This window comes from Salmo trutta, chromosome 36 (assembly GCF_901001165.1).
Source record: "Salmo trutta chromosome 36, fSalTru1.1, whole genome shotgun sequence".
In the NCBI taxonomy this organism is placed as follows: domain Eukaryota; kingdom Metazoa; phylum Chordata; class Actinopteri; order Salmoniformes; family Salmonidae; genus Salmo; species Salmo trutta.
In genome coordinates this window covers 11751958-11896136 of record NC_042992.1, presented here as the reverse complement: position 1 = coordinate 11896136, position 144179 = coordinate 11751958, and the positions used below count along the sequence as shown (strand labels likewise).

At 43.3% G+C, this 144179-nt stretch overlaps 1 protein-coding gene across 1 annotated transcript; it reads left to right on the top strand.

Annotated features, from left to right (window-relative positions):
* The first annotated feature begins 28739 nt into the window (after window positions 1-28739).
* LOC115175410 (vegetative cell wall protein gp1-like) lies at window positions 28740-93886 on the top strand. Its single transcript, XM_029734640.1, has 2 exons — window positions 28740-28853; window positions 93113-93886. The coding sequence occupies exons 1-2, from the start codon at window positions 28740-28742 to the stop codon at window positions 93884-93886; spliced, it is 888 nt and encodes a 295-aa protein (XP_029590500.1).
* Window positions 93887-144179: the final 50293 nt, after the last annotated feature.

The window sequence follows — 144179 nt, the reverse complement described above, 5'->3', positions numbered from 1 at the left end:
CAAACAGGAAGAGCTCTCTCTGACTATTTCTTGGCCTTCTTGATCATCTCTAACCAAAACAGGGGATCTCTGGCATAACGTGACATTTTCTAACGTTCCCATAGGCTCTCAGAAGGCGCCAGAACGATGAATGGTGACTTTGCAGGCCATGGCTGAAAAACAGTAGCGCATTTGGATAGTGGTCGATCTGAGGACAATGAGACTGAGGCGCATGCACGAGGCGACACCATGTTTTTATTTTTTCGTCTTTGAACTAAAACAGGGTTTTCCGGTCGGAATATTATCGCTTTTTTACGAGAAAAATCGCATAAAAATTGATTTTAAACAGCGTTTGACATGCTTCGAAGTACGGTAATGGAATATTTTGAATTTTTTGTCACGAAACGCGTCGGGCGCGTCACCCTTCTTTACCCTTCGGATAGAGTCTTGAACGCACGAACAAAACGCCGCTATTTGGATATAACTATGGATTATTTTTAACCAAACCAACATTTGTTATTGAAGTAGAAGTCCTGGGAGTGCATTCTGACGAAGAACAGCAAAGGTAATCCAATTTTTCTTATAGTAAATCTTAGTTTGGTGAGTGACACACTTGGTGGGTGTCAAAATAGCTAGCCTGTGATGCCGGGCTATCTACTCAGAATATTGCAAAATGTGCTTTCACCGAAAAGCTCTTTTAAAATCGGACATAGCGATTGCATAAAAGAGTTCTGTATCTATAATTCTTAAAATAATTGTTACGTTTTTTGTGATCGTTTATCGTGAGTAATTTAGTAAATTCACGGGAAGTGTTCGGTGGGAATGCTAGTCACATGCTAGTCAAATGCTAATGTAAAAAGCTGTTTTTTGATATAAATATGAACTTGATTGAACAAAACATGCATGTATTGTGTAACATAATGTCCTAGGTGTGTCATCTGATGAAGATCATCAAAGGTTAGTGCTGCATTTAGCTGTGGTTTTGGTTTTTGTGACATTATTTGCTAGCTTGAAAAATGGGTGTCTGATTATTTCTGGCTGGGTACTCTGCTGACATAATCTAATGTTTTGCTTTCGTTGTAAAGCCTTTTTGAAATCGGACAGTGTGGTTAGATTAACGAGAGTCTTGTCTTTAAAATGGTGTAAAATAGTAATATGTTTGAGAAATTGAAGTAATAGCATTTCTAAGTTATTTGAAAATCGCGCCACGGGATTCCACTGGCTGTTGAGTAGGTGGGACGCAAGCGTCCCACCTCGCCCATAGAGGTTAAGTTTATTTATTTCAATTTTTAACTTTAAGTATTTGCACATTGTTACAACACTCTCCATTGACATAATATGACACTAGAAATGTCTTTTATATTTTTGAACTTTTTGAGTGTAATGTTTACTAATATTTTTTTGTTGTTGCATATTTCATATTTGTTTATCTATTTTACTTGCTTTGGCCATACAAACATATATTCCCCATGTCAATAAAGCTCCTTGAATTGAATTGAGAGAGACATAGAGAGAGACAGAGAGAGAGAGAGAGAGAGACTTTTAACTTTTTGTCTTTCTTTAATGATGCATCCTCATTTAATTAAAACCTCACCCCCCAAACACACACCCCGCCCCCTTTAAAAAACAAATATCCCCTGTGCTGCATACTCACCTTGCCCTTTACCCCACAATGCAAAACAACATCAAACAATCACAATAACCAAAACTTCACCACTTCTACAACCATATATCCAACCCATCTTCCCCAGCTATACAGACAGCCTCTCCAACACACCATATCTCCTTAAATATATCTCCATATCTACACACTTTTTAGAATGTAATATAACTCAAATTCCACCCCAAGGCACGCAGAGACCATCACATGAAATAATAGTAAAGGGTCTGTTTTCCCCCCATCTTTGACCTGTTCCTCCTTGTTAGCCAAACAGCCAACTTTGCCTCAACAAACAGAATGTTAAACAACACACATTTGGCCTTTTCCTTATTTGAATACCTGTACCCCATTATAAACATCCCGACAGTAAACTCCACCCATAACCTCTCACACAGACATTCCAACAGAGACATTAACACACAGAAAACACACAATGCACAGTTTCATTCATGACACAGAAAGAACACCCCTGTCCGCCTCCCGGGTCGACCCATGCCAACCAGCTACTAGTGGCCAGGGCTCCATACACAACCCTCCACTGCAGGTCCCTTGACCTCTTTGGTACTGGGAGTTTGTAGAGCCACCTCCATCTAAAACCCACCATACTCTCCGCCCCACATACCCCCTGCAACTGATGTGCCTTTAATACTGTTAGGCTCCTAATGTTCCTTACCTTAATGCAGAGGCTGTATAAGGCTTAACCTCCCACCCCCTCAAATTCCCCCAGGAGTGTCAAAGTTCAACAAGTCCTCCATATCCCCTTGCCAGTAACCAAGTCTCTGGAATCACCTGCACTGGCAGAAACATTGGTGGCCCCGCCCCTTTTGGCCGCTCAAACACCATCCTTACTTGCGCAGACAGTGCTTCCTGGACCTCCCCAGGAATATCTCTAGCAGCCTAAGCATTGTTAGTCCTGTTTGTTGTGCCAGGACTTCCGGGGTTTTCCACCCCTCCTCCCCCAGCAGCCACAGGTCACCCAGCCTTAGTAAACCCGCTGCAATCAGTCGCTTCTGAACCGATCTCAAAAGGATGGCTGGATTGTAGAAGATAGGCTCCTCCCACAGCCCAGGGTCCACACACCCTTCTTGTGTGGGCCTTAGCAGCTGCCAGGCCCTTAGAACCACAGAATAAAAATCAGAGAGACGAAAAATCTGAGAGATGAACAGCTGCCGGTCCAAACCTAATCCACCAGCTCTCCTCAGCAGTGTGCATGCTGGTTCCCTCCAGCCGACATCAATATGGTACAGCAGTCTCTACACCGCCTTTAGTCGCAATGCAGCCACCCTGCTCTCCAGTTCCACCAGGCCCTGTCCTCTTTAGTGGACGGACATGTACAACACTGCCGCCCTCAGCCAGTGATGGCCCCACCAGAAAAAAATCCACCAACTTGTGAGCAGAATGGCAGGGGGGTTGAGCAGACCAGCGGTAGGGTTGAGGACAGCCAATTTATGCCACAGGGAGGATGCTGCCAAGTTGTTGATTATCAGCACCCTCCTTCTATTTGACACTCGACCCCCTGTGCATGGCCGGGGAACATCTGGGTTACAGCCTCTGCCAGTTCATGGGACAACAGGGGAATTTCCATTTCCTCCCTGTGCCAGAGTTCTTTAAACAAAACCTGAGCACACATAGGATCACACAGTTCTGCCCTATACAACTCAGTATAAAACTCCTCAGTCCACTCCCGCATCTCCCCCACCACAGAGGTCACCCGCCCATCCGACAGCCGCAGACAATGCATACCCTTGGCTTCACTGCTCTGTCTTTCCAAACCAAAGAAGGAGGAGCTGGAGCATCCATGTCCTTGAGAATGGATCACCTAGCTCTTACTAGTGCTCTCTTTGCTTTAACCTGGAAAAAACTGCCCAGGTCCCTACGTAATTCAGCTAAATTAGCCTGGAGGCCTACATTGCAATGCCCCACCAGCTCTACCTTCACTTCACTTGAGTTCCCCTAATACTCTTCTAGCCTCTGAGGATGAGAGAGCTGTATACTGTTGACAGAAAAGCATAATTTGGACTTTTCCCACATCCCACCATTGAGTCAGAGACTCATACTCCTCTCTTTGCTGCCCCCACCTTTCCCAAAAAGTCTGGAAACCTGAGTAAAAACTGGCATATTGTAAGACCTTTACATTAAACTTCCAATAGGATCCCTGCCGATGCCCTGGTGAAATAGACAGCTGAGCCATGGTTATGTGGTGATCTGAAAAACCCACCGGGAGAATGGTGCGTCCAACAGCCTATTGCTTTGATTTTTGGACATGTAAAACCGATCTAGTTGGGCTGCACTCACCCTAGCCCCAAATACTTTCATCCATGTATACTGTCTTATGTCAGGATGTCTAGTTCTCCAAACATCCACTAGGTCAAACTGCAAAATGATGTCCCTTAAAACCTGTTAAGGATAGGAGGCAGTATTTTCACGTTCAGATGAAAAACGCGCCCAGAGTAAACTGCCTGCTACTCGGGCCGGGCCCAGAATGAAATATTAGCATATTATTAGTAGATTTGGATAGAAAACACTCTGAAGGTTCTAGAACTGTTTGAATGATGTCAGTGGGTATTACAGAACTCATATGGCAGGCAAAAACCTGAGAAAAATCCAACCAGGAAGTGGGAAATCTGAGACTTGTAGTTTTTCTTTTGAATCCCAATCAAAACTACAGTGTCTGTGGGGTCACATTGCACTTCCTAAGGCTTCCATTTGCTGTCAACAGCCTTTAGAAACTTGTTTCATCCTTCTCCTGTTACTGGGCAGAGAATAGGAGCTCAGTCAATCAGTGGACTGCCTGAGGATAAAGGACTTGGTTATGCCGTAAAGCTATATTGAAATCTAACACAGCGGTTGCATTAAGGAGAAGTGTATCTATAATTCTTTCAATAACTGTTGTAAAGTTTATCAACGTTTATGATGAGTATTTTTGTAAATTGATGTGCTCATTCACCGGAAGTTTTGGGTGGCAATACATTTTCTGAACATCACGCGCCAATGTAAAATGGGTTTTTTGGATATAAATATGAAAAATACCTGAAAATATGAAAGAATGAGAGAGTTGGTTCGGAAACTACATTGCAACTAAAATGGCCTCTTCATGCCCTTCATCTGTGATTCTAAGAGTCGCTACCCTTTCTTACTGCCGTAGCCGAGATATTCCTAATAGTAGTACTGCTGGCAGTAATACAGATATGGGACATTACACTCATAGTCTGGGTTTTATTTACAAGGGTAGTCAATTGTGCTTGTAGTTAATGTAACTCCCAGGTATGGGAAACCAAGGTATCAGAACAACATGGCTATCACTATAAGAATTTCAACAAACATGAATTTCATATATAAAATGCTATTGTTGTTCTGGTCTATCACAATACTTCTCCAGCTTTCCCAAGAGTAAATGTCTAATGCTAGTAAGTGGACAACCCTCCTTGTTCTTGTCCTTTATCTCTACCTGGGTGAGTCTCTCCAGAGTCCTGTTGTGTCTGGAGGGAGAGTGGTGATCAGTCTATCTCTACCTGGGTGAGTCTCTCCAGAGTCCTGCTGTGTCTGGAGGGAGAGTGGTGCTCAGTCTATCTCTACCTGGGTGAGTCTCTCCAGAGTCCTGCTGTGTCTGAAGGGAGAGTGGTGCTCAGTCTATCTCTACCTGGGTGAGTCTCTCCAGAGTCCTGCTGTGTCTGAAGGGAGAGTGGTGCTCAGTCTATCTCTACCTGGGTGAGTCTCTCCAGAGTCCTGCTGTGTCTGAAGGGAGAGTGGTGCTCAGTCTATCTCTACCTGGGTGAGTCTCTCCAGAGTCCTGCTGTGTCTGAAGGGAGAGTGGCTCTGGCACCGTCCCCCTGTCAGCTCAGATAAGGCCACCTCTTCAAAGGACACAGCCCGTGGAGAGAGGGAGGGAGGAAGGGAGGGAGGGAGAACTCTCACCTTTACCTAAATTCCCTCTTTTGAGGAAAACTCGATCGAGGAATCAGGCAGAACTCATTTATCAGCAATAAGAGTTTTATTCAAGAAATTGCAAGGAAGATCACTCTCTCAGGACATGCCGGAAAGGAATTCTGAGTATATACACAGGAAAGGAACTCTCCGGATATACCGGAGAGGATCTTGCTCATTTACAAATTATCCAGTCTTAATATACTTCATCTAAACAAAGCGCTATTCCCCCTTCTAGGGGGAGGTAAACTAGTAAAAAATAGATGGGGTAATTGACTCCACAGGTTCTAACCAGTCCTCACACCCTATACGTCTAAGATAGAGGAGTGATAATATCATCAAAGCAAAGGAAACAAGATTTCCGCCTGGCTATTAGTGCCCTATAGATAATGAGCCAGTAATGAATTAGTCCTTTGTGTGGTATGTAAAGAGGTTACTGGACAGATGTGGAAAATGACCAGTGAATAGCACACACTCAACTCAAGCATTTACACAGCATTAGACTGTAACAAACCAATTTTGCGCCAACACCTCATTTCACCCACACACAGACTTGGCATAAAGGACGTGGGCACTGAGTACTGATGGGTACAATGAGCATGCAGAGAGAGATGGAGAGCTGTCCTGAACCTCACACTGACCTCAAATACCACACACACACGCACGCACACACGCACACACACACACACACACACACACACACACACACACACACACACACACACACACACACACACACACACACACACACACACACACACACACACACACACACACACACACACACCTCCCCCTCTGTCTCTATGTCTGTGTGTGCTAGCCTGGAGGGGACTGGGCTTTAATTGGGACATGAAAGCAGGCAGTAGTACCACAACAGTACAGTGGCAGTCTAAAAATAACAGTGATGTCCAGGCAGCGATACCGTGTTACTGTATTAGCTCTGGTGGTGGCCATGCCCACATTACAAAGAAAGCCCTATGGCTGTGGAAGCACAATAACTCTGGCTGACCTTGACCAAAAGCACAAAGCTTCCTAACCAAAAGCATAAAGCTTCCTTACCAAAAGCGCAAAGCTTCCTAACCAAAACCACAAAGCTTTCTTACCAAAAGCACAAAGTTTCCTTACCAAAAGCACAAAGCTTCCTTACCAAAAGCATAAAGCTTCCTTACCAAAAGCACAACGCTTCCTTACCAAAAGCACAAAGTGAGCGTCACGTACCGTGTAAGCAAGACTTCTCTATGGCTAAGCCCTCTGGTTGAAAGGTAGAGAAGTTAAAACCAGGACAAGCAACATACCAAAGAGTACACAGAGACTAACCCAACACAAATGTCACGCTATGTCCAAACAAAAGCATAAATAGAAAAAATATATTTTTGTATTATTATACAGTAAGTGCACTTGGTAGAGGTATAACACACAGGAAATTGGCAGCAGCAGTACTATTTCAGAATGTGAAGTCAAATAATTGTTTGACAGACCAACATACTGTATGAAGGAATACATCTCTCTTCTCTTATTACAGGAAGGTTGCCATACCTCCATAGGCCCAAGGCTTTGCTGTAAGGGCACAGTAACAATGTTATGCTGCTCTCTTCAAAGCTCCTCAAGTACTCTTGAAAATAGTCTGTGAAAATTGGGAAAATTGTTTTGGTCCAAATTAAACTGACAGCAACACATGTATCACCAACACTGTCTTTCAAATGGATCCATCTAACCTTAAAAGCAGGTGTCAAAATATGGCAAGAAGTTCTTTTTGCAATGGCATAACAGCAATTTTTTGGTGTGACTCATAATTTATCTGCTAACTCAAATGGCCAGTGGTGTTTGAGGTCAGTGCTGCTTTCATCAGTCTTTTTCCCAAATGGCACCTTATTCCCTACATAGTGCACTACTGCACTACTTTTGACCAGATCCCAATGGGCCCGGTCAAAAGTAATGCACTATATAGTGAATAGAGTGCCATCTGGTATGCAACCTCAGTCAGAGAGAGTGAGGGAGGGAGTGCTGGCCAGTGAGTGACTGTGTGTATGAAAGCTTCGCCCTGGGCCACTGGAGTGACAGACACTCTGTCCTCACAGCTGGTGTGTTGGACAAGAGTGGGGCACAGGCCGTCTAAAATACACACACACACACCACACAAGAACACAGAGGCTCTCTACAATGAGGATAGAGGGAATATGAGAGGAGAGGAAGTGCATGAGGGAGGGGTTGAGTCACTCCTAAAAGAGGATATGTGACACTGTAGAACACAGGAAGAACTGCAGGAAAAAGGTGTAAAACACGACAGAAACAAAGAGGAATAAAAATTCAGCACATTTCCTCCCCCCGTCCCTCTCCCTCCCTCCCCTCCTCTGTTTGCCCCCCAGCTCCCCTCAGGAGGAGAGACGTGGCTCTGCCGTGAGATAAAAGACTGCAGACCTCCTTTAATCTTTCACTACTTTTCGCAGTTTTCTATTTTAGTACCCTTTCCCTGACTACCTTTTTCCAAATTTATATTTCACCTATGTTTTCCCTCTCTCTCCCTCCATCTCTGGCTTTCAGTACAGTCATTCCCACCCAATCACTCTCTCTCTCTCTCTCTCTCTCTCTCTCTCTATATATCTCTCTCTCATCCTCTCCCTCACTATCCAGGCAGTCCTCTTACACATCTCTTTCCTTCTCTTAGGTTTTTTCACCTGTCCCTACCTTTGCACCCCTTGTTTTATATCAAATTTGGGAAGTTGATGGGAAAGAGACCCTGGGCCATCCCTCAGACCCTGGTCCATCACTTATATCCTGGGCAATCACTCATAACCAGGGCCATCACTCAGAACATGGGCCATCGCTCAGACCCTGGGCCATCACTCATACCCTGGGCCATCGCTCAGACCCTGGGCCATCGCTCAGACCCTGGGCCATCGCTCAGACCCTGGGCCATCGCTAAGAACCTGGGCCGTTACATAGATGCTGAACAATCGCTCAGACCCTTGGCCGTCTCTCAGACCCTGGGCCATCGCTAAGATCCTGGGCCGTTACGTAGATGCTGAACAATCGCTCAGACCCTTGGCCATCTCTCAGACCCTGGCCCACCACTCAAACATCTCCCGACTTTAATTTCCCCCGTCTCATACATCAATCTGGACATCATGCTTTGTCTTTCCCAGACAGATACCGAAGGGTCACCATCAGCCAAAGCATATTTATTTATGGTAATACATTTGCTACCCTGAGCGGGGTCAGGTGACCGCAATAACATCAAATGTGAAATGTTATTCCTTCTCCAACTCCCTCCTCCTCCTCCTCCTCCCTCCTCCTTCCCCACCTCCCCCCTCCTCCTCCTCCTTCTCCACCTTCCTCCTCCTCCTCATCCTCCCTCCTCCTCCTCCTCCCTTGCTCCCTCCTCCTCCTCCCTTGCTACCTCCTCTATCTCTAACCTGCTTGGTCTGCTCAGCCCCAGCATGGTACAGTATCTTTATTTCAATAGGGTGGGTTGTATTGAATTTATGGTCTCTCTGTCTCTGTTTTGACACTGTTCTCTTGTCTGTAGCGATGGGACTCAGTAGTAGGGCTGAAATAAATTCACAGTGTGGTCGGTTAGGATTTGATGTCATTCTAGACCTTAGGGATGGAGGAACAGTCGTCCTGGTTGGAATCTCTGCCTGCGTCCCAAACAACACCTATATAATTGTGTACTATATAGGGAATAGTGTGCCCTTTTAGTCACAACCTCTGTTTCTATGCTTACTGAGGCTAGACTGTAGGAGCTTGAGGTGTAATCGTTTAACCACATAGGATCACACATACAATATACCCTTCATCCTGTCCTTAACCGTAGGATGGAATCATCTTCAACCCTGAGTTCATGTATCACATTTTTAACAAAAATGTATTACTAGAACAGGGTCATGCAAAACGACAGGTCAAGTGCAGGCAGAGGTCAGTAATCCAGATCAGAGTCAAAAGGTACAGAATGGCAGGCAGTCTCAGGGTCAAGGCAAGCAGAGTTCAATAATCCAGGGTGGTTTGACAAGGTACAGAATGGCAGGCAGTCTCAGGATCAGGGCAAGCAGAGGTCAATAATCCAGGGTGGTTTGACAAGGTACAGAATGGCAGGCAGTCTCAGGGTCAGGGCAAGCAGAGGTCAATAATCCAGGGTGGTTTGACAAGGTACAGAATGGCAGGCAGGCTCAGAAAACTAGAAAAAAGGAACTATAGAAAAAAGGAACAGGAGCAAGGTGGGAAACGTTGGTAGGCTTGATGGACAAAACAAACTGGCAACAAATCAAATCAAAGTTTATTTGTCACGTGCGCCGAATACAACAGTGAAATGCTTACTTACAGGCTCTAACCAATAGCAAAAAAAGGTATTAGGTGAACAATAGGTATGTAAAGAAATAAAACAACAGTAAAAAGACAGGCTATATACAGTAGCGAGGCTATAAAAGTAGCGAGGCTACATATAGACACCGGTTAGTCAGGCTGATTGAGGTAGTATGTACAGACAAACAGAAAACACAGGTATAAATACACTGGGGATAATGGGAAAGATGGGTGACACCTGGAGGGGGGTAGAGACAAGCACAAAGACAGGTTAAACAGATCAGGGTGTACCATACATGCTCAGTCTTTTCCATTAGTGGGGATGCAACCAGTGAATACAAATATACCTATGCAATTAGGGCCCTGATTTGTTTTTAACCATGTGACCTTATAAAATAAAATCAACTCTGAGTGTAGCAGCATGTCGATAATCAGCCACGGAGAGGAGGCGGATAAAAACAGTTGTGTGTGTGCCTGTGTGAAAGAAAACCTGCAGCCCTAACAACCATAGCCAACCTGCCTAATCAGGCCTCCGAGTTCTCTTTAGCAGCAACAGAAGGTCACCAGTGATTGACTTGAATGAAAATAAACACAATGTTATGTTATTACTACAGCTTTGGGAGTAGTTTGTGTACAAGTGTGTGTGTATGTGTTAGCATGTGCAGTCATTTCTACATGTGTGTTTGACTGTAAATGAAAGTATGTTTATCTGTGTGTATGAATATGTTTGGTTTGTGTGTTTATGTGTGTGTGTGTGTGTGTGTGTGTGTGTGTGTGTGTGTGTGTGTGTGTGTGTGTGTGTGTGTGTGTGTGTGTGTGTGTGTGTGTGTGTGTGCAGGGCCGGCTCCAACCCAAACTCAGTTGGGGAACTCAGTCGGGGTCTCAACTTACTTTTTAGAGTAAGTTGTGTCAGTCCCTCAATTAGCTGACAATTAGCCATGTCAATTATGCTATCTGTAGTTCGTCTAGCCAACTATCTAAACTTGTAGTCATCATGGCCAAAAACCGACCAGGCACGCAGGGCACGTGCTCAGGGGCTCTGATCCCTAAGGAGCCCTCATTGATTTTGTTAGTCATTCTCACTCAGATATCATTCGGAAAGAATTCAGACCCCTTGACTTTTTCTGCATTTTGTTATGTTACAGCCTTATTCCAAAATGGATAAATAAATAAAAGAAATCCACATAAATCTACACACAACACCCTATAATGACATCACAATACCCTATAATGACACCACAATACCCTATAATAACAAAGCAAAAACAGGTTTATAGAAATGTTTGAAAATGTATAAAATAAAAAAATAAAAACAGAAATACCTTATTCAGACCCTTTGCTGTGAGACTCCTGTTTCCATTGATCATCCTTGAGATGTTTCTACAACTTGATTGGAGTCCACCTGTGGTAAATTCAGTTGATTGGACATGATTTGGAAAAGCACACACCTGTCAATATAAGGTCCCACAGTTGATAATGCATTTCAGTGCAAAAACCAAGTCATGAGGTTGAAGGAATTGTCAGTAGAGCTCCTAGACAGGATTGTGTCAAAGCCCAGATCTGGGGAAGGGTACCAAAATATTTCTGCAGCATTGAAGGTCCCCAAAAACACAGTGGCCTACAACATTCTAAAATAGAAGAAGTTTGGAACTATCAAGACTCTTTCAGAGCCGGCCGTCCGGCCAAACTGACCAATCAGGGGAGAAGGACCTTGTTTAGGGAGGTGATCAAGAACCTGATAGTCACTCTGACATAGCTCCAGAGTTCCTCTGTGTAAATGTGAGAACCTTCTAGAAGGACAACCATTTCTGCAGCACTCCGTCCAATCAGGCCTTTATGGAAGAGTGGCAAGACGGAAGCCACTCCTTAGTAAAAGTCACATGACAGCCCGCTTAGAGTTTGCCAAAAGGCATCTAAAGGACTCTCAGACCATGAGAAACAAGATTCTCTGGTTTGATGAAACCAAGATTGAACCCTTTGGCCTGAATGCCAAGCTTCACATCTGGCAGAAAACTGGTACCACCCCTACGGTGAGCATGGTGGCAGAATCATGCTGTGGAGATGTTTTTTTTTTGTGGCAGAGACTGGGAGACTAGTCAGGATCGGGGAAAAGATGAATGGATCAAAGTACTTGATGAAAACCTGCTCCAGAGCGCTCAGGACCTCAGACTGGGGTGAAGGTTCACCTTCCAAGAGGACAATGACCATAAGCATACAGCCAAGATAACACGAGTGGCTTCAGGACAAGTCTCTAAATGTCCTTGAGTGGCCCAGCCAGAACCTCAACTTGAACCCGATCAAACATCTCTGGAGAGACCTGAAAATGTCTGTGCAGCGACACTTCGCATCCAACCTGACAGAGCTTGAGAGGATCTGCAGAGAATAATGTTTGAAACTCCCCAAATACAGGTGTGCCAAGCTTGAAGCGTCATACCCAGAAATACTCAAGTCTGTAATTGCTGACAAACGTGCTCCAATAAAGTAATGAGTAAAGTGTCTGAATACTTATGTACATGTAATATTTCATTTATTTTATTTTTAAAAGTGTATAAACATGGCACAAGTCATGTTTTGTAGAATTCTACATTTGTAGAATTGCAGGAAATGTTCTTTTCCACGAGGTGGGGGGCCCCCAACCAAATCTCGCTTAGGGGCCCAAAAGGCTAGAGTCGGCCCTGTGTGTGTGTGTGTGTGTGTGTGTGTGTGTGTGTGTGTGTGTGTGTGTGTGTGTGTGTGTGTGTGTGTGTGTGTGTGTGTGTGTGTGTGTGTGTGTGTGTGTGTGTGTTGTGTGTGTGTGTGTGACATACGGTTCATGGGGATCACAGGCTTCGTAAAAGCAATCAAAGTCATTTTTGCTAACCAGGTAGATAGTCTTTGTTGGAGATTATGTGAAATCCTATAAGGCTTCTCACAGTAGAGAAAAACACAGGTTATGTAACAACAGGTTATGGAAAAAACTATATACCAAAAAATACAAAAATAACAACAACAGCTGAAGAAAATGTCAAACGTCCTATCTTACAAGAACAGTTGTTTCAGACTACCAAACGCAGAATAAAGATTAATTAATACGCACAATACATGAGGCTGAAGACATTTCAGAATATTTCCATATATGTATCTAATTGTCTACTTTTCAAACAATGCACCAACCTGTCTGTAGTAAACACCCATGTAGGAATTATCAGCAAAGTAATTATCCTGGAGTAAATCTATATTTTTAATTAAGTTATACACTGATCCCTCCCTCCCTCCTACCCACCATATCGTTCCTCACCTCTGCCTGAAATTCCATACTTGCCTGTTTAACAAACTACTCATTCCTTCGATTGATATTCCCAAACCATTTTTTCTTCTCTCTATTGTAGCTCTGCGTGAATGTCTCCTGTCATCTCTCTATGAAAAGTAAATCATATGAATGCATATTCATTTCTCCCTGTATTCTATTGCCTGGCCAATAGAGCTTCTAACTTCAATTTACCCTCACTTCATAATTTCCTGTTCTTCGCTAAGTGTTTGATATCTCGCAAGCTTTATGGTTTTCTCTCTTCTCTCGCCACTCTCTTTTTTAATCCAAGCCTCCCTCCTTAGTTTTGTTGCCTTAACCTACCTCCCGCCCACGCGCTCCATTCCCGCCTCCTAATTTCTTCTCTCTCCGTACCGCGGCATAATTCATGAGTTAAATTCAATATCGTACTTTTTCCTCATGAAAATCTTATGCAGAAAAGCACCTCGGCATCATTACTAGCAATGCATCATGAAAACTTGTTTCCTCCATGGACACTTGCATTAGTCATTACCCATAGAGCTGTGTACTGAACGTCACCATGTAGAGGTGCAAAAGGGCACTTGATCAATTGTCAGATCTCTATCATACTCCTCCCACACCGTTTGTGTTGTTATTTCTAACTTGTTACACACGCACGCATACATGCATGCAAGTACGCACACATCTCAGGACCTTAACAAAGACATCAGCAGTCTAATTTCCAACTATGGAGCTGTCCAAAACCTAATGAACACACGCACACACACACGCACGCACGCTCGCGCACGCACACACACACACACACACACACACACACACACACACACACACACACACACACACACACACACACACACACACACACACACACACACACACACACACACAGCTGTCAAAAGCCTAATGAACATGGGCAGGCAGTGTATTAGGCAGGTGTGAGATGACTAGCCTTCCTTGTAATAATCTCTCTATTACTGATCTGACTTACCAGAGATGCTGGGATGGAGAATTTAATAGAAACTGCAGCCATATCCGCTTCACACAAAAGCCAAAGTATAAGTGAAAATAAAATACATTACAGTGGATCAAATGAACGCCCTTTTGATTATTCTGTGGCTGCCATTTCAGGTAATTCACAAAAAAGAACTTTCAACATGTATTGTGTTATTGTGAGATTGGGTTGACTTAACCAGATATGATTAGACTTGTTTTGCCTTCTTAACCAGATATGATTAGACTTGTATTGCCCTTCTTAACCAGATATGATTAGACTTGTTTTGCCTTCTTAACCAGATATTATTAGACTTGTTTTGCCTTCTTAACCAGATATGATTAGACTTGTTTTGCCTTCTTAACCAGATATGATTAGACTTGTATTGCCCTTCTTAATCAGATATGATTAGACTTGTTTTGCCCTTCTTAACAAGATATGATTAGACTTGTGTTGCCTTCTTAACCAGATATGATTAGACTTGTTTTGCCTTCTTAACCAGATATGATTAGACTTGTTTTGCCTTCTTAACCTGATATAATTAGACTTGTTTTGCCCTTCTTCAGCACTAGTGTGTGTGTCAGTAACTAACCCTCAGGACCCTAACTGTCTTGTCTCCTTTCTCCCTATCTCTTTCTTCACCCTCCATGGCACTAAGAGAGAGAGAGGGAGATACAGAGAGAGAGAGAGAGAGAGTGGAGAGATACAGAGAAATATACAGAGAGAAATACAGAGAGAGAGAGAGAGAGAGAGAGAGAGGAAGAAAAAGACTGAGAAAGAGAGATACAGAGAGAGAGAAAGCAAAAGAGCTAGGTACTGATAAAGAAAGAGAGGGAAAAAAATAAAGATAGAGAGAGAGAGAGAGAGAGAACACTCATTATAGCTAATGCTCCAGAGTGACATATCACTAAGCAACAGCCCATGTGAGAACAAGTGTTATAAACAGCAGCAAAGTGCCAGAGCGTTAATGAACGTGCCCCAGCAGACCCCTAAAACCCGTTTCTTTGCCTTGACATGGGAAACACCTGGAAAAGCAATTACAGACAAGACACAACAATACATGGGATGATAAAGGTAAACAACACTAATTTAACCAGAGGATAGGGGTGGTGTGGAAAACAATGTCCCTATTATCAGACCTTGTTAGGGGACAAACTAACAATGAAAGAAACTCAACAATAAACATAACAACATTCCCCTAGATGGCCAGTCAAAATACTGTGGTGGCACTTCATGTTACGGTACAAAGTAACCAGGGGTTACACTCTAAACAACATGGTAGCCATGGTACAGAACTGTTCAATAAAAGGCTATAGATATACACTGAAGTATACCAAACAGTAGGAATACCTTCCTAATATTGAGTTGCACCCTCCCTTTTGCCCTCAGAACAGCCTCAATTGGGTCATGGACTCTACAAGGTGTTGAAAGTGTTCCACAGGGATGATGGCCCATGTTGACTGCAATGATTCCCACAGTTGTGTCAAGTTGGCTGGATGTCCTTTGGGTGGTGGACCATTCTTGATACACACGGGAAACTGTTGAGTGTGAAAACCCCAGCAGCGTTGCAGTTCTTGACACAAACCGGTGCACCTGGCACCTACTACCATACCCCGTTCAAAGGCACTTAAATATTTTGTCTTGCCCATTCACTCTCTGAATGGCACACATACACAATCCATGTCTCATTTGTCTCAAGGCTTAAAAATCATACCTTAATGTCTCTCCTCCCCTTCATCTACACTGATTGAAGTGGATTTAACAAGTGACATCAATAAGGGATCATAGCTTTCACCTGGATTCACCTGGTCAATCTATGTTGTGGAAAGAGCAGGTGTTCTTAATGTTTTGTAAACTTTGTGTAGAAATACAAGAATGGTCAAAAGGAGAGTTAGAGGACAGCTAGCAAAGATTTGTTATGTTTGGATAATTCATATCATATGGTGTGTCTGTGTGTGCCTGTGTAGGTACAGTGTCTGTATGCTTGTCATCGAGTCTGTGTGTCATTCTGCCCATGAGCAAGGCTGAGCAAGGCAAGGCACTGCTCACCGGGCACAGAGAGATGTGGATGCCGATTTAAGGCAGCCCCCCGCACCTCTCTGATTTAGAGGGGTTGGGTTAAATTGGGAAGATACGTTTCAGCTGAAGGCACTCAGTTGTACAACTGACTAGGTATCTTTTCCCTTTCCCTGTATGTACATGTAGTTCCGCTGTGTGTGCTTGTAGGTGTGTATGTATGTGTGTGTGTGCGTGTGTGTAATTTTTTTGGTGTGAGTGTTCAGTGACATGGAGCCTAGCCGACCCCCTCGGCCGGTACAGACGGCAGCACACCTGATCAGCAGCGGGTCATTACTGGCCTTAATTGGCTTAACGAGCCTGACAACAGGAGACCCTCTGTCCGTCAACCAGAGGTGAGGAGTTCAGGAAAGCATGAACAGGCTTTTAAAGACAGGAAACTAAGCACTTAGCAGGAGAGAGAGGGATGGATGGAGAGAGTGGAATAGTGGGTGAGATAGAGAGAGTGAGAAAGGTGGAGAATTTTTTTTTTTATGAGCTATCTATTCCTAACAAGACAGTAATTTAGAGCTCTTTAGCTGAGGACAGTGAAGGTGAAGTTCTTCTTTACAAACACACACACACACACACACACACACACACACACACACACACACACACACACACACACGGATGCGCACTCACACATGAGAATGCAAAAACACATACACACCACAAGTTCCTTGGGGTCCAAATCGCTAAGAACTTAAAATGGTCCAAACACGTGTGGCGTGACAGTGCCTCTTCCCCTCAGAAGGTTGAAAAGGTTTGTCATGGGCCCTCAAATTCTCAAGAAGTTCTACAGCTACACCATTGAGAGCATCTTGACTGGCTGCATCACTGCTTGGTATGGCAACAGCACCGCCCTCGATCACATGGCACTACAGAGGGTGGTGCGGACAGCCCAGTACATCACTGGGGCCGAGCTCCCTGCCATCCAGGTCCTCTATATCAGGCGGTATGAAAGGAAGGCATGTAAAATCGTCAAAGACTCCAGCCACCCAAGCCATACATAGACTGCATGGCAAGCGGTACCGGTGCATCAAGTCTGACACCAACAGGCTCCTGAACAGCTCCAATCCCCAAGCCATAAGACTGCTAAATAGCTAACAAAATGGCTACACGGACTATCTGAGTTGATCCTTGTATCCATTTTTTATTTAGCAACTTCTCAATGCACACTGCTGACACTCCAACACAAAACACATAACATGCACACACATTTATACTGATTCTAGTCACTCCTCACATACAATCATCATTTACTCTTCTGCTACTCTGTTTATCATACATCATTTTGCCAAGTCACCTTCCCCCATACATATCTACCTCTATCACTCCACATTAGAAATATGGTATAGGAACTGACCTTGTATATAGCTTCTTCTTTTCTTGCATTCTTATTTCTTATTTTCATGTATCTTGTGTTTATTGATTGATTACAGCATTGTTGGGTTTAGGACTTGCAAGAATGGCATTTCACTGTAGTTGTGCACTTGACATTACAACTTAGTACAGTTTGTTCCTCTTCATTGGAAAGAGGACTGTAACGCCCTGGCCATAGAGAGGGGTTTTTGTTCTTTATTTTGGTTAGGCCAGGGTGTTACATTGGGTGGGCGTTCTATGTTCCTTTTTCTATGTTTTTGTATTTCTTTGTTTTGGGCCGTGAGTGTGGCTCCCAATCAGGCACAGCTGAAGCTCGTTGCTGCTGATTGGGAGTCACACATAAGGAGCATGTTTTTTCCTTTGGGTTTGTGGGTAATTGTTTCTGTCAGTGTTTTGTTCCAGACAGGACTGTTTGCTGTCGGTTTGCTCATTTTCTTGTTTTGTATAGTGTTCACGTTGTTTACATTAAATTCTAATAATGAACACTAACTCCGCTGCACCTTGGTCCACTTCTTCAGACGACAGCCGTTACAGAATTACCCACCACCAAGGGACCAAGCAGCGGAAGAGGGAGGTCCGGTCAATGGAGGAGACGCCGGCCAGCAGACGGGGTCGCTGGCGTCGGTCGAGGAAGCCCGGAAGACACCCCCAAGAAAATTTTGGGGGGGGGCTAATGGGGTGGTCCGGAAGGGCAGAGGAGGAGCCCAGACCACTGCTCTCGTGGGGGATAACGGCAGAGGAAGAGAGGAAGATGATGAGGCAGTTGATTGAGGACCTGCAGATGGATGATCTGGAGGAGCCTTGGTATGCGGAGTTGCGCGCTGTGTCGCCAGTGCGTCCGCACAGCCCGGTGCGTCCGGTGGACATGCCCAGCACATGCCGTGCTAGGAAGGGCATCCAGCCAGGACGAGTGGCAAAACCGGCTCCACGCTTCAGTTCACCAGTGCGTGTTCACAGTCCTGTCTGGCCCGTCCCTGCTCCCCGCACCAAGTCCACAGTGCATGTTCCCAGTCCTGTCCGGTCCGTCCCTGCTCCCCGCACCAGGCCCAAGGTGCGTGTCCACAGTCCTGTCCGGCCCGTCCCTGCTCCCCGCACCAAGCCCAAGGTGCGTGTCCCCAGCCCTGCCAGTCAACAGTCGTCAGAGCTGCCCGCCAGTCAACAGTCGTCAGAGCTGCCCGCCAGTCAACAGTCGTCAGAGCTGCCCGCCAGTCAACAGTCGTCAGAGCTGCCCGCCAGTCAACAGTCGTCAGAGCTGCCCGCCAGTCAACAGTCGTCAGAGCTGCCCGCCAGTCAACAGTCGTCAGAGCTGCCCGCCAGTCAACAGTCGCCAGAGAGGTCAGACTGCGCTGAACTGCCGGAGTGGCCAGACTGCGCTGAACTGCCGGAGTGGCCAGACTGCGCTGAACTGCCGGAGTGGCCAGACTGCGCTGAACTGCCGGAGTGGCCAGACTGCGCTGAACTGCCGGAGTGGCCAGACTGCGCTGAACTGCCGGAGTGGCCAGACTGCGCTGAACTGCCGGAGTGGCCAGACTGCCCTGACCTGCCGGAGTGGCCAGACTGCGCTGAACTGCCGGAGTGGCCAGACTGCGCTGAACTGCCGGAGTGGCCAGACTGCCCTGACCTGCCCGAGTGGCCAGACTGCCCTGACCTGCCCGAGTGGCCAGACTGCGCTGACCTGCCCGAGTGGCCAGACTGCCCTGACCTGCCCGAGTGGCCAGACTGCCCTGACCTGCCCGAGTGGCCAGACTGCCCTGACCTGCCCGAGTGGCCAGACTGCCCTGACCTGCCCGAGTGGCCAGACTGCCCTGACCTGCCCGAGTGGCCAGACTGCCCTGACCTGCCCGAGTGGCCAGACTGCCCTGACCTGCCCGAGTGGCCAGACTGCCCTGACCTGCCCGAGTGGCCAGACTGCCCTGAACTGCCCGAGTGGCCAGACTGCCCTGAACTGCCCGAGTGGCCAGGGACGCCCGCCAGCCCGGTGAGTCCGGTGCCTACGCCTAGGGACAGGCCTCTGTCATGTTTCCCCAGCCTGGTGAATCCTGGGTCAGTGCCGTCAGAGCAGCCAGGGTCGCCCGCCAGCCAGGCGCAACCATCGCCGCCCGCCAGCCGGGCGCAACCATCGCCGCCCGCCAGCCGGGCGCAACCATCGCCGGCCGCCAGCCGGGCGCAGTCAGTGTCGCCCACCAGACCTTCGGCGCGGCCAGGTGCGCCACCGAAGAGGGCGACGTCAAGGGTGGAGCAGAGGCCACGTCCCGCACCTGAGCCGCCGCCGTAAGAGGGCCCACCCGGACCCTCCCCTTCAGAGTCAGGTTTTGCGGCCGGAGTCCGCACCTTTGGGGGGGGGTACTGTAACGCCCTGGCCATAGAGAGGGGTTTTTGTTCTTTATTTTGGTTAGGCCAGGGTGTTACATTGGGTGGGCGTTCTATGTTCCTTTTTCTATGTTTTTGTATTTCTTTGTTTTGGGCCGTGAGTGTGGCTCCCAATCAGGCACAGCTGAAGCTCGTTGCTGCTGATTGGGAGTCACACATAAGGAGCATGTTTTTTCCTTTGGGTTTGTGGGTAATTGTTTCTGTCAGTGTTTTGTTCCAGACAGGACTGTTTGCTGTCGGTTTGCTCATTTTCTTGTTTTGTATAGTGTTCACGTTGTTTACATTAAATTCTAATAATGAACACTAACTCCGCTGCACCTTGGTCCACTTCTTCAGACGACAGCCGTTACAAGGACTCAATCCATGAGCTCATCTTAGATCATATCCACCCTAATCTCATGTTTGTTGACCTATTAGTAAATCCCCAAACGCATCCTAATTTCCATTTCCAGCCTGAGCTCTTAAACCAGGCCTTTTAGAGAAGAGGATTGGCTTTGGTGGTAAAACTGAACTGTTCTAACTGAACGTCAGTCGGCCATTGAGCCTGACACACATGCAGGCAGATCAAGACCAGCTAGATATCAGTCAGATATACCCAGGCTATATTTATAGAGACCAGTTAGATATCAGTCAGATATACCCAGGCTATATTTATAGAGACCAGTTAGATATCAGTCAGATATACCCGGGCTATATTTATAGAGACTAGTTAGATATCAGTCAGATATACCCAGGCTATATTTATAGAGACCAGTTAGATATCAGTCATATATTTCCAGGCTATATTTATAGAGACCAGTTAAATATCAGTCAGGTATACCCAGGCTATATTTATAGAGACCAGTTAGATATCAGTCATATATTTCCAGGCTATATTTATAGAGACCAGTTAAATATCAGTCAGGTATACCCAGGCTATATTTATAGAGACCAGTTAGATATCAGTCAGATATACCCAGGCTATATTTATAGAGACCAGTTAGATATCAGTCAGATATACCTAGGCTATATTTATAGAGACCAGTTAGATATCAGTCAGATATACCCAGGCTATATTTATAGAGACCAGTTAGATATCAGTCAGATATACCCAGGCTATATTTATAGAGACCAGTTAGATATCAGTCAGATATACCCAGGCTATATTTATAGAGACCAGTTAGATATCAGTCAGATATACCCAGGCTATATTTATAGAGACCAGTTAGATATCAGTCATATATATCCAGGCTATATATATAGAGACCAACAGGGACAGCCATAGGACCTGAGAGGACACATATGCTCCAATTATATTGCAGGATGAAAATAATTTAAGTAGCTATTGTGTTGTAATTCATACTCTAACTGATAACTAACCTCATTTTACAAATGTGACTCTGGCTTTGTGAACAATGGAGGATTGTCATGAGATGTATTATAGCAGTACTTTACTGTCTAAATCTCCTTTTTCGGTATGCATGTATTCTCAATCCACATAATCATTAGTCATATTGGCTAAACGCCTTCGACGCAAAGGTTACATTGTGTGCGCATTTGTGTGTGCATTTGTGTGTGTGTGTGTGTGGACGTGTTTAACTATTCTTGTGGGGACCAGAAGTCTCCACAAGAATAGCAAACAAACATACATTTGACCAACTGGTGACATTTTGTTAGTCCCCACGATGTCAAATGCTATTTCTAGGGGATTTAGGGTCAAAGTTATAATGAGTGTTAGGGTTAAAATTACGTTAAGGGTTAGGGTTAGGAGCTAGGGTGTAGTTTGAGGGTTAGGGTTAGGAGCTAGGGTTAGTTTTAGGGTTAGTAGCTAGGGTTAGGTTTAGGGTTAAAGTTAGAATGAGTGTTAGGGGTAGAATTACGTTAAGGTTTAGGGTTAGGAGCTAGGGTTAGGTTTAGGGTTAGGAGCTAGGGTCAGGTTTAGGGTTAAGGTTAGGTTTTTGGGTTAAGGTTAGGGTAAGGTTTAGGGTTAGTGTTTAGGGAAAATAGGGTTTTGAATGGGACTGAATTGTGTCCCCACAATGTTAGCTATACAACATTGTGTGTGTGTGTGTGTGTGTGTGTGTGTGTGTGTGTGTGGGAGGGAGGGAGGGATAATATGGTATTCAAAGAAGATCACAAATGTCTCTTGAGTAGATATGTTTCCTTTTCTATCTCTGATCCATCTAGCTCACCACAGCAGTATTGTCTAACGAGCTGAGAGGCTTAGACAGTCAGACATGAAACAGTCTAGGCCCATTTTGTCACAGCTGTCAAAGCCCAAACCCATCCCTTATCCCCCATTTTTATCGCTTTATCTGATGATTCAATTGCTCAGTATTACTTGCCGTGGTGGCACACACACATATAAACACACACACAAACGCTTACATTTTAGTCATTTAGCAGACTTATTCAGCGACTTACAGGAGCAATTACACACACACATACATACATACACATACACTTCGCTGTCCCAGGACAGCTTAACAGGATCTGGACAGCTTTTGAAATATTGGCCAAGAGGCAAGGACTGGCAAGGACAGAAAACCTGGCTCAAGATCTAACCCTGACGAGAGAGAGAGAGAGAGAGAGAGAGAGAGGAGAGGAAAGGCTGTGCAACCACTGCACAACAGCAGAACCTGAGACGGAGCTGCATTTCCTGACAAAATGTCCAAAATATAAAACAATTAGAAAGTGTCATTTCCCCAAATTTGAAACCCTTATTCAAGGTTTCAAAGACCTCTCTGATGAGGATAGGCTACCCATCCTGTTGGGGGAGGACGCAGAGAGCTGTGGGTTGGCAGCGCACTACATTGCTGCCTGCCATAAGTTGAGGGACAGTGTCTGACAGACCAATAAACCTGCACATGTCCTCAACTGTATGATTATTGTTATTGTTGAATGTATGGTTATATTGACCGTTGGTTATTGTTGTTACTGTTGTCCCGTTGACTATTTTTGATTCTCATTTTTATTTATATTGTAAATATCCAAAGTAAGCTTTGGCAATATGTACATTGTTACGTCATGCCAATAAAGCGAATTGAATTGAATTGAAATTGAGAGAGAGAGAGAGAGAGAGAGAGAGAGAGAGAGAGAGAGAGAGAGAGAGAGAGAGAGAGAGAGAGAGAGAGAGAGAGAGAGAGAGACAGAGACAGAGAGAGATGAACAGACCCTTGCATGGTTCTGAGTAGAGGCTCTAAGAGAGAGAAACCCTGGCTCAAGATCCATCCCTGATTAGAGAGAGAGAGAGAAACCCTGGCTCAAGATCCATCCCTGATTAGAGAGAGAGAGAGAGAGAGAGAGAGAGAGAGAGAGTGGGGAGGGAGAGAGAGAGAGGGAGATAAAGAGAGAGAGAGAGCTGACCAGTAAATGTGAGATCAATTGACAAAGTTAACATTTATTTAACTAGGCAAGTCAGGTAAGAACACATTCTTATTTACAGTGACGACCTACATTGGCCAAACCCGAACGACGCCGGGCCATTTGTGCGCCTCCCTATGGGACTCCCAATCACGGCCGGTTGTGATACAGCTTGGAAGATGCAGTAGCATTAGCAGTGCTGTGGGTATAATCATTGGGTAAGCCAATTCAGAAATAAAAGCCATATTACAACCTATGTGTTGTGATAATTGTGTTGTTGGCTCTACAACCTGCTCAACCGGCGCTACAACCTGTTAGTTCATATGCCTTGACACCGTGATATATAGGCCTAAAGGCCGAGACAATAAGAAGACACAGTGGCAGAATAAGTTAAACAAAACATTTGTTTCATTAAAACCAGAGATCAACGTGTGTGTGTGTGTGTGTGTGTGTGTGTGTGTGTGTGTGTGTGTGTGTGTGTGTGTGTGTGTGTGTGTGTGTGTGTGTGTGTGTGTGTGTGTGTGTGTGTGTCCGTGCATGCAAGTAGAAAAATCATGTTGAATAACCCTACTTGTAGAGAACCACCAATGCCGTCCTTGTCTTCCATGTTGCCTAAATGGTCTATGACTCTGTTATACAGTACACACTTTTAGTATTTGTTGTTCTAGGCTACCTGGTTAAAATACTTTCTTGCTAACCTGACTTCCTTTCATGGACAACAATACGCCAGGCCAGCTAGTTAACATGTGCATACTACATCTTGCTACATGTTGAACTTTCATCCTCTCAGGCCAAGGGCACAATGTTTGGATCAGATGACATTACAATGGCGCCGGATGAGATGGCTGCCGTTTTACAGGCTCCTAACCAATTGTGTTATTGTGTGTGTTTTCTTGCATTATTTGTAACTTATTTTGTACATAATGTTTCTGTCACCGTCTCTTATGACCAAAAAGAGCTTCTGGATATTATGACAGCGATTACTCACCTCGTACTGGACAAAGATTTTTTATTTTTAACCTTCCTGCTGTGTTCCGGTCGAATTGGACCGATTATCAAGTTCTCTATGAAAACTATATTTCATTTTATCTGATTGTCATAAGTTTCCATGATTTTGTCCACACAGGGCATCTGTACACACAAAATACAATATGATGATTTTCATTACATTTTGTGTGTATTATTTAACTTTTCTACAGACGGAGATTGACACTGGTGTAGAGAGGAGTAGGCAGTTGCAGATTTAGAACTACTGAGTTGATTAAAGCACCATAGAGCAAAGCGGGACAAACCCAAATGCTGTTGTGCTCAAAATATATCTTCATAAACAAAAAGGCACAGAGTGAACCAAAACTGCAAAATATAAAGTATTCAGGAAATAGGAGAGATTCCTCAGGTGTAACGATGATGCCATGAGTCGAGAAGCAGGTGCAGGTGAAACGTTTAATGAAAACAAACACGAAACAAGACAATGTAACAGAAGCGAGATAACATGAACACAGGTGCAATACCAACTGAGGAATGACAAAAGGAAGGGACCTATAAAGGGGAGGTAATGAGGTCCAGGTGTGAATCATAATGATAAGTGCCAGGTGCGCGTAATGATGAGTGCCAGGTGTGCGTAATAATGATTCCCAAGACCGGTGGTTAGTACACCGGCAACGTCGCACGCCGGAAGGGAGGAGCAGGAGTAGACATGACAGTACCCCACCTTTGACACATGGCTCCTGCTGCAGGACGACCCTGACCAGGATGACAACCCTGACCAGGAGGACGAACCCCAGGGATGAGGAGCGGGTCGATCGGAGTGGCAAAGGTGGAAATCACGGATGATTTTGGGATCCAGAATGTCCTCCACCAGAACCCAACACCGATCCTCAGGACCATACACATCCCAGTCTACCAGATACTAGAGTTGAACCCCACGACACCAGGAGTCCGGCAGAGATCTGACAGCATACGCCCTCGATGTCCAGGGGGTTGGTGGAATGTCGTGGCGGACAGCATCAGCTAGGGGACCAGGAACCACCGGCCTGAGAAGGAAGACATGAAACGAGGGTGAGATACAGTAATGACTGGGCATTTGTAACCTATACGCCACCTCGTTGACCCTCCGGAAAACCTTGAATGGCCCCACATACCGGGGACTCAGTTTCTTGCAGGGCAGGTGGAAAAACCCAGAACACACTGGAAGGGAGTCAACCCAGTGGAGGAGTGACACAGCGAATTCTGGGCATACTCTGTCCATGGAAGGAATCATGCCCACTCACCCTGCCGGTCCAGACAGTGACTCCTCAGGATCCTCCCCAGCTCCTGGTTCATCCTCTCCACCTGCCCGTTGGACTGAGGTTGATACCCAGAAGTGAGGCTGACCGTGACGCCGAGCTTCTCCATGAAGGCCCTCCATACTTGTGATGTGAATTGGTGGCCACAGCCGGAGACGATGTCCTCCAGATTGCCATAATGCCTGAAGACCTGCTGGAAGAGTGCCTTAGCAACCTGGAGAGCAGTGGGGAGACAAGGAAGAGGAATATGATGACATGACAGTAAACGACAATGACAAAATCTATCCACTACCACCAGAATGTTTGTAAAACCGTCAGAGGAGGGGAGATCGGTTACAAAGTCAATGGATAGATGAGACCAGGGTCGCCGAGGCACGGGAAGCGATAGGAGCTTTCCTGCTGGAGCATTCCGTGGAGCTTTGGTTTGGGCACATATGGAAAAGGTGTTGACATACCTATTGACATCCTGCGCCAAGGTGGACCACCAGTACATCTCAGCGATGGTGAATGGTGTGAGAAAAACCTGGATGTCCAGTGACGATAGCTGTGTGTGCCCAGGTCAGCAGCCGATCCCTTATCCCTGTGGGAATGTAGGTGACCTTGGGAGGACAGTTCAGGGGTGCGTGCTCACTCTCCAGAGCCTGTCGGATCTCCAAATCTACATCCCAGACCACAGGAGCTACAACTCAGGAAGATGGGATAATAGGCTTACTCAGGACAGGGCCCTCTCCCGAATCGTAGAGACGGGACAAGGCATCGGCCTTGGTGTTCTTTGAGCCTGGGCAATAGGTTAGCATGAAGTTAAACCTTGTGAAGAAAAGGGCACACGGATTCAGCCTCCTCACTGTCCAAATGTACTCCAGGTTCCTGTGGTTGGTGAGGATGACGAATGGTTCCTTGGCAGCCTCCAGCCAGCGTCTCCACTCGTCTAATGTCAGCTTCACTGACAGGAGCTCCCGATCACCGATGTCACAGTTCCTCTCAGTGGGGGACTGTTTCTGTGTGTTCCCCTGTCGTTGAGACAAAACTGCCCCCTACGCCTACCTCGGAAGCGTCCACCTCCACCATAAAGGATATCATGGGATCTGGATGTTTCAGCACTTGGGTGGAGGTGAAACGTCCCCTTGAGAAGACGGAAGGCCTCATCAGCTGCTGGACCCCAAACCAACCTACGGGGGCATCCCTTAAGGAGAGAGGTGAGAGGAGCGGCAACAGAGCTGAAATTCCTGATGAAACGACAGTAGAAGTTGGCAAACCCCAAAAACCGTTGTAACCCTTTAATGGTGGCTGGGACTGGCCATGACCTGATTGCATCTACCTTCTTGTCGTCCATCTTCACTCCCTGCGGGCTGATTTGGTAACCCAAGAAGGAGTAGCTCAATTCCCTCTGATGGAATTGACACTTCTCAGCCTTGACAAACAGGTGATGAGCCAAGCGGTATTCCAGGACTGCTCAAACATGTGTGATGTGATCCTCCAGATTAACCGAGTAGATCAAGATGTCATCAATGTATTCGGTCACCTGGTGTCCGAGCATGTCCCTGACCACCTCGTTGATGAATGCCTGGAACACTGACGGAGCATTGGCTAAGCCAAAGGGCATCACCAAGTATTCGTAGTGACCAGACATTGTGCTGAATGCCATCTTGCACTCATCCTCCTCCCGAATGCAGATGAAATTATAGGCACTCCGCAGGTCAAGTTTGGTCAAGAACCGGGCCCCAAAGGAGCTGCTCGATGGCAGACGGCACCAACGGGAGGGGGTACCGATACTTCTTGGTAACTTCATTGAGTCCTCTGTAATCAATGCAAGGGTGTAATCCTCCATCCTTCTTGACCACGAAGAAGAAACCAGATGACACAGGAGAAGTGGACGTGCGGATGAACCCCTGTTGGAGCACCTCCTGAATGTAATCCTCCATGACCTGGGTTGAAGCCACAGTCAGAGGGTAGATGCATCTGCGCCGAGGTGTTGCATCAGGAAGCAGGTTGATGGCACAGTCTCAGAGGCAATGAGGAGGGAGACAGGTGGCCTGAAGAATACCTCCCTCAGGTCCTGTTATACCTCTGGGATGTTGGGCAACTAAAGGACTCTCAACCGACGTGGAACCACAGTGAACAGGGAAGCAGGTCTTCTGGCATTCAGGTGACCAGTCTGTGATTCTCATCCTCGACCATGAAATGGTGGGATTATGGCGTTGAAGCCAAGGGAGGCTGAGGATGATCTTGTGAACTGGTGATGAAGAAGGGGACATTCTCCTGATGATTGGATGTTTGTAATGATTCCGGATCCTAATGGCCGACAATCAAGGCCTTGCACCGGAAAAGGAGAGGAGAGCGGGTATGAAGTAATATTGAGAGAGAAGGCAAGGGTCTGATCCATATAATTCCCCACGGCATTGGAATCCACTAAAGCTGTTGACACAGGACATGAGGGACAATCAACCAATGAGATGAACACCAAAAAAGAGCCTAGCAGGAAGTGATGAAGTTGTAATACTTAATCCTGGCCCAGGGGATGGCAGATCATGTGTCCATCCCTCTGTTCTAGTAGATCCTGGATTCGGAAGTGCCGGACACCGCTGGAGTCTGTGCCCTCCTTGACCACAGTACATACAGAGCCCCAGTTGTATCTGTCTGCAGTGCTCTGCCGCGGGGAGGAGTGTGACCCCTACCTCCATGGGTACAGGCTCTGATTCCGAGTGTTCACCGAAGGAGGGAGAGAAGCAATGTGAATGCCGACACTCCCGAAGAAGGTCATCCAGACGTATGGCCATCGCAATAAGTGAGTCCAGGGTAAGGTTGTCATCTCGGCAAGCCAATTCTGTCTGGACCACCTCGCGCAGACCTCTTCTAAATAGTGTGCAAAGCGCAGGTTCATTCCATCCACTGGATGCTGCTACTGTGCGGAAGGTGAGTGCGTACTCTGCCGCCATCTGATACCCCTGCCGCAATTGAAGTAGACCCTCATCTCCCTCTTTGCCTTCCGGGGATGATTGAAGATACATTTAAACAGAGCCATGAACCTCTCATAGGAATTTAGCTCCTCCTCTCCTCTCTCCCATCTGGTGTGTAAAATAAAGGGAGCACTGAAGTAGGAAGCCACAGCATTTGGATGGGGTACCGCCATATTTCTCTGGGAGGGATAAACGGGCATCGCTGGCCAGAGCGGGTTGCTGAATGAATGTGCTGTTGCAGCGCCTCCCGGGAATGTTTGAGACGCTGGAAACTGCGAAGGACCTCTTCCATGGCCATCCCCACTTGTGCCAGCTGGTCATGGTGCTGATGCAGAAGGTATCCCTGTTCGTCGACCGTCTGACGATTGTTTGAGTTGGTATTCTGTAACGATGACGCCTTGAGTTGAGAAGCAGGTGAAATATTTAACCTTTCTGGCGCAGGCGTTCCGCTAGCGACCCACCTCGACAACGTCCGGTGAAATTGCAGAGCGTGAAATTCAAATGACAGAAATAGAAATATTTAACATTCATGAAAAGTGAAAGTGTCATACAAGTGTCATACATCAAAATAAAGCTTAACTTCTTGTTAATCCAGCCGCTGTGTCAGATTTCAAAAAGGCTTTACGGCGAAAGCACACCATGTGATTATCTGAAGACAGCACCCGCATACAAAAGCATGAAAAACATTTTTCAACCAGGCAGGTGCGCCTCGAAAGTCAGAAATAGCGATAAAATAAATGCCTTACCTTTACAAAGGGAAGTGCAGTCTCCAGCTGCCCAGTGACACGAGCATTCCAGACTTGCTAAATGACTTCTATGTGCGCTTTGAGGCAAGCAACACTAAAGCATGCATGAGAGCACCAGCTATTCCAGACGACTATGTGATCACACTCTCCACAGCCGATGTGAGAAATACTTTTAAAAAGGTCAACATTCAAACGGATTACCAGGATGTGTACTCCGAGCATGAGCTGACCAACTGGCAAGTGTCTTCACTGACATTTTCAACCTGTCCCTGACCGAGTCTGTAATATCAACATGTTTCAAGCAGACCAACATAGTCCCTGTGCCCAAGAACACCAAGGTAACCTGCCTAAATAACTACCGACCTGTAGCTCTCAAGTCTGTAGCCATGAAGTGCTTTGAAAGACTGGTCATGGCTCAAATCAACACCATTATCCCAGAAACCCTAGACCCACTCCAATTTGCATACCGACCCAACAGATCCACAGAGGATGAAATTTCTATTGCACTCCAAACTGCCCTTTCCCACCTGGACAAAAATAACACCTATGTGAGAATGCTATTCATTGATTACAGCTCAGTGTTCAACACCATAGTGCCCTCGAAGCTCATCACTAAGCTAAGGACCCTGGGACTAAACACTGTCTTCGGTTGCAACACTCACCACTGAGTTTAAAACTGCCTCTGGAATCAACATCAGCACAAGAACTGTTCATCGGGAGCTTCATGAAATGGATTACCATGGCCAAACAGCCGCAGACAAGGCTAAAATCACCATGCGCAAAGCCAAGCGCCAGTTGGAGTAGTGTAAAGCTCGCCTCCATTGGACTCTGGAGCAGTGTAAATGCATTCTCTGGAATGATGAATCAACCTTCAAGGACAAATCTGGGTTTGGCGGATGCCAGGGGAACCCTGCCCAAATGAATAATTTTAACTGTAAAGTTTGGTGGAGGAGGAACAATGGTCTGGGGCTGTTTTTCATTGTTCAGGCTTGGCCCCCTAGTTCCAGTGAAGGGAAATCTTAACCTCTACGGGATCAGTGTCCCTAAACCAGGACAGGTGCAAATAAATATGCGATAATGTGACTAGAATGACGTTGTAAACAACAGCCAAATTTCCAGGACGTAGACATGTCTTATATGGGCAGAAAGCTTAAATTTCTGTTAATCTAACTGCAGTGTCCAATTCATAGTAGCTATTACAGCAACAAAAAAATACCATGGTATTGTTAGTGCAGTACAACTAAACACTTTTATCACGGCAACTGGTTTAATACATTCACCTCTGAAGGTAAATAATGTACTTACTTCAGGTAATATTGCTCTGATTTGACATCCTGAGGGTCCCAGAGATAAAATTTAGCATATTTTTGTTTGATAAAATCTATTTTTATATTAAAATGTAGGAACTGGGTTCTACAGTTTGACTCAACTGCTGTTTCTGGCTCCACACCCCCCTAGCTTCCTTACCTTCTGTACGCAAGCTAATGATCCATCATGTATGACATTCCTGGGAGTGTCTAAACAAAAAAAATGGTATTACCATACAATTTGTGTATGTTCTCTATAGTTATGCACTTCAAAATGTGTAAATTGACCAATTCAGCACATTTGGGCAAACTCCTAGCAGACTTGATACAAAATATTGTGTACTGATGTAATTCTTTACTGGATGAGTCTGAAACTTTGCACACACACTGCTGTCATCTTGTGGACAACATCTAAATTACACCTAGAATCCATCTCAGTATATGGCCTTTCTCGTGCATTTCAAAGAAGAGAAAAATATTTTTTTCAAAACACATGTTTAAAAATAAATATTATCTATTACCAGATCTAATGTGATATATTCTTCTACATTAATTTCACATTTCCAGAAAGTGTTTCCTTTGTAATGGTATCAAGAATATGCATATCCTTGCTTCAGGTCGTGAGGTACAGGCTGTTAGATTTGGGTATATCATTTTAGGCAAAAATTAAAAAAAAGGGTCCAATCCCAACTTTTTCAGGCTTTTTTTCTCCGCTTCCTGTCTGACTGACGTGCCCAAAGTAAACTGCTTGTTACTCAGGCCCAGATTAAAGGATATACATATAATTGGTACCATTGGATAGACTGTGGCTCAGTTGGTAGGGCTCAGTTGGTAGAGCATGGTGTTTGCAACACCAGCATGGTGTGTGCAATGCCAGGGTTGTGGGTTCGATTCCCATGGGGGGCCAGTACAATTTCTTTTTTTTAAATGCATAAAATGAAATATATGAAATGTATGCATTCACAACTGTAAGTCGCTCTGGATAAGAGCATCTGCTAAATGACTCAAATGTAAAAAAAATGTAAATGTAAGACACTTTGAAGTTTGTAGAAATGTTAAAATAATGTATGAGACTATAACACAATAGATATGATAGGAGAAAATCCAAAGGAAACCAACCAGATTCTTTTTTTTTAGAGCCCATGCTCTTATAATGGAAAGTATAGGGGCATATCCAAATCCAGCGCCAAGATTGCAATTCCTATGTTTTCCACTTGATGTCAACAGTCTATGTTCATGGTTTCAGGCTTGTTTTTTCCCAAACAAGGAAGAATTGTGAATTTTAGTACTGGGACTCAGAGTTGGAAATCAGTATGTATGCGCGCAACGAATAGAATGCACACCTGCTAATATCGTTTTCCTATTGAACATACTTCATTCCATGTGAAATTGTATAGTTTAATTACATTTTAGGGTACCTGAGGATTAAATAGAAATGTATTTGACTTGTTTTAACAAAGTTTAGCATTAGCTTTTTGGATTCCTTTCTCTGCATGTTGAAAGAGTGAATTACTCAAATCAATGGCGCCAACTGAATAGACTTTTTGGGATATAAAGAAGGATTTTATCTAACAAAATGACACTACATGTTGTAGCTGGGACCCTTTGGATTTCAAATCAGATGAAGATTTTCAAAAAGTAAGTGAATATTTAATCGCTATTTGTGATTTTATGAAGCCTGTGCCGGTGGAAAAATATGTTGATGTGGGGCGCCGTCCTCAAACAATCACATGGCATGCTTTCGCTGTAAAGCCTATTGTAAATCGGACAGAGCAGTTAGATAAAAAATAATTTAAGCTTTTAACTGATTTACGACACTTGTATGTACCTAAATGTTTAATATCCATAATTTGTATGATGATTTATTTGAATTGTGCGCCCTCCAATTTCACCGGAAGTTGTCGACAGGTGTCCCGCTAGTGGGATGCCTAGCCCTAAGAAGTTTTTAAGTGCTATTGCATTTAATGACATTCTACATTTAACATTTACATTTAAGTCATTTAGCAGACGCTCTTATCCAGAGCGACTTACAATTCTAGACGATTCTGTGCTTCCAACTTTGTGGCAACAGTTTGGGGAAGGCCCTTTCCTGTTTCATCATGACAATGTCCCGTGGCCAAAGCGAGGTCGGTACAGAAATGGTTTGTCGAGATCAGTGTGGAAGATCTTGACTGGCCTGCGCAGAGCCCTGACCTCAACCCCAACGATCGAGCACCTTTGGGAAGAATTGTGGCTGAATGGAAGCAGGTCCCTGCAGCAATGTTACAACATCTAGTGGAAAGCCTTCCCAGAAGAGTGGAGGCTGTTATAGCAGTAAAGGGGAGTTGGTCAACTCCATATTAATGCCCATGATTTTGAAATGAGATGTTCTACGAGCAGGTGTCCACATACTGGGGAGGGGAGCATGGGGGGAGCATGTCTGTTAAACAGTTCAGAATTAGATGTCTCTATAAATGAACAACTAACCTGCCTTACCATGATAGAATAGACTGTCTCCTCCATCTTCTCACACTACTTTCCCTTCTTAATAAACAATTTATGCGTCTACTTCTCTCCTTAAATGAGGGATGCCTTTATGCATTCTAAAAAAAAACTTTACATACTGATTATGAGTCTATGCTGAGTCCATGAGATTGCAGGATATAAATTAATATCTGACAAATGTGGCAGCTGACCTTGGAAGCCAATCTAAACAATTAGGACAAGTATTGGTTGTGGAATTAAGGAACAAACGAGCTGGACGTACCCCGGTATCAAAGCGGCTATTTCAACCACCCGGTTTTGAGCTTTACTGCCCTGCCACCTGGGATGGCTTGGTGCATAGCTAATGACTAGGAAGACAAATAAACAAAGTAAAATGCTTAACAAGCAATTTCTGGTATATTTTGCAGAAACCATGCCTTACAATGGGGTAGCAGGTAGCCTAGTGGTTAGAGCGTTGGACTAGTAACTGAATGGTTGCAAGATCGAATCCCTGAGCTGACAAAGTAAAAAGCTGTTGTTCTGCCCCAGAACAAGGCAGTTAACCCACTGTTCCTAGGCCATCATTGAAAATAAGAATTTGTTCCTAACTCACTTGCCTAGTTAAATAAAACAATAATCAAGTACCTTTTTCTGTTTTTTGTCTGTTGAATAATAATAATATCTTATAAAATGTATGTAAAAAAAAAAGTTTTAACAAAACTTGCTCTTGCATGGATGATGCATGGCATACAATTTACATCACCCATGGACAACATGGGTAACCATTCACTGATAAACATGTAGCCACTGATACTGTCAGACATGAGCACACACAAGCACGCACCGCACACACACACACACACACACAAACACACACACAGTGTGCATGTCTGTCTGGCAGGTCAGATAAGGGCTGTAAACCCAGATTGTGTCAAATCATTTAGGCCTCTATAGCTTGTTCACACTGCAAGCCTTCAAGCTCAAATCAGTTTTGGAAAACTGACTGTACAAACGGAAAGTTACAAGTGACCAAATCAGATTTGTGTGTGTTCAGACACTCATTTGCTGACATGGCTACACTATTTGCCATAGTAATGACGGGTGTGTGCGCAGTGGTGAAGGCTGATTGGTGGTGCTTGTGCTTCCTATCACTCAGAAATTATGTTGCAAGCTAAGGCGACAACAAAGCCTGCCTGGACATTTGCATTCCAAGTGAATACCTCATGTGGAGAGAATGCCAAGAGCATGCAAAGCTGCCATCAAGGCAAAGGGTGGCCAATTTGAAGAATCTAAAATCTAAAATATATTTTGATTTGTTTAACAATTTTATTGGTTACTACATGATTCCATATGTGATATTTCATAGTTTTGATGTCTTCACTATTATTCTACAATATAGAAAATAGTAAAAAAAAAAGAGAAAAACTCTGCAATGAATAGGCCTGTGAAAACTTTTGACTGGTACTGTATGTATCCGTATTTCTTAAAACATGAATATCCTTACATGATAGAGTGCATTCGAAAAGTTTTCAGACCTCTTCACTTTTACACATTTTGTTATGTCACAGCCTTATTCTAAAATGTATTAAATTATTTTTTCCCCTCATTAATCGATACACTATACCCCGTAATGACAAGCGAAAACAGGTTTTTACAAATGTTTGCAAATGTATTAAAAATAAAAAACTGAAATATCTTAGTTACATAAGAATTCAGACCCTTTGCAATGAGACTCGAAATTGGGTTCCGGTGCATCTTGTTTCCATTGATCATCCTTGAGTTGTCTACAACTTGATTGGAGTCCACCTGTGATAAGTTCAATTGATTGGACATGACTTGGAAAGGCACAGACCTGTCTATAGAAGGTCCCACAGTCGACAGTGAATGTCAGAGCAAAAACCAAGCCATGATGTAGAAGGAATTGCCCATAGAGCTCCGAGACAGGATTGTGTCGAGGCACAGATATGTGGAAGGGTACTTAAAACTTTTTGCAGCATTGAAGGTCCCCAAGAACAGTGCCCTGCATCATTCTTTCATAGAAGAAGTTTGGAACAACCAAGACTCTTGCTAGAGCTGTCCACCCAGCCAAACTAAGCAATCGGGGGAGAGTTCCTCTGTGGAGATCGGAAAACCTTCCAGAAGGACAACCATCTCTGCAGCACTCCACCAATCAGGCCTTTATGGAAGAGTGGCCAGACGGAAGTCACTACTCACTAAAAGGCACATGACAGCCCTCTTGGAGTTTGCCAAAAGGCACCTAAAGGACTCTTAGACCATGAGAAACAAGATTCTCTGGTCTGATGAAACCAAGATTGAACTCTTTGGCCTGAATGCCAAGCCTCACGTCTGGAGGAAACCAGGCACCGTTCATCACCAGGCCAACTTTTTTTTGCTCTGTCATTAAAAAAAAAACTTTTCAATATATAAATTCAAACAATGCTTTAGAACTATTTAAATAAAATGATTTCAAATGTTGTGCAGGACTATGTTAGACGAAGGAATCAATCTATCTTTTCAGAATGTTAGAGTATTTACCTGGTCAATATGTCAGCGTCTTATGTCTGTTGTTTATAACAGTGTGTTATATTTGAAAATGTGATTGTATTATCAATTGCATTTTAATGGTTAAGGACTCTTGGAAGATTAGTCCAAATGAGGACTAAAAGAGATCCAAATTAAATAAAATCACTTATTTCTGAGCATACATTTGCACCATATTCAGTAGTAGGCTATACAAGGCACAGAAAGGCAAACATGGTCATATTTAATCAAAGTTATTATTTCCAAAGCACAACTCTGCTAATTCTATAAGCATAGCAAATCCAATTGCTCTAATCACAACACATGTTTTCTGTAAAGATGCAAATGTAGGCCAATCTTTGCTAAACATTTGTTTTTATTATTTAACAGATACTAAAAGTTGCACACCCTCAATGCCCCTGGCTGCCCTGTTTGTTATGGATGGTGGATGCGATGGGTGCAGATTGGGTCATCAGCGTTGGTCCTTCGCAGTCCAGACCCCATGTGGTGGTAGTGTTGGCCTGTGATCCACTCCACAATGTCAATACATAAGTCATGAATCAAAATTGTGTCAATATTGCAAGAAAATCATTTTACATACTGTACCACAAGGTAGGTACTCATACCTGCTTTTTTCATGACAAAACACGAACTGGAACAAGCTAGCTAGCTAGCCAAGCTGCTAGTTAGTGTGCTAGCGGAGTTAGTTTGCTAGCTAGCTTATATTAACCAGTAATACAAAATATGGCCTAAACCTTTTAAAATGTTATCTGTCACCTTGAGGCTTGATAGGGGGTAGATGTTTTTCCCTGAGGGGAAGGCATTTTCGTTATTTGTTAGCTAGCTAGTCAGCCCTACTGGCTCCTATCTAGTTACTAAAATAAACACAACATCTCAAATTAGCTACTCACTTTAGCGACAACTTCTTTGAGGTATTTTCTGAAAATCTTCTCAGTTCTTTGTTTCTCTAGTTGTCAGTTCGACCACACACTGTTTACACACTCTGAAGTGCTGTTAGCTTGTGGTTTGTGTGTGCCTTTATGCAGTGGCAATACAAAAATTATAGCTAGTGTTTGAAATAATCATGCCAAATTATTTACCACGTCCTCAACTCAAATAAACATCAGCAATGTTCCTTATTTAGCGTATCAAAAAGAATATGCATTGTATGTGGTGAGAAAATATAGTATGTAGGCCTACTGTCTGTATTTGTCACCATAGGCCTATGTGGGCATCTTATTGTCTCTATCTCAGGATATCTAATGAGTCAATGATTTGTGCATGAAAGAAAAATATAGATTTCATATTTGTCAAATTATTGAGCATGTGCTGAACAATCAGAAATGCATCAGAAATCGTCCTTATTTTCAGCATATTAAAAAGCATATTAACATCTGGATATGGACCTCAGCCAAGAGAAGCATATCTAGAATCAATAGGGCCTCTTATCTCAAATGTGCTGAGAAAACACGGATGTGCCATGTATACAGTCAGTATTTGTCAACAAGAAGCGAGAAAATAGGATGTCAATATCTCAGGATATTGAATGAGTCCTTATTTGAACGTAGGAAATGTCATTGTGTGATATTCAGAGTAATCCCAACATCACATATGTCTAAAAGACACATCTGGATACAGAATGTCAGGATATTGTGCATATATCCACAAAACTCCAAATATACGTTGGAAATGGTCTCTATTCTGTAGAATTTTAAGAAATCCCCTGATATGGACCCTTTTCCCCATTGTGTGTGCATCCACGCATCTGTGTGCATGCATGTGTTGGTCTGTGTCTATATGTGTATGTATATGTGTGTGTGTGTGTGTGTGTGTGTGTGTGTGTGTGTGTGTTAACCCCATTTACACCAAGCTTACCTCCTCTATCATTTATCCATGCAACACCAGTAAAGGGGAATTGGAGCCATTTTAAGTGTCTAATTAAACTGTTACAGTGTGGTTAAATCTAATGTGCCCCGTCTGTATCGTTCATTACCCAACCATGGCAAATATCACTGGGCTTTCACTGGTCAAAATGATCCATTAATATAATCATATTTAGCAGGTCACTCTAACATGTATGTAAAGATCATTAGACAAGTAGGATAGTATTCCACAACAATAATGGTGAGTGTTGCGTTCAGGGACGTTAGTTCATGATTGGCATTTGTCCCAAGTTGTAGGCTATAGTATGGCATTAGGTAATATGAACAAAATGTATTCTAGCCTGGTTAAATGCTTCTTGTGATTGGCCATATCTGACACTGAGACATGATGATACAATCTGGATGACCTGGATTGCCGATCTCTAAAACAGTTGAAGTCTCCAGATAACATACACTTAGGTTGGAGTCATTAAAACTCGTTTTCAACCACTCCACAAAATTCTTGTTAACAAACTATAGTTTTGGCAAGTTGGTTAGGACATCTACTTTGTGCATGACACAAGTAATTTTTCCAACAATTGTTTACAGACAGATTATTTCACTTATAATTCACTGCATCACAATTCCAGTGGGTCAGAAGTTTACATACACTAAGTTGACTGTGCCTTTAAACAGCTTGGAAAATTCCAGAAATTGATGTCATGGCTTTAGAAGCTTCTGATAGGCTAATTGACATAATTTGAGTCAATTGGAGGTGTACCTGTGAATGTAGTTCAAGGCCTACCTTCAAACTCAGTGCCTCTTTGCTTGACATCATGGGAAAATCAAAAGAAATCAGCCAAGACCTCAGGAAAGAAATTCTATACCTCCACAAGTCTGGTTCACCCTTGGGAGCAATTTCCAAACCACGTTCATCTGTACAAACAGTAGTATGCAAGTATAAACACCATGGGACAACTCAGCCGTCATACCACTCAGGAAGGAGACGCGTTCTGTCTCCTAGAGAAGAACGTACTTTGGTGTGAAAAGTACAAATTAATCCCAGAACAACAGCAAAGGACCTTGTGAAGATAGTGAAGGAAACAGGTACAAAAGTATCTATTTCTACATTAAAACGAGTCCTATATCGAACTAACCTGAAAGGCCGCTCAGCAAGGAAGAAGCCACTGCTCCAAAACCGCCATGAAAAAGCCAGACTATGGTTTGCAACTGCACATGGGGACAAAGATCGTACTTTTTGGAGAAATTTTTTCTGGTCTGATGAAACAAAAATAGAACTGTTTGGCCATAATGACTATCGTTATGTTTGGAGGAAAAAGGGGTAGACTTGCAAGCCGAAGAACACCATCCCAACCGTGAAGCATGGGGGTGGCAGCATCATGTTGTGGGGGTGCTTTGCTGCTAGAGGGACTGGTGCACTTCACAAAATAGATAGCATCATGAGGAAGAAAAATGATGTGGTTATATTGAAGCAACATCTCAAGACATCAGTCAGGAAGTTAAAGCTCGGTCGCAAATGGGTCTTCCAAATGGACAATGACCCCAAGCATACTTCCAAAGTTGTGGCAAAATGGCCTAAGGACAACAAAGTCAAGGCAGTAGATTGGCCATCACAAAGTCCTGACCTCAATCCTATAGAAAATTTGTGGGCAGAACTGAAAAAGTGTGTGCGAGCAAGGAGGCCGACAACCTGACTCAGTTACAGCAGCTCTGTCAGGATGAATGGGACAAAATTCACCCAACTTATTGTGGGAAGCTTGTGGAAGGTTACCCGAAACGTTTGACCCAAGTTAACCATTTAAAGGCAATTCTACCAAATACTAATTGAGTGTATGTAAACTTCTGACCGACTGGGAATGTGATGAAAGAAATAAAAGGTGAAAGAAATCGTTCTCTCTACTATTATTTTGACATTTCGCATTCTTATAATAAAGTGGTGATCTTAACTGACCTAAAATAGGGAATATTTACTCGGATTAAATGTCAGGAATTGTGAAAACCTGAGTTTAAATGTATTTGGCTAAGGTGCATGTAAACTTCCGTCTTCAACTGTATATGTCAAGATAAGATGCAAATCGCAGTTTACGATGAAATTAAGATGAAATACATTGAGCTAAAATGGAGCACTGGCCTGGACATTGATGTCTCAGTTTCTTTGTTTCTTCCACTGTCTTGAACTCTCTTTTCTTTTTCCTCCCCAGCTGCTCTCTCTCTCTCGCTCTCAGTATGTGAGGTAGAGCTGGTCAGGGTTAATGGAGGGTCTTTATAGTGTTGTTAGTTCAGCTCCGGTGGTCTGGCTGTGGCTGGCTCAGGAATGGCTCCGGCGCACAGCTGCCCTCTCTCTCTCTACCAGGACTGGACACACGGAATCAGGCCGATATGCCACCTTTTCTCCCTAAATATCTCTCCCCTCTCTCCTCCGCCCAAACCCTATCCTCCAGTGTCCCCCATCCCACAAAGTATCTCTATCCCATCTTCTGTCTCTCCCATCCACAATGTCCACCCTCCCAAATCTCTCTCCCCTCTCATCTCTCTCCCATTCGCAGTGTCCCCCTCCCATATCTCTCCTTTCGCCCCAAATCCCAACCCCCAAATCCCATCCCCCCTCTCAAAATAGTTCTAACTATCCCATTCTCTCCTCTCCTTCTCCCCTCTCTCCCCTATCATTGAAGGTTATTCTAACAAGTAGAGAATGACCTACACATAATAAGAGTAAACATACCTTCCCTCACCCCTCTCTTCTTTTACCTCTTCCCATAACCCTCTCCAGCTCGTGCTCCTGTCCTCCTCTTCCCCCATTCCATCCCTTTATCTTGAAAGCCATCCACGCCAATCTCTTCCCTTCTCTGTGCCAGTCCATCCTGGCTCACAGTGGGCCGTGGGCATCCATGACCCCAGCTACCACACAGCCAGCACTAGGCCAGCTGCTGCTCACCGTCTCTACTAATCACCGTCTCTACTAATCATCAACAGGCTGGTTGGTTACATTCACATGCAGAGTCAGAGAGACAGAGAGTACTAATCTGCTTTATCATGAGCAGGCTGGCTGGTTACATTCACATGCAGAGTCAGAGAGTACTAATCTGCTTTATCATCAACAGGCTGGCTGGTTACATTCACATGCAGAGTCAGAGAGTACTAATCTGCTTTATCATGAGCAGGCTGGCTGGTTACATTGACATGCAGAGACAGAGAGTACTAATCTGCCTTATCATCAACAGGCTGGCTGGTTAGAGACTCTAGTGAAGAAACAACCCTGAACTGTAGCGTTTAGGTTATCACTGTAATTTAAAGCTACAGTATGTAACTTTTTGTGTAACCTGACTAAATTCACATAGAAATGTGAGTTATAGTTCTGTCATTCTCATTGAAAGCATGTCTAGGAAGCGGTAGATCTCTTCTATGTGTGTTATTTCTATACTGTCAAGTTCGTTGGAATGATCGGACCAAAGCGCAGCGTGAGTAGCGTTCCATATAATTTATTTATAGTGAAACTTAAGCAAAGACAAAACAAATAAAGAATAAACAAACCGTGACGACAATGCAGTGCTAACAGGTAACTAAACATAAATAATATCCCATAACCCACAGGTGGAAAACAAGCTAAATTAGAGACAACGATACCAGCTGCCTCTAATTGGGAATCATACACAATCACCAACATAGAAAAACAAACCTAGAACCCCACATAGAAATAATAAACTAGACTAGCCCCCCAGTCACACCCTGACCTACTCTACCATAGAAAATAAAAGCTTTCTATGGTCAGGACGTGACATATACTTCCCATTCTTAAATGTAGTTTTACTTTCGGTTTGGTACACCATCTTCAAAGAGCTGAATATACAATACTTTTGTTTATGGAAAATATATTTCACAGTGGTTGGGATAGTACAATGATTCTCTACACAGTACTTGCTTGTTTAGTAACATTAACCAACATTAGGGGAACTATTAGAATTTTAGCAACCAGAAAAGTGCAACTTTAAATAATAAATAATGCTAATAATAGCTATGAAAAAAATATTTGAAGAGTTTCTTTCCAGAAATGTTGGTAAATCAGCTTTTATTGTTTAAAGAACTTATGAAAGAGATTGGCCATGGCATGGGCTTGTTCAATGACAGACACTTATTTGTTTCAAATCTATTACTTGATGGTTTCATTTCAGAGAGACAAATAATCTTGTTTTTTTTGCAAAACCCTATATATCCGCCTCACTCTCAGAGAAATACAGTAAGTAGTACTGCTAAGTTTTACACAGTCAAATGTAACAAATAACTACATTTTAAATAAAGAACTGTACAGATCATACATTTGTGACGTTAATATATAACAAAATATATTTTTTCATGAATCAATACAGTAATATGAGATCTGTATGTAAAACATTTACATTTTCGTCATTTAGCAGATGCTCTTATCCACAGCTGCTTACAGTTAATGCATTCATCTCAATATAGTTAGGTGAGGCAACCGCATATCACAGTCAATTAAACAGTATATGAACATTCCTTTCCAGCTAAACAATGGATATGTATTGTAGCGTTTTGCAAAAAAACACATTTTAATACACCTAAAATCTATGAATAAAACATCTGAGAACAGAAACATTTGACACACACGTAAAGGTACCCATAAGCAATGTGGTGAAAAAAAACACAAAAATTAAAAACTGGTGGATATAGCATTTTGGAGTATCCTCTGTTTTTTTGTGTCTTTATGTTTTTGTGCCCTTAGAACTTACCTAATGCATTATGAAGCACACAAAAATATGATTAATAATGTTTTCGCACGCTAAAACTATTTGTCACGGATCCTCCTGGAACTTTCATTGTGCACACCTGGCCCCTATTCCCACTGATTGTATTTGTATATAAGTGCCCTTTGTTCACCATGGTGCAGTCCATTATTGTTATAATGTCCGTTGGTGCGTGTGAGTACCTTTTTTTATTTTATTTATTTCACCTTTATTTAACCAGGTAGGCAAGTTGAGAACAAGTTCTCATTTACAATTGCGACCTGGCCAAGATAAAGCAAAGCAGTTCGACAACATACAACAACAGAGAGTTACACATGGAGTAAAACAAATATACACTCAATAATACAGTAGAAAAATAAGTCTATGTACAATGTGAGCAAATGAGGTGAGATAAGGGAGGTAAAGGCAAAAAAAGTCCATGGTGGCAAAGTAAATACAATATAGCAAGTAAAACACTGGAATGGTAGATTTGTAGTAAAAGAAAGTGCAAAGTAGAAATAGAGATAATGGGGTGCAAAGGAGCAAAATAAAATAAATAAAATAAATAAATACAGTAGGGGAAGAGGTAGTTGTTTGGGCTAAATTATAGATGGTCTATCAACAGGTGCAGTGATCTGTGAGCTGCTCTGACAGCTGGTGCTTAAAGCTAGTGAGGGAGATAAGTGTTTCCAGTTTCAGAGATTTTTGTTCGTTCCAGTCATTGGCAGCAGAGAACTGGAAAGAGAGACGACCAAAGGAGGAATTGGCTTTGGGGGTGACCAGAGAGATATACCTGCTGGAGCGTGTGCTACAGGTGGGTGCTGCTATGGTGACCAGTGAGCGGAGATAAAGGGGGACTTTACCTAGCAGGCTCTTGTAGATGACCTGGAGCCAGTGGGTTTGGCGACGATTATGAAGCGAAGGCCAGCCAACGAGAGCGTACAGGTCACAGTGGTGGGTAGTATATGGGGCTTTGGTGACAAAACGGATGGCACTGTGATAGACTGCATCCAGTTTGTTACCTGTGCTGTGTGTTTTGGGCTTTCGTGCCCTTGTGGATTGCGCAGAAGATTATGGGTCTCTTCCCGTGTGTTAATCATTGTGCATGTGTGTTATTTATTCGAGGTAATCCTCGCTCTTCTGTTTGGGTTTCAACCCTGTGTTTTTGTTACGTGTTTGTTTGGTCTTCGTCCCCGTGCCTTTATACGGCACACCGTAGTTTGGGGCTGAATAAAAAACCCTATAACGCATTCCTGCGTCTGTCTCCCGAATCTCTTCATACCTATGTGATATAATAATCGACCAATGAGGGAGACGGCGGGAATGGCCTGTCCGATGCCCCGACTGGTCCGTCCAGCGCTGTCGTAACTTTGGCAGCTGCAACTGGGTCGTCCGACGTCGCCACAACGGGTCCGTCTGACGCTACTGGTCCGTCCGACACCGCCGCAACTTTGGCAGCTACGTCGGGTCCTAATTGACCCACACTACATTCCTGTGATCGTCCTTGAGACTGGTGTCCTTGCGCTGCTGTTGGGGGTACTGTCACGGATCCCTCCGGGACTTTCACGCACACCTGTCCCCTATTCCCACTTGTCGTACTTGTATAAGTGTGCCCTTTGGTTTCCGTTGTCTGTCGATTATTGTTACAATGTGCGTGTGAGTACCTGTGCTGTGTGTTTTGGACTTTTGTGCCCTTGTGGATTGTGCAGATGATTACGGATCTCGTCCCGTGTGTTAATCATTGTGCGCGGGTGTTATGTATTTAAGGTACTCCTCGCTCTTTTGTTTGGGTTTCAACCCTGTGTTTTGTGTACGTGTTTGTTTGGTCTTTGTCCCCGTGCCTTTACATGCCACACCGTAATTTGGGCTGAATAAAAACCTCTATTAGGCATTCCTGCACCTCTCTCCCGAATCATTCATAACTACGTGACACTCTTCCTCTGTCAGAGTGCCTCTATCTTTTTAACCGGTGTGATGTGCTACATTAAAAAATATATAATGACAGGGATTCTTGAAAGTTCTCTCATAAGTCCTCACTTTCTCTCTACACTAGATATGAAGTGAGTCACTTAAATCATGAAAATGAAGTTATTCGTGTCACACTGAACTGGCATTGCCATTCCAAGATGGAGGCTTGAGTTGGTAAGGCTTCTGTATTGTGGAAGACTTATTTTAGGGGACAGCATCTCAGGGTCTCACACACACAGACTGAGACACACATACTCTCTCACTGCCTTGCATATACAGACACACACAAGGAGAAACCGATTCACACACACTCCTCAGCGGAGTGTATCCTCCATTCAAATTCAGAGGCAACCAGCCGCTTGGAGGACAAGATTGGCTCTCTTTATCACTTTAAATACATGTACCTCTTCAGTCAGAAGAAGAGCTTTATCTTAATGACATCTACCCCAGCTTGTGATCGTCATCGCTTTAAACAGCCAAGGCAGCAGCTACTCTTCCTGGGGTCCAACAAAATTAAGGCAGTTTATACAATTTTAAAACATTACAATACGTTCACAGACTGTGTGACCTCAAGCCCCTACCCCACCACTACTACATATATACAGTACTAAATCCATGTGTACGTGTGTGTATAGTGTGCATGTTATCGCGTGTGTGTATGCATGTATCTGTGCCTATGTTGGTGTTGCTTCACAGTCCCCTCTGTTCCACAAGGTGTATTTTTATCAGTTTTTTAAAATCTAATTTTACTGCTTGCATGAGTTACTTGATGTGGAATAGAGTTTCATGTAGTCATGGATCTATTTAGTACTGTGCGCCTTCCATAGTCTGTTCTGGACTTGGGGACTATGAAGAGACCTCTTGTGGTATGTCTTGTGGGGTATGCATGGGTGTCTGAGCTGTGTGCCAGTAGTTCAAACAGACAGCTCGGTGCATTCAACATGTCAATACCTCTCATAAATACAAGCAGTGATGAAGTCAATCTCTCCTCCACTTTGAACCAGGAGAGATTGACATGCATATTAATGTACTGCCCTGTTCTGAACCAATTGCAATTTTCCTTTTTTGTGGCACCTAACCACACAACTGAACAGTAGTGCAGGTGCGACAAAACTAGAGCCTGTAGGACCTGCCTTGGTGACAGTGATGTGAAGAAGGTAGAGCAGTGCCTTATCATGGACATACTTCTCCCCATATTTGCTAAAGTTGTATCAATATGTTTAACCATGACAGTAAGCAGTTTAGTCACCTCAACTTGCTCAATTAACACATTATTTATTCCAAGATTTAGTTGAGGTTTAGGGTTTAGTGAATGATTTGTCCCAAATACAATGCTTTTAGTTTTAGAAATATTTAGGACTAACTTATTCCTTGCCACCCACTCTGAAACTAACTGCAACTATTTGTTAAGTGTTGCAGTCATTTCAGTTGCTTTAGTAGCTGACATGTATAGTGTTGAGTAATCTGCATACATAGACACTCTGGCTTTACTCAAAGCCAGTGGCATGTCATTAGTACAGATTTTAAAACGTAATTGGCCTAGACAGCTGCCCTGGGGAATTCCTGATTCTGCCTGGATTATGTTGGAGAGGCTTCCATTAAAAAACACCCTCTATGTTCTGTTATCCACAATATAGCAGGGGGTGTAAAGCCATAACACATATGTTTTTCCAGCAGCAGACTATGATCAATAATGTCAAAGGCCGCAGTGAAGGCTAACAAAACAGCCCCCACAATCTTTTAATCATCAATTTCTCTCAGCCAACCATCAGTCATTTGTGGAGGTGCTGTGCTTCTTGAATGTCCTTTTCCATGAGCATGCTGAAAGTTTTGTCAATTTGTTTACTGTAAAATAGCATTGTATCTGGTCAAACACAATTTTTACAAAAGTTTACTAAGGGTTGGTAACAGGCTGATTGGTTGGCTATTTGAGCCAGTAAAGGGGGCTTTACTATTCTTAGGTAGATGAATGACTTTTGCTTCCCTCCAAGCCTGAGGGCAAACACTTTCCAGTAGGCTTAAATTGAAGATGTGGCAAATAGGAGTGGCATATCATCCACTATTATCCTCACTTATTTTCCATCGAAGTTGTCAGACCCCGGTGGCTTGTCATTGTTGATAGACAGCAATACTTTTTTCACCTCTTCCACACTAACTTTACTGAATTTAAAATTACAATGCTTGTCTTTCATAATTTGGTCAGATATACTTGGATATGTAGAGTCAGCATTTGTTGCTGGCATGTTATACCTAAATTTGCTAATCTTGCCAATGAAAAAATCATTGAAGTAGTTGGCAATATCAGTTAGTTTTGTGATGAATGACACATCTGTTTCAATGAATGATGTGTTTGTGCATGTCTGGGTATGCATCCATGTTTGTTTGTATAAGTGTATGCTTGTGTCAGTGTGTCTGTATGTGTGTGTGTGTGTGTGTCACTGTCTGTGCATTTGTGTGTGATAGACAGAGAGCAAGAGAGTGTGTGCAGTATTCAACATCTCTCCATGTCTGAGGACATCGGGATATGACATGGACACTGGCCACTAGGGGCAACAGTGAGCGCTGTTGCCTTCAAGTAGGTTTTGGTCAAATTTGATTTGTCACATGCGCCAAATATAACCTTACAGTGAAATGCAAGCCCTTAACCAATACAAGCCCTTAACCAACGCAAGCCCTTAACCAATACAAGCCCTTAACCAATACAAGCCCTTAACCAATACAAGCCCTTAACCAATACAAGCCCTTAACCAATACAAGCCCTTAACCAATACAAGCCCTTAACCAATACAAGCCCTTAACCAACACAAGCCCTTAACCAATACAAGCCCTTAACCAATACAAGCCCTTAACCAATACAAGCCCTTAACCAATACAAGCCCTTAACCAATACAAGCCCTTAACCAAAACAAGCCCTTAACCAACAATGCTTTAAGAAGTTTTAAGAAACAAATTTAGTAAAAAGTAGAAAATAGGAAATTTAATATCTTGGGGCTAGCGCCCTTTTTTCTCCACTTCCTGTCTGAATGACGTGTCCAAAGTAAACTGCCTGTAGCTCAGGCCCTGAAGCCAGGATATGCATATAATTGGTACCATTGGAAAGAAAACACTTTGCAGTTTGTAGAAATGTTAAAATATTGTAATAGAATTTAACACAATAGATATGGTAGGAGAAAAGTTTACATACACCTTAGCCAAATACATTTAAACTCTTTTTTACAATTCCTGACATTTAATCCTAGTAAGAATTCCCTGTCTTAGGTCAGTTAGTATCACCACTTTATTTTAAGAATGTGAAATGTCAGAATAATAGTACAGATAATAATTTATTTCAGCTTTAATTTCTTTCATCACATTCCCAGTGGGACAGAAGTTTACATACACTCAATTTGTATTTGGTAGCATTGCCTTTAAAATGTTTAACTTCGGTCAAACGTTTCAGGTAACCTTCCACAAGCTTCCCACAATAAGTTGAGTGAATTTTGGCCATTTCATCCTGACAGAGCTGCTGTAACTGAGTCAGGTTTGTAGGCCTCCTTGCTCGCACACAATTTTTCAGCTCTGCCCACAAATGTTCTATAGGATTGAGGCCAAGCCTTTGTGATGGCCACTCCAATACCTTGACTTTGTTGTCCTTAAGCCATTTTGCCACAACTTTGGAAGTATGCTTGGGGTCATTGTCCATTTGGAAGACCCATTTGCAACCAAGCTTTAACTTCCTGACTGATGTCTTGAGATGTTGCTTCAATATATCCACATAATCTTTCTTCCTCATGATGCCATCTATTTTGTGAAGTGCACCAGTCCGTCTTGCAGCAAAGTACCCCCACAACATGATGCTGCCACCCCTGTGCTTCACGGTTGGGATGGTGTTCTTTGGCTTGCAAGCATCCCCCTTTTTCCTCCAAACATAACGATGGTCATTATGGCCAAACAGTTATATTTTTATTTCATCCGACCAGAGGACATTTCTCCAAATGTCCAATCTTTGTCCCCATGTGCAGTTGCAAACCGTAGTCTGGCTTTTTTATGGCGGATTTGGAGCAGTGGCTTCTTCCTTGCTGAGCGGCCTTTCAGCTTATGTCGATATAAGACTTGTTTTACTGTGGATATAGATACTTTTTTGTTTCCTCCAGCATCTTCACAAGGTCCTTTGCTGTTGTTCTGGGATTGATTTGCACTTTTCGCACCAAAGTACATTCATCTCTAGGAGACAGAACGGGTCTCCTTCCTGAGCGGTATGACGGCTGCGTGGTCCTATGGTGTTTATACTTGCGTACTATTGTTTGTACAGATGAACGTGGTACCTTCAGGCGTTTGGAAATTGCTCCCAAGGATGAACCAGACTTGTGGAATTCTACAATTTTTTTCTGAGGTCTTGGCTGATTGATTTTGATTTTCCCACGATGTCAAGCAAAGAGGCGCTGAGTTTGAAGGTAGGCCTTGAAATACATCCACAGGTACACCTCCAATTGACTCAAATTATGTCAATTAGCCTAACAGAAGCTTCTAAAGCCATGACATAATTTCCTGGATTTTTCCAAGCTGTTTAAATGCACAGTCAACTTAGTGTATGTAAACTTCTGACCCACTGGAATTGTGATACAGTGATTTATAAGTGAAATAATCTGTCTGTAAACAATTGTTGGAATAATTACTTGTGACATGCACAAAGTAGATTTCCTAACCGACTTGCCAAAACTACAGTTAGTTAACAAGAAATGTGTGGAGTGGTTGAAAAACGAGTTCTAGCGTCTCCAACTTAAGTGTATGTAGACTTCCGACTTCAACCGTATACACTGTATATTTTTGTTAGTTACCCTGGGAGATGCTCTTCTTCTTAGCACACGGCTCGCCCTCTCAGAACTGTCCGCCAGTCTTAATGAATGTAATTGGCTCAACTAAAAACAAGTGATGATGAGCAGATGGCATCACCCACATAACAAGAGGCTGATATTTCAGCTTGGGCAAAAGGACTGTAAACTTTTTTGATAATAATTCTCTAAACTCATCACATTATAATGAGTAAACTAATTCCCAAGCAATTATCTGATCACCTGCCAATGAACACTATTTCTCAGTTCCCTCGCTAGTCAACGAGTTCCCTCGTAGCTAGTTACTTTACCAGGGCTTTCATCTATCCATCTGTGTGCGTGTGTGTGTGTGTGTGTGTGTGTGTGTGTGTGTGTGTGTGTGTGTGTGTGTGTGTGTGTGTGTGTGTGTGTGTGTGTGTGTGTGTGTGTGTGTGTGTGTGTGTGTGTGTGTGCACGTGCCCATGTGTACCATTGTCAAAAGGGAATTCTTTGAGTTAGTGACTAGTTTGTACATACAGCATGCACATAGTTCAGCGTATATATATATATATATATATATATATATATATATATATATATATATTTTAACATATCTTTATGAGCAGGGTTGGGAACTGATTACAACTTATCCTACAAACACTTCACCTCCTCTAGAACCAGCTCAAACTCTCCTGCACACAGTCCATCTCCCCTAGAACCAGCTCAAACCCTCCGGCACACAGTCCACCTCCCCTAGAACCAGCTCAAACACTCCTGCACAAACTCCACCTCCCCTAGAACCAGCAAAAACCCTCCTGCACACAGGCCACCTCCCCTAAAACCAGCTTAATCCCTCCTGCACACAGGCCACCTCCCCTAAAACCAGCTCAAACCCTCCTGCACACACTCCACCTCCCGTAGAACCAGCTCAAACCCTCCTGCACACAGTTCACCTCCCCTAGAACCAGCTCAAACCCTCCTGCACACACTCCACCTCCCGTAGAACCAGCTCAAACCCTCCTGCACACAGGCCACCTCCCCTAAAAGCAGGTCAAACCCTCCTGCACACAGTCCACCTCCCCTAAAACCAGCTCAAACCCTCCTGCACACACTCCACCTCCCCTAGAACCAGCTCAAACCCTCCTGCACACCCTCCACCTCCCCTAGAACCAGCTCAAACCCTCCTGCACACACTCCATCTCCCCTAGAACCAGCTCAAACCCTCCTGCACACAGTTTACCTCCCCTAGAATCAACTCAAACCCTCCTACACACAGTCCACCTACCCAAGAATCAGCTCAAGTGGGCTGTTTAGACAGGTGGATTATATAATTAAACTGTGGTGAATATGTTTATGGTAGCTGGCAGGTAAGTCATCTCTTTCTCCTGGTGCTCTTAATTACCAGGGCACTATGTAGGGAATAGGGCTCTGGTGAAAAGTAGTGCACTATAAGGGAATAGGGTATCAATTGGAATGCAGCCTTTCTGGACCAGTTCCATGTTGGTCCCTAGACCCAGCCATCCTATCCTGGGGGATTATACCCACCTTTTTGGGTTCTGAATGGAAACAAGTGTGTTGTTGCCTGGGAAACATTTGGCTGGGTCCCTTTTAGGTCCAGAACTCCTTCCATTTCACTGTGTGATGTCTCTCTCTCTCTCTGTCTCTCTCTCTCTCTCTCTCTCTCTCTCTCTCCTCTGCACTCTGCACTCTCTCTCTCTTCTTTGCTCTCCCTCTCTCTCTCTCTCTCTCTCTCTCTCTCTCTCTCTCTCTCTCTCTCTTTCCTTCTAGTGTCTGCAGTCTACTATAGAGCAACCCATACCAATATCAGCACCATAGACATACCAACCAGACAGTAGCCTCTCCATACAGACCAGACAGTAGTTTCTCCATACCAACCAGACAGTAGCCTCTCCATACAGACCAGACAGTAGCCTCTCCATACAAACCAGACAGTAGCCTCTCCATACAGACCAGACAGTAGTTTCTCCATACCAACCAGACAGTAGTCTCTCAATACTAACCAGACACTAGTTTCTCAATACGAACCAGACAGTCTCTCCAGACAGTAGTCTCTCCATACAGACCAGACAGTAGTTTCTCAATACCAACCAGACAGTAGTCTCTCCATACAGACCAGACAGTAGCTTCTCAATACCAACCAGACAGTAGTCTCTCCATACAGACCAGACAGTAGCTTCTCAATACCAACCAGACAGTAGTCTCTCCATACAGACCAGACAGTAGTTTCTCAATACGAACCAGACAGTCTCTCCAGACAGTAGCCTCTCCATACAGACCAGACAGTAGTTTCTCAATACCAACCAGACAGTAGTCTCTCCATACAGACCAGACAGTAGTTTCTCAATACGAACCAGACAGTCTCTCCAGACAGTAGCCTCTCCATACAGACCAGACAGTAGTTTCTCAATACCAACCAGACAGTAGTCTCTCCATACAGACCAGACAGTAGTTTCTCCATACCAACCAGACAGTAGCCTCTCCACACAGACCAGACAGTAGTTTCTCAATACCAACCAGACAGTAGTCTCTCAATACTAACCAGACAGTAGTTTCTCAATACGAACCAGACAGTCTCTCCAGACAGTAGCCTCTCCATACAGACCAGACAGTAGTTTCTCAATACCAACCAGACAGTAGTCTCTCCATACCAACCAGACAGTAGTCTCTCAATTCAGACCAGACAGTAGTCTCTCCATACCAACCAGACAGTAGTCTCTCCATACCAACCAGACAGTAGTCTCTCCAGACAGTATTCACTCCATATTGACCAGAAAGTAGGCTCTCAAGGCATAAAAATACATCTTTAACCTGTCTCCTCCCCTTCATCTACACTGATTGAAGTGGATTAAACAAGTTACATCAATAAGGGGTTGTAGCTTTTACCTGGATTCACCTGGTCAGTCTGTCGTGGAAAGAGCAGGTGACGATAATGTTGTTATCACTCAGCATAGGAAGTTCAACTGATTCATCAGTTGGGTTAAATTAATCAATTATACGTTTTGCAATGAACTTGTATTTGTCTTTGTGTAAATACTGTAGCACATGGCAAGTTAGTGAGACATATTCATCAATAAATTGAATTTCCTATGGAGAGTATTTGCATTACTGAGGTATAAATTAATCGATTTCATTGTTTTTGAGTAACACATTTGTAATACACTACTGTTCAAAAGTTTGGGGTCACTTAGAAATATCCTTGCTTTTGAAAGAAAAGCACATTTTTTGTCCAGTAAAATAACATCAAATTGATCAGAAATACAGTGTAGACATTGTTAATGTTGTAAATAACTATTGTAGCTAGAAACGGCAGATTTTTTATGGAATATCTACGTAGGCGTACAGAGGCCCATTATCAGCAACCATCACTCCTCTGTTCCAATGGCACGTTGTCTTAGCTAATCCATGTTTATCATTTTAAAAGGCTAATTGATCATTTGAAAACCCTTTTGCAATTATGTTAGCACAGCTGAAAACTGTTGTAATGATTAAAGAAGCAATAAAACTGTCCTTCTATAGAGTAGTTAAGTATCTGGAGCATCAGCATTTGAGGGTTCGATTACAGGCTCAAAATGGTCAGAAACCAAGAACTTTCTTCTGAAACTCGTCAGTCTATTCTTGTTCTGAGAAATTAAGGCTTTTCCATGTGAGAAATTTCCAAGAAACTGAAGATCTCGTACAATGCTATGTACTACTCCCTTCACAGAACAACGCAAACTGGCTCTAACCAGAATAGAAAGAGGAGTTGGAGGCCCTGGTGCACAACTGAGCAAGAGGACAAGTACATTAGAGTGTCTGGTTTGAGAAACAGACTCCTCACAAGTCCTCAACTGGCAGCTTCATTAAATATATTTCATAAAGAATCTGCCATTTCCAGCTACAATTGTAATTTACAACATTAACAACATCTACACTGTATTTCTGATCAATTTGATGTTATTTTAATGGACAAAGTATGTGCTTTTCTATCAAAAACAAGGACATTTCTAAGTGACCCCAAACTTTTGAACGGTAGTGTACATCTGCAGCACATCTGTAACATATTTTGTAACAGCTATGCAACTTAATTTGATTCTAACCAATAACTTCTAAGACAACATATCTTTATTCTTTCTTCATTTCATGTTCTACTTTTTATTTGTGTCTCTGTGCCTATATGTGAGTGTGTGCGTATGTGTGTGTGAGCATAAGTCCGTGTGTGTGTGTGTGTGTGTGTGTGAGTGAAGTGGCCTTTCTGTTCATTATCCTCTGGAGGACTCCAATTAACGTTAGCTGGTTCCTCCTCTGGTGTACCGCCCACTGCCAGGCCTGCTAATTAACGACAGCCAAATGTAATATTCATTTCAGAATCCGACTCGCTGGGGTCTGTCGCTGCAGCAATGTCCTGTGTGTGTGTGTGTGTGTGTGTGTGTGTGTGTGTGTGTGTGTGTGTGTGTGTGTGTGTGTGTGTGTGTGTGTGTGTGTGTGTGTGTGTGTGTGTGTGTGAGAGTTAAAATGAGCATGTGTGAGTCTGTTAAGCACACCTTGAAATAGCATCTTTATGTTTTTCTCTTACGAATTCTTCTTCCTGGTCTCTCTGCTCTCTGCTCTCTCTCTCTCTCTCTCTCTGCTCTCTCTCTGCCTCTCTCTCTCTGCCTCTCTCTCTCTGCCTCTCTCTCTCTCTCTCTCTCTCTCTCTCTCTCTCTCTCTCTCTCTCTCTCTCTCTCTCTCTCTCTCTCTCTCTCTCTCTCACTTTTTTTCCTTAGGCTGTGCAATTAGGGACCGCAATCCCTGTTTCCCAAGGAGTGCTGAGAGGATGAGCATCCCTGGTGCACAGAGCTGCGGGAAAACAAGCTGTGGGACATTGCACGGATTCTATTACACTTCCATTTAAAGTTGAGTCTGCCCAGAGGGGGTAATATAAGGGAGAGGGTGACCAGGGGTTAGGAGGGTTAAGGAGAGAGGAGAGAAAAATGAGGAGAGGGATAGAGGGATACTGCAGCTTTGAGATCTCTAATTTACCCTGCTGAAAAAAGGAGAGGATTGCCCTGTTGGAGTTGCCTTGACTACCACAGGTGAAAAGAGTGAGTGCACATGCACACGCACACGCATACACACACACCTGTGCTTCTGGTGGGAGTTTCCCCGGGCGTTCTAGACAAGGTCTCATTTCCCAGAAATCAGAGCAGCAGATGTTAGTTTTAACAAGGGAGGCTTTACATCTCTTTACCTCCAGCACACAGCTTTCAGTTAGTCCAAACTATAAATACACAACACAGAGCGTACAACACTGAGCTAGAAGGATTTTACAACACAATCACAAATACAGATACTACAGTAACATCTGGCACATGAGGCTTGCTGTGATTCTTAAATCTACTATTTGGTGTTTGCTGCTACTTTAGTCTGACACTTCATGGATGTCTCACGCAAACACACACAAACACGCACGAGCACACACATGCACATTCACATATAGACTCTCTCACACACACACACACACACACACACACACACACACACACACACACACACACACACACACACACACACACACACACACACACACACACACACACACACACTCAGATTTTCTCTCTTTTTCTCTCTATGACTCTCACTCTCTGTCTCTTTCTCTCATTCTCTCTGTCTCTATATATTTTTCTCTCATTCTCTGTCTGTCTCTGTCTCTGTCTCTCTCTCTCTCTGTCTTCGTCTCTCTCTCTCTCTCTCTCTCTCTCTCTCTCTCTCTGTCTCTCTCTCTCTGTGTCTCTCTCTCTCTCTGTGTGTCTCTCTAACTCTCTCTCTCTCTCTCTGTCTCTCTGTCTCTCTCTCTCTCTGTGTCTCTCTGTGTCTCTCCATAGGAACCCATTGTTTCTCACTCTCTCCCTCCTTATCTTCAGTATCTTTGCAGTCCAACACATTCAGCTTTCTTTGCTATTTCCAGACTGAGAGTAACAGTAAAGTTCAACCAACCCTGTGGAGGATAAAGCTTTATATAGATGTGAGACTATGTAATGTCAATGAACATGAATAATACATTCTCCTGCTGACAACGGGCCTTGAAATCTTTACAAGGCTTTACAGTGTCTCATTAAAAAACACATCTAGCAGGCCACATGTGTTTGTGTGTGAGTTTGTGAGTGTTTGTCTGTTTGTGTGTGCGTGAGTGTATGCGTGTGTGTGTGTGTGTGTGTGTGTGTGTGTGTGTGTGTGTGTGTGTGTGTGTGTGTGTGTGTGTGTGTGTGTGTGTGTGTGTGTGTGTGTGTGTGTGTGTGTGTGTGTGTGTGTGTGTGTGTACAAGTGGCATCTCTGATAGACTAAGAGTGTCAGTATCCCATTGAGAGAAGTGTCAGGAGGAAGAGATAACATTAGGGCAGTGTGTGACAAGAGCAGCCCTAAGGGAAGGCCATTGTGGCTCCATTGTGCCTGTCCTCCATTCCGTGCCGCAGTACAAAGAGCAGAAAATCATGGCCTGCTGAGCGACTGGTCACTCTAAAAGGGAAACAGGAAACACGACAGGTCTTTGATTTTCTCAGCTGACCTCTGGAGAGTCCTGAAAATTGGTAAGAGCACAAAAAGAAGAAAATGAGTTAGGGGATAGAAAGAAAGAGAAAATGGTTGAAACTTGTGAGAGTTTGGAAGTCTGGTACAAGGTAAGACTGTCATAAATAAAGTTAGTCTAATCTAATTTAACAGAGATGCTAATGTTGGTGGCATCTTAATCTAGGATTCTAATTTAATGTGACTTACCACAAAAATATGGAGTGTTATTAATATCAGAAACTAATGAGAAATCTTGTTGAAGGGATTGTCTTTACAATGTCCTTAGATGATGTTTCAACGACTAAAATAAATCCATCAAAGTATGGAAACAGCTTGATTACTGACGAACAGTATGTAAAAATCTACTTTGAATATGGTTGATTTGTTTTATAAAATCTAATTTAATATGACAGAATTATGATCCTCCTCTTCATCTCACCTCTTGTCTGATCCTGAACTATTCCAAAATATTCTAATTGAATGTATGAATATAAACAGAACTTTCAGTTCTTAGAGAATAAAATACAATTTAAGGGCTTTATTGGCATGGGAAACACATGTTTACATTGCCAAAGTAAGTGAAATAGATAAAAAAAAGTGAAATAAACAGTACAAAAATAACAGCAAACATTACACTTACAAAAGTTCCAAAAGAATAAAGACATTTCAAATATAATATTAAGTCTATATGCAGTGTTGTAGGAATGCATATAAATACACATAAATATGGGTTGAATTTACAATGGTGTTTGTTCTCCACTGGTTGCCCTTTTCTTGTGGTAACAGGTCACAAATCTTGCTGCTGTGATGGCACACTGTCCTTTTTCACCCAATAGATATGGGAGTTTATCAAAATTGGATTTGTTTTTGATTTCTTTGTGGGTCTGTGTAATCTGAGGGAAATATTTGTCTCTAATATGGTCATACATTTGGCAGGAGGTTAGGAAGTGCAGCTAAGTTTCCACCTCATTTTGTGTGCAGTGTCCACATAGATGTCAGGTATGCGTAAGTGGCTGCAAGGGAGTCAGGCGCAGGAGAGAAGGTATTTGGTAGCACACGGAGCCTTTTATTCAGGGGAAGCAAAAGCACACGGCACAATGAACACGAAATACAAAAATGGGTATACATAACCCAGCGCAACCAGACTAACGTGCACATACATCAAAACAGATAAAAAATACCACACAAAGACATGGAGGAAACAGAGGGTTAAATACACAACACATAATGAGGGACAATGAGAACCAGGTGTGTGGGAAAACGAGACAAAACAAATCGAAAATGAAAAATGGATTGGCGATGGCTAGAAAGCCGGTGACGTTGACCCCCAAACACCGCCCGGACAAGGAGAGGCATCGACTTCAGTAGAAGTCGTGACAATAGCCTATCTTCTCTTGACAGCCAGGTCTGCCTTCGACTGCCTTTTTCAATAGCAAGGCTAAAATCAAATCAAATCAGCAAATCAAATTTTATTGGTCACATACACATGGTTAGCAGATGTTAATATGAGTGTAGCGAAATGCTTGTGCATTACGACCATGCAGTAATATCTAACAAGTAATCTAACAATTTCACAACTACCTTTTACACACAAGTGTAAAGGAATGAATAAGAATATGTACACATAAATATATGGATGAGCGATGGCCGAACGGGGGTGTCCCATCAGAAAGTCCAGGACCCAGTTGCACAGGGCGGGTCGAGACCCAGGGTCTCGAGCTTAATGACGAGTTTGGAGGGTACTATGGTGTTAAATGCTGAGCTGTAGTCGATGAACAGCATTCTTACATAGGTATTCCTCTTGTCCAGATAGGTTAGGGCAGTGTGAAGTGTGATTGTGATTGCGTCGTCTGTGGACCTATTGGGGCGGTAAGCAAATTGGAGTGGGTCTAGGGTGTCAGGTAGGGTGGAGGTGATATGATCCTTGACTAGTCTCTCAAAGCACTTCGTGATGACAGAAGTGAGTGCTACGGGGTGATAGTCATTTAGCTCAGTTACCTTAGCTTTCTTGGGAACAGAAACAATGGTGGCCCTCTTGAAGCATGTGGGAACAGCAGATTGGGATAGGGATTGATTGAATATGTCCGTAAACACACCAGCCAGCTGGTCTGCGCATGCTCTGAGGACGCGGCTAGGGATGCCGTCTGGGCTGGCAGCCTTGAGAGGGTTAACATGTTTTAATGTTTTACTCACGTTGGCTGCGGTGAAGGAGAGCCCACAGGTTTTGGTGTCGGTGGCACTGTATTGTCCTGAAAGCGAGCAAAGAAGTTGCTTAGTTTGTCAGGGAGCAAGACATTGTGGTCCGCGACGGGGCTGGTTTTATTTCTGTAATCCGTGATTGACTGTAGACCCTGCCTCATTCCTCTCGTGTCTGAGCCGTTGAATTGCAACTCTACTTTGTCTCTATACTGACTCTTAGCTTGTTTGATTGTCTTGCGGAGGGAATAGCTACACTGTTTCTATTCGGTCATGTTTCCGGTCCCCTTGCCCTGATTAAAAGCAGTGGTTCACACTTTCAGTTTTGGGCGAATGCTGCTATCAATCCCCGGATTCTGGTTGGGGAAGGTTTTAACGGTCGCTGTGGGTACAAAATCACCGATGCACTTACTAATAAACTTGCTCACCGAATCAGCGTATTCTTCAATGTTGCTGTTCGACGCTATCCGGAACATGTCCCAGTCTACGTGATCGAAGCAATCTTGAAGCGTGGAATCAGATTGGTCGGTCCAGCTTTTAACAGATCTGAGCATGGGCGTTTCCTGTTTTAATTTCTGTCTATAGGCTGGGAGCAACAAAATGGAGTCGTGGTCAGATTTGCCGAAAGGAGGGTGAGGGAGGGCTTTGTATGCGTCGCGAAAGTTAGAGTAACAATGATCCAGGATTTTGCCAGCGCAGGTCGCACATTCAATATGCTGATACAATTTAGGGAGCCTTGTTTTCAGATTAGCCTTGTTAAAATCCCCAGCTACAATAAATGCAGCCTCAAAATATGTGGTTTCCAGTTTACATAGAGTCCAAAGAAGTTCTTTCAGGGCCGTCGAGGTGTCTGCTTGGGGGGGATATACACGACTGTGATTATAATCAAAGAGAATTCTCTTGGTAGATAATGTGGTCGGCATTTGATTGTAAGGAATTCTAGGTCAGGTGAACAAAAGGACTTGAGTTCCTGTATGTTGTTGTGATTACACCATGAGTTGTTAATCATGAAGCATACACCCCCGCCCTTCCTCTTCCCAGAGAGGTGTTTATCTCTGTCAGAAACTTCAATGGACTCTATGTAAACTGAAAACCATATATCCTGAGGCTGCATTTATTGTAGCTGGGGATTTTAACAATGCAAATTTGAGAACAAGGCTACCTAAATTTTATCAGCATATTGATTGCACTACGCACTGGGATAAAACACTCGATCACTGCTACTTTAACTTCCGCAATGCATACAAAGCCCTCCCCCGCCCTCCCTTTGGCAAATCTGACCATGACACCATCTTGCTCCAACCATCTTATAGGCGGAAACTCAAACAGGACGCACCAGCGACTAGGACCATTCAACGCTGGTCTGACCAATCGGATTCCACGCTTCAAGATTGTTTTGATCAAGTGGACTGGGATATGTTCCGGTTAGCCTCAGAGAACAACATCGATCTATACGTTGACTCTGTGAGTGAGTTTATAAGGAAGTGCATTGGAGATGTTGTACCCACTGTGACTATTAAAAACGACCCTAACCAGAAACCATGGATGGATGGCGGCATTCGCGCAAAACTGAATGCGAGAACCACTGCATTTAACCTCTAGGGGACCCCTTCCCGTTCTTATCCCGTTAACCTGGCCGGATAAAAAACGTACCCTAATTAATCTGATTACTACTTTTGCCCAGAAACAAGAATATGCATATAATTAGTAGATTTGGATAGAAAACACTGTTTGAAACTGTTTGAATGGTGTCTGTGAGTATAACAGAACTCATATGGCAGACCAAAACCTGAAAAGATTCCATGCAGGAAGTGCCCTGTCTGACATTTTGTTGTCCTTCTGTTGCATCTCTATCGATATTACAGCATCTGTGCTGTTACGTGACACTTTCTAAGGCTTCCATTGGCTCTCTAAAGCGTTCAGAAAGCAGAATGACGTGTCTCCTGTCTCTGGGCAAAGTACAGCAGCAGAGTTTGTAAGTGGCCTGCCTGGGGACAGTGAGACTGAGATGCGCATTCACGAGACTTCTCCATTTTTTTCTTTCAGCCTTTGAATGAATACAACGTTGTCCGGTTGGAATATTATCGCTATTTTACGAGAAAAATAGCATAAAAATAGATTTTAAACAGCGTATGACATGCTTCTAAGTACGCTAATGGAATATTTTGCATTTTTTTGCCACGAAATGCGCTCGCGCATTACCCTTCGGATAGTGACCTGAACACACAAACAAAACGGAGGTATTTGGATATAACTATGGATGATTTGGAACCAAAACAACATTTGTTGTTGAAGTAGAAGTCCTGGGAGTGCATTCTGACGAAGAACAGCAAAGGTAATCCAATTTTTCTAGTAGTAATTCTGAGTTTAGGTTAACTAGCCTGTCAAATTATAGCAAAATATAGCAAAATGTGCTTTCGCCGAAAAGCTATTTTAAAATCTGACATAGCGTTTGCATAAAGGAGTTCTGTATCTATAATTCTTAAAATAATTGTTATGTATTTTGTCAACGTTTATCATGAGTAATTTAGTAAATTCACCGGAAGTTTTCGGTGGGTATGCTAGTTCTGAACATCACATGCTAATGTAAAAAGCTGGTTTTTGATATAAATATGAACTTGATTGAACAAACCATGCATGTATTGTATAACATAATGTCCTAGGAGTGTCATCTGATGAAGATCTGTCACGTCCTGACCAGCAGAGGGAGTAATTGTATTAGTTTTGGTCAGGACGTAGCAGAGGGTTTGTGTTTTGTATGTTTTCTACGTTCTGTCTAGTTTAGTTTTTCTATGTTTAGGTTTGGGTGTTGGACTCTCAATTGGAGGCAGGTGTTGCTAGTTGCCTCTGATTGAGAGTCCTATATATAGGTGTGTGTTTGGTTTGGGTTTTTGTGCGTAGTTGTATTTGCACTGCTGTTTGTCAAGTCTGCAAATCTGTTAGCTGTCGTTTTGTTTCTTGTTTTTCCCCGTTACTCACTTTAAATAATAAATTAAAGTATGAGTATTCTGGTACCCGCTGCGCCTTGGTCTCATCTCTTTGACGATTGTGACAAGATCATCAAAGGTTAGTGCTGCATTTAGCTGTGGTTTTGGTTTTTGTGACATATATGCTTGCTTTGAAAATGGCTGTGTGATTATTTTTGGCAGCGTACTCTCCTGACATAATCTAATGTTTTGCTTTTGCTGTAAAGCCTTTTTGAAATCGGACAATGTGGTTAGATTAACCCGTGGTCGGGGTCATCCAGCGAAAAATCCTATCCCATTAGCATAACAAAATTTTAATTTTTTTTTTTTCAAATATAGGACTATGTTATATCGTTTTATAGATACACCTCTCTTGAATCGAACCACGTTGTCCGATTTCAAAAAGGCTTTACAGCAAAAGCAAAACATTAGATTATGTTAGAGGAGTATATCGTAAAAGTAGCCACATAGCCATTTTCCGACCAACCACATGCATCACAAATAACCAAAAAACAGCTAAATGCAGCACTAATCTACTCTTGTATACTATTGTCAATAATCCCTTACCTTTGATTATCTTCATCAGAAAGCACTTCCAGGAATCCCAGGTCCACAACAAATGTATTTTCGTTCGAAAAATTTAATACTTTACGTCCCAATAGCTTGTTCTTGTTAGCGCGTTCTGAAGGCTGCTCCAAAACTTCCGTCGGCCGCGGGACTCCTCTTTCAATAAAATGTTTTTTTTTAAATTTAGGTTCGTTCAAACATGTCAAACGTTGTATAACATAAATCTTTAGGGCCTTTTTCAACCAGAGCTCCAATAAGATTCAAGGGGGACGATTGCATTGTCTTTCTAAACGTTTCGAAAGGGGAGGGTAGCCAGGGGCGCCGGCGTCATAATGGTGATGGCCCTCCTCATGTGACCACTTTCCACAGCGTCTCATTCAGTCAGTTTTCACAGTAGGAGACTCAAACCACTTTGTAAAGACTGGGGACATCTAGTGGAAGCAATAGGAAGTGCTCAATGAACCATTGCTCACGGTGTGATTTATAGGCAAAGTGATGAAGTTGAGTCCGCAATTCAGAATTCCACATCCTGTTACGATCGGTCTCGGTGTTTTGACTGCCATATGAGTTCTGTTATACTCACAGACACCATTCGAACAGTTTTAGAAACTTTAGGGTGTTTTCTATCCACAAGTATTCATTATATTCATATCCTAGCTTCTGAGTTTGAGTAGGAGGCCGTTTAAAATGGGCACGAATTTTTTTCAAAAATTGCTCTAGCGCCCCCTATCCTAGGCGACCGTCAAGAGGTTAACGAGAGTCTTGTCTTTAAAATGGTGTAAAATAGTCATATGTTTGAGAAATGGAAATTATAGCATTTTTGAGGTATTTGTATTTAGCACCACGCGATTCCACTAGCTGTTGAATAGAGTGGGACGCTAACGTCCCACTGGCCCAGAGAGGTTAACGGGATTGATTTTGACAACAGCCAGTGGAAAATCAGAGCGCCAAATTCAAAACAGCTAAAAATCGAATAATTCAATTTTCTCAAACAGTCAAAAAAATTTTATAAACCTCTCCTTATTCCAACCACATTGTCTGATTTCAAAAAGGCTTTACGGCGAAAGCATAAAAATAGATTATGTTAGGACAGTTCCAACAGAAGAAAAAACACACAGCCATTTTCCTAGCAAGGACAGGCGTCACAAATACCAGAAATTCAGCTAAAAGGATTCACTAACCTTTGACGATCTTCATCAGATGACACTCCTAGGACATTATGTTACACAATAAATGTTTTTCTCGATAAAGTTCATATTTATATCCAAAAACAGCATTTTACATTGGTGAGTAATGTTGAGAAACGTTTTCCCTCCAAACCTTACAGTGAATGAGCACAATGAGCACACATATTACAGAAATACTCATGATAAACTTTGATCAATATAGAAGTGTTATGCACAGAATTATAGATACACTTCTCCTAAATGTAACCGCTTTGTCAGATTACAAAAAAGGTTCACGGCGAAAGCACAATTTGTAATAATCTGAGTACAGCCCAGAAGACACCAATAACAAACAAACAGAAACCCGCCATCTTGGAGTCAATAAAACTAAGAAATTATATTATAAATATTCACTTACCTTTGATTATCTTAACCAGAAGGCACTCCCAGGAACCCCAGCTCCACAATAAATGTTCGATAAAGTTCATATTTATGTCCAAATAATCCCTTTTGTTCGTGCGTTAGCTTCACTATCCAAATCCACAACGCGCATACTTACTTAATACAGACGAAAGTCAAAAAAGTTATACTACAGTTTGTAGAAACATATCAAACGATGTATAGAATCAATCTTTAGGTTGTTTTTATCATATACTGCTCAAAAAAATAAAGGGAACACTTAAACAACACAACCTAGATCTGAATGAAAGAAATAATCTTATTAAATACTTTTTTCTTTACATAGTTGAATGTGCTGACAACAAAATCACACAAAAATAATCAATGGAAATCCAATTTATCAACCCATGGAGGTCTGGATTTGGAGTCACACTCAAAATTAAAGTGGAAAACCACACTACAGGCTGATCCAACTTTGATGTAATGTCCTTAAAACAAGTCAAAATGAGGCTCAGTAGTGTGTATGGCCTCCACGTGCCTGTATGACCTCCCTACAACGCCTGGGCATGCTCCTGATGAGGTGGCGGATGGTCTCCTGAGGGATCTCCTCCCAGACCTGGACTAAAGCATCCGCCAACTCCTGGACAGTCTGTGGTGCAACGTGGCGTTGGTTGATGGAGCGAGACATGATGTCCCAGATGTGCTCAATTGGATTCAGGTCTGGGGAACGGGCGGGCCAGTCCATAGCATCAATACCTTCCTCTTGCAGGAACTGCTGAGACACTCCAGCCACATGAGGTCTAGCATTGTCTTGCATTAGGAGGAACCCAGGGCCAACCGCACCAGCATATGGTCTCACAAGGGGTCTGAAGATCTCATCTCGGTACCTAATGGCAGTCAGGCTACCTCTGGCGAGCACATGGAGGGCTGTGCGGCCCCTCAAAGAAATGCCACCCCACACCATGACTGACCCACCGCCAAACCGGTCATGCTGGAGGATGTTGCAGGCAGCAGAACGTTCTCCACTGCGTCTCCAGACTCTGTCACGTCTGTCACGTGCTCAGTGTGAACCTGCTTTCATCTGTGAAGAGCACAGGGCGCCAGTGGCGAATTTGCCAATCTTGGTGTTCTCTGGCAAATGCCAAACGTCCTGCACGGTGTTGGGCTGTAAGCACAACCCCCACCTGTGGACGTCGAGCCCTCATACCACCCTCATGGAGTCTGTTTCTGACCGTTTGAGCAGACACATGCACATTTGTGGCCTGCTGGAGGTCATTTTGCAGGGCTCTGGCAGTGCTCCTCCTGCTCCTCCTTGCACAAAAGGGGAGGTAGCGGTCCTGCTGCTGGGTTGTTGCCCTCCTACGGCCTCCTCCACGTCTCCTGATGTACTGGCCTGTCTCCTGGTAGCGCCTCCATGCTCTGGACACTACGCTGACAGACACAGCAAACCTTCTTGCCACAGCTCGCATTGATGTGCCATCCTGGATGAGCTGCACTACCTGAGCCACTTGTGTGGGTTGTAGACTCCGTCTCATGCTACCACTAGAGTGAAAGCACCGCCAGCATTCAAAAGTGACCAAAACATCAGCCACGAAGCATATGAACTGAGAAGTGGTCTGGGGTCCCCACCTGCAGAACCACTCCTTTATTGGGGGTGTCTTGCTAATTGCCTATAATTTCCACCTGTTGTCTATTCCATTTGCACAACAGCATGTGAAATGTATTGTCAATCAGTGTTGCTTCCTAAGTGGACAGTTTGATTTCACAGAAGTGTGATTGACTTGGAGTTACATTGTGTTGTTTAAGTGTTCCCTTTATTTTTTTGAGCAGTGTATATCTTGAATAAAATTCCAACCGGACCTATCCGTTCTCTTTAGGAGTGAATATGAACTCAGGTCGCTCCCAAATCTTTGCGCGTGACTGAGCCCATGACTTATAATGGGACACCTACTTCCTTGTACTGTTATTCACATCAAATTCACCATAGAATCTTCAAACACCATTCTAAAGACTGATTACATCTAGTGGAAGCTTTAGGAAGTGCAAAATGAACCCTAAGTCACTGTATACTGTCAAGGCAATCACTTAAAAAAACTACAACCTCAGATTTTTAACTTCCTGCTTGACTTTTTCTCAGGTTTTTGCCTGCCATATGAGTTCTGTTATACTCACAGACACCATTTAAACAGTTTTAGAAACTTCAGAGTGTTTTCTATCCACATCTACTAATAATATGCATATTCTAGTTACTGGGCCAGAGTAGTAACCTGTTCAAATTGGGTACGTTTTTCATCCGGCCGTGAAAATACTGCCCCCTAGCCCCAACAGGTTTTAACCATGGAAAGAAGTCTGTATTAATGGCTGAATATAAACAGTTCAGTTTTTCCCTCCGTAAGTCAATCAAACAAGCGATGTGCTGGTACAGAGACAAAGTGGAGTCGCAATTCAATGGATCAGACACGAGACATATGTGGCAGGGTCTACAGGAAATCACGGATTACAAAAAGAAAACCAGCCACGTCACGGACACCATCACGCTTCCAGACAAACTAAACACCTTCTTTTCCCGCTTTGAGGATAACACAGTGCCACCGTCGCGGCCCGCTAACAAGGACTGTGCCCCCCCTCTCTGTCTCCATGGTCGACGTGAGTAAAACATTTAAACGTGTTAACCCTCGCAAAGCTGCAGGCCCAGACAGCATCCCTACCTGCGTCCTCAGAGCATGCGCAGACCAGCTGGCTTATGTGTTTACGGACATATTCAATCGCTCCCTATCCCAAGCTGCTGTCCCCACATGCTTCAAGATGGCCACCATTGTTCCTGTGCCCAAGAAGGCACAGATAACTGAACTAAATGACTACCGCCCCGTAGCACTCACTTCTGTCATCATGAAGTGCTTTTAGAGACTGGTCAAGGATCTTATCACCTCCACTTTACCGGTCCCCCTAGACCCACTTCAATTTGCATACCGCCCCAATAGGTCCACAGACGACGCAATCGCAATCACACATCACACTGCCCTAACCTAACTGGTCAAGAGGAATACCTACGTAAGAATGCTGTTCATCGACTACAGCTTAGCATTTAACACCATAGTACCCTCCAAACTCGTCATTAAGCTCGAGACCCTGGGCCTCGACCCGCCCTGTGCAACTGGTGCTGGACTTTCTGATGGGCCGCCCCAAGGTGGAGAAGCTAGGAAGCAACATCTCCACTTCGCTGACCCTCAACACTGGGGCCCCACAAGGGTGCATGCTCAGCCCCCTCCTGTACTCCCTTTTCAGCCACGACTGCATGGCCATGCATGCCACCAACTCAATCATCACATTTGCAGACGACACAACAGTAGTGGGCTTGATTACCAACAATGTCGAGACAGCCTACAGGGAGGAGGTAAGGGCACTCATAGTGTGGTGTCAGGAAAACAACCTCTCACTCAATGTCAACAAATCAAAGGAGATGATCGTGGACTTCAGGAAACAGCAGAGGGAACACCCCCCATCCACATCGAAGGGACAGCAGTAGAGAAGGTGGAACGTTTTAAGTTCCTCTGCATACACATCACAGACAAGCTGAAATGGTCCACCCACACAGACAGTGTGGTAAAGAAGGCACACCAGCGTCTCTTCAACCTCAGGAGGCTGAAGAAATGTGGCTTGTCACCCAAAAACCCTGACAAACTTTTACAGATGCACAATCGAGAGCATCCTGTCGAGCTGTATCACAGCCTGGTATGACAACTGCACAGCCCTCAACGGCAAGGCTCTCCAGAGGGTGGTGCAGTCTGACCAACACATCACCGGGGGCAAACTACTTGCCCTCCTTAACCTCTCTGGGGTATCTGGGACGCTAGCGTCCCACCACACTCGCCAAAAGCCAGTGAAATAGCAACATACAACTATTATATCCCATTTTAAAGATACACTTCTCGTTAATCCAACCACAGTGTCCGATTTCAAAAAGGCTTTACGGCGAAAGCATAACATTAGATTATGTTAGGACAGCGCCTAGACAAGAAAAATCACACAGCCATTTTCCAAGCAGGGAGAAGCGTCACAAAAACCAGACATACAGCTAAAATGAATCACTAACCTTTGATGATCTTCATCAGATGGCACTCATAGGACGTCATGTTACACAATACATGTATGTTTTGCTTGATAAAGTTCATATTTATATAAAAAAACATTTTACATTGGCGTGTAATGTTCAGAAATGTTTTGCCTCCCAAAACGTCCGGTGAATGAGCACATCAATTTACAGAAGTACTCATCATAAACGTTGATAAAATATACAACTGTTATTCAAATAATTATAGATACACTTCTCCTTAATGCAACCGCTGTGTCAGATTTCAAGAAAGTTTTTCGGCGAAAGCACACTTTGCAATAATCTGAGTACAGCGCTCAGACATCAAAACAAGCCATGCAGATACCTGCCATTTTGGAGTCAACATAAGTCACAAATAACATTATAAATATTCACTTACCTTTGATGATCTTCATCGGAATGCACTCCCAGGGATCCCAGTTCCACAATAAATGTTTGTTTTGTTCGATAAAGTCCATCCTTTATGTCCAAATACCTCCTTTTTGTTCGCACGTTCAGTCGAGTAATCCAAATGATCTGTACTCGCGCAGTAAGTTCAAACAAAAAGTCAAAAAGTTATATTACAGTTCGTAGAAACATGTCAAACGATGTATAGCATCAATCTTTAGGATGTTTTTATCATAAATCTTCGATAATATTCCAACCGGACAATTCCATTGTCTTCAGAAATGAAAAGGAACACACCTAACTCTCACGGGTGCGCGCCTGTCTGAGCTCATGTCATTTTATCAGTCATCTGATTCCAGTGGCTCTTATTCTCTCCCCATTCACAGTAGAAGCATGAAACAACGTTCTAAAGACTGTTGACATCTAGCCTTACGACGTGCAAAATGACCCCACAGACACTGTATACTGGATAGGCAATCACTTGAAAAACTACAAACCTCAGATTTCCCACTTCCTGGTTGGATTTTTTCCTCAGGTTTTTGCCTGCCATATGCATATCCTACCTTCTGGGCCTGAGTAGCAGGCAGTTTACTACGGGCATGCTTTCATCCGGACGTCAAAATACTGACCCCTACCCTGATGAAGATAACACCTATAGCACCCGATGTCACAGGAAGGCCAAAAAGATTGTCAAGGACAACAACCACCTGAGCCACTCCGTGTTCACACCGCTACCATCCAGATTGCAAGGTCAGTACAGGTGCATCAAAGCTGGGACCAAGAGACTGAAGAACAGCTTCTATCTCAAGGCCATTGGACTGCTAAACAGCAAGCACTAACTCAGAGAGGCTGCTGCTTACATTGTGAACCAACCACTGGCCACTTTAATAAATGGATCGCTAGTCACTTTAAACAATGCCACTTTAAGTAATGCCACTTTAATAACTTTTACATGTCTTACATTACTCATCATATGTATATACTCTATTTTATACAATCTATAGCACGTTGCCTATGCCGCTCGGCCATCACAGATCCATATATTTATATGTACATATTCTCATTTGCCCCTTTTTAAATGTGTGTGTATTAGGAAGTTGTTGGGGAATTGTTAGATTACTTGTTAGATATTACCGCACTGTCGGAACTAGAAGCACAAGCATTTAGTCTGCTAGCGGAACGTCTGCTCCAATATCCAATGATGGGCGGGGCGCAAAATACAAACTCCTCTAAAATCCGAAAACTTCAATTTTTCAAACATATGACTATTTTACAGCTATTTAAAGACAAGACTCTCCTTTATCTAACCACACTGTCCGATTTCAAAAAGGCTTTACAGCGAAAGCAAAACATTAGATTATGTCAGCAGAGTACCCAGCCAGAAATAATCAGACACCCATTTTTCAAGCTAGCATATCATGTCACATAAACCCAAACCATAGCTAAATGCAGCACTAACCTTTTATGATCTTCATCAGATGACACACCTAGGACATTATGTTATACAATACATGCATGTCTGTTCAATCAAGTTCATATTTATATCAAAAACCAGCTTTTTACATTAGCATGTGATGTTCAGAACTAGCATTCCCACCGAACACTTCCGGTGATTTTACTAAATTACTCACGATAAACGTTCACAAAAAGCATAACAATTATTTTAAGAATTATAGATACAGAACTCCTCTATGCACTCGATATGTCCGATTTTAAAATAGCTTTTCGGATGAAGCACATTTTGCAATAATCTAAGTACATAGCCCGGCATCACAGGGCTAGCTATTTAGACACCCAAACAGTTTAGCCTTCACCAAAATCACATTTCCTATAAGAAAAATGTTCTTACCTTGCTTGTTCTTCGTCAGAATACACTGCCAGGACTTCTACTTCAATAACAAATGTAGGTTTGGTCCCAAATAATCCATCGTTATGTTCCATCAAGACGTTTTGTTCGTGCGTTCTAGACACTATCCCAACGCTAAATCTCGGCCACGAGCATGACGCAGAATTTGACAAAAAAATTCTAAATATTCCATTACCGTACTTCGAAGCATGTCAACCGCTGTTTAAAACCAATTTTTATGCAATTTATCTCGTAGAAAAGCGATAATATTCCGACCGGGAATCTGCCTGTCTGTATACTGAGGGAAAAACCGAAAGCCGGGGGCGGGGCGGGTCGCGAGCGTAAGGCTTAGTCCACTGAGTGACCACTTAGCTTTTGCTCTCGTGTGCTTCAGCCAGGGCTTTGAATTACGTCATTCCTGTTTTTCCCGGGCTCTGAGACTTCATTGGAGACGTGGGAAGTGTCACGTAACAGCAGAGATCTCTTGTAATAGATAGAGAGAATCAACAAGGGCAAGAAATGTTCAAACAGGGTACTTCCTGAACAGAAGCATCTCAGGTTTTTGCCTGCCATAGGAGTTCTGTTATACTCACAGACACCATTCAAACAGTTTCAGAAACTGTGGAGTGTTTTCTCTCCAAAGCTAATAATTATATGCATATTCTAGTTTCTGGGCAGGACTAATAATCAGATTAAATCGGGTACGTTTTTTATCCAGCCGTGAAAATACTGCCCCCTAGCCATAAGAGGTTATCATCTGCTAACCATGTGTATGTGACCAATAACATTTTAAAACCTCTTACAGCTCCTTAAGGATAGGGGGCAGTATTGACAATTTCGGAAAAAACATGTGCCCATATTAAACTGCCTCCTACTCAAACTCAGAAGCTAGGATATAGATTTGGATAGAAAACACTCTGAAGTTTCTAAAACCGTTTGAATGGTGTCTGTGAGTAGAACAGAACTCATATGGCAAGGAAAAACCTGAGAGAAATCCTACCAGGAAGTGGAAATCTGGATGCATGGGCTCTCTTCAAGTCGTTTCCTATTGAATAGACAGTGACGTAGTAATAATTGTGTACTTCCTACGGCTTCCACTAGATGTCGACAGTCTTTACAAAGTTGTTTGAAGCTTCTACGATGAACAGAGCCCGAATGACAAGGAGGGGAAGTTTTAGAGGCAGGGGGTGACATCACTTCTTGGGGCGCGTTCACGAGGGAGGATCCTCCCGTTCCAAAACCTTTTTCAAGACACAGAAACCGTCCGGTTGAAATATTATTGAATCTTCACATTCTGAAGGCCCTAAATATTGATGTTTTACAACGTTCTACATGTTTGAACGAACGTAAATACAAATTTTTTTTACTTTTCGTTGCGACATCATCCGTGCACTTTCTACACTTGGAGTAGCTTACTGCACGCACGAACAACAAGGAGTTATTTGGACATAAATTATGGACTTTATCGAACAAAACAACATTTGTTGTGGACCTGGGAAGTCCTGGAAGTGCCTTCTGATGAAGATGATCAAAGGTAAAGGGAATATTTCTAATGGAATGTATGATTTTAGATGTGCCCAAGATGGCGGCTATCTGTATAGCCTAGTGTATTTTTCTGAGCTCAGTACTCAGATTATTGCAAAGATTGCTTTCCTCGTGAAGCTTTTTTGAAATCTTTCATTGCATTTGCATAAAGGAGATATTCATCTATAATTCTTTGAATGACAGTTTCATTTTGTATCAATGTTTATGACAAGTATTTTTGTAAATTGTGGCGCTGATTCACCGGCAGTATTTGAGGGAAAATATTTTCTGAACGTCACGCGCCGATGTAAAATGCTGTTTTTATGTATAAATATGAACTTTATCGAACAAAAAATGCATGTATTGTGTAACATGATGTCCTAGGAGTGTCATCTGATGAAGATCGTCAAAGGTTAGTGCAGCATTTAGCTGTGTTTTGGGTATTTGTGATGCATGCTAGTTGCTAGGAAAATGGCTCTGTGGTTGTTTTTGTCGATGTACTCTCCTGACATAATCTAATGTTTTGCTTTCGCTGTAAAGCCTTTTTGAAATCGGACAACATGGTTCGATTCAGGAGAAGTGTATCTATAAAATGGTGTAAAATAGTCCTATGTTTGAGAAACAGAAATTATTAGATTTGGTTTTGAAATTGGCGCTTTGATTTTTTCGCTGGATGTTGATCCCGGTTACGGGATCCGCGCGGCAAGAGGTTTCAACCGGCTCTTTTCTGGATTTTTATAATTAGCAGGTATCGGCCCGAATTCTGCTCTGCATGCATTATTGTGTTTTACGTTGTACACAGATTATATATTTGCAGAATTCTGCATGCGGAGTCTCAATCTGGTGTTTTCTTTTGTGAATTCTTGGTTGGTGAGCACAGTCTGTCTCTGTCTCTCTCTATCTTCTTCTCTCGCTATCTCTTTCCCTTTGTCTCTCTCTATGCGCTTATCTTCTCCTTACCGTCTGTTGACCACCACATGTATATTTATAACCCATTAATCCACATTGACTTCTAAAGTGGTGTGATGATGTAATCTATTTGTGTCCGCTCTCTCTGCATCCATCACAATCAGATTAAATGTCTTTGTGTTATTTTGTCTGTTCTCTAACTGACTACTAAGACTATCTTAGCAGAGATTAGTTAAACCAAGTATTTACATGACAATTACTTTATTTAGAGACATCTGTTTAACTATCAGACTTTCTATGCACTCTGTCTTAGTCTCCTTCTATCTTTGTCATATGTCTCACTCTCCATCTCTATCTCTCACTTTGTGTGTGTCTGTGTGTGTGTTTGTGTGTGGATGGGTGTGTGTGTGTTGTGCGTGGATGGGTGTGTCTGTGCGCATGCATCTATGTTTGTGCGTGCGGTTGTGTATCCCACAGCAAGCGTGTCTCTTGCAGACAGATTAATGCTTAAGATGCCACCAACACTAGCGTCTCTGTTATGTTAGATTAGACTAACTTTATTTATGACAGTCTTACCTTGTACCAGACTTCCAAGCTCTCAAAAGTTTCAACCATTTTCTCTTTCTTTCTATCCCCCTAACTAATTTTCTTCTTTTTGTGCTCTTACCAATTTTTAGGGCTCTCCAGAGGTCAGCTGAGAGAATCAAAGACCTGTCGTGTTTCCTGTTTCCCTGTTGGAGTGACCAGTCGCTCAGTAGGCCCATGCTGTTCTGCTCTTTGTACTGCGGCTCGGAATGGAGGACAGGCACAATGGAGCCACAATGGCCAACCATTTTCTGTTCCTTTCTATCCCCCTCTCCAGAGATGTGGACTCGAGTCCCGCGACTTGGACCGGAGTCGCAAATTTTGCGACTTGAGATTTGACTTGGCAAAAAGAAAAAACACTTGTCACTCAACTGTTGACTACCACATGTATATTTATAACCCACAAATCCACATTAAGACTTTTAAAGTGGTGTGATGATATATTCTATTTGTGTCTGCTCTCTCTGCATCCATCACAATCAGACTACATGTCTTGTCACGCCCTGACCTTAGAGATCCTTTTATGTCTCTATTTTGGTTGGTCAGGGCGTGAGTTGGGGTGGGCATTCTATGTCCTTATTTCTATGTTTGGTATTTCTTTGTTTCGGCCGGGTATGGCTCTCAATCAGGGACAGCTGTATATCGTTGTTGCTGATTGGGAGCCATACTTAGGCACCCTGTTTTCCTTTGGGTTTTGTGGGTGGTTATTTTCTGTTTAGTAATTTGTTACCTGACAGAACTGTTTGGCTGTTGTCTTTTGTTCATTTTGTAAAGTGTTCTCTTTTTCATTAAATTACAAAGATGAGCACTAACCACGCTGCGCCTTAAACTACTCCATTCAACAGCCGTTACATGTCTATTGTGTTATTTTGTCTGTTCTCTGACTTCTATGACTATCTTAGCAGAGATTAGTTAAACCAAGTATTTACATGACAATTACTCTATTTAGAGACATCTGTTTAACTATCAGACTTTCTATGCACTCTGTCTTAGTCTCCCTCTGTCTTTCTCTATATGTCTCTCTCTCCATCCCTATCTATCTCTCACAATTGTCTCTATCTCACTTTGTGTGTGTATACGTATGTGCATGGGTGTGTGTGTGTATATGTGCATGCGTCTGTGTATGTGCGTGTGGTTGTGTATCCCACAGCATGCTTGTCTCTTGCAGACAGATCAATGGTTAAGATAGAGCCTAGACAACATGGAGAGGCTGTATTAATTAACACAGATAAACCCCATGGATCTCTGACCGCTCTCTGACCATGTGTGGTTGCTTACGTCTCAATCATTCTGTAGTACAAGTACTGTATATGTGTAGTTTGTAACTCAGTTACAGAGAGTTTTGAGCTGCAGGTGATACATCAGAACAGGAACTAAAGGTTAAATTATATAGGCACAGACATATGTTGCACATCACTACTTCACAGGAGAGGCAATTGAATGTAAACATAAATGTTTTATCACTATGCGTTATTTGACAGAAACTCCTTCTGGAAGATGTGAACTTTCTTTTGCCTTAATAACAAAAGTGTATACCATCTGTGATTGGCTGAGATAATGGATGGCCTGGACATGCCGAGAGATGAGTTTGAATAGGTCTGCCATGTAGCAAGCTTCTGTGTATAACATGAGCTGCTCAGTATGTGTAGGCAATCCTTTTTAACACAACTCTATTTTTAGAGATATCAGTAAGAACTGCAGCCCCAGTGTTGCTACTGCTCTCCACTTTCTGGAGGACAATCGTGCCATGGTGACTCTGACTCTGAAAATAAATCAGACAATGTGGAAATCCCTGGTTTAAGTAAAAACATTTTCATTGAACCAGACATTGTAGAGTCTTCTGAAACAGCAATCAACAGTGTTGTTATCATGGAAGAAGTTGACCAAGTTTTGAAATCAGTGGATTGCCCGTTTGAAGCAGATTATTTGATTGTGATTGTGAAAATTCTGGCATTTGATTGCAAATATGCGAAGGGAGTCGAAAAGAGAACAAACAGAAGGCTGTTGTGCAAAACACCTGTATCCGGATTACATCTTCAAACTAAGGGCAATCATGGCATCCATAGAGAGTTTAGCTAACTACATTTTCAGATATTATATTTTTCTAATTTTGTCAAAAAGTAATTTTCATTGCAAGTTAAAGCATACTGTTAGCTAGTTAGCTAACGTTAGCTGGCTGGCTTGCTAGCTAACGTTGCACGCATGATCTGTGTAATTCTATAATTCTTATCTCAGGAAGCCATTTGCATTGCTAGTCATAGCCTAATGTTAACTAGCTAACTAACATTGAACCTACATAGTTGGTTAGCTTTAACTACACTCTTAGAAAAAAAAGGTGCTATCTAGAATATAAAATAGGTATTTGGCTGTCCCCATAGGAGAACCCTTTGAAGAACCCTTTTTGGTTCCAGGTAGAACCCTTTGCACAGATACTTCTACATGGAACCCAAAAGAGTTCCACCTTGAACCAAAAAAGGTTCTACCTGGAACCAATAAGGGTTCTCGTATGGAGACAGCCGAAGCGGCCTTTTGGAACCATTTTTTCTAAGAGTGTACATGTAGATTCATGCATGGTGGCTAGCTATGACGATCAGTTTGTATTGTTAGTAGTAAGGGTTGGGATTATTGCCACATTCAAAACAGTTTAGAACTCTCCGACTCTCCGAAGATAACTGGGGGAAAAAAACTAGCTCCGACTTGGAATTCCAGTTCGGGAACTCACGCTTCTTTCTAGAGCCCCGACTTTCAGACCTGAAGATCAATGATGTTATGATTTGACCTTGTATTTGTTTAACTTCCCAGTTGTCTTGAAAGCACCATTAGGTTAATTGTTTAGCAAGCTAGCTAGCTAGCTACATGTCTAAACAAAATACTCCACTTGCCAGATGATTACATGACCCATCAAGTTAGCCAGGTGTGTCTGGGGGTGATTATGGTCATCTATTGTATTAAATGAACATGTGTACATGTCTAGACAAAAGCTACTACTTTCAACACTTTTAATCTTGAAATCTTTGGTTGTTTACTCCACTATCTTACTCTGTTTAGCATATGGCCTCACATAAGAATCCTTAAAGAGATGGGTGGGGCTAAGACTTAATAGGGTGTGAATGATGCTGAATGGGTGTAGACAAGGAAGAGCTCTCCAGTAGGTGTACAAAAACATTCAAGGGACATTTCTTTCCTGTTTCCGGTCACAACTTGCAGACTTGTTTACGTGCTGCTGTACGTTTTGTTGCCGATCTTACTTTGCTACCTGACTACTTCACGGTTTTTACTTTTTAATTACCGTTTATATTTTTTGTTTTTCCCTGACTCAACTTTTTTCATTCAACTTTTTCACCCCAGAGGTTTTATCTGGACATGGTTCGTTAGGACTTCAAACAGCCGAAGCTAAGTAACATTAACATGATGCCTTCTAATTGCAGTCGTTGTACTTATAATATACAGGAGAACGATCGCCTTACGGCGAGGATAGCTGTGCTGCAAGCCCAGCTTCAGACGCAATCGTTAGGCAAGGGCAATTTCAGTGTAGGAAAGGATGAAACAGCGTCTGTGCCACCAGTAAGTACAGATAGTAACGTTAGTATAAACCCCCTCACACGGTCCCCGCAGCCGGACAACTTTCTCATTGCTTCTGGAGGGAAATGCTGTAGGAATGCTCAACCTGTGTCGCTTATTCAGCCGACAGAAACTTTCAACCGGTTCTCCCCATTAAGCGAGTCGGAGTCAGAGGCCGAGACTTCTCTGGTCTCTGCTCCTCCCGTTGTGGGGTCTGAGACGCCGAAGCCTCTCACTATTAGCTCTGACAAATTGAAAACCCTAGTCATTGGCGACTCCATTACCCGCATTATTAGACTTAAAATGAATCATCCAGCGATCATACACTGTTTACCAGGGGGCAGGGCTACCGACGTTAAGGCTAATCTAAAGACGGTGCTGGCTAAAGCTAAAACTGGCGAGTGTAGAGAGTATAGAGATATTGTTATCCACGTCGGCACCAATGATGTTAGGATGAAACAGTCAGAGGTCACCAAGCGCAACATAGCTTCAGCGTGTAAATCAGCTAGAAAGATGTGTCGGCATCGATTAATTGTCTCTGGCCCCCTCCCAGTTAGGGGGAGTGATGAGCTCTACAGCAGAGTCTCACAACTCAATCGCTGGTTGAAAACTGTTTTCTGCCCCTCCCAAAAGATAGAATTGGAAGATAATTGGCCCTCTTTCTGGGACTCACCCACAAACAGGACCAAGCCTGGCCTGTTGAGGAGTGACGGACTCCATCCTAGCTGGAGGGGTGCTCTCATCTTATCTACGAACATAGACAGGGCTCTAACTCCCCTAGCTCCACAATGAAATAGGTGCAGGCCAGGCAGCAGGCTGTTAGCCAGCCTGCCAACTTAGTGGAGTCTGCCACTAGCACAGTCAGTGTAGTCAGCTCAGCTATCCCCATTGAGAACGTGTCTGTGCCTCGATCTAGGTTGGGCAAAATTAAAGATGGCGGTGTTCGCTTTAGCAATCTCACTAGTATAAAGACCTCCTCCATCCCTGCCATTATTGAAAGAGATTGTGATACCTCACATCTCAAAATAGGGCTACTTAATGTTAGATCCCCCACTTCAAAGGCAGTTATAGTCAATGAACTAATCACTGATCATAATCTTGATGTGATTGGCCTGACTGAAACATGGCTTCAGCCTGATGAATTTACTGTGTTAAATGAGGCCTCACCCCCTGGTTACACTAGTGACCATATCCCTGCGCATCCCGCAAAGGCGTAGGTGTTGCTAACATTTATGATAGCAACTTAAATTTACCCCCAAAATAACAACAACGACGTTTTCGTCTTTTGAGCTTCTAGTCATGAAATCTATGCAGCCTACTCAATCACTTTTTATAGCTACTGTTAACAGGCCTCCTGGGCCATATGCAGCGTTCCTCACTGAGTTCCCTGAATTCCTATCAGACCTTGTAGTCATCGCAGATAATATTTGAATTTTTGGTGACTTTAATATTCACATGGAAAAGTCCACAGACCCACTCCAAAAGGCTTTCGGAGCCATCATCGACTCAGTGGGTTTTGTCCAACATGTCTCTGGACCTACTCACTGCCACAGTCATACTCTGGACCTAGTTTTGTCCCATGGAATAAATGTTGTGGATCTTAATGTTTTTCCTCATAACCCTGGACTATCGGACCACCATTTTATTACGTTCGCAATCGCAACAAATAATCTGCTCAGACCCCAACCAAGAAGCATTAAAAGTCGTGCTATAAATTCTCAGACAACACAAAGATTCCTTGATGCCCTTCCAGACTCCCTCTGCCTACCCAAGGACGTCAGAGGACAAAAATCAGTTAACCACCTAACCGAGGAACTCAATTTAACCTTGCGCAATACCCTAGATGCAGTTGCACCCCTAAAAACTAAAAACATTTGTCATAAGAAACTAGCTCCCTGGTATACAGAAAATACACGAGCTCTGAGCAAGCTTCCAGAAAATTGGAACGGAAATGGCGCCACACCAAACTGGAAGTCTTCCGACTAGCTTGGAAAGACAGTACCGTGCAGTATCGAAGAGCCCTCACTGCTGCTCGATCATCCTATTTTTCCAACTTAATTGAGGAAAATAAGAACAATCCGAAATGTATTTTTGATACTGTCGCAAAGTTAACTAAAAAGCAGCATTCCCCAAGAGAGGATGGCTCTCACTTCAGCAGTGATGAATACATGAACTTCTTTGAGGAAAAGATCATGATCATTAGAAAGCAAATTACGGACTCCTCTTTAAATCTGCGTATTCCTCCAAAGCTCCGTTGTCCTGAGTCTGCACAAACCTGCCAGGACCTAGGATCAAGGGAGACACTAAAGTGCTTTAGTACTATATCTCTTGACACAATGATGAAAAATATCATGGCCTCTAAACCTTCAAGCTGCATACTGGACCCTATTCCAACTAAACTACTGAAAGAGCTGCTTTCTGTGCTTGGCCCTCCTATGTTGAACATAATAAACGGCTCTCTATCCACCGGATGTGTACCAAACTCACTAAAAGTGGCAGTAATAAAGCCTTTCTTGAAAATGCCAAATCTTGACCCAGAAATTATAAAAAACTATCGGCCTATATCGAATCTTCCATTCCTCTCAAAAAATTTTGAAAAAGCTGTTGCGCAGCAACTCACTGCCTTCCTGAAGACAAACAATGTACACGAAACGCTTCAGTCTGGTTTTAGAACCCATCATAGCCCTGAGACTGCACTTGTGAAGGTGGTAAATGACCTTTTAATGACGTCAGACCAAGGTTCTGCGTCTGTCCTCGTGCTCCTAGATCTTAGTGCTGCTTTTGTTATCATCGATCACCACATTCTTTTAGAGAGATTGGAAACCCAAATTGGTCTACATGGACAAGTTCTGGCCTGGTTTAGATCTTATCTGTCGGAAAGATATCAGTTTGTCTCTGTGAATGGTTTGTCCTCTGACAAATCAACTGTACATTTCGGTGTTCGTCAAGGTTCCGTTTTAGGACCACTATTGTTTTCACTATATATTTTACCTCTTGGGGATGTAATTCGAAAACATAATGTTAAATTTCACTGCTATGTGGATGACACACAGCTGTACATTTCAATGAAACATGGTGAAGCCCCAAAATTGCCCTCGCTAGAAGCCTGTGTCTCAGACATAAGGAAGTGGATGGCTGCAAACTTTCTACTCTTAAACTCGGACAAAACAGCCTCCACACCACTGGAGGGATATCTCCAGCCACCAACATACCATCCCGGGTATGTTGGAGATGCTTGTTCTAGGTCCCAAGAAAAGAAGAGATCTTCTGTTGAATCTGACAATTAATCTGGATGGTTGTACAGTCGTCTCAAATAAAACTGTGACCCTGATCTCTCTTTTGAAGAACATATCAAGACTGTTTCAAGGACAGCTTTTTTCCATCTACGTAACATTGCAAAAATTAGAAACTTTCTGTCCAAAAATGACGCAGAAAAATTAATCCATGCCTTTGTTACTTCTAGGTTGGACTACTCCAATGCTCTACTTTCCGGCTACCCAGATAAAGCACTAAATAAACTTCAGTTAGTGCTAAATACGGCTGCTAGAATCCTGACTAGAACCCAAAAAATGTATCATATTACTCCAGTGCTAGCCTCCCTACACTGCCTTCCTCTTAACCTCTTACATCGAGAAGTTCCGCAAGCGGAACACCGCTCCAAAATCCAATGATAGGGCGTGGCGCGAAATACAAACTCCTCGAAAATCCGAAAACTTCCATTTTTCAAACATATGACTATTTTACGCCATTTTAAAGACAAGACTCTCCTTTATCTAACCACACTGTCCGATTTCAAAAAGGCTTTACAACGAAATCAAAACATTAGATTATGTCAGGAGAGTACCCAGCCAGAAATAATCAGACACCCATTTTTCAAGCTAGCATATAATGTCACAAAAACCAAAACCACAGCTAAATGCAGCACTAACCTTTGATGATCTTCATCAGATGACACTCCTAGGACATTATGTTATACAACACATGCACGTTTTGTTCAATCAAGTTCATATTTATATCAAAAACCAGCTTTTTACATTAGCATGTGATGTTCAGAACTAGCATTCCTACCCATGTGAGAGACGCAGACTCAGTCTCAACCTTTATGTCTTTACTGAAGACACATCTCTTCAGTAGGTCCTATGATTAAGTGTAGTCTGGCCCAGGGGTGTGAAGGTGAACAGAAAGGCTGGAGCAACGAACCGCCCTTGCTGTCTCTGCCTGGCCGGTTTCCCCTCTTTCCACTGGGATTCTCTGCCTCTACCCCTATTACGGGGGCTGAGTCACTGGCTTACTGGTGTTCTTCCATGCCGTCCCTGGGAGGGGTATGTCACTTGAGTGGGTTGAGTCACTGACGTGGTCTTCCTGTCTGGGTTGGTGCCCCCCCTTGGGCTGTGCCGTGGCAGAGATCTTTGTGGGCTATACTCGGCCTTGTCCCGAGATGGTATGTTGGTGGCTGGAGATATCCCTCCAGTGGTGTGGAGGCTGTGCTTTGGCAAAGTGGGTGGGGTTATATCCTACTTTTTTGGCCCTGTCCGAGGGTTCATCGGATGGGGCCACAGTGTCTCCTGACCCCTCCTGTCTCAGCCTCCAGTATTTATGCTGCAGTAGTTTATGTGTCGGGGGGCTAGGGTCAGTCTGTCACATCTGGAGTATTTCTCTTGTCTTTTCCGGTGTCCTGTGTGAATTGAAATATGCTCTCTCTAATTCTCCCTTTCTCTTTCTTTCTTTCTCTCTCTCTGAGGACCTGAGCCCTAGGACCATGCTTGATGACTCCTTGCTGTCCCCAGTTCACCTGGCTGTGCTGCTGCTCCAGTTCCAACTGTCCTGCCTGCAGCTATGGAACCCTGACCTGTTCACCGGACGTGCTACCTGTCCCAGACCTGTTGTCCCAGACCTGCTGGAACCCTGACCTATTCACCGGACATGCTACCTGTCCCAGACCTGCTGTTATCAACTCTCTAGAGACAGCAGGAGCGGGGGTTCTCGTACTCTCAAAGATTGGCTATGAAAAAGCCAACTGACACTTACTCTTGTGTTACTGACATGTTGCACCCTCGACAACTACTATGATTATTATTATTTGACAATGCTGGTCATTTATGAACATTTGAACATCTAGGCCATGTGCTGTTATAATCTCCACCCGGCACAACCAGAAGAGGACTGGCCACCCCTCATAGCCTGGTTCCTCTCTAGGTTTCTTCCTAGGTTTTGGCCTTTCTAGGGAGTTTTTCCTAGCCACCGTGCTTCTACACCTGCATTGCTTGCTGTTTGGGGTTTTAGGCTGGGTTTCTGTACAGCACTTTGAGATATCAGCTGACGTAAGAAGGGCTATATAAATAAATTTGATTTGATTTGATTTTCTCACAATTGGTGATACAAGTTTATTAACTATCAAAGCATAATTACTTTCACATTGTTACTCAACTGCAGTGCATGATATAACATTTTCTACCTCTGAGTCTCTTCTTTATCCAATGTAAAAAAATATATATTAAAATGTTGCTACATACTGTAGGACCGAATCGAGCCGGTCGGTCACATACTGGAATGCAACTGTGGAGCAGGAACTCCATATATCGGCTCAGACAGTCATATTTGATTGTGTCAACTTAGCAATGAACTCTGTATATGGACATAGAGCCATGCCCATGCCAATTGCACACCTGCACACAATCTTCATTAGCCACAATCCTGCGTTTCTCGCCTGAATCCCCTTGCTTAATCAACCACCCTCATAGTATTTGAACGGCATCCATCACTCCTTTGTATACATCTGCCTCACAAACAGTCTGTACTGCAAGTGTGTGCTACAGTTCCAACCGTCTCTTGGCCGGCCCACCATTCATTGCAACTGGCCCACGCTGGTATCACTGGTTCCAGCTTTTCGGCTTCTTCACACTGACACCTGCTTGCCTGTTCTCTGCTTCACAGAGAATCAAAAGACTAAGCAAAACGGTGCTCCCACAGCTCATCTCGCCTTCTCGGGGCAATATCCCTCCTCCTCTCTAGCCGCTCTCGCGGCTCCTCTCGCCTTCTCAACCCCTCTCCTCCTCCCTCGCCACTTGTGTGGCTCCTCACACTATCTCAGCTGCTCCTTCTCGGCAACTCTCCTGGCTCCACAGTGCACCTCCCACCTTCTCAGAGCCCCATCTTTGTTCCCTGCAGCCACTTCGAATTCCTGGAAATTCCTGGCTCATCCAGATGCACCATTAATGCATCCGAGACCTTTACACCTGCCTGGACCATGGGGCTATTTTCCCTGGGCCAGGGATGGTAAGCCCACCCCTTAGTTGCACTACCATCCTTCAACCAACCTGCTTCATCTCGCTTCTCCTATGACTTCCCATGACTCCTCTGAGCCCTTAACCCATCCGACCCCTACCAAGTCGGACCGGGATTGGCTTGCTGCATGCACTCTGGAGCCAGCCATGGTGGCTGCCACTGCCTGACTCCTAGGTTTCCTCGACTTCTCGCTCCTCTGGAATTATTCCTTTCAGATGCAACACTTTTCAGGGAAACCAACTTTAGTCCTTCGTGCATGTTTTAAAACACTCATCCGACCAACATGGTACTCTATCGAAAGACGCACCAAACTAGGAAATAAGCCCGCAGTTATGAAGGCAAATTCTGAGCAAGATATGCTAAAGATGGCAATGACAGATCTACAGAGTTAGCTCCAGAGGACAACCTGGCTAAGAACTTTGTGGATATTCACTGGTTCCTGGCGGAACTACAATAAGAGAAGAACTACCATAAATCCCTCTCCCTCTCCACTTCTCCCTTTACTGCGTTGGGCGGTCCAGCACAACCTTGGTCCACGACCAGGGACTTTCTATGCTCTGGGCGGTCCAGCGCAACCTTTGTCCATGACCAGGGTCATTCCATGCATGGAGCAGTCCTGTGCAACCCCCCCATCACCTCCTTTGAGCGAAACACACCATCTGCCACTCAATGTGCTCGACAAATACTCCCAACCAGGTTGAATAGAACATTAAGCTCATTCACCAAAGTGTAACTGGGCCAGAGTGGCGACCCATTCAATTCACCCACTGTGACGAAAAGCAGCCCTAAGGGAAGGCCATTGTGGCTCCATTGTGCCTGTCCACCATTCCATGGTTGGGAAGAAAGAGCAGAAAGGCATGGGCCTAATGAGCGACTGGCAACTCCAACAGGGAAACATGAGCACAACAAGAGAGGGAAAAAATGGTTGACACTTTTGAGAGCATGAAAGGCTGGTACAAGGTTATACAGTAAGAAGATTGCAATGAAGTTAGTCTCATCCAGGGGTGTTTCTAGGATTTGAAGCAATAGGGCCTTAGCCCAAGCCAGTAGGGGGGTCTGGGGGCATCCTCCCCTGACAAAAAAAAGAAAGCATTTCAACAGCTAAATGCATGCATTTGGTGCACTTTGAGATGGACATTGAGAGATTAGATGTTTTTCAGTTAACCTCTCTAGGGCCGGCGGGACGAAATCGTCCCACTTACGTAACAGCCAGTGGAATCCTGTGGCGCGTTATTCAAATACCTTAGAAATGCTATTATTTCAATTTCTCAAACATATGACTATTTTACAGCATTTTAAATACAAGACTCTCGTTAATCTAACCACACTGTCCGATTTCAAAAAGGCTTTACAACGAAAGCAAAACATTAGATTATGTCAGCAGAGTACCCAGCCAGAAATAATCAGACACCCATTTTTCAAGCTAGCATATAATGTCACATAAACCCAGAAGACAGCTAAATGCAGCACTAACCTTTGATGATCTTCATCAGATGACAACCCTAGGACATTATGTTATTCAATACATGCATGTTTTGTTCAATCAAGTTCATATTTATATCAAAAACCAGCTTTTTACATTAGCATGTGACGTTCAGAACTAGCATACCCCCCGCAAACTTCCGGCGAATTTACTAACAATTTACTAAATTACTCACGATAAACGTTCACAAAAAGCATAACAATTATTTTAAGAATTATAGATACAGAACTCCTCTATGCACTCGATATGTCCGATTTTAAAATAGCTTTTCGGTGAAAGCACATTTTGCAATATTCTAAGTAGATAGCCCGGCATCACAGGGCTAGCTATTTAGACACCCAGCAAGTTTAGCCTTCACCAAACTCCGATTTACTATTAGAAAAGTTTGATTACCTTTGGTGTTCTTCGTCAGAATGCACTCCCAGGACTTCTACTTCAATAACAAATGTTGGTTTGGTCCCAAATAATCCATAGTTATGTTCAAACAGCAGCGTTTTGTTTGTGCGTTCAAGACACTATCCGAATGGTAAATAAGGGTCACGCGCACGGCGCATTTCGTGACAAAAAAATTCTAAATATTCCATTACCGTACTTCGAAGCATGTCAACCGCTGTTTAAAATCAATTTTTATGCTATTTTTCTCGTAAAAAAAGCGATAATATTCCGACCGGGAATCTGCAATTAGGTAAACAGACGAAAGAAAATAAAGCACAGGGTCGACTCGGGCATGCGCCTAAGCCCATTGTCCTCTAATCGGCCACTTGTCAAAGGCGATAATGTGTTTCAGCCAGAGGCTGCCTCGATATCGTTCAGCTTTTTCCCGGGCTCTGAGAGCCTATGGGAGCCGTAGGAAGTGTCACGTTACAGCAAAGATCCTCAGTCTTCAATAAACAGAGGCAAGAAGAACAACACCTTGTCAGACAGGCCACTTCCTTTAAGGAATCTTCTCAGGTTTTTGCCTGCCATATGAGTTCTGTTATACTCACAGACACCATTCAAACAGTTTTAGAAACTTTAGGGTGTTTTCTATCCAAAGCCAATAATTATATGCATATTCTAGTTACTGGGCAGGAGTATAAATCAGATTAAATCGGGTATGTTTTTTATCCGGCCGTGTAAATACTGCCCCCTAGCCCTAACCGGTTAACTTGCACCTTCCCATCTGCCAGTACTCAATAACAGTAGCTACTGTGGGTCTCTCTACTCTGAAACACTCTCTACTCCTCTAGTCTGGAACACATACATCTAAAGTGTATTGCCAAAAACCTCCATACCGCTAAACAACTTCGGACATACTCTGACTTTTCCTATGAGACAAACTGATAAAAAAAATCTAACAGCACATCTCTCTCTCTCTCACACACACACACACACACACACACACACACACACACACACACACACACACACACACACACACACACACACACACACACACACACACACACACACACACACAGTAATTAGAATCCATAGAGCAGCTTTAAGTGACACAGTCTACTCTGTGCTCTCTCTTCCTCTGTCTCTCTCCATTGCTTTCTCTGTGTCGTCTGTTGCGGTCTCTTGTCTGCCCTCCTCTCTTGAAATTTCACAAGCTTTTTCACCTCACCTTTTTTTCACCTCACCTGCAAACCGTTTTACTTCATCACTCTATGTATTTCACCTGTTATAATCTATGCAAATTAATTAAACAAATTAGATACTATAGAGCAGCTTGAAGTGATACAGTCTACTGTGTGCTCAACCCCCCTCTGTTCTCTTGACATCTGCCACTTTCTCTCTGTGTCTTGTCTGTTGCTGTCTGTGTCTTATCTGTTGCTGTCTCAGGTTCTTGTTTGTTACTATCTCCTTTTTCTATCCTCTTCTGTTATTGCCCGTTCTGTTCTTCTGGTGTCTGCCTCCATCATACCCTATTCTTCTGTTGCTGTCTCTGTGTCTTGTCTGGTGTGTCTCTTCATCATCTACTCTTCTGTTGCTGTCTCTGTCATGTATGGTGTGTCTCTCCATCATCTAATCTTCTGTTGCTGTCTCTGTCTTGTCTGGTGTCTCTCTCATCATCTGTTATTCTGTTGTTGTTAATGTTTCTTGTCTATTGTCTCTCTCCATCATCTATTCTTCTGTTGCTGTCTCTGTTTCTTGTCTGGTGTCTCCATCTGTTATTCTGTTGCTGTATCTGTGTCTTGTCTGGTGTCTTTCTCCATCAAATATTCTTCTGTTGCTGTCTCTGTGTCTTGTCAGGTGTCTCTCTCCATCATATATTATTATGTTGCTGTCTCTGTGTCTTGTCAGGTGTCTCTCTTTAGTTTTGTAATCTAAAACGATCAAGGGGATACCGGGGTAGTTTAACTTGTTTTGTTCACTTAAATCATCCTCTTCTCTACCATTGGCTGCTGGCTGCTTCTGTTCTATGTGCTCCACTGGCCTGCAGTTCTCATCAGTCTTCCTCATTGGCTCATCTGCAAGGCATCAAGGTCGTTTTAAAGGGCGTCAACACTTCCTGATTTGGCCTCATTTTAGATTTGGTTCATTAAGAAATGCTAGCGGCATGCTAGCAGCCATGAATTCAAATGTGACTAGGTTTCAGGGCGTGGTTTGATGTGGGTGTCTCGTGTGTGTGTGTGTGTGTGTGTGTGTGTGTGTGTGTGTGTGTGTGTGTGTGTGTGTGTGTGTGTGTGTGTGTGTGTGTGTGTGTGTGTGTGTGTGTGTGTGTGTGTGTGTGTGTGTGTGTGTGTCTTCGCAGGTGGAAAGTGTTAGCCAAATTACTTCAACAATTAGCTTCAGCCGGCTTGTGTGCGGCCTGACTTTGACCTTGGACGGCTTATCTCTGGTGCTAGTTAAGGACCATCAATAAATTATACAATGCAAATGAGACAATTTTCATGCACACCTTTCAGTTTTCTCATTAAATGCTTTCAATATTTGTATAAGAAGAATTTCTAGTGTATAGTTGGTTTGAGGTTTTAAAGTCATTGAAATTTGGAGCTACTGGAATTTTGTCATGTTGTCCCATGTACTTTGTGTAATTTACCGATGGTCTCTAACTAGCCCCATAGGGATATGCAAAGTCAACCAAAATTGACCACATGCATTACAATCGAGTCGCGTGCAGCTGCACTTCGAATTTATGATTTGTATTTGTGTGCTCCCGGCTGTGGGCATGTGGGTAGGATGGAAACAAACCCAACCTTCATTTACATTGTGATGCAGTCACGACCACAAAACTCTGTTTTAGATGAGACTGTCTTAATGACCAAAATTCTCCTATTTACAATTTGTAGTCAATTTTGACAGTAGAATAAATGTTTCTGACTTATATCGATGCCACACAGGCTGTTTTCTAAATGAGAATTCGGTTTTTAGGGGTAGTTCCTTTTTAAAGTTACTGTATACTGACACGACCAGGGCAACTCAACTGGAAATAAAAATGAATGTATCCGCATAACAGAACAACACAACTCCAAACATGACAGATAAGGAGCTACAGGGCCCCTAGGCTATATGGATATAAAGAGACATGAGCCCCAAAATAATCCTGTAGAATGGAATAAGACCTCTATGATTAAGTTCATTCAATCCGTTTTTTTATAGATTACATAACATTTCAGTACGCATCATTTAAGGGCGTATGTACAGGTAACTGCCAAAGTAATGGAAACATTTGAGTAAATGAGGGATACAAAGTATATTGAAAGCAGGTGCTTCCACATAGGTGTGGTTCATGAGTTAATTAAGCAATTATTATCCTTCATGCTAACGGTCATGCATAAAAATGCCCAGTTGCCTATTATTTTGGCTACTATGGCTAAAAAATAGATCTTAGTGACTTTGAACGAGGAGTCTCAAATGAGCATAGGGCATTTAAAGGGTGTGTGTGTGTGTGTGTCTCAGTCACCAGATCTTAACCCAATTATTTGAGTTTCTGGAGTGGTGCCTGAGACAGCATTTTCCAATCAACAAAACACCAAATGATGGAATTTCTATTGAAGAATGGTGTTGCATCTCTCCCATAGAGTTCCAGACACTTGTAGAATCTGTGCCAAGGCACACTGAAGCTGTTCTGGCTGCTCGTGGAGGCCCAATGCCCTATTAAGACACTATGTTGATGTGCCTTTATTTTGGCTGTTACCTTTATTTTCAATGTTTTGTTCACCTACAATCTAACCACCAAGCTGGGCTTATTTTCCTTTCTGGCTGGCCACCCCCTTCACTTCTACGTTGAAGTGTGTTTATTAGTCATATACACATGATACACATTGAGTACACAGTGCAATGAAATGCTGACTTGCAGATTAACCTGTTGACAATCCAACAACAATAGCACAAGTAACAACAATAGAAAAAGTGAGCAGCTACATTAGGTGAATAAAAAGAGTAATACAAATAAAGGCTCAATTAATTCATTTCACAGATTTAATAATGGGCAGTTTTTATTTTATTGTATTACTATTATTATTGTTATTATTATATTTACAAATAGTTACATAGCCTATATGGAAATAACAGACATCAGCCAAGCATTTTTATCTGTAGAATGGAATAGGTTGTAAGACCTCTACTATTCATTTTGTTTTATCAGTTTTACCACCTCAACATTGGCCATTTTAAACCGGGTTAAATATCAAGTTGTAGTACTCTTCAGCTTCGTTCCACATGGGGGCACTTTGTCACTGTCAGAATATATGTGCTTCAGTCAGAAAAACATTATCTCATCTCTTCGGTCTCAGCTAGCTAGCCAGCCAGTAGCTACTGAAGTGGCTAGCCAACCAAGCTAGCTAGAGAAATTAAACCCATCAAATACACTCCCTGGAAATAAACACTTTTCCTAATATAACAATCCTTCTAATGCCCAATCAGTAAATATAATGTTAAATAACCCAATACCTTGAGGATGCTGAGTGCTAACACTAGCTTATTAGCATTAGTCCAACCCTTACGCTGAGGGAGACTAGCTAGTTAGCTGCCACCAACCCTTATTCTGAGGGAGACTAGCTAGTTAGCTACCACCAACCCTAAACAAACCTGTGGCTAACACTTTGACTTTCTGGCTGTTAAAATCAGACTTTTTTCTTCTTCATAATTTATTTATTTCTTTATTATTTTTCAAAAGGTTCGGTGCTGGACCAAAAACCTAATGACGCCACTGGTCTTCTCTAACATAACAGAGATGCTAATGTAGGTGCCATCCTAATGTTGGACTCTAATTTAATGTGACATACACAAATATGAAGTCTTGTTAGTGTCAGAAACTGAAACACTTTTCGCTCTCTCAATGTCTCACTCTCTCTTTCTCTCTCTATCGCCTTTTCCCTCTGCCACTGTCTCTCTCTCTCCCTCTGCCTGTCTCTGTCTCTCTCTCTCTATTTTCCCTCCACTTATCTTCCCCTTACCGTCTGTTGACTTCCACATGTATATTTATAACCCATGAATCCACATTGACTTTTAAAGTGGTGTGATGATGTAATCTATTTGTGTCTGCTCTCTCTGCATCCGTCACAATCAGACTAAATGTCTGCTGTGTTTGTCTGTTACTAACTGACCACTAAGACTATTTTAGCAGAGATGATCTAAACCAAGTAATACCATGATCATTCATATATTATACAACTTCCTCTTTGTAGAATTCAGTCTTCATAGTAACTGAAGTTCAGTCCCATTCAAACTGCCTACTCTACCTACTGTACTGTTGAGTACATGTTGTACAGCGTCAGTCCTATGACTCAGGCATAACTTAATCTCTCTCAATCACATAAGACCTTTCACTCATGACGTGGTCAAAGAGCAGAGTGGAAGCAAAGAGTAATCCCATCAATAATAAAACGCTCATCTCATCAGCGCTGAACTATGCAGGAAAGTAGTGGAGGCTGGTGGGAGGAGCTATAGGAGGACAGGCTCATTGCAATGGCTGGAATGGAATAAATGGAACAGAGTCAATTATTCAATTTCAGCTATTACAATGAGCCATCCTCCTATAACTCCTTCCACCAGCCTCCACTGCATGAATGGTCCCACTGAGGTTTTGTGCATTTCAAACAGGGCTAAGAGCTTTGATCCCACAGTCACAGAACTCCCTCTATATTGACAGTTATGACAACAGACAGTCAAATACACAGAATTAATCTACCATGTTATATTAATGGTTTCCCCAAGTCAAGGCCTAAATGACAGCTGTGTCTTGAGGAGTTATGAAGCTGTAATAAATATGACACTTGAAAGGAATAAGTATGACCTATTTTAAGTAGACTACTAATCAGACTTGACAAGATGTTTTAGAGCGACTGTCTCGTTCTACCTCTCTCTTTCCATAGCTCTCTGCCTCCTCCTCCTTTCGCTCTCTCTCTTTCCCTCCACCTCTTGCCTTCTCTCTCCAATCTCCCTCCTACAGCATGTTCAGGAATGATCCTTTCTCTACACCTTGGAACCTTCTTTTTTCTTTGTATACAGACACATCTCTCTCTCTTTCTCTCTAATGATGATGCCTCTCTCGTACTGGGGCGCCCCTCTCTTTTCCTGCTTTGATGTGCTCTCAGATAGGCCAAGGATCAGGCAGAGGCTCCTCTGTGATTGGATCTTTATCCAGGGGGATAGAAAGAGAGTTGTGGCCCAGGAGGGCAGGACCTCATTAGGATTGAGAGAGAGGAAGGATGTAGAGAGAGGGGCATGGAGAGACCTGAGAGACAGGAAGGGTGTAGAGAGAGGGGCATGGAGACAACTGAGACAGAGGAAGGATGGAGAGAAATAGGTAGGGATAGAGAGGGCTGGAGAGATGGAGAAAGGAAGGATGGGGAGAGAGGGGAATGGAAAGAGCTGAGAGAGAGGAAGGATGGAGAGAGAGGGGCATTGAGAGACCTGAGATAGAGGAAGCATGGAGAAAGATAGGTAGGGTTAGAGAGGGCAGGAGAGATGGAGAGAGGAGTAATGGTTAGACAAGAGACGTTGTGGAGTGGAAGAGATGAGAAAGGGTGACACAAAAAAGCAGAAACACAAACACAGCCTCAAGAACATACTTAGATCTGAAGACCAAAGACACCATCTTCACCACACTGCTGAATTGGTAAAATACAGGAATTGGCCAAGAGCATGGTACAGTATGGCTGCAAAGACAAGGGAAAGGATTTGGTCTTTCTTCTTTTGATGTTTAACATAGCAGACAGAGAAAGAGGTGACAGAAAATACACAGTCTCAATACCCATCACTACTCCATCACTACACGCTGTCTCTACCCATCACTACTCCATCACTACACACTGTAACTACCCATCACTACTCCACCACTATACACTGTCTCCATCCCTACACACTGTCTCAACTATCACTACTCCACCACTACACACTGTAACTACCCATCACTACTCCACCACTACACACTCTCTACCCATCACTACTCCACCACTACACACTGTAACTACCCATCACTACTCCACCACTACACACTGTCTCTACCCATCACTACTCCCCCACTACACACTGTAACTACCCATCACTACTCCACCACTACACACTGTAACTACCCATCACTACTCCATCACTACACACACTCTCTACCCATCACTACTCCACCACTACACACTCTCTACTCATCACTACTCCATCACTACACACTCTCTACCCATCACTACTCCCCCACTACACACTCTCTACCCATCACTACTCCACCACTACACACTGTAACTACCCATCACTACTCCATCACTACACACTCTCTACCCATCACTACTCCCCCACTACACACTCTCTACCCATCACTACTCCACCACTACACACTGTAACTACCCATCACTACTCCACCACTACACACTGTCTCTACCCATCACTACTCCCCCACTACACACTGTCTCTACCCATCACTACTCCCCCACTACACACTCTCTACCCATCACTACTCCACCACTACACACTCTCTACCCATCACTACTCCACCACTACACACTGTCTCTACCCATCACTACTCCACCACTACACACTGTCTCTACCCATCACTACTCCACCACTACACACTGTAACTACCCATCACTACTCCACCACTACACACTCTCTACCCATCACTACTCCACCACTACACACTGTAACTACCCATCACTACTCCATCACTACACACTGTCTCTACCCATCACTACTCCACCACTACACACTGTAACTACCCATCACTACTCCACCACTACACACTGTAACTACCCATCACTACTCCATCACTACACACTGTCTCTACCCATCACTACTCCACCACTACACACTCTCTACCCATCACTACTCCATCACTACACACTCTCTACCCATCACTACTCCACCACTACACACTGTAACTACCCATCACTACTCCACCACTACACACTGTAACTACCCATCACTACTCCATCACTACACACTGTCTCTACCCATCACTACTCCATCACTACACACTGTCTCTACCCATCACTACTCCACCACTACACACTGTAACTACCCATCACTACTCCACCACTACACACTCTCTACCCATCACTACTCCACCACTACACACTGTAACTACCCATCACTACTCCACCACTACACACTGTCTCTACCCATCACTACTCCACCACTACACACTCTCTACCCATCACTACTCCACCACTACACACTGTCTCTACCCATCACTACTCCCCGGGTGCTGAACATGTCAATTAAGGCAGCCCCCCGCACCACTCTGATGTAGAGGAGTTGGGTTAAATGCGGAAGACACATTTCAGTTGAAGGAATTCAGTTCTACAACTGACTAGGTATCCCCCCTTTCCCTTACTCCATCACGCCTTACTAAGTGCAAATGATACCGTAGCACATGCTATGAGTCAGACAGCTCAAACAGACACTGAAACAAATGAGAAGCTTTGAACTGGAAGACTGTATAATTGGTAGTGTTTAATGCCATACATGTGGGTGGGGAATCTGTCTGGTTTATGTCCACCAGACATCAGCAAAAATGAATCTAAATTTGCATCAGCTTGAACATATACTTTATTATGGATTGTATGAAAAATCTAATGGAAATAGAAACATTCCGATTTAACAGTGTAAAATGGTTTTGTGCAACTGCACTGAGCTCAGTTATGATGTAATTCAGCATTTTGATAGACAAATTCAGACTCTCATGGATGAACAGCGCAATACAAGATCCTAGGATAGGTGTCAAAGCAGAGTTCTAAAGTTGGGGATCCTCACAAACACACACAGACACACGCACAAACACACACATGCACACACACACGCACACAAATACACAAGCATGCACACACGCACACACACATATACACACATACTTACATATACACATACAATAAAATATTTATATATTTCTTTTCCAATTTGTATTTGTTTTGTTATTTATTTTGGGGGGCGGTACATGTAAATTATCCAATTAATTATACGTTTATAAAACCTGTACCCATAGGATGCCACTCAAAATAACCAAAAACTGTAAGAAATACATACAGAGTTTAATAATAAATATAACATTCAGTATAAACAGGAAAATAAAAATAAGTGGGCCTCCGTTCCCCCAACCTGTCATCCCTTTCCCCCAACCTGTCATCCATTTCCCCAACCTCTCATCCATTTACATTTACATTTAAGTCATTTAGCAGACGCTCTTATCCAGAGCGACTTACAAATTGGTGCATTCACCTATAATATCCAGTAGAACAACCACTTTACAATCCCTTTCCCCAACCTCTCATCCCTTTCCCCAACCTCTCATCCCTTTCCCCCAACCTGTCATCCCATTCCCCCAACCTCTCATCCCTTTCCCACAACCTGTCGTCCCTTTCCTCCAACCACTCCTCCCTTTCCCCAACCTCTCATCCCTTTCCCCCAACCTGTCATCCCATTCCCCCAACCTATCATCCCTTTCCCCCAACCTGTCATCCCATTTCCCCAACCTCTCATCCCTTTTCCCCAACCTCTCATCCCTTTTCCCCAACCTCTCATCCCTTTCCCCCAACCTCTCATCCCTTTCCCCCAACCTCCTATCCCTTTCCCCCAACCACTCCTCCCTTTCCCCCAACCACTCCTCCCTTTCCCCCAACCTCTCATCCCTTTCCCCCAACCTGTCATCCCATTCCCCCAACCTGTCATCCCATTCCCCCAACCTGTCATCCCTTTCCCACAACCTGTCGTCCCTTTCCTCCAACCACTCCTCCCTTTCCCCCAACCTGTCATCCCTTTCCCCCAACCTGTCATCCTATTCCCCCAACCTGTCATCCCTTTCCCCCAACCTGTCATCCCATTCCCCCAACCTCTCATCCCTTTCCCCCAACCTCCCATGCCGTTCTCTCAACCTCCCATGCCTTTCCCCCAGCCCCCACTCCCAGAAACCATGTTTCCCACCCCCCCAGCAACTAGGGTTGCTCATCGGTCACAAACCCCACTCCCGGCAACCAGAGAAAACCCTCCCCATACCACCCCTTCCTCGTAGGCCCGAAAGCAAAGAAAGTGAAACAGATTAAAATAGGTATCTATATCCAGTATTTATATGTTGTTTGTTTGTATGTGTTGGGCATTAGCTGAGATTCAAGTATATTTTTGTTCCTTGACAATGCAATACTTTTTGATGCAGCGTCTGTTTGAGTGGGTTCTGCAGCGGCATGTTCAGTCTTTGATTTGTGTTGTTACTGAGTGAAGGAAACAACAAGGTGTTTGATGCAAGCTCAGGAAATGGATACGAGGCGTGTGAGTTCTTTGATGCTGTGGAGTTGTTTGGCCATTGTTTCCCTGACTGAGATCACACTGGATCCCGTCTGTCTGATGCTGTCTTTGAAAGTCAACCCCAGCTGGGATCTTGACTGATCAACCACCCACACAGTTCTATAGATCATGAGACTGGAGTGGAGGAAGAGAGATAGAGAGAGATGGCGTGAAAGTGCATAGAATGGCATAGCATAGAATCAAACCAATCGGTTTCAAAACCACTCTTCATTCAAACACCATATTATTTTTACCTGAATGTGGGATCAAACCAATTTGTTACAGAACCAGTCACTAGAATCAAACCACACTGTTAGAACCAGTCTCTAGGACCAAACCACTGTCTTCTAGAACCAGTCTCTAGGACCAAATCACTGTGTTTTAGAACCAATCTCTAGGACCAAACCACTGTTTTCAAAAACCAGTCACTAGGACCAAACCACTTTGTTCTAGAACCAGTCTCTAGGACCAAATCACTGCGTTCTAGAAGCAGTCTCTAGGACCAAACCACTGTGTTCTAGAACCAGTCTCTAGGACCAAACCACTGCGTTCTAGAACCAGTCTCTTGGACCAAACCACTGTGTTCTAGAACCAGTCTCTAGGACCAAACCACTGTGTTCTAGAACCAGTCTCTAGGACCAAACCACTGTGTTCTAGAACCAGACCGTTGAATCAAAGAAACATTATTCTGTATGACACTGATTCAGGCCAAAATCAGATTATGCATTAATCCACTCAAACTATGAACTGATTATTCACTAACTGGATTAGGATATTCCATTATACAACAGTATCTAGCCCAGAGGTGAAAGTAGCATGCACCAAAACATTGTCCTGATCTTAGAATTACATACAGTAGGATCAATATAATCTCTTTGGGCCTAGTCGGAAAGATTTGTAATTACATTTTTAAATGTCTTACCTTTTATTTTGGCATAAACACAACCAGTCATGATGTTTTCATCTGATTGTCAAACAATCTCATTAAATTTCTCCTTTACTAGGCAACCTGCGCACATGCATCCACCTATTACCATCCTCCAAACAGTAGTGAATGGAAAGAAACATCTGTTACACAAAACACCACAAAGTCTAATGACATTTGGCAATTTTCATTAGGCCAGAATGAATGGGTCCACTGCTGTCTGTGCGCATCTCAGTGTCTGCTACTCATCTCTGCCTTGGCAAATTTTCAGTGTTCTCATCTAACCACATTGCATTTTGGAGCGTAGATTATACCACCCATTTTCAAGTCCATTCGCTAATTTTCATTTCTCTGAGATGTGGTAATGATAAAAAGTGGTGTAATAGACTACAGTTTTCATGACAATTTATTACAATTATTGTGGTAGGCTCATGTTTTACTGGTACGATGTATCCCCACTATTTATTTTACCATACCGCCTTAATTTCACCCATGCATTAGGCACTATATGTGACCGACCAGCTTGATTTGGTGTAATGTAGCAAAATTTGAAATGATGATTTTTACATTGGATAAAAGTAGAGACTAAGAGCTACAAAATGGTATATCATACACTACAGTTGAGGAACAATGGGAAAGTAATTCTGCATTGAAAGTTGATAAACTTGAAACCCGAATTTTGACAAAAAATTTTTACATTTACATTTTAGTCATTTAGCAGACGCTCTTATCCAGAGCAACTTACAGTATTGAATGCATACATTTCATTAAGAAAAATTCCCGTACTGGTCCCCCATGGGAATCGAACCCACAACCCTGGCGTTGCAAACACCATGCGCTACCAACTGAGCCACATGGCCAATGAATATTCTCGTACACCTACTTGAGAGCTCTTCCATGTCTACACCCATTTAGCATCGTTCACACCCTCGTTCACACCCTCTCAATTAAGCCTTAGCCCACCCATCTCCTAAAGGATTCACATGTGAGGCCATGTGCTAAACAGAGTGAATACGGTAGTGTACTAACCAATACGTGTTACATATCAGTTTGCAAACACTGAGTTAATAAAGCTGCATACGAACATGTTCTTTTTTGCTTTCTTGAGTAAGGCAAGCTCCAAAATGCAGGCGAATCAGCCTAACTCAGTGCTTCCTGTGGTGGCGGGTGTAGGGGTTGGTAATGTTCACTAGTTGCGCCATGCTTGTCTAAGTGTCCTGTCACTCATGGGGACACAAAAAAATAATTCAAGCTCCTTGGGTGCTGCCCTAGATTTACATTAGAAGTGCCCATCCAAGAAGGTACAAGGTCATTGGCCACAGATAAAATGACGTCAAATCAAGTTATAACTACCGTAGCTTTGATTGGACTGATCATGTCGACATCATACTTTCAAGATCTTAGCTGTGCCCCACCTACCCTTCATGACGGGTTGCCACTGACTGTAGCTAAGAAAGTAATACTAAGTGCAAGGGTGCAACTATTTTTATGGGTAAATCAGCTTTAATATTGCAGATTGATTGTGGCTTCCATCAATGTAATTGTCTGTTATCTTTGGTTTGTCTTTAGTTCCATCCTTCAGCTCCACTCAACCCCTCCCATCTATCTCTGAACACCATCCAGTTTTGATTTCTAGGCAAGTCAGTGACGGCCTACCCTGGCCAAACCCTCCCCTCACCCAGACAATGCTGGGCCAATTGTGCACTGCCCTATAGGACTCTCAATCACGGCCAGTTGTGAAACAGCCAGGGACTGAACCAGGATCTGTAGTGATGCCGCAAGCACTGAGATGCAGTGCTTTAGCCTGCTGCGCCACTCAGGAGCCCCTATTTGCCATACATTTTTCAACAGTGATGTTTCACAAAAGTTATGAACCTTTCTATTCTCATATATTCTATATATTGTAAATAGAATAAAAAAATGTTTGCTAAGAGTATTTTTAAATTATTGATCGATTGACTATGACTTTTTAAATCACCCAGCAGTGCTATTTAAAGAGGGGGACAAAACTTGACAAGGGGTCTGGCGGCCCTCCCATTTTCGGGGCATCTAAAGCACATTTCCTGCATTTCCACACAATCTAATATGACCCATGGCCCTTCTAGTCATCTCTATTTAGAACAACAAATAGTAAGCAAAAATGCCCACATTCATCAAGGTACAGTAGATAAGAGATTATAAATATATTTAAGTGATTGAACTAGATACATTATAAATCAATAATCAATATTGTTTTGCACCTTTTAACCAATAGCCTAACAAATGAACAACTCTTACAAATAAAGTACAAAGACAATTTTTTATTGTCTTTAAGTCATCCTCTACATGAAATTTCAGCCAGACCACCCAGCTAACCCGAGCGGCCTACACGTCCGACCCCCACTAGTCTAGTCAATAACTCAACACTCTCCCCGACACAGCTTCCTTCCCATCTTTTTTTAATATCTCAAGGGAAGTGTTTGGAAAGCAAAAGTTGAATGAAAACACACATACACCTACACATTAACACACAGAACACGTAAGTCCTCCTTATAATTCATATCATAGGACTAATAGTACTTCAGAGCTCTTTTTACTTGCACACAATATAGATGGGTCACCCCGTCCTGCCCCTAGGGGTCCACGGCCCCGAAGCGCACCAACCCAACACACCCCACTCAGCTTTAGGATCTTAGTGAAACATTCATTATTGATTTTAGGTGTGTTAGGCCAAGGCCAGAGTGATAACAGTACAGCAGACCCCCAGGGCCAGGACTGATCAGCCCAGCAGCTAGGGATTGCCTAAATCTCCCCTGGTGTGGGCATGTTTTTAATACAGGCCCATTTATCATACAGTATTCCAAATAAGGCAAAAGTTGCACAGTATACATTTAAAACAAATCTAGTGATACTGTACATAACTTCACATTTCTTCCATACATTGTGGGAAGATAAATGCATTGCCATTAATTAGAAGGTTGGTTATTAGCCACTATAAATGCTAAATTACACAGTTTCTTTTAGTTATAGTCTCCAGTATCAACATTTCCAAACAAACAAAAACAGGGAGAAGGGAGAATCTGTTGACATAAAAGAACATACTCTTTGCCAGAATTCAGCCAGCCTTCACAAAAACACAACATATGCAAATAGTTCCCCTTTTGTGCTTTACACCTCCAGCAGAATGTTTTGTTTTTTTGGTGCATAATATGCCAGATTACTAACCACCGGTCCTGGGAATCAACATTGCGCACACCTGGCACTCATCGTTATGATTTTCACCTGGACCTCATTACCTCCCTTTTATAGGTCCCATCCTTTTGTTCATTCCTCAGTTGGTATTGCACCTATGTTCATGTAACCTCGCTTCTGTTACGCTGTCTTGTTTCATGCTTGTTGTTTATATTAAACGTTTTACCTGCACCTGCTTCTCGACTCACGGCGTCATCGTTACAAGTACATTCTGTGGATTGTCTTAAACTGCAGTCATTTATGTCTGAGATTATATGAACATGACTGGGCATTCTAACATATCTGTATCAAGTTATCATCAATAGCGTCTCCCAGGTCTTCCTCATATTTTTGTTTTACATGGTTTGTGTCATCGGGAAAAGCCTCTATCAACCCTTGATACAGTTTTGAAATCAACTTTGGAGGTTTGTCAGACTGCCTTAAAATAGCAACTGCTTGTCCAGTGTTTGCTGGACCGAGAGAATAAAGTGTTGTATCTGCAAAAATTCACATCTGTCACAGACTGATCTTCTCTGGCTGCCTCACTCCACTGAGACCCCTGTCACCATCTGATCCTCCTAAAATTAGGCATGACAAAGATTTACCTTGGTGTACATTTATACATTATATTTTGAAACAATATAATAAATGGTTGAATAACTGAAAATATTATTTTCAGATCCCAGACTGTAGCTTTAAGCTTAAGCTGCTGTCCTGTAGGTCTACCCATCAATTCAAGATTCAATATACTGCATCATTCATGGAATATACTGCAAAATTCAATGGATCTCCATAGACTGGTCTTCCCAGGCTTTCTGACCCCGCTGGGACCCCTGTCACCATCTGATCTTGCTAAGACATGATGAGCATAGTGTTGTGTACTGACTACACGAGGGTTGCAGGTCCATCATTGGGGTGTGGTTCGCATTTTTCATGCTGTAAGCGGGAGCGGGCAGTCAGTCAGACAATTTTGGAATTAAAACATTCTTGTAATCCCACAGATTATTTTGAAACAGTCCTCTTTCTGCGTTGTATGCATTAGCCTACCTATTATATTAAAAACATTTTTCTCATTAACACAGTCAGAATTCGCTGCTTCAACTTCAGTAGCCTACCTCTCCTAGTTGGGTGTGAGAGTTCAAGTGCGCCTACTATCTGTGGTCTCATTGAAATAGAGTAGGTTGCCCACATGAGCGGAGAATCACGTAGCTGTTAACTTGAATATAAAATTAAGGTAAATATGATTAGACTGTAGTTTACTCCAGTGTCAGTAAACAAATATTGATAATGAAAGAGGGCGATCAACCAATATGTAATCAGGATTGAAAAGGAAAATGCACAACGTGCACATAGGTTAGGTTACTATGGTGACCATAGTGTAGCTTAGGTTACTATGGTGAACACATACGTTAGGCTACTATGGGGACCACATAGGTTAGGCTACAATGGTGAGTGAGCATTGCGCCTTTTCATTTACAATAAATATGGATTATCCATTTATTTATCTCTGCCTACAAATCGTCCTCCTAAACAGTAGGCTATATCTTATAGGACTATGCAAAACGTAGCAAGTGTCTCGGTCATCATTCTTGCTGCTTCCAGTTCATTAGCCATACCTAGGAGATCAGGTGCGAGTGTGGTCTCAATTAAATAGAGTAGACTATAGCCTATGTATACATGGGTGGAGAAGCACAGGACAGTTATCTTTCAAGGAAATGTACTTCCTAACTAGGCCTATGATTAGGCTATAGTTTACTACATTGCCTAGAAATAGGCCAAAATAATGATCACCCATATTTCTCAGTCTGAAAATCTTCCCACTCCTAAAAGGTAGGCTATAAAAATAGCTCAAGAGAAAGTGCAAGTCTCTCTAACTCTGCTCTCTTCAGTCTACATCTAGCTTATTGGCTGATATAGCCCAGTAACACAATGTAAGGGACATGTGAGAATCTCTGGTAATTTAACCTGAGTCAGACGGAAAGCCAGCAGATGTGGCGGGAGCGGGATGAATAAATCGGTCCAGCGCAGACCTCTACTGTGCACCTTGGCAGTGAGGCCTGCAATGTTAGAGCTGTTTATTACTGTGTCAGTGTGAAAAGAGGGAATTAGCTAGGGAAACTGACAGATCAATAATATTACATTGACATACTGATTAATACAACTCACATTGCACTGAAAAAATGTCAGAATATCAATCTTCAATCATTTGGATGATGGTTTCATTTGATTCAGGTCTAGTTTGATTGAGGCAAAAATAATTGCTAATGTAAGCCAATTTATGGCCAGCTCTCACTCTAACGGTACATCAACTGGCGTAAGCTTGCAAAGTTAACTTACTTCTGAAACATGACAAAACAAAGGCTACAAAATATGTCCATACAAACAACTACTGTTAGACAGTGATAATAACCATCTCATAACGCTATCAGACAGTTAACTAAACGCTGGAGCTGAACTGACTGTGGTAGCTGCTCACTAGCGTATCTTATTCATTCACCTCAGTCGAGCGGGGATGAAACATTAGCTAACGTTACATGTCAGTTACAAAACTAGCTCAGCACTGCGAATAAATACTAGTTTAGTTATTTTCTCTGTTAAGTTGAACATCAGTTACCTTGACAGCTACATCAGTCTACTAAAGAGTAGCCTGGTTCTTTTCCTTTTACAACTAGGAGCGCAGGGTGTAAACTGAACAATGCTCAACTATCCCAGGCTGTTCCAGAAGCTTTGCCTTCACACAGCCTGTCAGCCCGCTCTGTGGTGTCCGCATGGTCCTAAATCCAATCGGATAAACACTCCAAACAGCCTACCCGACCACTTGGAGGCGTCCGCATGGTCTTAAAGCACACCATTGCCCTGTTTTTGTATCACATTCCAATTATAAAGCAGGGGGTCAAAAATGTAATTTCAGAATGTGGGGGGTGCATGTCCCCCCCATCCCCAGTGAAAGTTACGCCCCTGACTAAGTATGTTGTGTAGTAAGCTGTTAGTAGCCCATCTGCCTCACCCTAATCATTTTTGGTCCCTTTTCCCCTCATAACTCAGTATACTGGTCTGACTCGGTGGTGCACATGTGGCCTATAGCCTGTTTTAGAGAAATGTCATCATCAAATATTATAAGAGGTTTCATAGTCTGCTTATATGGCCCCATTATTTATCCTATGGTTCTGACTTGGTGTACAGGGAGAATACTGTAAGAACAGCCCATGTTCTGAATTATGTTGCAGTACATTTCAAAAGTGCTGAAATGTAATGTCTTAATCGAAATTACCTCTTATGAACTCTTCGTTCCCTTATGCCATAGTTTGTACAACTCAATTGTCAGTAGGAACCACATTTGTTTAATAAATTCTTAGGGCTAGGGTGCAGTATCCTGAATTTCCGTCTGACTGACATGCCCAAAGTAAACTGCCTGTTACTCAGGCCCAGAAGCCAGGATATGCATATAATTGGTAGCATTGGATAGAAAACACTCTGAGGTTTTTACAACTGTTAAAATAATGTCTGAGAGTATAACAGAATTGATATGGCAGGCAAGAATCCAAAGAAAATCCAACCAGAACATTTTTTCTTCAGTTCCCAGGCTCTTATTATGGAAACCTATTGGAAACCCTTATATCCGTCACCCAAATTGCAATTCCTATGGCTTCCATTAGATGTCAACAGTCTTTATTCAAGGTTTCAGGCTTCTTTTTTGAAAAATGAACAAGTATTTGTAGTTTCTGTTGGGAGAGCACCTGGACCAAATCAGTCTTTCGGCACGCGAGGGAGAATGCGAGCACTTATGAATTTTCCTTTCCTATTAAACATAGTACTTTCCGTGTGAAATATTATAGTTTATTTACATTTTAGACTACCTGAGGATTTAATAGAAACATTGTTTGACTTGTTTGGATGAAGTTAACCGGTAGCTTTTTGGACTAGCTTTTTGTCTGCATGTTGAACAAGTGGATTACTGAAATCAATGGCGCCAACTAAACAGACTTTTTGGGATATAAAGAAGGATTTTATTGAACAAAACGACCATTCTTGTTGTAGCTGGGACCCTTGGGATTGCAAACAGAGGAAGATCTTCAAAGGTAAGTGATTTATTTTATCGCGATTTGTGATTTTGTGAAGCCTGTGCTAGTTGAAAAATATGTTGATGTGTGGCACTGTCTTCAGATAATCGCATGGTATGCTTTTGCCCTAAAGCCTTTTTGAAATCTGACAATGCAGTTGGATTAACAAGAAGTTCAGTTTTTATATGATATAAGACACTTGTATGTTCATGAATGTTTAATATTACGAATATTTATTTGAATTGCGCGCCCTCCAATTTCACCGGATGTTGTTGGCTTCAATCCCGCTAGCGGGACACCTAGCCCCAAGCAAGTCAGCCATATCAGCTATGTTTTTTAAAAAGCCTGATTGAATTGTTTTGCTGCCAGACAAGGCTCCGCTGATAGCCAGATGTAGTGGTGGTAAGGATTCACTCCATGGTGCTGAAAAGAAAGCTCTGCTGTTCAGACAGGCCCTAACTGTTTGTGGGCACCGTTTGACACCATTATAGTGCAATTCATCTATTGTTGAGTTTTGTGTAGGGTTCTGTAGTGGCTTTGCTGGCATGCATCAAACATTTTTTATTTTGTTTGCTCCTCCAAGATTTACATGCTAAAATCGCCAATGCCTACACATACTGAGCAACTTATAAACAGAAGCTTGCTACATTGCAGACCAATCCGAACCCATCTCTTGGCATATCCAGCCCATCCAATCATTACTAACTGTAACGTCTGTCTGAAGAAGTAGACCAAGGAGCAGCGTGTTGAGTGCTCATATTTAATTTTAATCGAGACACTTTGAACAAAACAAGAAAATGACAGCCAAACAGTTCTGTCAGGTATAACAAAAACACTAAACGGAAATGAACTACCCACAAACCCCAAAGGAAAACAGGCTGCCTAAGTATGACTCCCAATCAGCGACAACGATGTACAGCTGTCCCTGATTGAGAGCCATACCAGGACAAAACAAAGAAATACAAAGCATAGAAAAAAGGGCATAGAATGCCCACCCAACACCATGACCAAACCTAAATAGAGACATAAAAAATGCACTCTCAGGTCAGGGCGTGACACTAACGGGAAGGTTCCTGTCTTTTTCCGTGGCTAAACCAACTACTCTCGTAATTTAACAATTGTATTTGTATTTACAGATGTCATACAACTTTGATATTAAGGCACATGAAAGTTTTCATGTTACAGAAGGCATTTCTGCAAAAAACACATTTTGATATAAAATTAAAGTTTCGTTCAAATGCCTCTCCTGTTAGGTAGTGACACACGGCATACGTCTAGTTTCCTGAAATGAGTCTCATATATAATATGTGAAGATGTTGTAAAAGATAAAAGCTTCACTTATCTTGTTTTCCCCTTCATCGCACAAGCACACTCTCTCGCTCTCTCTCCAAGACTTCAAGAGTAGGCTAGATTGCACTGCACTGCGATAGCACTGCTAGATACCACTGCACTGTGCATAAACATATCTCTGTCTCTAGGGCTAGTCTCTATATAATATGTCTTTCAGCATCCAGTATAGAGGGTTCCCTTGTGACATTTAGAGTCCACAATATCATTAACTAGTGTCATGGAGGACTCGTTTCATGCTTGTTACGGGCTTTACTTTAAATCATCTTTCATACACACACTGGAATAATTCTCTCTTGAGAGTGATGGGATTCTGTGGATCGAAAGTGCAAGAGAGCCAGAGAGAAAGAGAGCTGGAAAAGAGAGTGAAGAAAGAGAATGATAGTGAGATAGTGGGGGTGATCAAGAAACAGACAGAAACAAGATAGAAATATGTTGGAAGACAGAAGATACAGAGAGCGAGAGAGAGCTCAGTTGACACCACCAGGTTCTAAACCCACTAATCCTAACAGAACATCCAGTTGATTAAATATGTACCTTTCCCCCAAGATTAGACATTTTGATAAAACCTTAAACCCAAACCAAATTAAATTTAGTCCGGCGCTACATTCCCAAGAAATATTCATCCCCGACTCTCTGCTTTAGACGTTTCTCCTCCTAACCTTTGAAAGTCGGTGAAGAGAATTCCAAATACAAGGTTTTACTGATTTACAGTCAATTTAAATAAATAAATTCAGCCCTAATCTATGGATTTACAGATATGCATCTGTTGGTCCCAGATACCTTTAAAAAAGGTAGGGGCGTGGATCAGAAAACCAGTTTGTATCTGTTGTGACCATCATTTGCCTCATGAACCGTGAAACATCTCCTGCACATAGAGTTGATCAGGCTGTTGATTGTGGCCTGTGGAATGTTGTCCCACTCCTCTTCAATGGCTGTGCAAAGTTGCTGTCTATTGTCGGGAACTTGAACATGCTGTCGTACATGTCGATCCAGAGCATCCCTAACATGCTCAATGGGTGACATGTCTGGTGAGTATGCAGGCCATGGAAGAACTGGGACATTTTCAGCTTCCAGGAATTGTGTATAGATTCATGCAACATGGGGCTGTGCAATATCATGCTGAAACATAAGGTGATGGCGGCTGATTAATGGCATAACAATGGGCCTCAGGATCTTGTCATGATATCTCTATGCATTCAAGTTGCCATCAATAAAATGAAATTGTGTTCGTAGTCCGTAGCTTATGCCTGGCCATACCATAACCCCGTCTGCCACCACGGGGCACTCTGTTCTCAACATTTATATCAGCAAACTGCTTGCACACACAACGCCATCTGCCTGGTACAGTTGAAATCGGGATTCATCTGTGCAGAGCACACTTCTCCAGCGTGCCAGTGGCCATCAGAGGAGAGCATTTGCCCACTGAAGTTGTTTACGACACCGAACTGCAGTCAGGTCAAGACCTTGGTGAGGATGACGAGCAGGCAGATGAGCTTCCCTGAGACAGTTTCTGACAGTTTGTGCAAAACTCCTTTGGTTGTGCAAACCCACAGTTTCATCAGCTGTCTGGGTGGCTGGTCTCAGATGATCCCGCAGTTGAAGAAGCCAGATGTGGATGTCCTGGGCTGGCACGGTTACACGTGGTCTGCGGTCGTGAAGCCGGTTGGACGCACTGCCAAATTCTCTAAAACGACGTTGGAAGCGGTTTATGGTTGAGAAATGAACATTCTATTCTCTGGCGACAGTTCCGGTGGACATTCCTGTAGTCAGCATGCCAATTGCAAGCACCGTCAAAATTTGAGAACTGTGGCATTGTATTGTGTGACAAAACTGCACATTTTAGAGTGACCTTTTATTGTCCCCAGCACAATGTGCACCTGTGTAATGATCATGCTGTTTAATCAGCTTCTTGATATGCCACACCTGTCAGCTGGATGGATTATCCTGACAAAGGAAAAATGCTCACTAACAGGTATGTAAACACACTTGTGCACAAAATTTGAGAGAGAAAAGCTTTTTGTGCATATGGAACATTTCTGGGATCTTTTATTTCAGCGCAAGAAATTTGGGACCAACACTTTACATGTTGTGTTTATATTTTTGTTCAGTCTGTATTTTATATATTTGTAAATGTAAATATAACGTTTTGATATTGAATCCCTTTGGGTTGAAGTAGAGGCTGCTGGGTATGTGTTATATTAGATGAGCTCTGGGGCCCGGTCTGACGGAAAAAAAAAATAGATCTGACACCATGGGGATCAAAGTGTATCAGTGGATTTACACCAATCGCTCGACTTGATCCTGTCAAAATATTAAAACGCCATCAAATGGAGCTGTGTTGTAATTTGTTGTTTTGCGACAGAGTTTTAAAATCCCCCGGACGCCCAGACAAGCCCTACTTGAAACGCTGGAGTGTGCTTGAGAGGGGAGAAGAAGAAAGTGTAAAGAGATTGTAATCAAAACAAACCGGCCAGCTCTAGCCTCAGATCTCCCATTAACTATTCATGTCCGGGGACTTAAAGTGATTGTCAGTCCTTTAATCAAAAGAAGGTCACGCTAATTTGAGCTCCCGGGCTCCTGTAGAGAAAGCACGTTGTTAATCCTCCTTGTTCTTGTTTGGGGTGGTGGTGTTGTGGTGTTTGTTTGTATCTTCAAGACAGAAGTGCTCCCTGTCCCCTAAATGGTCTCAAATGGCTATTGCATTATCTAACACTCATAAAATAAAATATTTTTTGTAACATGCGTCGCAAACAACAGTGAAGACTAATACTTACTAATGGGCCCTTTCCTTCCAATAATAAATACAAATATTGAGAAATTGTAGAATAAATGTATAAAAAAAAATACAAATAACAACATGAGAAATACAAAAATTAGAACAAAAGGAATAAATACACTATGAGTAACAATAACTTGGTTATATAGACAAGCTAGCAATGTCCAGGGGTATGAGGTAATTGAGTTAGGTATGTCATGCAGGTCATTTGACTAGCCTGTGGTTGTTGAAGAATAATGCCTATACTGAAGGCTTGGTGCATGTGTGTGCGAGCGTGCGACTGTGCGTGTGTGTGTGTGTGTGTGTGTGTGTGTGTGCGTCTGATTGTGCATGCATGCCTGTGTGTGTGTATATGCACATGTCTGCATGTCTGCATGTATGTGTCTCACCATCCCAACAGTCAACATCCTATACCTTAGAGTGGATGAGAGCTTGACGGCCATTTTGTCCTACAACTCTCCACTCACAACACACCTGTAGAGAGAAACCTAATTTCCCTACCAGTGCTGCTGCTAGCTTGATTCTTAACTATGCTTGTCATGCAGAACACACACTATCACAGAGAAGGAATTCAGAGGAAAAAGCCCTGGGAGACCAGGCAACTACTTACAGTACTAGTCAGAAGTTTGGACACACCTACTCATTCTGGTTCTTCTTTATTTTTACTATTTTCTACATTTTAGAATAATAGTGAAGACATCAAAACTATTAAATAACATATATGGGATCATGTTGTAACAGAAAAGTGTTAAACAAATGTAAATATATGATGACCACTTTGCACACTCTTGGCATACTCTCAACCAGCTTCATGAGGTAGTCACCTGGAATGCTTAACACTTAACCAGCATGAATCTACCATGATTCTACCACAGCATTCTGCAGCAATACACCATCATATCTGGGGTGCACTTAGTGGGACTTTTTCAACAGGACAATGACCCAAAACATTCCTCCAGGCTGTGTAAGGGCTATTTGACCAAGAAGTAGAGTAATGGTGCTCCATCAGATGACCTGGTCTCCACAATCACCTGACCTCAACCAAATTGAGATGGTTTTGGGATGAGTTGGACCGCAGAGTGAAGGAAAAGCAGCCATCAAGTGCTCAGCATTTGTGGGAACTCCTTCAAGACTGTTGGAAAAGCATTCCTCATGAAGCTGGTTGAGAGAATGTCAAGAGTGTGCAAAGATATCCTCAAGGTAAAGGGTGGCTTTTTCAAAGAATCTGAAATATAAAATATACACTGCTCAAAAAAATAAAGGGAACACTTAAACAACACATCCTAGATCTGAATGAAAGAAATAATCTTATTAAATACTTTTTTCTTTACATAGTTGAATGTGCTGACAACATAATCACACAAAAATAATCAATGGAAATCCAGTTTATCAACCCATGGAGGTCTGGATTTGGAGTCACACTCAAAATTAAAGTGGAAAACCACACTACAGGCTGATCCAACTTTGATGTAATGTCCTTAAAACAAGTCAAAATGAGGCTCAGTAGTGTGTGTGGCCTCCACGTGCCTGTATGACCTCCCTACAACGCCTGGGCATGCTCTTGATGAGGTGGCGGATGGTCTCCTGAGGGATCTCCTCCCAGACCTGGACTAAAGCATCCACCAACTCCTGGACAGTCTGTGGTGCAACGTGGCATTGGTGGATGGAGCGAGACATGATGTCCCAGATGTGCTCAATTGGATTCAGGTCTGGGGAACGGGCGGGCCAGTCCATAGCATCAATGCCTTCCTCTTGCAGGAATTGCTGACACACTCCAGCCACATGAGGTCTAGCATTGTCTTGCATTAGGAGGAACCCAGGGCCAACCGCACCAGCATATGGTCTCACAAGGGGTCTGAGGATCTCATCTCGGTACCTAATGGCAGTCAGGATACCTCTGGCGAGCACATGCCAAATCTCTGACCCACCGCCAAACCGGTCATGCTGGAGGATGTTGCAGGCAGCAGAACGTTCTCCACGGCGTCTCCAGACTCTGTCACGTCTGTCACGTGCTCAGTGTGAACCTGCTTTCATCTGTGAAGAGCACAGGGCGCCAGTGGCGAATTTGCCAATCTTGGTGTTCTCTGGCAAATGCCAAACGTCCTGCACGGTGTTGGGCTGTAAGCACAACCCCCACCTGTGGACGTCGGGCCCTCATACCACCCTCATGGAGTCTGTTTCTGACCATTTGAGCAGACACATGCACATTTGTGGCCTGCTGGAGGTCATTTTGCAGGGCTCTGGCAGTGCTCCTCCTGCTCCTCCTTGCACAAAGGCAGAGGTAGCGGTCCTGCTGCTGGGTTGTTGCCCTCCTACGGCCTTCTCCACGTCTCCTGATGTACTGGCCTGTCTCCCGGTAGCGCCTCCATGCTCTGGACACTACGCTGACAGACACAGCAAACCTTCTTGCCACAGCTCGCATTGATCTGCCATCCTGGATGAGCTGCACTACCTGAGCCACTTGTGTGGGTTGTAGACTCCGTCTCATGCTACCACAAGAGTGAAAGCACCGCCAGCATTCAAAAGTGACCAAAACATCAGCCAGGAAGCATAGGAACTGAGAAGTTGTCTGTGGTCTCCACCTGCAGAACCACTCCTTTATTGGGGGTGTCTTGCTTATTGCCTATAATTTCCACCTGTTGTCTATTCCATTTGCACAACAGCATGTGAAATTTATTGTCAATCAGTGTTGCTTCCTAAGTGGACAGTTTGAGAGTTACATTGTGTTGTTTAATATTTCAATTTTTTTCAACACTTTTTTGGTTACTACATGATTGCGTATGTGTTATTTCATAGTTTTGATGTCTTCACTATTATTTTACAATGTAGAAAATAGTAAAAATAAAGAAAAACCCTGGAATGAGTACTGTAGGTGTGTCCAAACGTTTGTCTGGTACTGTAGGAGCACACACACATACAACTGCACGCGCACACACATTACTAACCGCAGTGAGTAGGAGACATGGAATAGAACAATAGAACACCCTACCAAATTGGATTAAGAGTGTCATCTAATATGGAAAAGGCTTTTCTGTTCTACAATGAAATGAAACAGTGAGTCATCTAACACCGCTTTGCACTGATACCCTGTAAAAAAGAGAGAGCTACTTTGAAAAATGTGGCACTAACTTTTTGGCCAAAAAACTATTGAGATTCACAACGGATGAGAGAGCAAGGAGACGGAGAGAGGAAGAAACGAGAGGCCTACACAGAGAGAGATGATCCTTCATTTACACATCCACCATCAACTCTAGCAGCAGTATAAAAACAAAGTGGGGAGGGGGGTGGGGGGGCATGCGGGGAGTATCAATGAAAATATTCCGGGGGGTGGCATTTGATTAATTGTTCAGCAGTCTTATGGCTTGGGGGTAGAAGTTGTTAAGGGAGCCTTTTGTACCGAGACTTGGCGCTCCGGTACCGCTTGCCTTGCGGTAGCAGAGAGAACAGTTTATGACTTGGGTGACTGGAGTCTGACCATTTTTTGGGCCTTCTTCAAACACCGCCTAGTATATACTTCCTGGATGGCATGAAGCTTGGCCTCAGTGATGTACTGGGCGGTACTACCCTCTGTAGCGCAATACAGTCAGATGCCTAGCAGTTGCCATACCAGGCAATAATGCAACCTGTCAGAATGCTCTCGATGGTGCAGCTGTAGAACGTTTTGAGGATCTGGGGACTCATGCCACATCTTTTCAAACTCGACTTTCTTGGTGTACTTGTACCATGATAGTTTATTGGTGATGTGGACACCAAGGAACTTGAAACTCTTGACCAGCTCCACTACAGCCCCGTCAAAGGGAATGGGGGCGTGTTTGGCCCTCCTTTTCTTGTACTCTACGATCATCTCCTTTGTCTTGGTCACATTGAGGGAGAGGTTGTTGTCCTGGCACTACACTGCCAGGTCTCTGACCTCCTCCCTATAGACTGTCTCATCGTTGTCGGTGATCAGGCCTACCACTGTTGTGTCATCAGAAACTTAATGATGGTTTTGGAGTTGTGCTTGGCCACATAGTTGTGGGTGAACAGGGAGTACAGGAGGGGACTATGTACGCACCCCTGAGGGGCCCCCATGTTGATGATCAAGAGGCAGATGTTTTACCACCTGGGGGTGGCCTGTCAGGAAGTCCAGGATCCAGTTACAGAGGGAGGTGTTTAGTCCCAGTGTCTTTAGCTTAGTGATAAGCTTTGTGGGAACTATGATGTTGAACGCTGAGCTGTAGTCAATGAACAGCATTCTCATGTAGGTGTTCCTTTTGTCCTTGTGGGAAAGGACAGCGTGGAGTGCGATTGAGATTGCATCATCTGTGGATCTGTTGGGGCGGTATGTGAATTAGAGTGGGTCTAGGTTTTCCGTGATGATGGTGTTGTTGTGAGCCATGACCAGCATTTCGTAGCACTTGTGCTACAGGTCGGTAGTCATTTAGGCAGGTTACCTTCACTTTCTTGAGAACAGGGACTATGGTGGTCTGCTTGAAACATGTAGGCATTACAGGCTCAGTCAGGTAGAGGTTTAAAATGTGCGCATGCTCTGAATACACGTTCTGGTAATCCGTCTGGCCCCATGGCCTTGTGAATGTTGACCTGTTCAAAATTCAAAAGTCACTCGCACATCTGAGCAATCTTTTTTGCAGGTGCATGGTAACAGTTGAACAAGATGAAGGAAAAAGGAAACCGCACACTGCTCTTGATAATATCATTGATCTTTAATAAGCTTCACGTATCGGCCACATGGCCTTCGTCAGAGCTTTTGTGAGTTTTTTTTAAATGAACACCCTTATGTAGACCTAGCCCCACCCACATCCGTTCCACACATCGAAAGGGGTTGGAGGCGAAGGGAAAACAAATAAGTGCTATCAAATTTAACATTATGGATTTCATAAATATTCAAATACAGTGTGTAAATAAGACGTATTAAACACGTCTGTAAAATCACAATGAGGACATAGACCTACCGAGCAAGTTTTCATTTATCATTGGGTACATCGTACGAAAAACATCAAGTAATCTTAAATAGGGGCATAATTCATGTTCAAATTCACAACATAACATACATAGGCATTTCATCATTAAAACCTGTTCGATTTACCCTAGGATAGGGGGCGCCACAGCGCATTTTGGAAAAAAATCGTTCCCATTTTCAACGGCCTACTAATCAAAGTCAGAAGCTAGGACATGCATATACTTATTTTATATGGATAGAAAACACCCTAAATTTTCTAAAACTGTTTGAATGGTGTCTGTGAGTATAACAGAACTCGTATGGCAGTCAAAACCCCGAGACCGATTGAACCAGGAAGTGGAAATCTGAATTGTCGACTCGACTTCACAGCCTTACCTATAATTCACAACGTGAAAAAATGAAAATTGAGCACTTTCCAGTGCTTCCACTAGATGTCCCCAGTCTTTACAAAGTGTTTTGAGGGTTCTACGGTGGAAACTCAGTGAAAGAGACGATGTGGCAATTGGTCACAGTCGGAGGGCCATGAGCATTGTGACGTTGGCGGCCGTGTCTGCCCCCACCTTTGGAAGTTTTTTGAAACACAATGAAATCGTCCCACTCGAATCTGATTGGTTCTCTTGTTGAAACAAGCCCTGACGATTACTTGATACAACGTTTGACATGTTTGAACGACCCTAACTTACCGTAAACAGTCATTTTGCGTTAGACAGCTGCCGCCCACGGATCGACATTTGATTACAGCCTTAGGACGCGCTAACAAGAGGAAGCTAATGGAACATAAAGCATGGACTTTTTCGACCGAAAATACATTTGTCATGGACCTGGGACATCGGGAAGTGATTTCTGATGAAGACAACTAAAGGTGAGGGATTATTGGCGATATTATACAATATAAGATGTTACGTGCTATTGTTCACAGGTGGCGCCGAGCTAGGTTTTCGAGCTCAATTTCTGGGTATCGCATCCCATTTGATCTCAAAGTGTGATTACCCTGTAAAGTTAATTTAAAATCTGTTTTGACTGGTGTTTTCAAGAGATATTCATCTATAAATCTTAGATTGACAATATGTATAAAAAAAATCGTTTTCGAATAGTTATTTATAAAATTGTAGCACAGTTTCCCGGGACGCATTTTATGGGAAAATGTTAGTCAACCTCAGGTGCCGATGTAAAATGCTGTTTTTATATAGAAATATGACCTTTATTGAACAAAAGATTGCATGCTGTGTGTAACATGATGTCCTAGGTGTGTCATCTGATGAAGTTTGTAAAAGGTTAGTGCTGCATTTAGCTGTTTTTTGTTTATATGTGATGGGTGTGCTTGCTCGGAAAATTCATATGATGCGACTTTTACCATGTACTCCTCTAACATAATCTAATATTGTGCTTTTCCTGTAAAACCTTTTTGAAATCGGACAACGAGGGTCGATTCAAGAGAGGTGTATCTATAAAACGATATGAGACAGCCCTATATTTGAAAAAAAAAAAATATTGAATTTCGTTATGCTAATGTCGCTAGGAGTTTTCGCTGGAAAATGATCCCGCTAACGGGATGGTATAAGACCTTCAGGGAATAATGTCTGGAGGGTGAAAATCCCAAAACTTTTTCAATGCCACAAAATCTAAAGGTAGAAATGTCATGCTTTAGGTCATTAAAATGTACTGCGGCTGGATAATCCCTGTCATTTCTCCTGATTGAACTTTTAGGTTCACTGATTCTCTGTTTGAGAGAACGAGAGGTTTTACCTTCATAGCACAGCCCACATGGACATTTAATAATGTAAATAAGATCGGTGGTGGAACACGTAATAATGTAATGTATTTGGAACCGTTTTCCTGTATGTGGGTGGCAGAAATATTCACACTTCATCATATTGTTGCACTGTGCACATCCTTTGCATTTATAGCTACCATTGGGAACAGGGCGTAAAAGAGCCTGGCACATTTTCTTTTGTGGCTGGCAGTTGGCATGAACCAATTTATCGCGTAAATTGCGACCTCTCCTATACACAATAAGAGGTGGATTTTTAAATTCAGCCGTCAAAGCTGGGTCCGATAGATAAAATATGCCAGTGTTTCTTGATCGCATCTCCCACTTTTCACGAGTTCAAAGTATATGTGGTTGTGAACACTACGGAGTGTTCTTTAGCTTTCGCAGGTATTTTTTGTAGCATTTCATTTCGTGTTCTTCCCAATGCCAAATTAAGAGCTTCATCCACACATTGTCGCAAATAGCCTCTTTTAAGAAACCTAGTGTGCATCTCCGCTGCATGTTGACCTGTTAACTTCTCTAGGGTAGGGGGCAGTATTTTGAGGTCCGGATGAAAGGCGTGCCCATAGTAAACTGCCTGCTAATCAGGCTCAGAAGGTAGGATATGCATATTATTAGTAGATTTGGATAGAACACACTCTGAAGTTTCTGAAACTGCTTGAGTGATGTCTGTGAGTATAACAGAACTCATATGGCAGGCAAAACCCTGAGAGAAATCCAACCAGGAAGTGTGGAAATCTGAGGTTTGTAGTTTTTTAAGTGATTGCAAATACAGTATACAGTGACTTAGGGTTCATCTTGCACTTCCTAAGGCTTCCACTAGATGTCAACAGTCTTTAGAACGTTGTTTCATGCTTCTACTGTGAATAGGGAGAGAATAAGAGCTCCTGGAAGTAGACAACTGAGAAAATGACAGTGGCGCACGCTAACATGACAGTTAGCTGTGTTCCTTTTCTTTTTTTAAGACATTGGAATTGTCCGGTTGGAATATTACTGAAGATTTATGATAAAAACATCCTAAAGATTGATGCTATACATCGATTGACATGTTTCTACGAACGTAAATATAACTTTTTTTTACTTTTCGTCGTGACATTTTGCGTGTGCTTCCTGCATTTGGAGTAGTGGACTAAACGCGCGAAAAAAAGGAGGTATTTGGACATAAATGATGGACTTTATCGAACAAAACAAACATTTATTCTGGAACTGGGATGCCTGGGAGTGCATTCCGATGAAGATCATCAAAGGTAAGTGAATATTTATATTGTAATATTTGTCATTTCTGTTGACTCCAAAATGGCGGGTATCTGTATGCCTTGTTTTGATATCTGAGCGCTGTACTGAGATTATTGCAAAATTTGCTTTCGCCGTAAAGCTTTTTTGAAATCTGACACAGCGGTTGCATTAAGGAGAAGTGTATCTATAATTCTTTGAATAACTGTTGAATATTTTATCAACGTTTATGATGAGTATTTCTGTAAATTTATGTGCTCATTCATCAGAAGTTTTGGGAGGCAAAACATTTCTGAACATTACACGCCAATGTAAAATGGGGTTTTTGGATATAAATATGAACTTTATCGAGCAAAACATACATGTATTGTGTAACATGAAGTCCTATGAGTGTCACGTCCTGACCCTTCTAAGAGGAAATTTTCCATAGTAGAGTGGTCAGGCCGTGACAGGTGGGTGTTTTGGGTGGTTTTGGTTTTTTGTTTCTATGTGGGGTTTTCTAGATTTTATTTCTATGTTTTTGTTTTCTATGTTTTGGCCAGGTATGGTTTCCAATCAGAGGCAGCTGTCTATCTTTGTCTCTGATTGGAAGCCATACTTAGGCAGCCTGTTTTTTATGTGTGGGTGTGGGTAGTTGTTTTCCGTTTTGTCAAGTGTACGTTACGGAACTGTTGTCGGTCGTTTGTTGTTTTGTTGAAGTGTTTTTTCATTAAAGAAGAGAATTAGCAATATACACGCTGCGCCTTGGTCTCCTTTAGACGACCCTTGTTACAATGAGTGCCATCTGATGAAGATCATCAAAGGTTAGTGATTAATTTTAGCTGTATTTCTGGTTTTTGTGACGCCTCTCCTTGCTTGGAAAAAGGCTGTGTGTTTTTTCTTATCTAGGCACTGTCCTAACATAATCTAATGTTATGCTTTCGCCGTAAAGCCTTTTTGAAATCGAACAATGTGGTTGGATTAATGAGAAGTGTATCTTTAAAATGGGATATAATAGTTGTATGTTTGAAAAATTTGAATTATGAGATTTTTGTTATTTTGAATTTGCCGCCCTGCTATTTCACTGGCTGTTGAATAGTGTGTCGCTAGCGTCCCACATACCACAGAGAGGTTAAAATATCTTGCTTACATCGGCTACTGAGAGTGTGACCACACAGTGGTCCGGAATAGCTGGTGCTCTCTTACATGCTTCAGTTTTGCTTTCCTCGAAACTAATATAAAAGGCATTTAGCACGTCTAGTAGGCTCGCTTCACCTTGCAGCTCGCGGCTCGGTTTCCCTTTGTAGTCCATAATAGTTTTCAAGCCCTGCCACATCCGATGAGAGTCAGAGCCGATGTAGTAGGATTCAATCTTAGTCCTGTTTTAACGCTTTCCCTGTTTGAAGGTTCATGTGAGGGCATAGCGGGATTTCTCAAAAGCATCCAGATTGCAGCAGCTCTAGCTTTTAGCTTGGTGCGGATGTTGCCTTTAATCCATGGCTTCTGGTTGGGATATGTACGTACGGTCACTGTGGGGATGACGGGGTTGATGCGCTTATTGATGAACATGCATGAGTGTGTGTGTGTGTGTGGTACCACCTAATTTGTCCTTAGATTTAATGTGCTTGATGTAAACAATGTCAATCCATTCTTGCATCTCAGGTTATCCCTCCTAACATACCTCTATGGTTGAAGATCGTCTCAGGTTATCCCTCCTAACATCCCTCCATGGTTGAAGATCATCTCAGGTTATCCCTCCTAACATCCCTCCATGGTTGAAGATCATCTCAGGTTATCCCTCCTAACATCCCTCCATGGTTGAAGATCATCTCAGGTTATCCCTCCTAACAACCCTCCATGGTTGAAGATCATCTCAGTTTTTCTTGATGAACCCATACCTCCATTATTGAAGAGTTTCTCAGGTTTCTTAATGAACCCATTCCTCCATTGTTGAAGGTTGTCTCAGTTTTTCTTGATGAAAAACACAGATTGTGGACGGACAATCAATGCTGTCACTTCCAATGCGGAAATCAGTATAATGACTTGAATACCACCAGTATCCTGGAGAAACCACTATAATGAATTGCATGCCGTCAGCGTCCTAGAGAAACCAGTATAATGAATTGCATACCGCCATCATCCTGGAGAAACCAGTACAATGAATTGCATACCGCCGGAGTCCTGGAGAAACCTGTATTTCACTTTTTTGTGATTTTTTTTCTTCAGGTTAAGACAGTATTAGCACTGCATTCTTGTTGCATGAGAGGATCGGGGTTAACTGTGCTTTGTGTGACTGGAGACGGGAGAGTTACGGGTAATGTAGTCGGAAGATGAGAGTGAATTATAAGCCCCAGCGGTGTATCAAGTATCAAATTGGGTCATTAAAAGCGGCGTTAAAAGTGTTGTGGCGCTGGTAGCTTGCTGTTTATGTGTGCATGTGAGTGTGTGTGTGTTTGTGTGCTTCCATCAGCCCAATAAAAGTCACACACCCAGTATTCTGTAAAGAAATGTTAAGAAACTTGTTCCATCATGCTGATGAGCTCAGTAATGCAATGTCGTAGTGACCCCCGACACTGTGGGGGTGACCCCCGACACACAGGGGAACCAGGACACTGTGGTCGTGACACCCGACACACAGGGAAGCCTGACCATTATGGTGGTGACCCCCGACAAACAGGGGAGCCAGGCCATTGTAGTGGTGAGCGCCGACAGACAGGGGAGCCAGGACACTGTGGTGGTGACCCCCGACAGACAGGGGAGCCAGACCATTGTGGTGGTGACCCCCGACAGACAGGGCAGCCAAGATGCTGCTCTTCAACACATAATCTCAGATCAGACAGAGGGGACATAGGGGACAGCGAGGACAGAGGAGTCAGAGAGGACAGAGGGGAGACAGTTGGACTGAGAGGACAGAGGAAATGGGAGACAGAGGAGACAGAGAGGACCGGAGGGAGGGGAGGCAAAGGAGACAGAGAGGAGAGAGGAGACAGAGGAGAAAGAGGACAGAAAGGACAGAGTAGAGAGGGGTGACAGAGTGGATGGAGGCGACAGAGGAGACAGAGACAGAATGAACAGAGGAGAGATGAGACAGAGAGGCCAGAGAGGCCAGAGAGGACAGATGAGACAAAGAGAGGACAGAGTAGACAGAAGAGACAGAGAGGCAGACGAAGCAGAGGAGACAAAGAGAGGACAGAGGAGATGGAGAGGACAAAGGAGGCAGGGAGGACAGAGGAGACTGAGGAGACAGAGGAGACAGAGGGGACAGAGAGGACAGAGAGTACAAAGGAGACCGAGAGGACAGAGGAGACCGAGAGGACAGAGGAGACAGAGGAGACAGAGGAGACAGAGGGGACAGAGAGGACAGAGAGTACAAAGGAGACCGAGAGGACAGAGGAGACCGAGAGGACAGAGGAGACAGAAGAAACATGGGAGACAGAGGAGACAGAGGAGACAGAGAGGCCAGAGAGGACAGAGGAGCCAGAGAGGACAGAGGAGCCAGAGAGGACAGAGGAGCCAGAGAGGACAGAGGAGCCAAAGAGGACAGAGGAGCCAAAGAGGACAGAGGAGCCAGAGAGGACAGAGGAGCCAGAGAGGACAGAGGAGCCAAAGAGGACACACACAAATAAAGACACAAACATATAAGGATACATATGCACACACGCGCACACACACTCATAAATAGACGCGTCAATGCATTTTAATATACCCACATACATGCTCACCAAGCCTCACCCACTGCAACAAGTGTTTACATAAAAATATCCACAACTAGGATTATATCACACCAGCATGAGTGAATCCAGTGAACTGAGATGTATAATAACTAGTTAAGACCACTAACTGCAGTTTGGAAGACCACTAATTGATTAATACACAGAGTGATTCAGACAAGCATATCTCATAATGCTTCGCAAAATCATATCACTGTGAAACATCAGCGATCCAAGAAATGTTCTTGGCTGTGACTTTATCAGGGAGGCCAAACAAGCACAAGCAGTCATGCTGCTGAAAAATGTATTAAAGTGGTTTTGATCCGATGTTAGTCAGAAGTCTCTGGGCTCCCGAGGGTTTCACTTCTCAGATAGATAATGATGCAGAAGCCTGTGTGTGTGTGTGTGTGTGTGTGTGTGTGTGTGTGTGTGTGTGTGTGTGTGTGTGTGTGTGTGTGTGTGTGTGTGTGTGTGTGTGTGTGTGTGTGTGTGTGTGTGGGTGGGGGGGGGAATTACATGTGTGTTAAAATGTGTTTGTGTGTGTGTGTGTGTTTTTTATTGGCAAGGTTTGTGTGTTTGTGTGTGCTCACTCGTGTGTGATCACAGTTCGGGCCCTCTGATCCCTCCTCCACTACCCAGAGAACATCATGCTATCCAGGGGATAGCTCTGATCTAATGTGATATCAATCAAACAGCCTCCACTAATCCGTCCTCCACTACCCAGTGTTATCCACCAGAGTACTGGTCCTTCTCAAGGTCTCAGAATAACTGAAACCAATTTATGAAAGGAGAGCAAACACAACAAATCAGGGCCCTCCAAAATACTTAGTGTCTGAGTCTGTACACTGTGATTAGTGTCTGAGTCTGGACGATGTGATTCGTGTCTGAGTCTGGTCACTGTGATTAGTGTCTGAGTCTGGTTACTGTGATTAGTGTCTGAGCCTGGACACTGTGATTAGTGTCTGAGTCTGGTTACTGTGATTAGTGTCTGAGCCTGGACACTGTGATTAGTGTCTGGTCACTGTGATTAGTGTCTGAGTCTGGACACTGTGATTAGTGTCTGAGTCGGTGACGTGATTCTCTGTGTAGTCAGATAAGGTGTATTGTGATTTGGGAGAAATGGATGGAGTGTGAAGTGTGTTTGCTGGTGAGCTAACACAATAAGGGTTCTGACATATTGTAACCGACGGTAACTGCAAGGACCGTGGATCTCTCACAATTAGAGAAATGTGGATGTCCCCTGGGACGTCCACACAGACAGTCCCACACAGAGAGAAACACACACAAACAGACACACACGAACACAAACAAAACACACAAATTGTGAAGGCGACTACTAAAACAACTCCAGCAAAATTGGTTTCTAGTGCCTGGGAGTTGACAGAGAGGAGAAATGAAAGGAGTAAGATCTCAGCAGTAAACAACCTTTTACTCAGAGGTTCTGAAGCTAAGAGTTCTTCTCGGCTTGTGTGTGTGTGTGGTGTGTGCGTGTGTGTGAAAGAGTACATTACATGTTTGCGTGTTTGTGAACCAAGCTGACAGTGTTCTTGCATTTTCTAGTTTATGAAATGCATGTGGAATGCGACTGGCAGAACGCTGGCCTTTCAGTGTGACTGTCTTTTGTCCAAACTGTAAAGACATTAGTCTACTAGGGCATGGGAAACTCCTTTAAATGAGCTTTGTTACCCACAATGTAGTGGGGCTTTCCCTCTTTGTGAATCGTGTACGTTCACTTAGACGCAGCACATCCCATTTCTTATGGGAGATTACATTTATTCCAGATCATTTTTATTTCAATGTGTTTATTCAAATCAAAGTATTGAAGTATAGCAATGCTTCTCTCATACAATATTGTTGACCGCTATAAGCATTTCATGATAGCAGTGAACAGTATTCTATTTCATTCTAGACCCATAATTAACAATATATAAAATGATGGTTACTTATTTGTCTGTATTGTTCATGTGTGCATTTCATATAACCAATGACCATCAATATAACTGTTGTGTATTTATGTATCTAACAATGTACTTTATTCACAGCTTGACTGTCCGTATGGACACTGGATGCCTCTGATAGTCTCCGAAGTGGGGCTCCCGAGTGGCGCAGCGGTCTCAGGCACTGCATCTTACTGCAAGAGGTATCATTACAGTCCCTGGTTAAAATCCAGGCTGTATCACATCCGGCTGTGATTGGGAGTCCCAGAGGGCGGTGCACAATTGGCCCACAGTCATCCGTCGTAGGTCGTCATTGTAAATAAGAATTTGCTCTTAACTGACTTGCCTAGTTAAATAAATGTTAAATAAAAAAAGAAATAGTCATGTGAGCCCACCAGACGGATCATAACACATTACAATCCACAGCAGCCAAGGCACTTTGACTTCTCAACATGAACAATAAGATCAGATTGGATTCCTTTTCATATTTTTAACATATAATGGTTACCTTCGCCTCCTTGCACACAAAACCCCTAGGGCTTCAACTTTACATTAAAAAGCCTCAAAAAAATGATCCCTCGCTGTCTTCAAGATAAACTATTCAATCACACAGATTCAAGAGGCCACACATGCACGCCCACATGCGAACGCAGAAACAGTACTTCTCTAGCATCAACTCTGTGGATGAGAAATACTTTTTTTTTCTCCGTTTTTCTTTGTCTTTCAGAAAAACAGTGGTGCTTTGTTTAACTTGTTGTCCATTATCGCTGCTCGCGGTGCCAATAGGACAAATAAAACAACGACAAAGCCTTTACTTAAAACGGAATGAAGGTTCAATCACTGGATCTATCTGTGTATAACGGTTCATTGGTGGATCTGAGAGGCAATGCTTTTGCTGGAAGTGTCTCTCTGAAGGAGAACTGAGGGAGACCAGATATAGCAGTTTCTCAATCGCCAGAGGGATCCCCTCTTTCTCTGTCGCTTAAATTGTAGGATCTGGCCTTTAGTCATGACGCATTACAAACTGGTTGGTGGTTGATGATGATCATGATACCCATTTATCCATTCTTTAGCCATGGGTTGGTCTCAATAGTCTAACTTGGTCTCAACACTCATCTCAAAAGTAATTTCCTTTCTTCTCTCCTCCATTTTATACTGATACTGGAATCAAAGGATAAGAAAAGCAATATCCTGATCCTACCAAGCACTCATATTCAACGTATTGTTCCATGTAGATATAGGGGAAAGGAACCACCTGATAATTGAGATGCAACCCTTGACTGACTATATAAAAATTACCAGTTAGATGTGTGGTAAAAAAATATATTATCTCCTCAGACTAGGGGGGTTAATGGGTAACTGTTAGTTGGTTAGCCACCGAAAATAAATTGGACCGTCGTGCTTATCGGTCTATAGGTTAATTTGCATAATTGTGTGGAATTAAATTGGTGTCAGAATTGAACATATCTCATCAGTCAGAAAACCAGAACAGTGTCGGAGTCGACCTGAATTATTACTTTGCCAAAAATAGTAATGTACAGTGAGTTTATAGAGTTAGAAAGTAGCTTAACGTCAGCTAATGGCTCTGTCTCCTGTCAGAGTGAGCCGCGAGCAAGCCAGAGAGGAGAGTCGTTGCCAGGCAACTCACAGACGCAGGCTGCTGCAGCACAGGAGCAGCAACTCACAGACGCAGGCTGCTGCAGCACAGGAGCAGCAACTCACAGACGCAGGCTGCTGCAGCACAGGAGCAGCAACTCACAGACGCAGGCTGCTGCAGCACAGGAGCAGCAACTCACAGACGCAGGCTGCTGCAGCACAGGAGCAGCAACTCACAGACGCAGGCTGCTGCAGCACAGGAGCAGCAACTCACAGACGCAGGCTGCTGCAGCACAGGAGCAGCACACAGCAGCTAACAACAACAGCTAAGCTCGCAACCAAACAAATTTCTCAACATTTCTCTCCTTTTCTACTGTTTTTACATCAACTTTATTTTGTTGCCCAGAAGCCCAGTGTATTATCCTAGACCAGTGGTGTAAAGTACTCTAGTAAAAATACTTTAAAATACTACTGAAGTAGTTTTTTGGGATATCTGTACATTGCTTTACTATTTATATTTTTGTCAACTTTTACTTCACTACATTCCAAAAGAAAATAATGTACTTTTTACTCCATACATACATATATAGCCATACATACCCTGACACCCAAAAGTACTCGTTAGATTTTAACAGGAAAATTGTCCAATTCACACACTTATCAAGAGAACATCCCTGCTCATCCCTACTGCCTCTGATGTGGCGGACTCACTAAACACAAATGCTTTGTTATTAAATGATGTCTGACGTCAATAAAAATAAATAAAAATAAATAAAAGTGTGCCATCTGGTTTGCTTAATATAAGGAATTTGTATACTTTTACTTAAATTCTTAATGAAAAATGTCAGTTCCTTGTACCCATGCCATGCATAGTATTTTGGTCCTCTCATTTAACTGTTTGGAATGAATTGAACCATTTGTTAACTGTTAAGAGGTTAATGAAGCTTGGTTAGTCAGCAGAATTGACAAAACATTGCATCTCTACTTTAGACCATAGGACGCACAGGCCTTACAGGTACAGCAACATCGTACTTGAGGTATATATGTTATGATGACAGTACTAACGTGTTATTTTACAGGACCCAGACACTTTGTGACAAGGACAAATTACCTTATAACACGTATCAGAACTATCTGAAACTCATTGGCATGCCATTACTCTTACCTACATAGATACAATGCATGGAGAACATGTATAACATTTTTTTATCTATTTTCTTTTTAAAGGTATTTGACATGTGTTCTGTCATATTCATTAGTTCACATATTTCATCATTTCCTGAAATGTAGTTCTGTCTGTCTGTCTGTCTGTCTGTCTGTCTGTCTGTCTGTCTGTCTGTCTGTCTGTCTGTCTGTCTGTCTGTCTGTCTGTCTGTCTGTCTGTCTGTCTGTCTGTCTGTCTGTCTGTCTGTCTGTCTGTCTCGCTCTCTCTGTCTCGCTCTCTCTGTCTCGCTCTCTCTGTCTCGCTCTCTCTGTCTCGCTCTCTCTGTCTCTCTGTCTCTGTCTCTGTCTCTGTCTCTGTGTATTAGGATCTCCATGAGCTGACGCCATGACGGATGGATGGAAAAGAAGTCAACACAGTGTTTTTTGTTCATGTCACAACTGTATTAATGCACACAATAAGAATGGTAATTCTTTAACAATAAGCGTTCATATGTCTTCATTAGATGTCATTCATACACAAAAAACAGTCAATGTTGAAGTTGTGTGAATACGTTACATTCAGTGTCAACAGACAATTATTAATGAAAAATAATGTATATTCTTTATTTTTTGGTTTTAGGAAAAGGATTTAGTATTCTTGATGAGAAAAAAGTAGTAATTGTTGATGTGTAATGTTGAAGTCTTTGATTTGAGCTCAATACAGAATACCATGGGGTGGGTCCCGGTCTCGAAAGCAGTTGTTTTTGGATTAATCGGACTTGGAGATTCATGGAGATATGGATCAATATCCGATGAGTGAAAACGGAGGGTTTTTCAACAACAAAAACGTATACTTTTTTAGAATTGCTGAACAAACATTCTGTGTGTATGTGTGTGTATGTGTGTGTGTGTGTGTGTGTGTGTGTGTGTGTGTGTGTGTGTGTGTGTGTGTGTGTGTGTGTGTGTGTGTGTGTGTGTGTGTGTGTGTGTGTGTGTGTGTGTGTGTGTGTGTGTGCAGCTGTCTGCCAAGTGCAGAGTAAGGTCTAGTGTGACAATATTGTTTATAGTCAGACTGATACAAGGAAACAAATGTCCTTAGCAAAGACATGTCAAATTTGAAAGTGAAAATATAAATGTTAAACTTTAAATTAAACTTTAACTCAGTCCTGGGAGACTACAGTCAAGAACAAGGAACGCCACGGACCTTGAAAAACAATAACAACATACTTACTTATTCACGACGGCTCTCTGAATAAGTTGCTGAACTAGTTTTGGGAAAGAGAATGTTATATTGGTCAAGGGATTCTGTAACTGCCGCTGCATATGGAAAGTATTCAGAACCCTTGACTTTTTCACATTTTGTTATGTTACTACAGCCATATTTAAAAATTGATTATTTTGTTTTCCCCCTCATCAATCTACACACAATACCCCATAATGACAAAGCAAAAAGAGGTTTTTAGCATTTTTTATAAACTGAAATATCACATCGCACCTTTGGCAGCGATTACAGCCTCGAGTCTTCTTGGGATTGACACAACAAGCTTGGCACACCTGCATTTGGGGAGTTTCTCCCATTCTTCTCTGCAGATTCTCTCAAGATCGGTCAGGTTGGACAGGGAGCGTTGCTGCATAGTTGTTTCCAGGTCTCTCCAGAGATGTCCGGGTTCTGGCTGGACCACTCAAAGACATTCAGATACTTGTCCCAAAGCCACTCATGTGTTGTCTTGGCTGTGTGCTTAGATTCTTTGTCTTGTTGGAAGGTGAACTCGGAGGTCTATTCCTTCGACCGCATGGCTTGGTTTTTGCTATGACACTGTCAACTGTGGGACCTTATATAGGCAAGTGTGTGCCTTTACAAATCATGTCCAATCAATTGAATTTACTACATGTGGACTCCAATCATGATGTAGAAACATCTCAAAGATGATCAATTGAAACAGGATGCACCTGAGCTTAATTTCGAGTCTCATAGCAAACTGTCTGAATACTTATGTAAATAAGGTATTTCTGTTTTTTATTTGTTATAAATTTGCAAACGTTTCGCTTTGTCTGAAAACTTTCCAAATGCACTGTATGTGTACAGCGACTTCAGAAAATATTCACACCCTTTGACTTTTTCAAAATGTTGTTGTGTTACAGCCTGACTATAAATTGATAAAATTGAGATGTTTGATCACTGGTCTACCACAATACCCCATAATGTCAAAGTCGATTTATGTTCCTCGACATTTTTAGAAATTAATTAGAAATAAAAGCTGAAATGTTTTGAGTCAAGAAGTTTTCAACACCTTTGTTTTGGCAAGCCTAAATTTGCTTAAAAAGTCACATAATAAGTTGCATGGACAGAAAAGGAGAGTGTGGGAGGAAATGGAGTGAGAGAGAGAGGGAGAGACAGAGGGAGGAAATGGAGTGGCAGTGAGTGAGGTGGGAGAGATGCATAAACATCACAGCTGACACACAGAGAGACTATTCATTAAAACCCTTCATAAATTTGGTTATGTATTCCTCTGCATAATTTATTGACGCACAAAATCCTTTGACCTTAGCCGAGCATGCCTACCATACATGGTCATACCACTGGGCATTTTCTTCAAGTGAGGGAGACGGAGAAGAGATGGAGAGAGAGAGTGGGAGAGAGAGAGGGAGACAGAGAGAGAGGGAGAGAGAGAGGATGTGAATTGTCTGACTTTTATTTTCTTCTAAATATGACAAATGTATATATTGTCTTCAATCCTATTCAGAATAACTTTAAAAGATTAAATGTCAAAGACCACCACTAAAAGCCAGATTTCCAGTCACAAGCAGGTTGGTCCTGCTACTAATTACTGTAGCCAACTCCAAAACACAGCTTGTTTGATTACAGTGGCTAAAGCTGTGGAGATTAAGATATGAGTAGGATATGGATGAGAGTGGCGTCCTCATAAACCACTACCATAAAACCCAACATGTTCTACTCTTATCACTAGATATGCTGTAGGCATACACATCATATGTGGATTAAAAACAGATTCGTTAGGATAATTATTAGATGGGATTAGAGGGGATGGATATTGTTGGGTCAAAAGTGTGCAGGGGGATTTATAATGAATACTGTGTGTCTAGTGACAGCGGGATTTGATGCCATGCTCTGACAGAAACAGTGTACGTATGTCACGATCACTGTCCTCAAACTCCCTGTCATAAATAAGCCAAGGCGCAGCGTTCCGGTAATTCCACATCCTTTATTTACAAGTGAAACCGAACAAAACAATAAACAAGATAAACAGAAATAAACGTGACATTCTGGGGCTGCTCAAAGGCAGCTACACAAAAACAAGATCCCACAACTCAAGGAGTGAAAAAGGGCTGCCTAAGTATGGTTTCCAATCAGAGACAATGATAGACAGCTGCCTCTGATTGAAAACCATACCTGGCCAAAACATAGAAATAAAATACATAGAATGCCCACCCCATATCACACCCTGACCTAACTAAACAGAGAAAAACGGCTCTCTCTGGTCAGGGCGTGACAACGTACAGTCACACTCAATACTACTGATTCATGAAAGCCTTTATTTGTTGTGGGCGACTGTGTTCAGGTCTCAGGAAGTCAACGTCTCTATGCAGTGCTAAAGCTAACAACAACTAGCTGTGATCGGCTACTAAAGGAGAGGTACTTTTCATTAGGTAGTGCTAAATCAATGTTGAAACGATGAGTCACAACTTTCTAAGCACACTGTGTGTCTACCTATAGAATTTGCAGAACTTTAACTTTTCTTTATGAACAGCGAGCACATGCATGATGACCAAATTCATTTGTCAGAACTTTTCACCATTCTCAGAGTGTTGCTAGCACCTCAACTTTACTTGGCGGGTAGCACTCGTGGGGGTTCATATTAATGTCTCAATGAAATTATGACGAGGTATGAATTCTGTTTCCTTTACTCTCAGAACAGATAACTGAGACAACATCTCTCTAAGTTGTATCTCTCTAAAAAAATAGGAAGTTATACATTGACACCCATTCTGGTGCTGAACGGCCACTGTTTTCGAATGATATTGCAACTGACGCAATCAATGGAGTGATCATGGTTGTTTTTGACTCCCACAATTGTACAATACTTATATTATTTACAATTACTTATATTATCATATTTATTTAGAAAAACATTTCCCATTCTTTTACCCCACACTGAGTAACTGCAGTCCCTCATTAATTAAGCAAAATCTTTTGTCCTCTGTCCCAGTCTGTATTCTGTCCATTCGCCTGCTCTTCTGTTTTGTTTGGCCATCTGTACATAATTGGAATTCAACGTCTCTAATTTCTCCCTCCATCCCTCTCTGAGTCATTCTCTCCATCCCTCTCTGTCGCTATACAGTAAATCGTTGGGAAAAAAATAGTCTGGTCTATGGAAAACGGAGTGGAAAAGAAATCAAATTAGTCTACACAGCACCCCAGTGTGTGTTTCTGAATGGTGTGTGTGTGTGTGTGTGTGTTTTTTTACCTCTCACCAAGGTGTGCTTCTAGCAGAGTCACACCAAACCCATAGATACACAAAGGTTGGAAAACTACACAACAGTTCTGCAACATCATTCCCTTTTCTTCAGGCCACAGGGCTGATGCTTTCATCACATAGACTATACTACCAGGGCTAATGCTTTCATCACATAGACTATACTACCAGGGGTAATGCTTTCATCACATAGACTACACTACCAGGGCTGATGCTTTCATTACATAGACTACACTACCAGGGCTGATGCTTTCATTACATAGACTACACTACCAGGGCTGATGCTTTCATTACATAGACTACACTACCAGGGCTGATGCTTTCATCACATAGACTACACTACCAGGGGTGATGCTTTCATTACATAGACTACACTACCAGGGCTGATGCTTTCATTACATAGACTACACTACCAGGGCTGATGCTTTCATTACATAGACTACACTACCAGGGCTGATGCTTTCATCACATAGACTACACTACCAGGGCTGATGCTTTCATTACATAGACTACACTACCAGGGCTGATGCTTTCATCACATAGACTACACTACCAGGGGTAATGCTTTCATCACATAGACTACACTACCAGGGGTAATGCTTTCATCACATAGACTACACTACCAGGGGTAATGCTTTCATCACATAGACTACATTACCAGGGGTGATGCTTTCATTACATAGACTACACTACCAGGGGTGATGCTTTCATTACATAGACTACACTACCAGGGGTGATGCTTTCATTACATAGACTACACTACCAGGGGTAATGCTTTCATCACATAGACTACACTACCAGGGGTAATGCTTTCATCACATAGACTACACTACCAGGGGTAATGCTTTCATCACATAGACTACACTACCAGGGGTGATGCTTTCATTACATAGACTACACTACCAGGGGTAATGCTTTCATTACGTAGCTAAACTACCAGGGGTAATGCTTTCATTACATAGACTACACTACCAGGGCTAATGCTTTCATTACATAGACTACACTACCAGGGGTAATGCTTTCATTACATAGTTAAACTACCAGGGGTAATGCTTTCATCACATAGACTACACTACCAGGGGTAATGTTTTCATTACATAGACTACCCTACCGGGGGTAATGCTTAATAGACTACACTACGAGGGGTAATTATTTCCTTCGTATGCAAAATCTCTCACACACTGAAACACTGCACATTCATAGACTACACTACCAGGGGTAATGATTCATAGACTACACTTCCATGGGTAATGATTCATAAACTTCAATACCAGGAGTAATGGTTAATACACTACACTAACAGGGGTAATGGTTAATAGACTACACTACCAGGGGTATAAATGTATGGATTATCTTTCAAAAGTTAATTGCTCAATTATAAAAAAAGAGAACATTTGCTTCAAAGGATTCCAGTTGGTGCTATATGTTACTTGTACATTTAACACATCGTAGGAGATTTGTAGAGGCATTTTAAGGCTTACATTTCATTCTATTATAGTGGATGAAGCAACATAAAAGCTGCTTTGATGCCCGTGGGACTACTGCACATAGTGCATCAATAATGCTTTTTGCTGGAGACCATAAAAGGCTGTCTTCATATCCATTGAAGGGAAAGGTGATCCCTAGTCAGTTGCTCAACTGAATGCATTCAACCAAAATGTGACTTCCACATTTAACCCAACCCCTCTGAATCAGAGAGGTGCTGGTGGCTGCCTTAATCGACATCCCACAGAGAAGTTGTTGTGGGGGTTAACTGCCTTGCTCAAGGGTAGAACAGCAGATTTTTCCACCTTGCCGGCTCAGGATTCAAACATGCAACCTTTCAGTTACTGTCCCAATGCTCTAACTGCTAGGCTAACCTGCAGCTAGATAGGAATGTTCCCAGAACCAAATCGGCACCAAAAACATTCGTTCTTGGAACCTAATGTGTTAGCTGGGATGGGTCATACAACCATGGGTAGATCAAAGGTATGTTAACATGATCAACCCGTGTATCTCAAGACCATGTTATCCCTCTGAGCAAAAGCATATGGAGTAGCTCTGGGAGCTAATACGAGTCTGGGGGTATCAGGCACGTATACTTGCCTTAGCCATCATTCATCATGTGAGCCTAGTGCCTCATTCCCTGGAACACCTTTGCGACATTATTTTGCTGAACTCTCGTTCCTGCATTGTTTGTCTCTTTGAAGCCCTGTGGGTTTTGATGTGTTTTTGTTTTAATCCTCAGACAGCCATAGCAAACAATCCCAGAGCCCACTGTGTGCTTCAGTAAAGAGCTAGCCTCAACAGAGCACTAATGGAATGCTCCCATGGGTCTTCTTCACAAGCCTTTCATATGTCTTAATGAGACGACTGGAAGCTGCTGCTGCACTTTGTGTGTGTCTGTGTGTGTGTGGGTTTGTGTGCTTGTGTGGACGTGTGTGTGTGTCTGTGTGTGTGCACACAAGGAACAAATGTCACCCTAATGCAGCATTAGTGCAGCATTCCTGTCATGCCAGCACTCCCTAGCCCTCCATGGCACTCCCTGGCCCTCCGTAGCCCTCCCTAGCCCTCCATGGCACTCCCGGGCCCTCCGTAGCCCTCCCTACGCCTCCCTGGCTCTCCCTGGCCCTCCCTGGCCCTCCCTGGCCCTCTCTGGCCCTCTCTGGCCCTCCCTGGCCCTCCTTAGCCCTCCCTAGTCCTCCCTTGTTTCTTTGATGAACATGGAAGTGGAATAGCATTACATGTAACCCACAGGCTCCTATTCCAGACCATTTATTTATCATTCAGAACTGAGCTTTTAGCTATCGGTCTGTCCCATATTAATTGAGGAAAGGGGTCTTTTTCCACCAATTTCTTTATTGATCTAAAATGCCATCAGTCAGAAGCTTAATTGAGGAGCTAATAGAATTGATATTCATTTTAAATGGCACACTGTGTGTGTGTGTGTCCACACTCAAATAGGATATTGAAGGTTTGCTTTGAGTGTGTTTATTTCATTCTGGGATAGGTACAGTGCTTTCAGAAAGTATTCGCACACCATTCATTTTTACACATTTTGTTGCGTTACAGCCTGTATTCAAAATGGATTACAATTAGATTTTGTGTCACTGGCCAACACACAATACCCCATAATGTCAAAGTGGAATTATGTTTTAGAAAATAAAAAATAAAAAATGAAAATCTGAAAGGTCTTGAGTCAATAAGTATTCAACGCCTTTGTTATGGCATACCTAAATATGTTAATTTGCTTAAAACCTGTTATGGCTAGGGGTTCCGCTAGCAGAATATTTTGACAACATCCGGTGAAATGGCAGAGCGTGAAATTCAAAAGAAATTATTAGAAATATTTCACTTTCATACAATCACAAGTGCAATACACTGTCACGACTGATTTGGACTGGCGGATAGGCGGAATCAAATGCAGGAGACAGAGGTGCTGGAGGTGAGTGTCTTTTAATACAACTGACACACACAAACGCCGAAAAGCACAGGGCGCTATACAAAGTTCACGTATTTTGAACTGCGCCCATAAAACACAAAATATAATTACAAGGCGCAAGGAGCGCAGCCGGTAACTCACTCGACAAAACTGTCGGTAACACAATGTAGACAATAAACAATCCCGCACAAAATCCCAACTGAAAACACACATTAAATAAGTCCCCACTAATGACATACACAAAACAGGTGCGGAACAGACAGACAAAACTAAACGACACAGAAACAATGATCGGTGGCAGCTAATAGGCCGGCGACGACGACCGCCGAGCGCCGCCCGACCGAGGAGGGGCGCCACTCTCGTTGGAACCTGTGACAGTACCCCTCCCCTGACGCGCGGCTCCAGCCGCGCGCCGACGCCGGCCTCGGGGACGGCCCGGAGGGCGAGGCGCCGGCCGATCCGGTCGGCGACGGTGGAAGTCCAGCAGCATAGAGGGGTCCAGAACGTCCGCCGCCGGAACCCAGCACCTCTCCTCCGGACCGTACCCCTCCCAGTCCACGAGGTACTGCAGGCCCCCTACCCGACGTCGGGAGTCCAGGATGGCTCGGACTGTGTACGCCGGGCTCCCCCCGATGTCCAGGGGGGGCGGGGGGGCCTCCAGCACCTCACTGTCCTGCAGTGGACCAGCTACCACCGGCCTGAGGAGAGACACATGAAACGAGGGGTTAATACGGTAATACGAAGGAAGTTGTAACCTGTAACACACCTCGTTTATCCTCCTCAGGACTTTGAACGGCCCTACAAACCGCGGACCCAGCTTCCGGCAGGGCAGGCGGAGAGGCAGGTTCCGGGTCGAGAGCCAGACTCTATCCCCCGGGTTAAACACGGGGGCGTCACTGCGGTGGCGGTCAGCGCTCTCCTTGTGCCGTTCGCTCGCCCTCCTTAAACATTCCTGGACCGTGTTCCAGGTCTCCTGAGAGCGCTTCACCCATGCCTCCACCGCAGGAGCCTCTGTCTGGCTCTGTTGCCATGGCACCAGGACCGGCTGATAACCCAGCACCACCTGGAAGGGTGACAGATTAGTGGAGGAGTGGCGCTGAGAGTTCTGGGCCATCTCAGCCCATGGCACGAACTGCGCCCACTCCCCTGGCCGGTCCTGGCAATACGACCGCAGGAACCTGCCCACATCCTGGTTGATGCGCTCTACCTGCCCATTACTCTCGGGGTGGAACCCCGAGGTCAGGCTGACCGAGACCCCCAGCCTCTCCATAAACGATTTCCATACCCTGGATGTAAACTGGGGACCCCGATCAGATACGATGTCCTCGGGCACCCCATAGTGCCGGAAGACGTGAGTGAACAGGGCCTCTGCGGTCTGCAGGGCCGTAGGAAGACCGGGCAAAGGGAGCAGACGGCAGGACTTAGAGAACCTGTCCACAACGACCAGGATCGCCGTGTTCCCCTGAGACGGCGGAAGATCCGTAAGGAAATCCACCGAGAGGTGAGTCCAGGGCCGCTGTGGAACAGGGAGGGGCTGTAATTTCCCTCGAGGTAGGTGCCTAGGAGCCTTACACTGAGCGCATACTGAACAGGACGAGACATAACGCCGGACATCCTCAGCCAAGGTGGGCCACCAGTACCTCCCCTTCAGGCCCCGCACTGTCCGTTCCACCCCAGGATGACCCGAGGAGGGTAGAGTATGGGACCATCGGATCAGGCGATCGCGAACACCAAGCGGAACGTATTTCAGGCCCACGGGACACTGCGGTGGAGTAGGTTCTGACCGACCCGCCCGCTCGATGTCCGCATCCACCTCCCATACCACCGGTGCCACCAGACAGGAGGCGGGAAGTATGGGAGTAGGATCGATGGTCCGCTCCTCGGTGTCGTAGAGACGCGACAGTGCGTCAGCCTTCCGGTTCCGGGAACCTGGAATGTACGAGAGAGTGAAGTTAAACCTCGTAAAAAACATGGCCCACCTTGCCTGACGGGGATTAAGCCTCCTCGCTGCCCGAATATACTCCAGGTTACGGTGGTCGGTCCAGATGAGAAAAGGGTGACGTGCCCCCTCAAGCCAATGTCTCCACACCGTCAAAGCCCTGACCACGGCTAACAGCTCCCGGTCCCCCACATCATAATTGCGCTCCGCCGGGCTCAGCTTCTTAGAAAAGAACGCGCATGGGCGGAGCTTCGGAGGAACGCCCGAACGCTGCGAAAGCACAGCTCCTACCCCAGCCTCGGACGCGTCCACCTCCACTATAAATGGCAAAGAGGGGTCCGGATGCGCCAGGACAGGTGCATTGGTGAACAGAACCTTCAGACGATGGAAGGCTCTGTCCGCCTCTGCTGACCATCGTAGCCGCACCGGGCCCCCCTTCATCAGTGAGGTAATGGGAGCTGCTACCTGGCCAAAACCCCGGATAAACCTCCGATAATAATTAGCGAACCCCAAGAACCGCTGCACCTCCTTCACAGTGGCTGGGGTTGGCCAATTACGCACGGCCGTCACGCGGTCACACTCCACCTCCACCCCCGAGGTGGAAATGCGATATCCTAGAAATGAGACGGCTCTTTTGAAGAACTCACATTTCTCAGCCTTGACGTATAGGTTATGCTCCAGCAGCCGCCCAAGCACTCTACGCACCAGGGACACATGCTCGGCGCGTGTGGCGGAGCAGATCAGGATGTCATCGATGTACACCACCACACCCTGCCCGAGCATGTCCCTAAGGACCTCGTCCACAAAGGATTGGAAGACAGCGGGAGCATTCTTTAACCCATACGGCATGACGAGGTACTCATAATGGCCCGATGTGGTACTAAATGCGGTTTTCCACTCGTCTCCATCTCGGATACGCACCAAGTTATACGTACTCCTGAGATCCAATTTCGTGAAGAAGCGCGCCCCGTGAAATGACTCCACTGCCGTAGCAATGAGAGGTAGCGGGTAACTGAAACCCACTGTGATAGCATTTAGACCTCTATAGTCAATGCACGGGCGCAGACCTCCCTCCTTCTTCTTCACGAAAAAGAAGCTCGAGGAGACGGGGGATTTAGAGGGCCGAATGTATCCCTGTCTCAAGGACTCAGTGACGTATGTATCCATAGCCACTGTCTCCTCCTGAGACAGAGGATACACGTGACTCCTCGGAAGGGTCGCGTCGGCCTGGAGGTTTATCGCACAATCCCCTCGTCGATGGGGTGGTAATAGAGTCGCCTTCGTCTTACTGAAGGCGATAGCCAAATCGGCATACTCTGAGGGAATGTGCACTGTGGAGACTTGGTCTGGACTCTCCACCGTAGTCGCACCGATGGAAACTCCTATGCACCTACCTGAGCACTCCCTCGACCACCCCGTAAGAGCCCTCTGTCTCCACGAAATCTGGGGGTTGTGTGTGGCTAGCCAGGGGATTCCCAGTACCACTGGGAACGCTGGGGAGTCAATGATGAACAGGCTGATACGCTCCACATGACTCCCCCACGTCTGCATAACCAGTGGCACGGTGACCTCCCCTACTTGGCCTGACCCTAGCGGTCGACTATCTAGGGCGTGCACAGGGAAGGGGTGGTCCAGCTGAACCCGGGGAATCCCTAACCTCTCAGCTAACCCATGGTCCATAAAACTCCCAGCTGCACCTGAATCGACTAGCGCCTTATACTGGAAGTGAGGGGAAAAATTAGGAAAACAAACGGAGGTGTACAAGTGGTCGACAGGGGGCTCTGGGTGTGGTTGGTGCGGACTCACCTGGGGGGCCGAAGCAGTGCTCTGCCTGCCCTCCGAACTCCCGGAGGGACCTCTCCAGCACCGGTCCACAGTGTGTCCTCTGCGTCCACATCGGGTGCAGGAGAGACCCCCCCCTCCGGTCCTCCTCGGTGCAGCCCCCCCTATCTCCATGGGCTGTGGAGCGGGAGGACTGGTAGGTGGAACGAACAGGCCCCGACTGGAACGTCCCCGGGCAGCCAGCAGGTTGTCCAATCTAATGGACAAATCCACCAGTTGGTCCAGAGTGGAGGTGTTGTCCCTACATGCCAGCTCCCGGCGGACGTCCTCGCGAAGGCTGCACCTATAGTGGTCTATTAGGGCCCGCTCGTTCCACCCCGATCCAGCGGCGAGAGTCCGGAATTCCAACGCGAAATCCTGAGCGGTCCTCGTCTCCTGTCTCAAATGGAATAGTAGCTCACCCGCCGCCCTGCCCTCCGGGGGATGATCGAAAACCGCCCGGAAGCGGCGGGTGAACTCAGGGTAGTCACCCCGGGCCGAGTCTGGACCATCCCAGAACGCATTGGCCCATTCCAGGGCTCGACCCGTGAGACACGAGACGAGGACGCTCACCCTCTCTTCGTCGGAGGGAGGTGGGCGGACGGTCACCAGGTACAGTTCCAGTTGGAGGAGGAACCCCTTGCACCCAGCGGCCGTCCCATCGAACTCCCTGGGAGGTGAAATCCGGATCCCGCTGGCACCCGCTTCAGTGGATGTAGGTAGGGGCGCAGGGTGAGGGACCGGAGCTGGTCCTGCTGGGGAGGCACTTCTCTCCCATCTCTCCAACCGGGCCAACACCTGATCCATGGCCGAGCCTAGGCGGTGGAGGAGGCCGGCATGCTGGGAGACCTGCTCAGCCATGGATGGCGCTTCTGCTCCTGCTGACTCCATCAGTTTTTCCGGTGCGGGATTCTGTCACGACTGATTTGGACTGGCGGATAGGCGGAATCAAATGCAGGAGACAGAGGTGCTGGAGGTGAGTGTCTTTTAATACAACTGACACACACAAACGCCGAAAAGCACAGGGCGCTATACAAAGTTCACGTATTTTGAACTGCGCCCATAAAACACAAAATATAATTACAAGGCGCAAGGAGCGCAGCCGGTAACTCACTCGACAAAACTGTCGGTAACACAATGTAGACAATAAACAATCCCGCACAAAATCCCAACTGAAAACACACATTAAATAAGTCCCCACTAATGACATACACAAAACAGGTGCGGAACAGACAGACAAAACTAAACGACACAGAAACAATGATCGGTGGCAGCTAATAGGCCGGCGACGACGACCGCCGAGCGCCGCCCGACCGAGGAGGGGCGCCACTCTCGTTGGAACCTGTGACATACACCAAATTAAAGCTTAACTTCTTGTTAATCCAGCCACCATGTCAGATTTCAAAAAGGCTTTACGGCGAAAGCAAATCATGTGATTATCTGAGGACAGCACCCCATCATACAAACACATGACAATAATATTTCAACCCGCCAGGCCCGACACAAAACTCAGAAATAACAATATAATTCATGCCTTACCTTTGAAGATCTTCTTCTGTTGGCACTCCAAAATGTCCCATAAACATCACAAATCGTCATTTTGTTCGATATATTCCGTCGTTATATCTCCAAAATGTCCATTTATTTGGCGCGTTTGATTCAGAAAAACACCGGTTCCAACTCGCCCAACATGACTACAAATTATCTAATAAGTTACCTGAAAACTTTGTCCAAACATTTCAAACAACTTTCCTAAATGTAAATAATCGATAAAATTTAAGACAGGATAAAATGCGGATAAAATTAAAGTGGAGCGAGCTCCAGGTCACACGCCCCAAACAAGACAGTCCACTTGGCTATACACCCAGAAAGGAAAGGGCTATTTCTTCATTACTCAAAAGAAAAACATCAACCAATTTCTAAAGACTCTTGACATCCCGTGGAAGCCATAGAAACTGCAACCAGATGCCTCAGAAATCTAGATTCACATAGAAAAATATTGAAAACACAGTCACCTCAAAAAAAGATTTTCCTGGATTGTTTGTCCTCAGGGTTTCGCCGTTCAAATAAGTTATGTTATACTCACAGACATAATTTTAACAGTTTTAGAAACTGTACAGGGTTTTCTATCCGAATCTATCAATTATATGCATATCCTAGCTTCTGGGCCTGAGTAGCAGGCAGTTTACTTTGGGCACGCTTTTCATCCGGACGTGAAAATACGTGAAAATGTCCCTCAGCCATGCAGTGAATTTCAAACACAGATTCAACCACAAAGACCGGGCAGGTTTTCCAATGTCTCACAAAGAAGGGCACCGATTGGTAGAGGTGTAAAAGATAAATGCAAAAAATAAGCGATTTAATATCCCTTTGAGCATGGTGATGTTATTAATTACACTTTAGATGGTGTGTCAATACATCCAGTTGCTACAAAGATACAGGCATTCTTCCTAACTCAGTTGCAGATTGTAAGAAATAAACTCAGATATTTCACCATGAGGCTAATGGTGACTTTATAACAGTTACAGAGTTTAATGGCTATAAAAGGGGAAAACTGAAGAAGGATCAACAACATTCTAGTTACTCCACAATACTAACCTAATTGACAGAGTGAAAAGAAGAAAGCCTGTACAGAATACAAAATATTCCAAAACATGCAACTTGTTTGCAACAAGGCACTAATTAAATACTGTAAAAGATGTGGCAAATTAATTCACATTTTGTCCTGAATAAATTACTGATTACCACTCTTCATATGTTCAAGCATACTGTAGTGGTGTCTGCATCATGTTATTGGTATGCTTGTAATAGTTAAGGAGTTTTTCAGGATAAAAAAATAAACATAATGAAGCTAAGCACAGAGGAAAATCTGGTTCAGTCTGCTTTCCACCAGACACTGGGAGATGATTTCACCTTTCAGCAGGACAATAACCTAAAACAAAAGAAACATTTGCATTAGAGTTGATTACCAAGAAGACAGTGAATGTTCCAGAGTGGCCAAGTTACAGTTTTGACTTAAATCTACTTAAAAACCTAAGGCTAGACCTGAAAATGGTTGTCTAGCAATGATCAACAACCAATTTGACAGAGCTTGAAGGATTTTGAAAAGAACAATGGGAAAATGTTGCACAATCCAGGTGTAGAAAGCACTTCGAGACTTACCCAGAAAAACGCACAGCTATAATCACTGCCAACGGTGCTTTTACAAAGTATTGACTCAGGGGTTTGAATACTTATCTATATAATTTATTTCTGTATCTCATTTTCAATAAATTTGCCAATAATTCTAAAAACATGTTTTCACATTGGCATTATGGGGCATTGGGTGTAGATGGGTGAGAAACAAAATACATTTAATCAATTTCTAATTCAGGCTGTAACACAACAAAATGTGGAATAACTCAAGGGGAACGAATACTTTCTAAAGGCAATGTAGATAGACATGTTAAAATAGGAACCGGCTAGCAAGCACAGTTGTCACTCAGAACATTTTTAGGGGGTACAATTTTTTGGTCCTGATATACAGTATATTGTAATTCCAGGCTTTGGGATGGCATAGGAAGTTGCATGCAAGGCTGTCAGTACAACAGCAACCGTTATTTCTTGTAATATCAGTGTTGCATGGGGAGGTGTTGAATGGGTTTTTCTGACAAGTGTCAAAGTGAAGCAACTCCATTCAACTCAGGTTGTGAACACATCATCTGTCTAACTCTACTATCAGTGCCAATCACTGTGCCAGTCATGAACAACCTTTTAATGTTGCGTTTCAACTCCCTCTGCACTGTTCCTGTGGTCTTTTTCGTGGCCATTTTTGTTATTGTTCGCCAACAATGTCCTCATCAAATGTGTGTGTGTGTGTATGTGTGCATTTGCTTGTGTGTATTCTGTGACAGTTTTTTCACAATCCCATCTAGAGTCCCTGTTGAGTGTGTTTGTGGCACTTGTGTGTATACAGTACATAAGTGTGTTTCTGTGTATGTGTGTGTGTGTGTCCTTCCAGTGTCCCTTTTGAATATGTGACAGGTGACAGGTGAAAGGTGTTGTAATGAGACACGACTGAGGCCAATATTTACAGTTGGTTGTTGACAAAGGCCCCTCTGTTGGGGTTGGTGAAGAACAGATATTCCCTGTGCCGCATCAACGGAATGAATAACCTGCTCTCCCTTTCGCCTTTTATGACTATGACTGGTCCTGAGGGGGGTCAGGAGACAAAAGAACAGACCCTTTCTATAAATCAAGAGACATCTTTACGAGCCACATGTGTTACTGGGGATCGCCAGATAGACTTCTGGCGCCAGGAATGTGGGAAGTCAGAAACGTTTTGCTCTTTGTTACAAAGGAGGGTGGCGCCGATAGAGAAGGGCATTTAGGGCATTTTTCTGAACAATGTATTAAACTGAAGGACTCATGACATGTTGATATAACTTGAAGCATACTGAAATATTTCTCTCATTAAAAGGGGTATAACCTGTTTGGTATAGGGGGCAGTATTGAGAATTTTGGAAAAAATATGTTCCCATTTTTAACGGCCTCCTACACCAACTCAGAAGCTAGAATATGCATATTATTGTTCAGGTTTGGATAGAAAACACTCTGAATTTTCTAAAACTGTTTGAATGGTGTCTGTGAGTATAACAGAACTCCTATGGCAGGCAAAAACCTGACAAGGTTTCAAGCAGGAAGTACCCTGTCTGACAAGGAGTCGTGCGTCTTACCTCTTTTTATTGAAAAGTAAGGATCTTAGCTGTAACGTGACAATTCCCAGGGCTCCAATAGGCTCTCAGAGCCCGCGAAATAACTGAAGGTTTACGAGGGAACCTCAGGTTGAAATATATTATCGCCTTTTGTAAGTGGATGCTCGGAGGACCTTTCAATGATGCGCGTGCATGAGTCGCTTCTGAGGAGAAATTTTATTCGGCTGTTTAGGCTCAATGCATACTCCCGGTCGGAATATTAACACTTCTCTATGACATAAATGGCATAAAAATTGGTTTTAAACAGCGGTTGACATGCTTCGAAGTACGGTAATGGAATATTTAGACATTTTTGACACGCCAATGCGCCATGCGCGACACCGCGAAAAAGCATTCTAGAACTCACGAACAAAACGTCGCTGTTGGAACATAACGATGGATTATTTGGGACCAAACCAACATTTGTTATTGAAGTAGAAGTCCTGGCAGTGTATTCTGATGAAGAACAAGCAAGGTAAGAACATCTTTCTTATAGGAAATGTGATTTTGGTGGAGGCTGACCTGGGTGGGTGTCTAAATAGCTAGCCCTGTAATGCCGGGCTATGTACTTAGATTATTGCAAAATGTGCTTCATCCGAAAAGCTATTTTAAAATCGGACATATCGAGTGCATAGAGGGGTAATGTATCTATAATTCTTAAAATAATTGTTATGCTTTTTGTGAACGTTTATCGTGAGTAATTTAGCAAACTGTTAGTAAATTCACCGGAAGTTTGCGGTGGTTATGCTTTTTCTGAACGTCACATGCTAATGTAAAAAGCTGGTTTTTGATATAAATATGAACTTGATTGAACAGACATGCATGTATTGTATAACACAATGTCCTAGGTGTGTCATCTGATGAAGATTATAAAAGGTTAGTGCTGCATTTAGCTGTGGTTTGGGTTTATGTGACATGATATGCTAGCTTGAAAAATGGCTGTGTGATTATTTCTGGCTGGGTACTCTGCTGACATAATCTAATGTTTTGCTTTTGTTGTAAAGCCTTTTTGAAATCGGACAGTGGGGTTAGATTAACGAGATTCTTGTCTTTAAATAGCTGTGAAATAGTCATATGTTTGAGAAATTGAAGTTATAGCATTTCTAACGATTCAAAAATCGCGCCACTGGATTTCAGTGGCTGTTACGTAGGTGGGACGAGTTCGTCCCACATGTACTAGAGAGGATAATGTGTGTATTTGCTGTAATATGGAATGTGTTATTTCACCCAAGGCATATTTACAACCTACTGGTAACTTATTTCATCCCAGGGACAGTTAAACTGTTTTCTGTAATATGGGAACATGTTGTAGACACTTATGAGGAAATCTCAGGTTCATCATAATGGACAGAGATTTGCTGCATTCTCAGAATCAACAGGGTGGTCTTTTGATATCCTGTCCTGTCTAATCGGCCAGCACTTTTTGAATATCCCTATAAATTACACGACTTGTTTTTATAGACTTTACTTTCATGGACTGAGAAGTCAGGGGGGACAGAGAGACTTGGACAATGCGCCTTTTTCAGCTCTATCCCGGCTTCGTCCCACTCTGATCGGAATCCAACTGGGCAGACAACATTGACGTACAAGTAAATTACCCCATTGCATTCTTAATTTCCTCTTAAAGTGGCGTTGTGTGTGTAAAGTGGTGGAAGTCATTGAGTATTGTAAGACGGCAGGTCTAATTTACAAATCCGTGATCAACACTGTCCCGTATCTGTACACATCAGATGCTAAGCGCTAGCCTAGTTCATGTTTATTCCTGGTTGGGGAGCTCTAGAGTTTCATAGTTGCGAAAGCCTATGACGGTGTAGTCCTCTCTCATTTTCTTTTTCAATTCATACAATTATATCATTCTCAAAAGTCCTGTGAATGTGTTGTGTATTTGCCAGAGTTGAGTACAGAAGTTAATTTATATTATCATGTGGAGACTCTCACCTCAATAACTGTGTTGTACCCCATTGTACCCTGTTTTACATTGTGTCTTTTACTACCTACTTTTCCAACTTATTCAGTCTAGTAAATAAAACTTTGAAGGAATTATTTGTGGCCTTGGGTTCATTTGTGAGCGATTGAGTTCTTGCCATTTCAGAGCTTAATTAATGAACTGTTAATTCTATTTTTGATATGGAATTAATGGTATGATAACCATTGATAATGATAACTAATTCAAGTATTTCTTTGTATCTAATTCCTTAATGGTGCTCCTCTTAGATTCATTTGGGTAGGATAATCAAATGTATGAAATAAATCAGATCAATTACCGTAATTTCCGGACTATTAAGCGCACCTGAATATAAGCTGCACCCACTGAATTTTAAAAAAAGTATTATTTTGAACATAAATAAGCCGCACATGTCTATAAGCCGCAGGTGCCTACCGGTACATTGAAACAAATTAACTTTACACAGGCTTTAACGAAACACAGCTTGTAACAAAAATAAATAGGCTTTAACGAAACACGGCTTGTAACAAAAATAAATAGGCTTTAACGAAACAAGGCTTGTAACAAAAAAACAAAAAAATAGCAGTAAGCTTTAGTTGTCTTTTTGCACTGAGTCAATTCCTCATGCTGCTGTTTCCAACGTCTTATCATCGACTCATTAAGACCAAGCTCCCGTGCAGCAGCTCTATTTCCTTTTCCAACAGCCAGATCAATCGCCTTCAACTTGAAAGCTGCATCATATGCATTTCTCTGTGTCTTTGCCATGATGAGGGTGACAAAATGACTACCGTAATGAGAATGATGGGAAGTTTGAGAGCGCTCGATTTAATCTAAACAGTAAACAAAAAAGTTGTTTGACCTTAACCCGTTCGGCAATTTCATTGGTCTAATGAAAGCTTCATGCCGCCAAAAAACTGAGCACGTCACAGAATGTGTTTTTTTGTAGAAAAAAAAATTGAAAGCGGGAAAAATCCATATATTAGCCACGTCATTGTTTAAGCCGCGAGGTTCAAAGCTGGGAAAAAAGTTGCGGCTTATTGTCCGGAATTTACGGTAAATATTCCAGTATTTAATCAGTAAATATGAATTGGCCACACACAGCGTGCTGACATTTCAATCAGACCTCATGTAACCTCAGAGAGCCAGAGACACTCCATTACAGTAGAAAGGATAGAGACACACATTACCTGTCACACACATATCATACTCTGAAACAAGAGCCATCACTCACTCGTACATCTAGCTGAGAAATGTCAAGGCTGGACATCATTTTTTAAATATTTTTTATTTTATTTCACCTTTATTTAACCAGGTAGGCAAGTTGAGAACAAGTTCTAATTTACAATTGCGACCTGGCCAAGATAAAGCAAAGCAGTTTGACACATACAACAACACAGAGTTACATATGGAGTAAAACAAACCTACAGTCAATAATATAGTAGAAAAATAAGTCTATATACAAAGTGAGCAAATGAGGTGAGATAAAGGAGGTAAAGGCAAAAAAGGCCAAGGTGGCGAAGTAAATACAATATAGCAAGTAAAACACTGGAATGGTAGATTTGCAGTGGAAGAAAGTGCAAAGTAGAAATAATGGAGTGCAAAGGAGCAAATAAATAAATACAGTAGGGGAAGCGGTAGTTTTTGGGATAAATTATAGATGGGCTATGTACAGGTGCAGTAATCTGTGAGCTGCTCTGACAGCTGGTGCTTAAAGCTAGTGAGGGAGATAAGTGTTTCCAGATTTAGAGATTTTTGTAGTTCGTTCCAGTCATTGGCAGCAGAGAACTGGAAGGAGAGGCGGCCGAAGGAGGAATTGGCTTTGGGGGTGACCAGAGAGATATACCTGCTGGAGCGCGTGCTACAGGTGGGTGCTGCTATGGTGACCAGCGAGCTGAGATAAGGGGGAACTTTACCTAGCAGGGTCTTGTAGATGACCTGGAGCCAGTGGGTTTGGCGATGAGTATGAAGCAAGGGCCAGCCAACGAGAGCTTACAGGTCGCAGTTGTGGGTAGTATATGGGGCTTTGGTGACAAAACGGATGGCACTGTGATAGACTGCATCCAATTTATTGAGTAGGGTATTGGAGGCTATTTTGTAAATGACGTCGCCGAAGTCAAGGATCGGTAGGATGGTCAGTTTTACGAGGGTATGTTTGGCAGCATGAGTGAAAGATGCTTTGTTGCGAAATAGGAAGCCAATTCTAGATTTAACTTTGGATTGGAGATGTTGGATGTGAGTCTGGAAGGAGAGTTTACAGTCTAACCAGACACCTAGGTATCTGTAGTTGTCCACGTATTCTAATTCAGAACCGTCCAGAGTAGTGATGCTGGACAGGCGGGCAGGTGCAGGCAGCGATCGGTTGAAGAGCATGCATTTAGTTTTACTTGTATTTAAGAGCAGTTGGAGGCCACGGAAGGAGAGTTGTATGGCATTGAAGCTCGTCTGGAGGGTAGTTAACACAGTGTCCAAAGAAGGGCCAGAAGTATACCGAATGGTGTTGTCTGCGTAGAGGTGGATCAGAGAATCACCAGCAGCAAGAGCAACATCATTGATGTATACAGAGAAAAGAGTCGGCCCAAGAATTGAACCCTGTGGCACCGCCATCGAGACTGCCAGAGGCCTGGACAACAGGCCCTCTGATTTCACACACTGAACTCTATCGGAGAAGTAGTTGGTGAACCAGGCGAGGCAATCATTTGAGAAACCAAGGCTATTGAGTCTGCCGATGAGGATGTGGTGATTGACAGAGTTGAAAGCCTTGGCCAGGTCAATGAATACGGCTGCACAGTATTGTTTCTTATCGATGGCGGTTAAGATATCGTTTAGGACCTTGAGCGTGGCTGAGGTGCACCCATGACCAGCTCTGAAACCAGATTGCATAGCGGAGAAGGTGCGGTGGGATTCGAAATGGTCGGTAATCTGTTTGTTGACTTGGCTTTCGAAGACTTTAGAAAGGCAGGGTAGGATAGATATAGGTCTGTAGCAGTTTGGGTCAAGAGTGTCCCCCCCTTTGAAGAG

Excerpts from the sequence above, each read along its gene's own strand:
- LOC115175410 (XM_029734640.1), top strand. The coding sequence starts at position 28,740 with ATGAATGTGCTGTTGCAGCGCCTCCCGGGAATGTTTGAGACGCTGGAA. Across the intron at positions 28,854-93,112 it reads TCATGGTGCTGATGCAGAAG|AACAACCACTTTACAATCCC; the intron begins GTATCCCTGTTC and ends AATATCCAGTAG.